General features: G+C 41.4%; 1 protein-coding gene and 1 pseudogene across 1 annotated transcript; one reads left to right on the forward strand and one right to left on the reverse strand.

Moving 5' to 3' along the window:
• Positions 1–15,825: 15,825 nt before the first annotated feature.
• On the reverse strand, positions 15,826–74,458 carry LOC142436457 (inositol oxygenase-like; annotated as a pseudogene).
• Positions 74,457–74,819, forward strand: LOC142436456 (translationally-controlled tumor protein-like). The gene has a single exon (XM_075540098.1). The coding sequence runs from the start codon at positions 74,457–74,459 to the stop codon at positions 74,817–74,819; it is 363 nt and encodes a 120-aa protein (XP_075396213.1).
• Positions 74,820–144,179: the final 69,360 nt, after the last annotated feature.

A 144,179-nucleotide genomic window follows, 5' to 3' on the forward strand; every position in this document is an offset into this window, starting at 1 on the left:
CCCTTTGGGGGCCAAACGACCCTTTCACAGGGGTCACCTGATTCATAACTAGCAAAATTACAGCTATGCAGTAGCAACGAAAATCATTTTATGGTTGGGTGGGGGGTCACCACGACATGAGGAACGGAATGAAAGGTGGAGAAGCATGCTCTAATCACACGGAGAATAGTGCAGCTGCAGATCTCGAGTGTATCCTGGACTCCTGATGCCTAATGGTAGGCGCATCTCACCAAGTGAGCTGACAGCTAGTCATGGCTGGTACAGATTTACCCACTTACACATGACTCTTATAATTTCACTGACTTCATAGGTGAGGTGTGACAAAATAAACTTTTCAAGAAGTAATTTTGACCATTCAAGGGGGCTGTGTTCGTCTGGGAGAAACAAATCCTGACACTCATATGTGTGTAAGAAAGAGCTTCATATCAAAGAGCAATTATATTTTGAGAAAACATCCCAGTGCAGTCCAGATCAAATCCATATTAGCCCATAGGTTTGATCCTAGTCCATAAATTTCTTTTCAGACTTACGCAGCAAAGATGCCAAATGTAGGACGCTCACAGGCATGTTGGTGAAAAGTCTTGTGGATCCAGTAGTACTGAAGTATCTCAGGCCTGGTGCAAGTCTCCCTGTGGTTCTGCCAGCTCTCTAAGTGTGTCTCCTCAACAGGAAGGTGAAGCAGAGAGAGTGTGTGGCCTGCTACCCAGGAGAAAAAGAGGAAATTCCTGAAGCCTCATGAGAAGGTCACAACCATAAGCAAGCATCTTCAGACCATGACCTGGCTGACAGGCTAGACTCCACCCCTATGTTTATTTATCAAGTTAACATGAAATTATGTAACTGCACCAGGACCATTCCTCTTGGTTGTGATGAGGTTTAGTGATTTACTGAGGGGTGGGGGGTTGTCTTACTCATGTTACTGTATCATTCTCCCTCTTACACTAATGAGTGTGTTTTCATAAATAGCCACCTATAACTTCCAAGGCATATTCTCTTACTCGTTTAAAAGAATTGAAACAAAAACATCACTTTAAAGGCATAAAATTTGCTAATTTCTACTACTCACATAAAAACCAGTCCACAAAGCACAATGGAAAAAATTGAAAAAGCAACCAATTTTATAATATAAAAGTCTGTAAATGCTTAAAAAACATCCAAATCAAAGGAATACAATATTTAAAATATAGGAAAATATTATCTTTATCACCATAAGTCTAATAGTATTCCATACATAAATTCAATTAGTTTACAATATATATTAAAGTGACATTAACAGGATTAACCAAAGTTGTAGACTTAAATTAAAAATAATATCAGTGCTGTAAAAGAGAGAGGGAGAGAAAGAGAGAGAGAGAGGGAGAGAGAGAGAGGGAGGGAGGGAGGGAAGGAGAGAGAGAGAGAGAGAGAAACCATAAGATCAGGATATATCACTGCAAATTTGGGAAAATATCAAGAGTAGAGCACACATGTTCATAAAAATACTTCTGTTTATGAATGGTCCTATAACTATCCAAGAGCTTAGGGCTCATGAGAACACACTAACCTTTGAATGTTCTTCATTTAAAAGGCCAGGACATTGGTTTTTCCGGTTTCAGCAAGAAGAATCTGGTTACAGAGCAGAAGGGGTGATAAAATATAGATCACTTTTCTTGATGTTGGGCCATGAGGCATCCTTTGCACACATCCCCCTATAACATCTATTTACATGAAGATTACCACAACTCTGTGCCTATGTACCCATTTTGTGTCCTCTGTGAACCCTTACAACTCCATTTCCACTGTGGATCCCTGCGCTCTCTGTCTTGGCCTGTCTCATCCTCCTCTGAGTCAGGCATGAGTTCCTTATTCTGCAATGTGAGACCTGGATGCACTGGTGCTGGGAGTCCCTGCATGCACGCATCAGAGAACTGACATGGATGGACATATCAAAATGCCAACCAAAATCTAGAGAGAGGGACATTCAGAGAGCCACAGCAGAAATCTGCTTACCTGGATCAGAAACCACTGAAACCATTTATTTGAAAAATATATATGTAAATTAAAATGTGATCAATTTCTAGAGGCTGAGTATTGATTAATGTGACTGAGAAACCATTGGGGCCGGCCATTAGTGGAGCCCCATGTTCTATGGACATTAACTGTAAAACCCCTCCAGATTTTTGAGTGAACATTCAAAACAAGTTCTTTTGTTTCTGGCCCTGGAGAGGAAGACCATTCTCAAGCTGAAAGATTTCTCACCACAGGAAGGTCGTTTTTATTAACTTTTCATAACTGGAGGTGAAATATTTCCCCTATCAAACACACATCCATATCTCACATCTTACCCATGACACTTAAGTAGGGGAGGAGAGTGAGAGGCATAGTCAACAGGGATAAACAATTCAAAGTTAAAGAATGTGGATACTGCTGATAAGGAAAGGAACATGGACCAGGGAATATATCAACTATAGCACAGGCATGAAGGTCAGAGCCCCACTACCCAGGTCCTATAAGATGTTCAGACTCAATCAGAAGATCACACAGAAAACTCCCTGTTTTCTCACTTCAACACCATGCAAATTCCCAGCATAACAAATGTGGATTATGATTTAGAAAGGGAAGAATCTGCCCCTCTGAGGAGGAAAAAAAATAGCAAACATTAATATGGTGTAACTCTTGCCAGGATAACATAAATCCTCATAAGACTTAGCTCTGAGACCAAGGGTAATAAATGTTTCTACCTCACAGAAAGAGTAAATAAGATGAAATTCTCATTTATCTGAATACATCAATCCCATATGATCATGTCCTTTCTGAGCAGTTAGTTTTTAGTCTGTGTAGCATTGTGACATCTCAAATTTAATTTAACTTTTTGAAGGTTTTCATGTTTCATTTTATATTGAAAACTGAACTGAATATTTTTTGAGTCAGTCACACAATCAACTTTTTTTAACACATTGCTATAGATCTGCAAACAAAGAATGAGAAGACTAAAGAGATGCTCGCATTCTAATAGAAAGTAAGTCAGTGGAGCAGTGAATAAAGCAAACATAAAGAACAATTCGTTTATTTCAAAATACAATGAAAGTAATAGCTGAAGGGAGATGCCTGAGTACAATCTGTCAAGTTTTAAAGGCAAAATGAAGATTACTTATGATACATAAGCAGTATCATAAAGAGCAAATGTGTCATGATCCAAAACATTTGACTAAGACTAGAATTCAGAATCCTGAGCACCTGAAAAGAGGCATGAGAGTAATATTATTTAGGGAGAATCCAGACTGCATCCTACTTGAGAATGACTGGGAAGTTCCTTGCTCTTGGACCCAACACCTCCAGGCACACCTAGGTCAGTCTCTCTAGACCTACTTTGTGAATTACTTGTTTGGCATATAGTCCATTCTGTGTAAAGTGTGAATGAAGTCACCGCCAATATTAATTCAGAACACTTCTTATTAGGTAGTTGCCATTGTCATAGTTAACTTTACTTCAAAAATTGGAGGAAACATTAACCTTAATATAGATGGTGACACATTGTTTTTGTGTATGTGGAGATCATTTTGACTCAAGGTCACTATTTACTACTGACTAGAACTGGACGCAGATAGTTCTCTAGACTGTAATCTGTGTGGACACAGCTTGTCAGTTTTTGTGTGCACAGGGACCAGGTGGTGGTGGTAATGGCTCACCTTTCAAATACCATCCATGATCTTAAAATTTGAGTCACAGGGATTGCTATTTTATAACCTGCAAATATAGGGAAAAACCAAAATTAAAAAAAATATTTTATTAACATGTAAGTATTTTTTGATGGACTGTAAGCAACTGTTTTCCCTTCTCAACCCCATCACCCTCCTAACCGGGGCTGAGAAGTTTTAACCTCATGTCTGAGCTACAATCAGTAATAAAGGATGAGCATGCTTTCTGTGACTTTCCTAAAAATTACTTCATTATTTTCAGCTTTTTTGTGCACTATACACTTGTATTACATTTATATTTATTCTTAAACAAAAGGAATGGTGTAATAGATTTCAACAGATAAGGAATGGTGTGACTATCACACAAGTAATTATGAAGGTGTTTGTTAAGAGAAAGTGTGCTCACTTTCTGTGGAAAACACAGAATTGTCCATCCTAGATTGAAGATTGCAAAATAAATAAAGAAATAAAAATACTTATGGTATCTTCTGAGTAAAAAAAACAACATTCATGCAAAATGCACGATAAATATAAAAGTTATCACACTTGTGAATCTCTCTAGGTGAGAAATGCCCATCAATATAACCAATAGAAGAAATATATCCTAACAATCTATGTGCATGCTAAGACAAAAAATAAGGCCACATTATCTTCATGAAAATCTATCAATAGTCTGTCTGGCCTGAGAATGGCTCCCTCATTTCAGAAAGCTGCAGTGTCACAAAGGGACAGGGAATCCAACTGCCAGTTTATTCATATGGTGATCATCACATTTTCTATATTTTCAAGAAATTAAGTTGAAACTAAGAAAAAACCCTGAAGATCACAAGACAGAATTTCGTAAGAACGACCACTTCCATGCAAATACCCTTTTACAGGAGTAGTTCAAGCCTGTCTGAGAAGATCACTTTGGGTCACAATCAACTGGATGGCGGTGAGAGTTTCTTGTTACAATTTAGGAGACACTAGTACACTTCCTGCGGTTGTAAATAGCGATCCCTCAGAACCTTTGAGAGCGTTGGGAACAAAAGCAACTGAAGTCAAAGCAGAAAGCTGCATCTGAGCACAGCCTTGCACCTGCTCCTGCTCCTGGGCCTGTGCTGTTAGTGCTGAGCGCCCCCTGCTGGTCCCTGCACCCAGGCTGTCCTGCAGGATAGTGTATGTGAGGGCCACCCTGACTTCCCTGTCTGTGTCCACCTGCACTGTAACACACGAATGTGTCCTCAGTGCCCTCAGAGGTCAGAGGTAGGGAGAACTGCTTTTTGGAAGAGTCAAGGTCACTACCTCATTAACCAATAGTAGGAGATCTCCATACACCATGGCCTCTCCTTGGGTGCTGCCTGATCCGATTCCAATTATCCTCTCTCTGACACTGACCACATGGTACAACAAGCACCTTCAGGAGAAAGATGGGAAGGAAGGAGATAGACATTTCTGAACTGAGTCGCCCTAGCTCAGCAGGCTCCAGAGTCTCCTCCTGGTAAGGCCACTTTTACCCAGGAAACTATACCAAGCATTTTCATGAGTGTAACTGACCAGTCAAAGGTTGGGACCCATGAGCACTTTGCTCATGTCAAAGCACCAGGGTTCCACCTGGAGATTTCTACAAAGCTGTTTCCCAAATCAAGTTGAATGCAGGCAGGTGAGTTAAGTAAGAAAGGAAGCAAATGAATATACACGGATATCATGGCTACTTATTGGGGAAATTTTCTAGCAATATTGGGAATGTCTTTCGTAAGAAAAAGGCCAGGAAATTTGACCTGAGGATCTTCCTATTACGACAACGCACCCGCTCATTCTTCAAGGGCAGCAAGGGCTGAACACAGAATTTCATGAAGAAAGCTAACCTAATCTGCTCTATAGCCCTGCTGTTATTCAAAAGTCAGAGTGGGCTGCTCCAGAGTGTTATTCAGAAGTCAGAGTGGGCTTGCACAGTAATACATGGCCGTGTCTGAGTCCTTCAGGCTGCCCCACTGCAGGGACATGGTGCTGATGGAGTTGTCTGTGGAGATAGTGACTTTTCCTTGGAAAGATGGGTTGTACTTGGTGTCAGCGTTATTAGGATAAATCATTCCTATCCATTCCAAGCCCTTTCCAGGTGGCTGCCTAATCCAGTGGATCCAACTTCCAGTAAAGCTGTACTCATATATCTTACAGGAGATTCTCAAAGACTCCCCAGGTCTCTTCACCTCTGCCCCAGACTGCACCAGCTGCACCTGAGCACAGACACCTCTGGAGATAGGATTCAGAGATCAGAGATTACACACACACACACACACACACACACACACACACACACACACCACCGCCACCACCACCACCACCTACCACCCCTGCATTCAAACCCTGTGGCAATCCTGATTTGGAAGAAGAGCAGTGAGGTGATCTAGGGGGAAAGTCCCCATCTTGCAAGGAAAATGGAAAGCAATCACACTGTGGCCCCCAGCTGGGTGATGAGGGGGCTTCCCCTGTGGAGGTGGCCTGTGGGTCTAAAATGGATGTCTTCCACTTTGCATATTTCTGCCTTGCCCTCCATGTCAGACTCCTCCAGCCTTATAACCCTGGAAACCCAAGGCAGGGGAGGTGCGGGTCTTGGCACTGCTAGGAAGGACAGAACCTGATCCTACTAACATCACACAACACACACACAACACAACACACACACTGGCAGCCACCCACGGAGAGTTTTGAACGGTGGCTCTCCACTGACAATCCACACCCGGGGAGTAATGGTTTCATACCCATTGTGAATCTGCAGCTCAAGTAGCTTGGGGCCCTCACAGACAGTCCCTCCTTATTGTCTGTGGGAATTATGTCCAGGATAGAAATTACCTCTGTCTCCTTAGTGAAGACTTTGAAGAATCTGATCTCCCAAATGTCACCTTTTGACAGACTCTCAGGTGTGTCCTAGCGCCCAGGTCTTCCCTGCGCTTCCTGCTGCCTGAGGAGAGGAAAATCTCAGGGAATGTCAGCTTTACTCAGAGTGTCAGACAAATCTGTGCAGATTAAAGCCAAAGATGAGTGAATACTCATGGTCAACGTGGCCCTTGTTACCGCCTCACTGACATTGTAGCTCCGTTCAGAAAAAAAGTTAAAAATCTAATAAAGAGAATATTTCACCTTCAGCAGTTTCATAATTAGTCCCTAAATGTTTCTCTGAAATGCTCTGATCTAAACTAAATAAAACCATCAGTGTGTTAACTTTTCTCTCGCTGAGGAGGCTTTGAGGTTCAGGAAACACAAAGAACCGCTGCCATAACAGCCCACGAAGACAATGTCCTACATCTGGATTTTGAGAGTAGTCACTGGGGACTTTAAACCACATGAGGTGCAGCTAATTGTCTCTCCCTTTCCAGAGTGATGATCATTGAAGACACATGGAAACCATTCATCCAATGCTGTAATGAATCATGGATATGAGTCTCCTGAATTCTAAGACCAGAAGAAATAGACGAGTCCTTGCTATTAGTACTCACTTGTTTGGAAAAGACAGCATTAGAAGGTCCTGGGGTAGAGTGGGATAAAAAAGTGGACACACACACACACAAAGAAAAGAAAAATAAAAAGACTAGGCTTCCTGGTTGGGTAGACTTGTGGAAGTCCTGAGACTATGGCTGTCTATTTCAGTGTTAAGTCCATAATTGAAAATGGTGAATTGAAATACTCCACTATTTGGTTGCATTATGCTGTTACTTATTTATTGTATTTAAAATATTAGCTAGAACTTATTTTATATATTCTGAAGAAATAATGTTATATTCTCTCCACCTGTCTGGTAGCTCATCATAATGTGGTGGCCTGTGCTTTGCTGGCATGCTGGAATATACGTCAGTGTTATATGTAATGCCAGCAGGGTCATCCAAAAGGAGCAGATTTCAACAAAGCTTCCAGACTAAGAACAGACAATACAGGACCCCTCTCCCCTCTTCAGAGGAAGAAGCTGCTAAAATCTTATGCAAACCTTTGAAGCATTGTTGAATACTGACAGCCTAAGCAAAGAAAGTAGGAAATTTTTTAAACTACTCAAGTTCGAGGGCCCTAAAATGTGACAAAAGAGAGGCTGATTTCTTGGAGTGGAGATGGCCATGAGGACATGATTTGGGTAAATCCTCTGCGAGTGGAGCCCTCAGCATCTTCATTTACTGATGGAGCATGACTCGAGGTAGAGAGAAACAACTGAGAAAGTCTTCTAAGGACCAGAACTTGGAATTTGCATGCTACAAATTTAGGGAATTTGGAAGTGGTCAAAAATAAATGAGATGCATGATATTGATTGGTATCCTAGGCATTAGTGAGCATAAATGGAATGACTGGTATTGGCCAATGTGAATCATAAAATCATAGGATTTACTATGCCGGGAACAGCACAGTCAAGAGAATGGCATGGCATTCATTGTCAGAAAGCATCTTACTAAACCCATCACGAAACACATTACAATCTTTGAAAGGATTATATCTGCCTTCAAGGAAATCCAATCAATACAACTATTATCAAACATTACTTGAACAATGCAATTGCCGCCAAATTTAGCATATCAATAAGTAATGTATAATATGAATAAAAAATATTTTAATTTGCTCCTCCCTCCGCACTTTCTGCTGTTGAGATCTCAATTCCATTATTATACATCCCACATGCAATAGGTTTGATTTTACATATTTCTTATATTGTATTCCTATGTCATAAAAATAGCGAAATCCCTTGGGGGAAACAGCGAGATGGAGAAGCATCCCCAGACCACAACAGGAAACCAGCCCTGAAACAGTCCCTCTGCACCTGCCCCTGAGTGTGTCCTGTGATCTGTGGGTCCTGAGCGCCCCCTGCTGCCCAGCTCTCTCCCAGCAGGGAGTTTGTGTCTGGGATCATACTGACTTCCTCTCAAGTTCTCACAGAGTAACAGAGGGTCTTGTCTTCTATTTTCTAACCTTCCATTTGCAGATGAACTGTGTTCTTGTCATTGTCTCTGGGGATGTTGAATCAGCCCTTCACAGAGTCTGCATTGTTCTTAGTGCTGCAAGGCAGTGTTTACACAGGGATATGAACAAAGGCTACATACCAAGGTACTTTTATACTCCTCTCTTGAGGGGTGATTTAATGTCACAGGAAAGTAAGGTCAATCTCAGGAAGTAATTTTCATTGTCTGTCATTTCTAAGTGCATTACTGGTAAATAAAGGATTCAGCGAAATATTCGAAGTCACTGCCTCAGTGAGCACAGCTGCCATATCCCCAGGTTTCCTGACACTCTCAGGATGTGGGTTTCACAGCGTGTGTCTCACACAGGAATAGGTGGCAGTGTCCTTACGCTTCAGGCTGATAATCTGTAGATGAGCTGTGCTGATGGAGGCATTCAAGGAGAAGACATAGCCCTGTGTAAAGCCCTGGACATATTTTGACTCCCCAGTGTAGGTGTTGATCCAGCCCTTCCACGGAAGGCGTTCTTTTATGGGAGCTTGTCAAATTCTATTCATACTGTAGCTGGCGAAGGTGTTTCCAGAAGTCTTACAGGATAACTTTGCCAATCTCCAAACTTCCCCCCTACGCCCAGACTGCACTAACTGCATCTGGGCATGCACACCAGTGACGAAGTAAACCAGAAGGCACATGCACACCTGTGAGGAAGTAAACTAGAAGGTGAGGGCTCTGGAGCTGCCACAGTAGTCTCTCCATCCCCATATGTTATCTTACCTAAGGTGACTGTCAATAGGAAAATGAAACCCCACAGTTACTCCTTCATGAGTGCACTCTGTTATCAGTGGTTTAGGAGCAACCTAGATGGTAATGTCCTTGCTTAATGCTTCCTCAGGGGAGATGGCTTCAGCTTTCAACTCCATAGGGCACTTGGTTGTAGATATAATTCACATTCATGAATGTATTTCTGGTCTACATCTGTGATAAATAATAGGAAGCCTATATAATGCTAGAGCTGTGGTTCTCAACCTGTGGGACACGACCTATTTGGGGATCAAACGACACTTTCACAGTTGTGGTCTAAGACCATTGGAAAACACATATTTCCAATGTTCTTAGGAACCAAGAGACAGCTCCTCTGTCTCCAGGCAGGACTGCCCACATGCAGATACACCAGTACCCGGCGTGATTACATACCAGTTCCCGGCGTGATTACATCATCATGCCAACCCTATTACATACATCATGTACAAATACAGGTGTATATGACAGTTTTGGCACCATAATGTACTTATATGGATCAGTCATACATGTATAGAGAGCAGCTACTGTGCAGAGAGCAGTTACTCTGTAGAAAGCAGCTGCTGTGTTTAAAGCAGCTACTCTGTTAAAAGCATCGCCTGTGTTGAAAGCAGCAGTATGGAAGGTAAAACAACATTTCATGAATTATAATTACTGGGTAAATGTAAAATCACCAACAACTACAAATATATACACATATGTACCATGGGAACTTAATCTAGATGCTGATCGGTCTTTTTATATTCAGCTGTGGTTGATGTGAATACTGCCCCCCTTGTGATGGTAACAGGTATGTAAAGAAAACAACAGAGAATCGTAATCATAGGAAACTTTAATGAACTGTATTGACTGAACTATGCCATCTATCATCTTTTGTATTATTAAAACTATTGTTATATATTATTTTCGCTAGCAAACCATTACATGACAATGGATCATGTAGAAAAGAACATTAAGAAAATATAGTAGGGATTTTTTGCAGTATGTTTTTACCTCAATCATTGCAGCAGGAATTGAGAAACCGCAATATGGTATTTGTTGTGAAGTCCTATCAGCCAAATCCATGAAGCCAAACAAACTAAAATGCCTTTTTGATAACAAGCATCGGAGCTTTGCCAGCAAGGATACCAACTATTTTATAAGCAAAGCTGATGGACTCAAGAAAGCCAGACTTGATATTGGTAGCAAGTACCACAAAGAAAAAGTAGCAGCCGTTGAATCTTCATATTTGGTGGCACTCAGAATCGCCAGAGCTATGAAACCTCACACCATTGCTGAGAATTTACTGTTGCCAGCGGCCAAAGTCATTGTTGGGTTCTGATCGGAAATGAATTTGTTACAAAATTGAGTGTAATTTCCTCACCTAATGACACTGTCCCCAGAGAATAGCTGACATGTCTGCTGATATTTTTGATCAGATAATCCAAGAAATTAAATCTGCTCCAATTCCAATATTTAGTATCCAGCTTGATGAATCTACAGACCTTGCAAACTGTTCACAGTTACTCTTTTACGTGAGGTGTATGAATGACAACTTTAAAGATGCGTTTCTTTTTTGTAAACCTCTTGAAATGACAACTGCTGCACTTGAAGTATTTGATACATTTGGTTCATTTCTGAAAGAACATACGATCTCTTGGGGAAAGGTTTGTGGTGTTTTCACAGATGGGGCTCCAGTTATGCTAGTATGTCGATCTGGATTTCAACGTTTGGTACTGAATGAGTGACCAGAATTCATCAGAACTCACTGTATGATTCATTGGCAAATATTAGCAATGAAGATGCTGCCACAAGAGTTACAAGAAGTGATGAAAAGCGTCATAATTTCTGTCAATTTTGTAATGACGAGCACTTTAAACAGTCGACTGTTTTCCCAACTGTGTAACAAGTTAGATACGCCAAGTTATGGTCTGTTATTTCCCACTGAAGTGAGATGGTAGTCAAGAGGAAGAATTTTAAAAAGTGTTTTTGAGCTTCATAATGAACTCAAAGCGTTTCTCAATCAGATAGCAAGACCGTAGTTCGAAGCACCTTTCAGTGATAAAAGTGAACTGCAGATATAGCTTACTTGGTTGATGTGTTTGTCATCATGAATGAGTTCAATTGATCCCTGCAAGGACCAAATGCAACATGCCTCGAATTGTCTGAGAAGATACAATCATTCCACATGATATTTCAGCTTTGGCAAAAAAAATAATAATTGGTTGAAAATAAAATGTATGTATGGCCTACCTTATCTGCTTTCTTTGAGGAACATTACAATGAACCAGCCAAAAGGACCCCGATGATAATTTCTGTGAAAGAACACTTATACATGCATGCAGCTGCTCATGTGTTTGCTGACCCCCTTGAAGTCCCTTGCCTTAGCATCCTGCGTTCCTGCTAATGGTAGCACATTAATATCTCAGGAGGGGTTATAGGCTATGGATAGTTACAAGCAATTGCCGATTTGGAAAATAACTTAAATTACTGAATATGAAACTGATGAATAAATATGAGAGGTTTAACAGAGGTGCAGAACAGAGATAGAATTTAGCCAGGAATGTGAAGTTGAGAAAGATTTTACTGAGGCAGGGAAAGAACTCCCAGGAGGGAAGGGAGAGCAGAGAAAGGGATGGAGGCATCTTGAGCCCCTGGGAAGGTTCTGAGACCCAACATATTAGGTCAGGGAAATAGCACCTGGTAGTGAGGCAGTGGGACTTAAATAGGGTCCAAGCCAAGGACATATGCGTTGATAAGGGGAAGGGAGGTTTTAGTGCTGTAGCTGCAGGATTTGAGCCAGGATGGGGTCTGTGAGTAAATAATATTGTTCTCAGAAAACTTGCTTCCTGGAACACTGGGGAGAAGAGGCTGTGCTCTGCCCCAGGAGGTAAGCTTTTTGAACTGCTGGAGGTAGATGCTTTCCATTTCAGCCAGGTCATTTGTCTTCTCGAGAAGCTGGTACAGGTGGCTGCCTTGGTTCGGACCCGGCCCAAACAAAATCCACACCTAAGTCACAATAAAGAATTATTTCACAACAGAATTTTAAACATTTTAAAATTATTATCTGTTCTTCTGAGACAGACTATCACTAGTCACAATCACGCCATCTTTTTGAAGGAATGATCTTCATCCTTCACCCTCCCATCTCAGAAAGTCTCACCAGTGTTTGATTTTAAAATGGACTCTTATGTTCTGGAGATCAGGAAATTGTAATTAATAATATTGTTGAATTTGATGTTGTAACCAGGATATTGCTATTTTTATTTTATTAACCAGGATGTTATCATCAATCCTGTACCCCGTAGGACTCACTCATTTTAAAGAAGAATAACATTAGTTTTACTTTCTGCTTTTGTCCATGTTGGCTTAAGCCCTAAACAAATGATAAATGAGCTTTTGCCTTTAAAGATTGACTGAAATATCCACTTAGAACTGCAATCAAAGAGTCACTTTTAGATTCTAGCAGTCCAGTGATAACCAAATAGTCTCTTCTAAATTATCAAGGCATTATAGTGTTCATCATTTATTTGATGCCACAACACTTCTGCCAAAAGTCGCATGTCTGAAGAGCAAGTTTAAGGCTTAGTCCCCAACCCTTTCATCTCAACCCCCCAAAAGAAGAGATTTTAAGGAGGGTAGAATCTCAACCCCCAAAAGAAGAGATTTTAAGGAGGGTAGACTTAAGGGAGTTCCCCTGTAGACATTTAAAGAGAGCGAGCTTAGTCCCCTGTCCTCAATTCTGACCAGATGGATGAAAATATCCACTCTTGATTACAGAGCTATTAATAAAGAGCTTTGCAGAAATGACTATATGTTTAGGTTCTCTGGTGAAAGAAAGCCACAAACAATTCGGTTTATAAATGGCTCTGCCAATATTTTTCTTTAGATTATTTCAGGCAAAGCTTTCTTGGGGTGTGAGCCTATTCCCACCTCTCTTTTCTCTACCACATACACTGAATGAAATTCTCCTTGTTCTCACTATGATAACTTTGATGGTTTTCCCCGTGAGTAACGTGTTTCAGTTCAATACTTCAATGTCTTCTTAAGTTGCTCTTTAAAATGTTCTGTTCAGCTCTTCCTTCATCATTTCTTCCGTTTGCTTTACCTACATTTCTACCAGTGGTAGGTATCAGTCTCCTTGATGTTCGCCTCGATCATTCTTTCTTTTCTGTCTTGGGAATGATGTTGCTTTCTTCATACATAATGCTATTGATGCCATTTTACAGCTGATCCAGTTTCCTGTTGTTCGCGTTCAATTAATCATATCTGTACGTGAGATGGTCTTGACATTCATGTGTGATGTACCAAAGGTTATATTTGTGCTCTCATGTCTTTGACTCATGTCTTCAGCTTCATGGTCCCAGCTTCATTTTGACTGAAGATAACAAGCTCCTCCAAAATCTCTATTATGTTTGGCCTTACATTTTATAATTTCACTTTGGTCAGGGTATACATAACATACAAAGTCAACAACAAAAAAACAAACTCACATCAATGAATTCCTTGAGATAATGTCACAATGAAGTAAATAATCTTGCCCTCAGGTAGAGTACATTGGAGAGTGGATTACCTCTACCCTCTATACAGTCAAGGCATTATAGAGCAGTCCCTTAGCGGATTGAGTGTGTGTCCTTGACAGATAGTACAGTACTCGAGGTTGCATACACAAAAGTTGTAACCTAGCCATCTTTCCCAGACTGCCTTGTTTGGAAGGGCTAATCTTCTAAGCATGTGTTGACATTTTGCTCCTCTTTGGGCTTCTATAATCCCCCATTCTATTGTGATTAATGAACTTTCAGTTACTCATGAATTTGAAAGTCTCCTGTATTCTGTGTCTTAGTGATGTAACAACCTGACTGTGAATATTTAATGCTCTTATGACTTTGTGCTAATAGCATTCCTCATCCACATTATGTATCTGTGGTTTTGTGTCATCTTTTTGTCCTTATGGCTGAGTAAATGCAGTCCTTAATTTATATTTGGGACTGGAGTATCTTTTGTACTCTAAAACATTTTCCACAGACGTACTTGATTTTACTTCAGTGAATTACATTGGTATAAGCCTATATGTATAGCAGCCATTTGTGGTTTTTACAAAGGTATATGTGATTTCCAAATTTCTATCAGAAGGACCCCGTTTTCCAACTGCTTTTCTTTCCTCTGTTTCCTAATCTCTCATTCCACTTACCAATAATTATCTATGCTACTTGACTGCATGGTAGGTCAATTTCATACTGAAGTGGTTGGAAGAATTCTTTAATTTCTTCATTAGTGATTGGTGGGTAAATTTGACTCTTCACTGTATTGGCAAGATTTTCTTGTATTTGCACAGATATTCCATCACAGGGAGCATTGTGGTTCAATATAGTTCTCAACATTTCCATTTGATGAGTGAACAGTCATTCCTCTTGTATTTGTCTATCCCGCGTAGTAAGCCATCTGATTATTTGATTCAATAAGCAACCACCATATTTCTGACTGTACATTTTTCTCACAGCCATCCTAATAGACCTTGGGATGCAATCATCACACACATAGGTAGCTAATGTCATTTCTTCTTTACCATGTTTCCTAACTCATAACCTCTGCTTCTGTGTTTCTGTCATTTTTAAGACATTCATGTTTGTGATGCATATGGGATTGTTTTGGATTAGGTTCATGAGGATGAAGTTATCTTTGGTATGATAATGTGGACATTTGGAGGCCAAGATTACAGGATGCATCTGACATCAACAGCTTTACCCCAATCCACCCTTGCTAGCTTAATTTCTCTCTTCTACACAATATGAGAATAGAGGCCAGCAGACAGATAGGATTCTAGTACCCTCATATAATAACAGGCAGGAGCAAAGCATGTTCTTGGAAACCAAGACCTCTGCCCTTGGAATCTTCTAGACCCAGTGAAACTTGGATGCCAAGATTCATGAAGATCTCCAGAAATACAGGCACTCTTGACTGTTGAAAAGAGACCCATCATACTAGATCCATTCAAGGATGCCACATTGTGTCATGTAAAATGAAGTAAATCAAGCCCCATTTCATTTAGTCCTATTCCCCTCATTGCCATCCTGTAGAATAAATTTTAACTGCTCTCGAAGTCACTCAAGGTTATATATCATTGGTTTCTTCACTTCTTGTCCCTAGTTTGAGGCCCCTTCTTAGAAAAACAGAAAACTTACACCCTTGCTGGTAATTGAAAACTTTTGTAATAAAGCCTATAGTCCCCAATGATGTATAAAAATAGCTTATTGTCACTGTCAATGCTGATGAATGGCAACCATGTAGGACAGAGTATACTGCCCTTATGGGTTTCCAAGATTGTACTTTTTTTTGACACTTTAAGGTCTTTATTGATGCAAACCTGAGCACAGTCAGGTGGGTGGGGTCTATCAAGGAAGTGGGGTGGGCCAGGCCTGTCTCCATGATCACAAGGTTGTCTTGGGCATGCAGGATGGTCACCAACTGAGGACTCTGGGGAAGTACTTGCCAATGAGCCCCTGGTAATAGGGGTGCAGTATGTCCACATCAGGCAGGTCTGGGCATTTGATGTAGAGTTCAAACTTGTTGAACTCCTGAACCCGGGGCGGCATGTTCAGAGCTACACAACTGCCGGTAGTCACTACCGGTGTGCCACGCATAGAAGGAGTGGAACTAGAGGAAATTTGTTGAACTTCATCACTTGGTACATATACTCATCATGGCCCCAGTACATGAGGACATTCCCCAGGCTGCAGTGAGGCTGGTACATCCCAAGCTCAGAGCTGTATAGAGGATCCCTGAGGCCTGGATTGTCCTGGAAAGTTGAGTCGCAGAAGACCACAGAGGCCTGGGGCCAGCAGCCCACAGGATAGGTGTTTCTAACTACGGCCCACTGGGGCTCCTTGGCCAGGGGCAGCAACTTCCCCAGATTATGCAGCATCCCCACCAGGTACAACCAGTCCTTGTGGGGATGTGCCCTCCGGATGCCCTCCACAGTCTGGAAGGCATGGAAGGAGGTAGGGACGTCCACATCCGGATCCGACTCATCCACCAGCTGGTCCAGCAGGTCTATGGCCTCCAGGACTGTCATCTTGGAGGAGCAGGTTCCGGAGTGGGCGTGCTTCCCTCTGATGAAGTCCACCACCTGCTGTGTGTGCATGAGTCTATAGCTGGCAAAGACGAGGTCCAGGAGCTGGCCACAAGTGTAGTTTCAGAAGATGGCCTTCCCCTTGCCCATTCTGGGCTCCATCTTCAGCTGGCCAACCATTGTGGGTTCCGGGAACTCTTCAAGAGTATGGAGCCAGAGAGAAACAGTGTATCCCACAACAGACCTAGCCAGTCTTATGTAATCATCCAAGACTGCAATACTTAATGGGAGTAGTAAGCCCCATCTTTCTCCCCTCTAAAAAACATTGGTATCACTTTTACACTGAATGGACATTTCCATTTTGCTTCAGTGGGCAGTATCATGTACCTTGGGAAACACTGCTGTATGTCTCTAGGGGAGCCGACTGTTATCTCTCTGAATCGCAGAAGCTGGTGGTTTTGAAGCCTCCAACTCATGATAAATGGAGGAATAAGTCCACACTGGAGCACAGCTCCAACACTGACATCCTTACATGCCTGCCACACTACAGATAACCTCGACCCCAGCAAGTTGATACACATAATGAAGAATTACACAAAGAGAAGATGTAAGACACACCAAGTCCCTGAATAGGTATTGAGGTGTTAAAGAGATTGAGGGTAAACAGGACACCCTAATCTGGTTACTCTGTTTATATTGAGTAGAGCAACTATATCCATATGTTCATAATGCAAAATAGAGTGACCTCAATTCACAATGGCCTCAAGGAGAGCCAAGTTTAAGGACCCAGGCCTTCAACTTCTTGGCCCCTCCAAACTTAGCTTCTCAGGACCATTTAGAGCAGTGGTTCTCAATCTTCTTAATACCATGACCATTTAATACAGTTCCCCCAACCATACAATTATTTCCATTGCTACTTTATAACTATAATTTTACTACTGTTATGAATCAGGCGACCCCTGTGAATGTGTCGTTTTACCCCCAAAGGGGTGGCAATCCACAGGGTGAGACCCACTAATGTAGACAGTTTTCATGTTACTGCATATTTCAGCTCACAGTTGCAGAGGCTGACAAGGCTCAGATTCCTGTCCTGACTCTTATCCTAGATCAAGTATATCCAGTGGCTGATGAATGCAAGATGGGAGGTAAGATGGCAGACTTCTTTCTCAAGCAAATTGAGACCGACAACTTCCAGAAACACAATTACAGGATTTTGTCTCAAGTCCCCAAACCTTCAGGTCAGATGAAGTGTCCAGGTCCAGAACAAAGCTAAAGACCATTCAGAGAATCCTTTTAAATGATAAGACCACACCCACAAGGAAGCTATCTTCCTCCTCATTGGCTGCTCACAGTAGGTCTCATCATGAAAGAGATGGCATTCTATGAACTCTTATCAACCAGGCGGATTCCATCATCATGAACCAATGCCTTAGAATCCTGACTCAGCCATGATACACAAAGTTTCAGTCATCACACCTTACTGTGATTCAAAGAATATAAAAAATTGTGAGGAATGTGTTGGAGGGTGAGAGTGAATTAAGCAATTGGTTAAGAATTGACTTTATCACCCAGATGCTCATATATGAAATCTGGTTCAGTCATTGTGGATATTTATCTGTGTAGCTCATTTTCCATAGTTCAAGCTTATACCCTCTGTGCCTCTTCAAACTTATGAAAAAGAGTAGAAGTCCCACTTAGGACTTCTAAGTCCCTCTTTGGACTGGCCATCTTTCCAGGAGTGGATGACCTCATCAAGCCCCACCAATCAACTGATAGGTTTGAATATGTGGTCTCTCTAGCAGAGAAAGATAAAACTCACCTCCCTTTAAAAGTTAGAGCATTGGAAGTCCTAGAGAGGTCTTCTTAGTCCCGTGTGGTAGATGTAAGTCATTAAAGAACACAAAGACGAGTGTTTAATTTCTGCTATAGATTATGAATATACTCTGACACTTATATAATGGTCCAACAGGGAAGAGCTTATGTGGTAAACCAATAATTTGTCACAAATGTAGTTGATTCTTCATAGGTGTCACTGAGTCAGTTCTAGCTCATAGCAAACCTGTGTCTAACAAAAAGGGACATGACTCAGTCCTTTGCCATTCTGACAATGTTCTCATGTTTGAGCCCATTTTTTGCAGCTCCTGCATCAGTCCATCTCATTGAGGAGATTTCTTTATCATTCACTTGCCCTAATTTCCCCAATGTGATGTCTTTCTTTAGGGACTGGTCTCTCCTGATAACATGTGCAAAGTACATAAGCAAAATATCGCCATCTTTGCCTTTAAGGAGCACTGTAGCCATGTTTCTTCAATGGCACATTTGTTTTAACTTTTGGCAGTCCATGGTACTTTTAATGTTCTTTTGCCTTTACTATATTCTAATACGTTGATTCTTCTTCAGTCTTCCTTTGTATGCATTGAAGAATGTTCAACTTTCACATTCACTTTTCACAGGCAATTGAAAATACTAAGGCTGTACATTTATTCAATTACCTTTTCTTAATTGTGTTTTAAATATATTATCCTGGGCTGAATCAATGACACTATAAACAAAATTACCTTATGCTTCAAAGAGATGATTGATAAAGTTATCTGCCATAAAATAACAAGATGTCTCTAAGGTGAACCAGAGGTGAATAGAATAAACAGAGTAAGGGATGGATGTGGAGCTCATAATTAACCCAAGCTACATTCTAAGAACAGTTAATTCTTACAAAATTCCCTTTTGAAGGAAATACAGAAGATGTAGTTGCTACAGCAAAGTGTGGTGAAGAAATTAGATGGTATCTATCAGAAACAATAGTGTCTCGAATCTTAAGTCTTGTTTTCAAACAAGCAGTGATCTAAGTGTACAATCAACTAAGCCCACATGGAAGAATAACATCAACATATGTGATCCAAGGATTGTCAATAGTAACATCCAATTCTGCAGCAGAGAATGGTATCAGAGCTCAATTTTTTTCCTAATAACCATTGTCTGTGCCTCTTTTTAAAATCATTTTATTAGGGGCTCATACAACTCTTATCAAAACCCACACGTGCATCAATTGTGTAAAGCACATTTTTACATTCATTGCCCTCAGTATTCTCAAAATATTAACTCTTCACCTAAGCCCCTGGCATCAGTCCCTCATTTATCCCCTCCCTCACCACTCCCTCATGACCCCTTGATAATTTAGAAATCACTATTTTGTCATATTTTGCACGGTCCAACGTCTCTCTTCACGCATGTTTCTGTTGTCCGTCCCCATAGGAGGAGGTTATATGTAGATCCTTATAATTGGTTCCCCCTTCCCAACCCACCCTGCCTCCACCCTCTCAGTATCACCACTCACACCACTGGTCCTGAAGGGAATAATCTACCCTGGATTCCCTGTGTTTCCAGTTCCTATTTGTAACAGTGTACACCCTCTGTTCTAGCCAGATATGTAAGGTAGAATTGGGATCATGATAGAGTGTTTGGGGGTCTGGGGATCATTTAGGAACTATGCTCCATTGTTGCTGCACGACATCCTGTCTGGTTCATCTCCTCCCTGAGACAATGTAAGGGGTTGTCCAGTGGCCTACAAATGGGCTTTGGGTCTCCAGTCTGCACTCCTCCCCTCCCCCCGGCATTCACAGTGATATGATTTTTTTTGTTCTGATGATGCCTGATAACTGACCCCTTCAACACCTCATGATCGTACAGGTTAGTGTGTTTCTTCTATGTGGGCTTTGTTGCTTCTGAGCTAGATGGCTGCTTGTTTACCTTCAAGCTTTATGACCCCAGACACTATATCTTTTGATCGCCAGGCACCATCAGTTTTCTTTACCACATATGCTTATGCACCCATTTGTCTTCAGTGATCATATCATGGAGGTGAGCACAGAATGATATGATTTTTTATTCTTTGATGCCTGATAACTGATCCATTCGGCACCTCATGATCACGCAGACTGGTGTGCTTCTTCTATGTGGGCTTTGTTGCTTCTGAGCTAGATGGCTGCTTATTTACCTTCAAGCCTTTAAGACCCCAGCCGCTGTATCTTTTGATAGCTGTGCACCATCAGCTTTCTTCATCACATTCACTTATTCACCCGCTTTGTGTTCAGTGATTGTGTCGAAAGGGTGAGGATCATTGAATGTTAGTTTAATAGAACAAAATATTCTTGCATTGAGGGAGTATTTGAGTGGAGACCCAATGTCCATCTGCTACCTTAATACTAAACCTATACATATATGCACAGAGATGTATTTCACCATTATCATATATAAATGTATATATAAATATTTACATGCCTTTATTTAGACCTCTATAAATGCCCTTTGCCTCCTAGCTCTTTCCTCTATTTCCTTTGACTTTCCTCTTGTCCGACTATCATGCTCAGTCTTCATTTGGGTTTCAGTAATTCCTCTTGGTTGCATTACCCTTGACCACGCCCTAACAAGTTTTTAAACACTGATTTTAAGAAGGCCATGGATGACAGTCAAAGACCAAAACACATTTGCAGGATTTATACATGCAATAAGTCTCTGTGATTTCTGTCTGACCATAATTAAGGTATAGGAATAACCTGGCTATCAATCAGAGATGATAATAGTAGATTGAAATAAAAACTCTGACTTGAATAATTAAAAACATTATTTGCTCTCCCTTTCAGTACTCTTTGATCTTAATCTTGTTTTTCTATACTTTCTGTTTTTGCTTTTTGAATTGCAGTTTGTCCTTGTTGCTGTTATAGTTAGCAGCCATCTTGACTCTTTTATATATTTTTCTATGTAGTTTTGCTATATAGAACCCAGGGTGGGTGACTCTGTAGAAACTATAACTACATTAGGGGTCCTGGAAGGCACAACATGGAATGTGGGAGCTAGTGGGGAGTTGATATCAAATAAAAGAAGGAAGAAAATGCTTGAAGCTGATTGTGATAGTCACATGATATGACAACTATTGAATGATGTGTCTGGATTATGTCCTAATAAAAGAGTTTGAGGGGGTAAACAAGAAACAGAAAATAACAAATCTCTGGCAGGTGTACCTTATGATCCTCAAGGTAACATCCTTTTATTCAACACTTTCAAGAAGTCTTATGCAGCAGATTCATCCAATCCAATGGTTCACTTGATTTCTTGACTTTTGCTTCTGTTGTGGTTTGAAATGAATGACAGCCACTATAATGTTACGATAATTTAAAAGAGTCTTTATTCGGTTATAACCGGACTGCTAGAATTTAAAAGCGATTCTTTGATTGGAGTCCCGAGTAGACATTTCAGTCCATCTATAAAGGCAAAAACTCATTTATCATTTGTCTAGGACTTATGCAAGCATGGACAGAAGCAGAAAGCAATATTAATGTTATTATTCTTTAAAGCTAGTGAGCATTACACAGTATAGCACTGATTATAACATTCTGTTTAATAACATAAAAATAGGAATCTACTGGTTACAACATTAAAAGCAAAAATATTATTAATTACAATGTTCTGATCTGGAGAACATGAGTGCATTCCAAAATTATTCTCTAGTGGGACTTTCCCAGATGAGAGGGGAACGGAGCAGGTCATCCAGCAGTCAAAAGATGGCATATCAGTGGCTAACACTAGTATGTCTCACTTCCATGAGCACTTATTGTGCATGCCAGCCAGATGAAATTATTGACAATACCAATATATTATTGATTTCTCATTATATTACTTATTAGTCCACTTATGAGGAGTTTGGTCTTCTTTATAATGAGTTGTAGTCCATGCTGAAGGCTGCAGTATTTGACCTTTATCAGCAAATGTTTCAAGCCAATCTTCAATCAAGCAAGGTTTTGTCACTTGCATATGGAAGGTTGTTAATATGATTTTTTCCCAAACCTGATGCCACGTTTTCCTTCAAAAAATTCCAGCATCTCAGATTACTTTGTCAGAATATACATTTAATAAGTATGGGGAGAGGATAAAATCCTATCACATTTGTTGGGAGCCGATAGCCATTAAGACTCTGGCCTCAGACACGTAGGAGAAACTTGGCCGCTTTCTAACAGCAAGGCTTTGTTTCCTGCCCAACTTCGCCCCCACATTCCAAACTACGTGCTCAGTAGCATGAGAAATTGCGATAACTGACCTTGTTGCCATTAGTCAAAGTACTGAGCACCCATTGAACTGCAGATATACCATATTAGGAACATCGTGATAAGTTCACCCGGTAAGCCTTGATTTGCATGCGGACGTCGCCACGGACGTCTTTGAGTACTGTTGCGCACCCTTTGTACCTTATTGGGAACATGTGGCTGATTAGTTGTTGTACAGTGTGCGGTTGTTACACAGTGTCCTTCATTGGAATATGTGCCTCCCACTTCCTTCTCTGTTGTGAATATATACCCAGAGTTTTGGCAAAATAAACGGGCTTGATCAGCACTTGTCTTGCCCCACGTCTCTGTGTCTTTTTGCCATCCAGGTTCGTTGCCTCTCCAGGTCACCGCGTGAGGGTCTCGCTGGACGAGACCCTAACACACATTGGAAAAGAACTAAAACCCGAGAAATAAAATCATCAGCATACAGACAACTGATCTTTGACAAGGACCAAAAGATATCAAATGGGAAGCAGATGCCCTCTTCAACAAGTGGTGCTGGAAAGAATGGATATCTACCTGCAGAAAGATGAAGCAAGACCCTTATCTCACTCCGCGCACAAGATTAAACTCAAGGTGGATCACAGACCTTGTGGTAAAACCCCAAACTATTAGGACAATCAATGAGGGAATTGCGACCAACCTGAGAACTTTGGTGCAGGGAATATCTAGGCTATCGGATATAGGTAAGCACACAAATACAGTTGAGTCACTAATTGGCAAGAGGGGTATACCGAAGATAAAATGCCTGTGTACATCGAATGAATTCAGCAAGAGAGTAATGAGAGTGCTGACAGACTGGGAAAATATCTTTAGTAATGACACATCAGACAAACGCCTTATTAAAATTTATAATACTCTCCTTGCTTAAAAAAAAAACCTTTTATTAAATTGGAACTCTATGATGCTCACTCTCCTGACACAACGGCTGGAGCCAAAGTGGGTGAACAAGTAAATGTGGTGAAGAAAGCTGATGGTGCCCGGCTATCAAAAGAGATAGTGACTGGGGTCTTAAAGGCTTGAAGATAAACAAGCGGCCATCTAGCTCAGAAGCAACAAAGTCCACATGGAAGAACACACCAGCCTGTGTGATCGAATGGTCCCAAAGGGATCAGTTACCAGGCATCAAAGAACAAAAAATCATATCATTGACTGCACATCTCCATGATAGGATCGCTGAAGACAAATGGGTGCACAAGCAAATGTGGTGAAGAAAGCTGATGGTGCCCGGCTATCAAAAGAGATAGTGTCTGGGGTCTTAAAGGCTTGAAGGTGAACAAGCGGCCATCTCGCTCAGAAACAAATAAGCCCACATGGAAGAAGCACACCAGCCAGTGCGATCACGAGGTGCCCAAGGGCGCAGATATAAGGCATCATGCAAAAAAAAAAAAGATATAAGTGTGTGTATGTATGTGTATATATGTGTATATGTATATATGTATGTGTATATATATTATATTAAATGAAGGGGGAAGTGCAGAGTGGAGACCCAAGGCCCAAGTGTCGGCCAATGGAGATCCCCTCATAGAGGGGCTTAGGAGAGGAGATGGGTTAATTAGGGTGTGAGGTAGTATCGATGAAGAACACAGCTTTCCCCCAGATCCTGGATGCTTCCTCCCCCCAACTACCATGATCCGAATTCTACCTTGCAGGGCTGGATAGGACAGAGGCTGTACACTGGTACATATGAGGGTTGGAGGTACAGGGAATCCAGGGTGGATGATACCTTCAGGACCAAGGGCGTGAGGGACGATGCTGGGAGAGTGGAGGGTGAGTGGGTTGGAAAGGGGGAACTGATTACAAGGAGCCACATGTGACCTCTTCCCTGGGAGAGGGACAGCAGAGAAGGGGGGAAGGGAGACCCCGAATAGGGCAAGATATGACAAAATAACGAGGTATAAATTACCAAGGGCATATGAGGGAGGGGGGAAAGGGGAGGGAGGGGGGGGGAAAAAAGAGGACCTGATGCAAGGGGCTTAAGTGGAGAGCAAATGCCTTGAGAATGATTGGGGCAGGGAATGTATGGATGTGCTTTATACAATTGATGTATGTATATGTATGGATTGTGGTAAGAGTTGTTGGAGTCCCTAATAAAATGTAAAAGAAGAAAAGAGAAAAAAATGATTAGGGCAAAGACTGTACAGATGTGCTTTATACAATTGATGTATGTATATGTATGAACTGTGAAAAGAATTGTATCAGCCCCAATAAATTGTTAAAAAAAAACACCTAATTACCCACTGAGGAGATGGGCAAAGGACCTGAACAGAAATTTCACAAGGGCAGAAATCTGAATACCCAGTAAATATGAGAAAATGTTCCTGATCATTAGCCATCAGAGAAATACCAATTAGAACAACTGTGAGATACCACCTAACACCCTCAAAGATAGCCAGAATTCTATCAATTCACAAAATCAGAGAGTAACAAGTGTTGGAGTGGCTGTGGTGAGATGTGAACATTGGTCCACTGCTGGTGGACTTGTATGTATGTACAGCCATTATGGAATTAGATTTGGTGAAGTGTAAAAGAGATGGAAATCAAGCTACCATAGGACCTAGCAATTCCCCTATTTGGCATATCCTCAGAAGAGGCAATAAATGAACCACAGTCAGATATCTGTGCCCCAATGCTCATCATGGCGTAGTTCACAATCGCACGAAGTTGGAAACAACCCAAATTTCCATCAACAGATGAATGGATTCAAAAACTGTGGTACATGCATACACTGGAGTACTACACATGCCTGAAAAGCAGTGATGAATGCATGAAGCACATTGCCGCATGGGAAAAATTGGAGGAAATTATGTGAAGTGAAATAAGCAAAGGGTAAAAGGAGAAGTAAACCATAAGTCCACTTAAGTAAGCTTAAAAGGCAAAAGAGATATAGGGGGAAAGTTACTATATGAATACATTCCTGGGGTGAAGTCCAGGTTAGTATGGCAGGGGCCAGACCCAATCCAGGGATACATATGACAGTCAATGAAAAAGGGGGGGGAAAGCAAGAAAAGTGGGGGGAGGCATGGGTAGTAGGGGAACAGGGCACTAATACATCCAAGGGGAGGGTATTGTTTAAATCTCCACAGGAGTGAGAGAGAGGGACCAGACCTCAACCTGGTGTGCCAAGACATGAATTCAACATACTGGCATGATGCAGCAGTCCAATAGAGAGGTCTTCAGGGGAAGCCCCAATCCCAGCTACATGTCCAGCCTCCCTGCCTGAAGAATCATCAGTCTGATGGTTCCCAGGGTGACTGATGGAGAGCACTGAAGGAAAATGGACTACAAAGGACAACACTGAAGCTACAGCTCTGGGAGAGGGGCACTTCTGAACAGAGCACATGGGAGCAAACTATGAGTTAAAGAGAGAGTAGAACACACCCCTGGTCCACCAAGCCCAAGGATGATATTCCTGCTGGGAGCAGCCAATGCACAGAGAGGACCATAGGGCTGGCCTCAGCACGAGACACGATTTCCATCAGTGACCCATAGCGCTACAGGGCATAACACCGAAGACACGGTGTGAGAATTGTCTCCAATCTGACCCCACCACACCGGGCAGAAACACTAAGGGTGTTTGACAGAGCAACAAGGGGAGTAAAGCAATGAAGTCCCTGAGGAATCCCAAAAATGGACTTTGGAGCCAGGGTGTAACATCCCATGAGACTCGACTGGCAAACACTCATAATAGACAACAAACAAACCGGGAACTATTTATAGACTTTTCTTTTTTGCTGTTGGTTTGTTTTGTTGTTTTCTTTTTGTGCTTAATATTGTTCTTGCATGTCTATATAGATAAGGTAGGCGGGGTAAACAATCCTGAGGAGAAAATAACAGGACTGATGGTTCCGGAAGGGACACAGGAGATGGGGAGGCAGGGGAAAGAAAGGGGGGAGCCAACAAAAGCAGGATAGGAGAGCAACAAGTGATGTAAACTTGATGGTGAGGAAGGCGCAGGAGGCCTGATGGCGTTTGATCAAGTGCAATGTATCCACGAGGAATTACTGAAAACCAAATGAAGGTTGAAAATGATAGTGGGACAAGAGGAAAGTAAAAGGAAATAGGGAAAAGAACTAGGAGGTAAAGGACACGTAGAGAGGTCTAAATAGAGGTATGTATTTATATATAATGATCAGTAAATAGATCTATTCAAGTACTCCCTCAATGCAAAAATAGTTTGTTCTAATAACTTGCCATTCTTTGGTGCTCACCTTCCTGACTCAATCACTGAAGGCAAAATGGGCACATTAAAAAATGTGATGAAGAAAGCTGATGCTGCCCAGATATCAAAAGATATAGCATCTAGTGTCAGGAAGGCTTGAAAATTTAAAAAGCGTCAATTTAGCTGAGAAGGAATAAAGACCACATGGAAGAAGCACACCAGCCTGTGTGATCATGTTGTGTCAATGGGATCAACTATCAGGCATCAAAGACCCAGAACAAAAAACCATATCACTGTGAAACCCAAGGCCATCTGTAGACAATTTGACACCCCCTCACAGAAGGGTCACAAGTAAGAGATGAGCCAGTCAGGGTGAAATATAGTACCAATGAAACATACTACTTTCCTCTAGTTATTCAGTGCTTCTTCTCCTCCTCCCCATTATCATGACCCCAATTCTAGCTTACAAATGCAGCTAGACAAGAGCATGTACACGATACAGATAAGAGCTGGAAACACAGGGATCCAGGGCAGATAACCCCTTAGGACCCATAATGATGGTAGCTATACCAGGAGGGGAAGGGGAAGGTGGGAGTAGAAAGGGGAAAGCGATCACAGTGATCTACATGTAAACCTCTCCCAGGAGGAGGACCAACAGAAAAGTGGGTGAAGGGAGACAGCGGTTGGTGCAAGTCATGCAAAAAGTAATAATTTATAAATAATCAAGGTTTCATGAGGGAAGGAGGGTGGGGAAAGGAGAAATGAGAAGCTGATACCAAGGGTTCCAGTAGAAAGAAAATATTTTGAAAATGAAGATGGCAACATATGCACAAATGGGCTTGACACGATGGATGTATGTATGGATTATCTTTAAGCTGTAAGAACTGCCAATAAAGTTATTTTTAAAAATTCTTGTAACATACTTTCTTGATTTTAAACCATTCCGTATTCCCTTGTTCTGTTTGCACAGCAGCCTCTTGATCCACGGACAGGTTCCTCTTGGGTGCAATGGAGTGTTCTCTAATGCCCATTCTTCCCAAGGCCATCCAGAGTTTGTTCTAAACCACACTGCTCCTGTGTTGTAGGTAGCTGAAATTTATTGTTTCCTAACCTCCCACTGATGTGTATATCTGAAAAATTGGGTATGTCCTAGAAGTGATGGTGGATTTCAGCTGAAATCTGCTCAACCTCAAACGGCATTCTCATTACTTGGGCCAGATGGTTTCTCTGAGATGTCTCAGATTCTCTGGAAATATCTTGGACTTGACACATTTCTTTAGGGACCTGGAAGATGAAAACTAAGACTCTAAATGTGAAATAGAGACAAGGACCTTGCCTCAGGGACAGCAAACAGATAATGCCATCCCTTACAGCCAGTCATGTAAAACTTTATCTTTCTACCCACCAAAATTGGAAGAATAGACATTTTTTGCATGTGAAAGCATTATATATGTTGTATTTATTTCTTGAATAATGAGCATAAGTAACATTAGATATGCAAGTCTGTTTTTGCGTGAATTGAGTGTGTTCTATATTGGATTTTGAAGATATGGATTTATTGCTCTATTCAATATAAACAGGGCAAACAGATTCGGATGCATTTTCACCCTCTATCTCTTTCACATCTCAGTACCTTTTCCGGGTCCTCAGTGTGTTTTAATATCTTACTGATTTACAGAGATACATTAACTGTATCAACTTGCTGGGATCATAATTCTCAGTGGTGTGAAAGTTTTGTAATTGTGTCAATTTTGAAGTCTGGTCGAGTAGTGGGCAGAGTTTGTCTATTAATCCAGAGTTGACAGCTTCAAATTGAGTAGGTCTCTAATTGAGAAAGATAAGAAGTCTGCTCCTATAACGGCATAGTGCAGTGTTTACTGAAGTACCTGATACTGCCCCTTGAGGGGAAATGGAATGGTGCACGTGTATTTTATGGGAGAAATATGTGGTTCCCATAAGGAATTAGAAACTCAAGGGCAGTTCTACCCTGTCCTAAATAGTCACCATTAGTATGCTCCGACAAGGGGCAGTGAGATTTTTTTGTAATACTTTATTCTGGATTATGGGCTATAGTAAAAACGTTTCAATAGTCAGCAAGGATGTGGGTAATTTTTTCCATTTTCCTGCTAGGGGGCATGCAAAAGGGCCACTAAGTTTGGGAGCATATGATTGACAGCACTAGTTCTAGGGAACAGTTCTAATCTGTTCATAGGTTGGCTGTGAGGGAGAATGGACACCATATTACTGGGTTTTAGTTTATTTTACATTTCTGGTATAATGTGGCCTCAGAGAATGGATCAGTTGGGATGGGATCATGTATGATCATATTCCGTGGTAAAGGGATTCAGGCTATGATAGCAAATCCTTTATCCCTTCATAATCTTTTCTGACCTAGATGTCAGGGGATTTTCCTGAGGTGTGGCTCCAGAACATTTCATCTCTGATCTGATTACAGCAAGAAAGGAGACCTGGATCAGAGCTCTGTGGACTAGCAGTCTCTATGCAGTGAACCTCCCAGATTCAAGGTAATGCTGAAGCATACATCTATGGTGCTGTCTAGGGCAGATTAAGCCCACAGACATTGCAAGCAGACAAGGACCTTTCCCAGACACAACAGAATAAGAGAGCCTTATCCTATGACTGATGGGATATGTAACAAAAGATATGAAATTCTACCCACCTAATCTATAAGAAAGTTAATTTTGAATGAAAAAAAAACAGTTAATGATGCTTCCTTCATAAACACACTTAATAACTAAGGAAATGTGCTGGAATCTTCTCCAGATCAATAATCTAAACACATCTGGTTTGGGATGCAGTAATGGTTACTGTACTATAGAGAGATGGAGCTCTTTTCATTAGGTATTGGGCTTTTAATACACAGTCAAGGCAGAGTTGATTAGGTATTGGGTTATTAATCCCAAGGTCAGTGCTTTGAATTTACCAGCCAATACCCAGGGCAGATATGGGGTCATATACTCCTGGAATGATTTACAATATCATAAGACCAACAGTAGCCCTCATGGCAGAGTGGTTAACAGGTGGGCTGTGTACCCCGAGGTCTACAGTTCCCAACAGTCTGCTGTCCCAAGGGTGAAATACAATGCTATCTGAGCCTGTAAAGAATTACAGTCTCAGAATCCCACAGGCGTCATTCCTCCTATGAGGTTGTGTGGCCTGAGAACTGAATGGAAAGCAGTGAGTCTGAGTCTGCTTGTTAAGTCAAAGGGGAACTTCCCCTATTTTCTATAAAGCTGCTCTGAGTAGCAATAGGCATCATGGTAGTGAATTTGTGCTAAGGGCCAGAGCCAGAGTTGACTTTTCAAAATGTCAAAACCATATGGCGTATAAGAGATCCAGTTAGATGAAGCTATTTCTGGAAGGGTTTTGCTCGTTCCTCCTTCCCTTTCACACTTTTCTGTTATTGAAATCACTTGGGTTGGTGGCACAGTGGATAATGTTTAATGGCTGCGGTTTTATGCTGACTTGGCTGGGCCAGGATTCTCAGAAGTTTAGGAATTACGAATGAGCTTAGGTGACAGTGTTCGATATAATGCCATCACTTCCATGAAGAGATTTGCTGTCAGCAGCCAAGTAGTGGGAGGTGTTATCCTGTTGGGTGTGGTTTTCCCCGTATAAATTCAAGTACATTCTATCTGCAGCTTTTGTCCAGTTCTGGGGACTTCCTAGACGTGTGGATCTCCAGATGTGAGAGAGCATCTTGACATATTTCATATATAGCTTGGATTCATCAATCTGCACAGCCATGAGGAAGGAGCCTACCATCTGACCTTCCCTTCTTATTTCATTGTGCATTCGACCTAGTTGAGTCAAGAGAAGGGTCCAGACTGATATCTGAGCCTTGCCAGCCTCTACAACTGTGAATTGAAAAGGTGAGTAGTATGACTAGAAGGTTTCCTAACTATTTCTGACACAGGTGGCAGGATGGGAGAAAAACTGGACTTCCCAATCTAGTACAGTGCATAATCTTGAAACTCCACAAGAGAAATTCTCCCCTTTCCTATAGGATCTCTAGGAGTCAGCATTGACTCCAAACCTTCCAGGGAGTAAGGGTTCTGGGACGAAGGTTGTGGAGGGCTGGGCTCTCCCTGAGCTTTGAGCAGATGACTTATCATTCATAGTCCAGGATACCTTTTGGAGCAGATTGATCAGAATGAGCTCAGGGACTCACACAGTATTTTGGAGTTTTCCATGCAGAGTTTGTTGCTAAGTGAGGTTTCACTGATTGCCTCTCTGAAATAGAAATTTCCCCACCATTGTTCTTGGCAGCTGTTGCCCAGATATATGGAGAGACATTGAAAGTCATGGTGGAGAGCTGGCCCTTCATCTCGCTGCCCCTGGTTGTTCTAGTGACAATCTCACAGGACATCTTTTGCTTGTGAGAGGCAGTTGTCTTCATATTCTAAGTTTCAAGAGTATTTAGATAACATTTGATAATTGGTTGTTTTTAATTTATGGTGGCCCGTGTTTTCCGGAGAAGAACCGTGCCTCATAGTGTTTTCAGAGATTGCTTTTTCAAAAATAAGTCACCAGGCCTCGCTCTTAAAGTGTCTCTGAGGAGAAACCAACTATCTTCTAAGTTAGCTGCTAATCATTTTATCTGTTTGAATTATTAGGAGTTCCAACTTTAAAGAATTTACCATGAATTTCACACTTATTCAAGGAGAAAAATGGCACACGGTGATGTTTTTATTTTCGAGGTTTTAAAGAATTTTTCCTAATTCTTCCATTTAAGATTTTTAGGTTGACATTCATATTTGTTTTGTTTCATTTTTTAGTAAAATTCTCCAAGCTTTTAGGAAAAAGGGGCATTGCAGTTAGTTTGCTGCTACTGGTGTTTCTGAGTTGATTACTAGGCGTGGTATAAGAGTGGATCAATTAGAAATCGGGTGGAGATAACACAGGCCTAAATAAGAGACTGCGATAGGATTTTCACATTGGAATCTGGGTAGGTCTAACCCATTAAGAATTGTGCTGAGAGATTTGCTTTTCTGTGGTGAGGCTTTTAGATGCAAAATTCATAAATTCTATTTATGGATCCTAAAATGTCTGACTTTGACTGTAAGTCTTAGGCTGTTGTTGTTAAGGGCTATGGAATTGTTCCTGGCTCATACTTACCCTCAGAACTGACTCATAGTTATTCTATGTCAAAATGGAGGAAATACTGCACAATCCATGGCCATCCTCACAGTTGCTATATTGGAGATCCTTGCTGCAGTTATCATGTCAATCCTGCTCAAATAAATGTTTATACTAATCAGTGCTATAAAACCATTGATGTAATCATTCAACTTGTTATTGTCATCTTAAATATGCAATTCATTATATGAAACCCAATTCCCGGAATCGTGAAATTTGGCTATAAACTATCTCCTAGCTGTCCACACTTTTACAGTTTTGTGCTTGGGCCCTTGATGCATCTTTGTGTTGTTTCTAGGTGTCATTGAGTGTGTTCTGAAGCATAGTAACCCCAGATACAACAAGACGTAATGCTGCCCAGTCCTGTGCCAGCCTCACACTTGTTTTGCTTGATTCCATTGTTGCAGCCACTGTGTCCATCCATCTTGTTGTGTGTGCATTCCATCATGTTGGGAGCTTTTCACTTTTCTCCAGACCCTTCACTCTGCCAAATATGCTGTGCTCTCCAGAGACTATTCTCTTTTGACGACATGCCCATGTTGGCTTTGCTTGTCTCTAAAGGCATATGGGTCTTCCTACTTTCAAGACAGTGGGTGTTCTATTGGCAGTTTATGGTACTTTCAAATTCTTGGCTGGCACCACAATTCAAATGGATTGATTCTTCTATCTTCCACATTTACAGGATTAGCTTTAGAACTAGATTGGTTTCTTCTAAAATCCAGTGAAAATTACATTAGAATAATTATATAATTGTTATGTAGCACACCCCATTACAAACCTGATAAATTTGCCTCATAATGTAACTGAGAGAACGTGGCTTCAGGCTGTACCCAGACAGGTTTTAATATCTGGATTCTAATCATTTTAGGTCCTGCAGTCGGATTGCTTTCCAGGGTGCCAACTCTAGACTGGTGAATCCCCTGAAGTCTGATTCAAGGATTTGGAACCTGCCAAATGCTGTTACTGGTAAGTTCTTTTTCTTTTTAAAAAAAAATAACTTAATGTGGGCTCTTACACATATTGCAACAATCCATAAGCCAACTACATTAAGCAAAATTGTACACATGCTGCCATCATTATTTTGCAAATATGATCTCTCTACTTGATGCCTTGTATCAAGACATCTTTTATCCCTTCCTTCCCCCAGTAAGTTATTTTCCTGGGCATGATCTTTCTGTCTGACATAGGCATGACCCACTCATGACATTTACTGGACCTTCTCTCATGCCAATCCTGTGATGTTTCTTGTCTCTTCCCCAAAATATGATTTTTTGAGGGGGGTCATGATCCCTTATTTTGGTGTTATTAGAGGCTCTCAAATTGGTCTGCATAATATTGGCCCTCCTTTAGGACACACAGATATGCTATAAGGTCCTCACAGTGGTTATGCTTTAGCCTGTTGTTGCAGTCACTGTGTGGATGCGCCTCCTTTGGGTCTTATGCTTAACCTAGCAAGATGTTCTATTCAAGACTGGTCTCACTGGAAGACATATTCAGATTCTATGAAACAATGTATCCTACCACACGAAGGCTGATTGGACAAGAATACTGTCAGAATATGAAATCTAAAGCCTAAAGGTGTGAGGCTTTATTGGTGGATAGCAGGATACACTCTCTGGGATTGAAAAGTCCGCTGTGGAATCAAGATATTGCTCGATGCACAGAAATAGATTTACTTCACCGTAACTTTACCTTGTTAGTGACAGTTGCTTTCACAGTGTAAGTTTGAAGTTCTTTTTTTTAATGTATTGTGAAATATTTATTTCTAATTACAAATAAATGAAATTTTGTCTTGAAGCATGGTGTAGCATGGGTAACAGTCTTAATATAACAACAGTAAATGACATTGTTACATTTAGCGACAGTGTGCGTAAAAAGCCAACTGTAAGTGTGAAGGTTGAGATCGCTTCTCTCTCACCAGATCAGAAATTCTCAGGCAGTCTTTGCAAGAGCCCAATAAAGACCATCTTTCATAACAAGTGTACTTATGTATTTAGACTTGATAACCAACAAGCTGGAAAACCCTGTTTCACAAAGATATGATGTTGGAAATGAAAGAAGAAGGTGCAACACAGTATCAGACCGAATAGGATATGACTGCACACACATGATCCAGAATTTTATAACTGGCATTGTAGAGAAATCAGTTCTTGCTGCATCACTGTTAATAAGTTCAATGAACTCCTCTTGTGCTGTCTCAAGAGCATCTTCAACTTTGACTGTGAATGGGCTTCTGGGAAGTGTAAATGGGGTGTCAGGTAGATTTGGAAAGTACTAGAAAATTTCATCTGCAAGCATGTGCAAGTGTTCTTTCACAGAAATTATCGTAATCCTTTCATCTGGTTCAATTACATGTTCTTCAAAGAAAGCAGTTAAGGTAGGCAACGTGTGAATTTTATTTTCATCCCATTTTTTTCCCCAAAGCTGAAGTTTCATTTGGAATGATCAGATCTTTTCAGAAAAATTAAGGCATGTTGCATTTGGTCCTTGCAGTGATAAATTTAACTCATTCAAGATGGCAAAGATGGCAACCAAAGAAGCTATTTTCTGCAGTTCATTTTTATTGCTGAAAAGTGTTTTGAACTGCGGTCTTGGTTAAAAAATGTATTGAGTTCATCACGAAGCTCAAAAACACTTCTTAAAACTTTTCCTTTTGACAACATCTCACTTCTATGTGAAATAGCAGAGCATTATCCAGCACACCCAACTCGTTGCACAGTTGAAAAAACAGTCGACTGTTTAAAGTGCTCACCTTTAGAAAATTGACAGAATTTATGACGTTTTTCATTGCTTCTTGTAACTCTTGTGACAGCATCTTCATTGCTAATATGTGACAATGAATCATACAGTGAGTTTTGATGACTTTTTGTGGCTCCTTCAATATCAAATGATAAAGTTCAGATGGACAGCCTAGCATAACAGAGGCACCATCTTTGCAAACACTACAAACCTTTTCCCAAGAGATCATATGCTCTTTCAGAAATGAACCAACTGTATCAAATCTACCACGTGCAGTAGTTGTCATTTCAAGAGGTCTGTAAAAAAGAAAGTCAACTTTAAAGTTGCCATCCTTAACATACCTGAGGTAAACCAGTAACTGAACAGTTTGCAACGTCTGTAGATTCATCAAGCTGGATGCTAAATATTGGAAGTGGAGCAGATTTAATTTATTGGAAGACCTAATAAGAATATCAGCAGACATGACATCTATTCTGCAGACAGTGTCGTTAGATAAAGAAATTGCATGCAATTTTGTCACAAATTCGTCTCTCATCATAACTCAAACAATGTCTTTGGCTGCTAAGCAACAGTAAATGTTCAGCAATGGTGTGAGGTTGCAGAGTCCTGCCTGGTGATTCTGTGTGCCACCAAATAGGAAACTTCAATGGCTGCTATGTTTTCCTTGTGGTACTTTCCAACAGTGGCAAGTCTGGCTTTCTTGAGTCCATCAGCTTTGCTTTTAAAATAGTTGGTATCCTTGCCAGAGAAGCTCTGATGCTTGCTATCAAAATGGCGTTTTAATTTGTTTGGCTTCATAGGTTTGACTGATAGAAATTCACAATAAACAACACATTGAGGCTTCTCAATTCCTGCTGTAATTATTGAGGTAAAAGAATACTGTAAAATGTCCTCCCTATATATTCTTTTCTTAACCTTCTCTACATGATCCATTGTCAAGGGATAGTTTCCAGGGAGTTTTAATTTCTTTATTCATCTAGTAATCTCAGGTCAGTCCAGGGAAGCATGGGAGATTTAAGACATTCATTAGCAGGCATATTTTAAGAGTGCATATGGTTTGAGATTTGATAGGCAGAATCGATGTAAGTCTTTCTAGTTCCCAAGAAGTGTTTTCTTTCCCATAGCCTGTCCTTCCTCTTTGTTCAGAGGAACATAGGTATCCCAGCCTGGCTACCTGCCATCCCAGAGTTTAGAAAGCTAGTTGTTCCAGTTAGAGATTCATGTCATTGTGTTTACCAATTTGTGTTTATGGAGTGCCTCCGAGGGACTGCCTATCTGTTTTTAAAATTTGGGCCTTGTACACCTGTTATCACAATCCACACATCCACCCATTGTGTCAAGCATATTTGTACATTTGTTGCCATCATATTCTCAAAATATTTTCTTTCTACTTGAGCCCTTGGTATCAGCTCTTCATTTTTCCCCTCCCTTCACCACTCCCCCTCCCTTATGAACCCTTGATAATTTATAAATTATAATTATTTTTTCATATATTACATCAATGTCTCCCTTCACCCACTTTACTGCTGTCCATCCACCAGGGAGGAGGATATATGTAGATCCTTGTAATCTGTTCTCCCTTCTACCCCACCCTCCCTCCACCCTCCTGATATCATCACTCAGAACTGGTCCCAAAGGGATCATCTGTCCTGATTCCCTGTGTTTTCAGTTCCTATCTGTACCAGTGTAATTCCTTGGTGTAGCCGGATTTGTAAAGTAGAATTGGCATCATGATAGTGTGTGTGTGGCAGGGCGGGGGGAGGAAGTATTTAAGAACTAGAGGAAATTTTTATGTTTCATCATTGCTACACTGCACCCTGACTGGTTCATCTCTCTACAACCATTCTGTAAAGGGGATGACCAGTTGCCTACAGATGGGCTTTGGGTCTCCACTCCCCACCCTACCTCAGGCACAAAGATGAGATTTTTTTGTTCTTTGATGCCTGATACTTGATCCTATGCTATGGACACTTCATGATCACACAGGCTAGTGTTCTTCTTCCACATGGGCTTTGTTGCTTCTCATCTAGATGGCCACTTGTTTACCTTCAAGCATTTCAGACAGGGATCCTCAAACTATGGCCCGCGGGCCACATGCAGCCGGCCAAAGACATTTATCTGGCCCGCCGGGTGTTTTTGCCTGTTGTTTTTGTTTGTGTTTTTTTTTTACTTCAAAATAAGATATGTCTGATGGGGTCAGTGCACTTGGAGCTGTCAGAGTGTGGGAGCAGGATAGGAACCTGGTAGCACTTTGTCTTTCTGAAGCTTCTCTGGGGGCGAGGTTTTCCAGAATAGCCCACTATGTGTGTGCCAAGTGCAGCTACGAGCTGTTCTCCATGGGCTCCATGTAGGAGCACTTGCTGCCGTGGCCAGCCTTCACGGAGACCATCCACAATGATAGCGTGGCCAAGCGGCCCGAGTGCAATCAGCCTGATGCTTTTAAGATGCCCTGCGGTAAATGAGGCTGGCCACGGGCTTGGCCACGAGTTGCTCAATGATGGCCCCAAGCATGGGCAATCCCGCTTCTGAATATTCAGCAGCTCCCTGAAGTACATCTCTGAAGGCAACAAATCTGCCTCCCAGAGGAAGTAAATGTGCAGCCCAACCCCCACACACGCCCAACAGCCACAGGTATTGGTCACCCTCCTTTAGAACTACAGCCTACAGACCTTCAGGCAGAGAGGGCTAGATGGGGTGGTGGGGAACGGTGTTTCCTGATGACGCTATGCCCTGTGCCAGGATGGGGCCAAGCACTAGTTCATCTTGGCCTCCGAGGCTGGAGGCTGGGACTCTGCTTTTAGGGTGTCTGTGTCTTGAAAGATATAACACCCTTGACTTCTCTCCTCAGCCTGGAAGCCCCTCCCTGCCTGTCTGGTCTCACCCCTATGAGCCCCAATTCCCCAAGGGGCTCCAGCCCTCACCAGGGCCCATCCTGACCCCTAAGTTGTGTGAGCAGTTGCAACCACTACAAGGCCATGTCCCAGTCGGGGGCTCCATTCCAGTCACCCCATGAATCACTCTGGTCAAATCCTTCTAGGCTCACCAGGACACTGATGGTCTATGACCTGCTGGAGCATGCAGGCCCATGGCACCACCCCTGAGTTCCAGGTCTCCATCTGTGTGAGAGAGCAGCCACTGATCCATGGTCTTCCTACCAGTCCCTGGTGGGGCCTGGGAGGTCTTGTCGACAGTCTGTACCTGCCAAGCTTGCCCCAGAAGAGTATGTCCAGAGCTCCTGGTGGCAGCTTCACCCTTTCCCGCTTCACCCTCTTCAGCTTTCTGAACTGATTGGCTGGAAATTAATAAACAAGGAGACCCAGCAGGATGCCATGTCCATGACTGGGTCTATCTCCACCCTTAAAAAAAAGTGCAGGGTGCATAGGAATTTGTTCATAGTTCTTCTTTTTTTTTTTTTTAAACTATAGTCCGGTCCTCCAATGGTCTGAGGGACAGCAAACTGGCCCCCTATTTAAAAAGTTTGAGGACTCCTGCTTTAAGATCCCAGATGCTATGTCTTTTGATAGCCAAGCACTATTAACATTCAGGTTTGAAGAAGTTTAAGAGAGCACTTGCTTTTCAGTGCATCTTAATTTAGGGAGACTCTTTTTGTCTCCCTAGAAAAAGCCTCATCGAATTTTCAAGGTTTGATTTTTCTAAGGTAGGTCACCAAAGCCTGTCTCTCAAGGAAGACAAATTTTCTGTTAGGTGCTAACCATATTAACTATCTGCGTCTCTTAAGGACTTCAAGTTCAAAGAATTACTATAACCTTTACATTTATTCATAGAGGAAAATGACACATTGTGATGTTTTTATATCTTTGGGGATTATAGCACATTTACGTATTTAAATAACTTTTCTGATAATTTGGGTTTGTGTTTATTTTGTTTTACTTGGCTTTGGGTAAAATTCTTAGTTTGCTGTTTCTCTGAGAGGATTGCTAGATATGGCATAAGACCACATCAGTTAGTAAGTGGATGGAGGTGACCTGGTAATAAATGGAAGATTGTAACAGGAATTTCATGGTAGAATCAGGGTGGGACTAACCCAATGAGAATTGTGTTGGGAGATTTGCATTTCTTTTATGAGAATATTTCACTGGGATTTATAATTCATGAATTAAATTACACTTATGGATCCTAAAATGTCTTTCTTTGACAGGCTGTTGTAGGCTGTTAAAGGCCCTGGAATTGGTTCTGACTCATACTCACCCTCAGGTCTGACTCACAGTTAGTCTATATCAACATGGAATAAATTTTTTGGGTTTTTTTTCTCTTTTAAAATAGAACATTTATTTATTTTTTTGCATTCATTCTTTATTCACTTATCTCTTTTTTTTAACAATTTATTGGGGCTCATACAATTCTTATCACAGTTCATACATATACATACATCAATTGTATAAAGCACATCTGTACATTCTTTGCCCTAATCATTTTCTTTTTTTTCTCCTCTTTTCTTTTTTTACATTTTATTAGGGACTCATACAACTCTTATCACAATCCATACATATACATACATCAATTGTATAAAGCACATCCCCACATTCCCTGCCCCAATCATTCTCAAAGCATTTGCTCTCCACTTAAGCCCTTTGCATCAGGACCTCTCTTTTTCCCCTCCCTCCCCTCTCCCCCCTCCCTCATGTGCCCTTGGTAATTTACACATCGTTATTTTGTCATATCTTGCCCTATCCGGAGTCTCCCTTCCCCCCTTCTCTACCGTCCCTCTCCCAGGGAAGAGGTCACATGTGGATCCTTGTAATCAGTTCCCCCTTTCCAACCCACTCACCCTCCACTCTCCCAGCATCGTCCCTTACACCCTTGGTCCTGAAGGTATCATCCACCCTGGATTCCCTGTACCTCCAGCCCTCATATGTACCAGTGTACAGCCTCTCCCCTATCCAGCCCTGCAAGGTAGAATTCGGATCATGGTAGTTGGGGGGAGGAAGCATCCAGGATCTGGGGGAAAGCTGTATTCTTCATCGGTACTACCTCGCACCCTAATTAACCCATCTCCTCTCCTAAACCCCTCTATGAGGGGATCTCCATTGGCCGACACATGGGCCTTGGCTCTCCACTCTGCACTTCCCCCTTCATTTAATATGGTATATATATATATATATATATATATATATATATATATATATATATATATACATATATACATATACACACATATACACATACATACACACACTTATATCTTTTTTTTTTTTGCATGATGCCTTATACCTAGTCCCTTGGCACCTCGTGATCGCACTGGCCGGTGTGCTTCTTCCATGTGGGCTTTTTTGCTTCTGAGCTAGATGGCCGCTTGTTCACCTTCAAGCCTTTAAGACCCCAGACACTATCTCTTTTGATAGCCGGGCACCATCAGCTTTCTTCACTACATTTGCTTATGCACCCATTTGTCTTCAGCGATCCTATCATGGAGGTGAGCAGTCAATGATAGGATTTTTTGTTCTTTGATGCCTGGTAACTGATCCCTTCCGGACCACTCGATCACACAGGCTGGTGTGTTCTTCCATGTGGACTTTGTTGCTTCTGAGCTAGATGGCTGCTTGTTTATCTTCAAGCCTTTAAGACCCCAGTCACTATCTCTTTTGATAGCCGGGCACCATCAGCTTTCTTCACCACATTTACTTGTTCACCCAACATGGAATAAATTTTGTCCAATTCATGGTCATCCTCACAATTGTTATGTTGCAGCTGCTTCCTGCACTTACCATGACAATTCATATCAATGAACATTTTCCTATAATTTCTCTGAACCTTGTATTTACCAAGCCTGTTATTTTCCAAGGACTGATATGTTAGTCTAGTAGAGGTCAATGCCATTTCCTTGATATTTTTTCCTTCAAATAATAAAATAGTAAAACAATATAATTCCACATCAGTTACCATAACAATATAATTTCACATCAGTAACCAGTTTTTTGTTTTCTCTAAGAAAAGCTTTTAGTTTGAGTTCAGTGAAATATAGTTTGCCTCTGATTGCAAGTCATAATTAAATTTTAATTTGACTCTCTCTAATGTTCACGTACTGAGGATAAATGCATCCACGATGCAAATTATTTGTGACATAGACACGTTTGGCTTTCTGTTTCAATTTTCTGATTCTCATGCATATGGAATCAGGAGTGGCAATGATTTTAAGCTCTTAGATGCAAAATAAAAGTCATTGGTTCAACCTCACCAGTTGTTTCTTGGAGAAACTTAGAAAGGTATGCCTAGAGAGAAATGGCACAGTCAGACTCCATAGAGTTTACAGCCTTAAAGATAATGCTCTGGTGTAGTGCTACTGTATTCTATGGGGTGTTTATTCTGTGATAGCGTTACCTTGCTTGTCTTAGTAAAATGAGGTGAGTGTACTTTTCAATGATGCAACTTAAGGGGAGTTTGAACTGTCAGGTTCTGTGTTACATATGAAGCTGTGGATCATTGACCTCCATCCCACTCAGGGCTCCTTAAGCTATGCTTTCACTTTTATAAAGAGAATTGGATATATATATATAATACTAAAATATCTCTAAAGGTGGTATAACTTAGGAATTGGACTAAAATTATAATATAAGACAGATTTCACAACTTCTGAATTGTTTTGTTTCACTCAATTTTTTGTTACTTTTGAGCTTATAGCAGGGGGTGTGGGGGGTGGACAGGATGAGAAAGACAGAACTGGATAGGACTGTCTATGATGGTTAATACTGAGTTTCATATCTCCTGGTCATTATTTGTAAATACTATGTACTTAAGATGCAATATCCCAAAGGCCACATAATATTAGAGAGCTTACACTACTGTCAGGTTATGTCTAACACATAAGGTTACAAAAACATCTTTCAAAGCTAATGTTTTCTGTAGTTCTACTGGTTTTTCCAAGGTTCGGCTTTTAGCTTTAATCAGGATGGCTATTGCATGTTTCTCTTTAAGTGCTTGATGAATTATCTGTTTTGTGTTGCTTAATTTTTTAAAAGATAATTCATCGTAAATTGAGTGTTGAAGTAATTCTATGTAAATTTTATTTTTCCTATTAAGTTCACTGAAATCTTCACTTTTTCTGTCCCATAGTGGAGCCCTGTGGGAGCCCCATTGGACTGCCAACCCAGCAGTTCCAGTGGCCAGGTGCTCCATGGAGAAAGACAAGGCTTTTAACACTTATCAAGGGTTAGAGCCTGAGAAAAACACAAAGACATCTCCCCATGTCCTATAGGGCCGAACTGATGTCATCACTGCCATCCATAGCATTACAAATACTACATTTCTAGAAGGCACGTCACACCATGTCTTCTGGAATGTCTTCCCATGAATCTCGAATCCACTTCATGGCTCCTAAGGGCCAGCAAACAATCCCTGAACTAACTACAAGCTTTTCTCTTGTGAAGTGTTTTGTTTTGTTCTTTGTCAGTGGTTTGTTTTTGTTGTTTTGTTGTCTGGTTGTATACTGTTGCTTTGTTTTCCTCTGTCTTGTTTTCATGCATGTTAGTGTCTCCCAGGTCTGTCTGAATAGGACAGGCTGGATGAACTATCTGGAGGAAAAACAACGGGACCGACAGTTCCGGGGGGACTTAGGGTGGGGGTTAGGGGGGGTAAGGAAGTGGTGTTAACAAACACAGGGAAAGGGAACAACATGGGACCCAAAATGGTAGAGAGGGTGGAGTGGCAGGCCTGGTGGAAAATGATCAAGGGTAAGGTTGCTTAGAGAAGAGGTATACTAGCCCATGGTAGTAGGGCATGGTAGTAGGGCAGGAGGAAAGTCAAGGGAGATGGAGGAAAGAGCTAGGAGTCAAAGGGCATTTGTGGAGGTGTAGAAAAAGACATGTACATGAAAATATATATAGGAGGATGGGGAAATAGATCTATGTGTCTATATTTATAGGTTAAGTATTAAGGTGGCGGAAGGACTTTGGGCCTCTACTCAAACACTCCCTCAATGCTTGAATACTTCCTTTTATTAAATTGGAACTCTATGATGCTCACTCTCCCGACACAATGGCTGGAGCCAAAGTGGGTGAACAAGTAAATGTGGTGAAGAAAGCTGATGGTGCTCGGCTATCAAAAGAGATAGTGCCTGGGGTCTTAAAGGCTTGAAGATAAACAAGCGGCCATCTAGCTCAGAAGCAACAAAGTCCACATAGAAGAAAACACCAGCCTGTGTGATCGAGTGGTCCGGAAGGGATCAGTTACCAGGTATCAAAGAACAAAAAATCCTATCATTGACTGCTCACCTCCATGATAGGATCGCTGAAGACAAATGGGTGCATAAGCAAATGTGGTGAAGAAAGCTGATGGTGCCCGGCTATCAAAAGAGATAGTGTGTGGGGTCTTAAAGGTTTGAAGGTGAACAAGTGGCCATCTAGCTCAGAAGCAAAAAAGCCCACATGGAAGAAGCACACCGGCCAGTGCGATCACGAGTTGCCAAGGGACCAGGTATAAGGCATCATGCAAAAAAAAAAAAAAAGATATGTGTGTGTATGTATGTGTAGATATGTGTATGTGTATATGTATATATGTGTGTGTGTGTGTGTATCTATCTATCTATCTATCTATCTATCTATATACCATAATGAATGAAGGGGGAAGTGCAGAGTGGAGACCCAAGGCCCATGTGTCGGCCAATGGAGATCCCCTCATAGAGGGGTTTAGGAGAGGAGATGGGTTTATTAGGGTGCGAGGTAGTACCGATGAAGAACACAGCTTTCCCCCAGATCCTGGATGCTTCCTCCCACCAACTACCATGATTCTACCTTGCAGGGCTGGATAGGGCAGAGACTGTACACTGGTACATATGAGGCCTGGAGGCACAGGGAATCCAGGGTGGATGATACCTTCAGGACCAAGGGTGTGAGGGGCGATGCTGGGAGAGTGGAGGGTGAGTGGGTTGGCAAGGGGGAACTGATTGCAAGGATCCACATGTGACCTCTTCCCTGGGAGAGGGACGGTAGAGAAAGGGGGGAAGGGAGACTCCGGATAGGGCAAAATATGACAAAATAACGATGTGTAAATTACCAAGGGCACATGAGGGAGGGGGGAGAGGGGAGGGAGGGGAAAAAGAGAGGTCCTGATGCAAAGGGCTTAAGTGGAGAGCAAATGCTTTGAGAATGATTGGGGCAGGGAATGTGGGGATGTGCTTTATACAATTGATGTATGTATATGTATGGATTGTGATAAGAGTTGTATGAATTCCGAATAAAATGTAAAAATAGAAAAGAGGAGAAAAAAAAGGAAAATGATTAGGGCAAAGAATGTACAGATGTGCTTTATACAATTGATGTATGTATATTTATGAACTGTGATAAGAGTTGTATGAGCCCCTAATAAATTGTTTAAAAAAAAAACAAGAAAAAAATGACTCACTCTTCAAGAGATTATGTCAAGTACCTGGGTCCCCACAACAGGAATATAGCATTTATTTAATGCATGTGGTGATGCCGATAAAAGTAGGTCAGGGAAGCTATGTGAGATCAGATTGTAAACACCATGAAGGGAAGATTGGGATGCATTGCACAGGGTCTGAGGACAAACAGGCGCATGACCCAGATTCAAGACTCAGTGCATGGGGAGCAAGATACACGTTTCCTAGCAGCATTTGGCCACCCCCTACCCCATTTTCCCCTGTGTCATGGTTTTTAGCCCTCTTCCTGTCTCTGAGAACTGAGATTAAGATGTTTCTAGCATAACCATCAACTCCAGAGAGCAGAGGGAGGAGAATGAACATGGAATTAGGACATCTTCTCTGGGTCCTTGTTTTCTTCTTGGGAGACCCCGAGTGCATAAACCACAACCTGAGGTGTTGTCTCCCTATCAGAGGAGAACTGAAGGGAAACATTTTAATATTATTTTCTATTTTTATCCTTACACTTTCTTGTGGATTGCATGAAGTTGTATCGAGAAGATTAATATTCATTCAACTTTTCATACACTCTTGTTTCATTTCATTAACTGTAATACTCACAAACTCCTGTTATAATTACCTTTTCTTTCCAAACATTCTGAATTTTCCCCTGGATAAATGTTGCCCTTTTAATCGCAGAAGTTTGATTATTCTAAGGTAATTGTATCTGCCCAGGACTATTGCTCTCTGGTAGTTTTGTGGATTATTTGACTGGAAGTTTTCCCAAGGGGTGAGTTCAGTCCCACACCTGAAGGGACGCTGACAGCCATAGTCTCAGGACTTCCACAAGTCTACCCAACCAATAAGCGTAGTCTTTTTATTTTTATTTTCTTTGTGTGTGTGTGTATGCGTGTGTGTATTGTTTCACTTTTTATCCCACTCTACCCAAGATCTTCTAATGCTATCTTTTCCAAAGAAGTGGGTACTGTTAGCAAGGCACCACCTCTTTCTTCTGGTCATAGAGTTCAGGAGACTCATATCCATGATTCATTACAGCATTGGATGAATGGTTTCCATGTGTTTTCAATGATCATCACTCTGGAAAGGGAGAAACAATTAGCTGCACCTCATGTGGCTTAAAGTCCCCAGTCACTCCTCTTAAAACCCAGATGTAGGACATTGTCTTTGTGGGCTGTTACATCAGCGGTTTTTGATATTCCCGGAAATCTACGGCCTCCTCAGAGTAAAAGAGTTAACACACTGATGGTTTTCTTTAGTTTAGATGACAGTAGATCAGAGAAATATTTAGGACAGATTATGAAACTGATGAAGGTGAAATATTCCCCATGTTATACTTTTAACTTCTCTTCTGAACAGAGCTACACTGTCAGACAGACGGTAACAAGGGCCAGGTTGGCCATGAGTATTCAGAGAGTGACACACTCATCTTTGGCTTTAATCTGCACAGATGACACTCCGAGTAAAGTTGACAGTCCCTGAGATTTGTTTCCTCTTCTCAGGCAGCAGGAAGCACGGGGCAGAACTGGGCACTAGGACACACCTGAGAGTCTACTGAGAAAAGGACCATTTGGGAGATCAGATTTTTCACAGTCTTCACTAAGGAGAGAGAGGTATTTTCTATCCTGGACATAATTCCTCAAAGACAGTAAGGAGGGACTGTATGTGAGGGCCCAGACTCCCCAGGCTGCAGCCTCACACCAGGTTTCAAACCACTCTCCCCTGAGTGTGGACTGAGAGATGCACTGAGTGGAGAGGCACAGTTCAATACTGTCTTGGGTTAAGGTGCCAATGCCTGTGTGTTTGTGTCTTTGTGTGTGTGTTGTGTAATATTATTAGGATCAGGTTTTGTCCCACTCAACATTCTCAAGACCCACACCTCCCCTGCATTGGGTGTCCAGGTTTAAGAGGTTGGAGGAGTCTGACATGGAGAGCAGGGCAGAAATATGCGAAGTGGAAGACATCCATTTTAGACCCACAGGTTACCTCCACAGGGGAAGCTCCCTCATCACCCAACTGGAGACCACAGTGTGATTCCTTTCCATCCCCCTTGCAAAATGGGGTCTGCCACCCTAACTCTCCTCATTGCTCTTCTCCCAGGTCAGGATCACCACAGGGTTTGAGATGAATGGAGGGTGTGTGTGTGAAGAGGGAATCTCTGATCTCTGAATCCTACCTCCAAAGGTGTCTGTGCTCAGGTACAGCTGGTGCAATCTGGGGCAGAGGTGAAGAGACCCGGAGAATCTTTGAGGATCTCCTGTAAGACATCTGGGTTCAGCTTTACTAGCTACTATTTTCACTGGATTAGGCAGACACCTGGAATAAGCTTAGAATGGATAGGAAGGATTGTTCCTAGTGACGCTGACACCAGGTACAACTCATCCTTTCAAGGAAAAGTCACCATCTGCACAGACAACTCCATCGGCACCATGTCTCTGCAGTGGAGCAGCCTGAAGGACTCAGACATGGCCATGTATTACTGTGCAAGACACACAGTGAGAGAAACCACTTCCTGAGAGGGGCAGAAACCCTCAGCCTGATGCAGCTGCAGAGCAGGAGTCTCAGAGGTACCTCTCAGTTCAACAGAAGAGGAAAAGCTGTCTGCTGTCTCCTAGAGACTGAGAACATGGGATCATCTCACAAGCCACTGACATGAGAGGGAGGCATCTCCCCACATGGGGAGCACTGATGCCTTTTATTGGATTGGATTCCCCTGGAGCAGCCCAGTCTGTGACAGCAGTGCTATAGAGCCGATGAGATAAAGTTTTGTTTGAAATTCTCAGAGTTCAGCATTTGCTGCCCTTGAAGAACGAGCAGGTGCATTGTCTTATAGGAAAGAAAGACCTCAGCTCATATTTCCTGGCCTTTTTCTCACCAACCATTCCCAGTATTATTAGAAATTCTTCCTGATAAGTAGCCTCAACCACCTCATGTGTTCATCTGTTTGCCTTATAACTTGATTCAAATTAATTTGGAGAGAGCTTTATAAAACTCTCCTGGTGGAGCACTGGCGCTGTGACATTAACAAACTGCTCATGGATCCCAGACCTTATATCAGTCAATTACACTCATAGGGAAATACTTGGTATAGTTTCCGGGTTAAAAATGACCTCCCCAGAAGGAGACTCGAGTCTGCTGAGTCAGGATGTACTTGGTTCAGAAATGTTTGCCTCCTTCCTTCCCCTCTTTCTCCTGAAGATGCTGGTCCTACCATGGGGTCAGTGTCAGGGAGAGAGAATTTTGGGTTGATTAGATTCAGGCAACACCCAGAGAGAGACCATGGTGTACAGGGATCTCTACTTTTGGTCAGTGCAGTGCTGACCTTGACCCTGCAAGAAACATTTCTACCTGCCCCTGACCTCTGTGAGCACTGAGGACTCATCTATTTCCATGCAGGTGGACACAGACAGGGCAGTCAGTGTGGCCCTTACAGGACAGCTCTGGGGATGGACTGCATGGGGCTTTCCGACCAGCAAGGAGCACTCCAGACAAACAACAAGACCAGGATGCAGGAGTAGGTACATTGCTGAGCACAGGTGGGGCTTTCTGCTGTGTCTTGAGTTGGTTTTGTTCCCACCGTTCTCAAAGAGATTCAGGGGAAACTCTATTTACAATTGCAGGCGTGTACTAGTGTCTCCTAAATTGTAACAAGACTCTCTCACTGACAACAAGTTGATTTTCTACCTAAAGTGACCTTATAGGACAGGCTTGAACTACCTCTGTAAAAAGTATTTGCATAGAAGTGGCTGGTCTTCCAATCCAGGGGTACATATGGTAGCCAACTAACAAGGAGGGGTCAGGAAGAAAGGGAAAAAAAAGATGTGTGGTGGGGGAATAGGGCACAGACCCACCCAAGGGGAGTCTATTTTTATTTCTCCACAGGGAAAGAGGGATGAGACTCAAATCCAGTGTTCTTGGATGTGAATTCACCCTGATGGCATGGAGTGGGGAGCCAGGAGAGGGCCCTGAGGGCTCTGTCCCAATACCAGCTATATGGACAACTGCATCTCCTACCCAGAAGAATTCACTTTAGAGCACGGCACTAAGGCTGCAGCTAGGGGAGAGGGACATGTCTGATCAGAGTACACGGGAGCAAATGAATGGGGAGGAAGAGAGAGTGGAGGACAACCTGGCACACCCAGCCTGGAGGATGATATCCCTGATCCAAACAGCCAATGCACAGAGTGAACCATATGGCCAGCCCTGCTTTCAAACACTATGTCCCTCATGGCTCCATGGACCTACAGGGGACAACACTGGAGACTCAGTGTCAGGATTGACTTTTACTGACCCCATGACACCGAGGCTAAACACTTAAGGCATGTGGCAGAGTAATAGGGTGAGCAGATCAGGGAGCTCCCAAGGAGGTGCAAAGGATAGATTTGAGGCCAGAGCATGGCACCCCATTTGACTCAATTGAAGGAAATGCCTACATGTCAAAAATCAGATCTTGATCTATTTACAGGTTTTTCTTTCTTTTTTCTTTTTGTTTTAATTAATTTACTCTTTTTTGAGTCATTGGTTTTCTTTTTTGTTGCCATCATTCTGTTATCTTTTGTCACTTTGTCTTGCTATGCCATGTTTTTTTTTTGGGTGCATATTATTATCTCTGCAGATCTATCTACGTAAGATAGGCAGGATGAACAGTCTGGAGGAGAAAACAACGGGACCTATGGTTCCAGGAGAACATGGGAGAGAGGGAAGCTGGGGCAAGAAGGTGATGTTGAACAACCCAGGGACAAGGGAGCAACAAGTGATTCAAAATTGGTGACGTGGGGGTGTGAGAGGCCTGGTAAGGGGAATGTAACCAAGAGAAATTACTGAAACCAGAATGAAGACTGAGAATGATAGTGGGACAAGAGGAAAGGAAAAGGAAATAGAGGAAAGAACTAGGAGACAAAGGGTATTTATAGAGGTCTAAATACAGGCATGTACATATGTAAATATTTTATATATGATGGGGAAATAGCTCTATGTGCATATATTTATATGTTTAGTATTAAGGTAGCAGATGGACATTGGGCCTCCACTCAAGCACTTACTCAATGCAAGAACACTTTGTTCTATTAAATTGGCATTCCAGGATGCACACCTTCCCAACACGATCACTGAAGACAAATGTGTACAAAAGCAAATGTTCTGAAGAAAATTGATGGTACCCAGCTATCAGAAGATATATTATTTGAGGCCTTAAAAGCTTGAAGATAAACAAGCAGCCATCTAGTGCAGAAGCATCAAAGCCCACATGGAAGCCTGTGTGACCAGGAGGTGTTGAAGGGACGAGTTATCAGACAGCAAAGAACAAAAAATCATATCAGTGGGTGCCCACGTTCCCTATATGATCACTGAAGATTACTGTGTGCATAAACAAATGTGGTGAAGAAAGCAGATTGTGCCTGGCTATCAAAAGATACAGCATCTGAGATCTTAAAGGCTTGAAGGTAAACAAGCTGTCATCTAGCTCAGAAGCATCAAAGCCCACATAAAAGAAGCACACCAGCCTTTATGACTACGAGGTGTACAAGGAACCAGGTATCAGACGTCAAACTACAAAAAATCATATCAGTGTGTGCCCACCTTCCTGATATGATCGCTGAAGACAAATGCATGCATGAGCAAATGTGGTGAAGAAAGCTGATGGTACCCAGCTATCAAAAGATATAGTGTCTGTGATTTTAAAGTTTTGAAGATAAATAAGCGGCCATCTACCTCAGAAGCACAAAGTCCAAATGGAAGAAGCACACCAGCCCACGTGACCACGAGGTGTTGAATGGCTTGGGTGTCAAGTATCAAGGAACAAAAATTCTTATCATTGTAAATAAGGGTGAGTGCAGAGTTGGAGACCCAAAGCCCATCTGTAGGGAACTGGACATCCCCTTACTGAATGGTCACGGGAAGAGATGAGTCAGTCAGGTTGCAGGCTAGAAATGATGAAACATACAACTTTACACAAAGGAAAATACAAAGATAGTCCACAAAATAAGTGATATGAAAGTGGCAAGTGTATGCCCTGTTGATAGTGGAAAATGTGTGAGTCCAGGGGCTGAGTGTGTGGGGTGATCAGGCAGTCCCACTGGGTTCCTGTTGGCACCAGAGTCATTGTATGTTATTTACTGCACAGTGTGGTGTCTATTAACAACTTTCCATCTTCTGCTGTCTGAAAATTAATGACTTTCTAAATTGCTAGTATTGTGATGAAGGTGAAACAAATTTATTTGTTTTTAACTTGACATTTAATTTCAGAAGTGTGACTATTTCTCAGAAAGTGTACTTTTGCATAAATGCTATTTGTTTCTGAAAGTTAGTGCAAATTTATATCACAAGTAGAGAATGTTTAAGAATAAAAATATATTTTATTCAAGGGAACAACAAGCGATCCAGATCGATGGTGAAGGGAGTATAGGAGGCTTGGTAGGGTTTGATCACAGGTAACGTAATTCCGAGAGGAATTACTGAAACCCAAATGAAAGCTGAGTATTACAGTGGGACAAGAGGAAAGTAAAAGGAAATAGAGGCCATAAATAGGAGGCAAAACACATATATAGGGGTCTAAATAAAGGCATGTACATATGTACATGTATTTTTATATGACGATGGGGAAATAGATCTATGTGTATATATTTGTAGGTTTGTTACTAAGGTAGCAGATCAACATTAGGCCTCCACTCAAATACTTCCTAAATGAAAGAATACTTTGTTCTGTTAAACTGACATTGCATGATGCTCAACTTCCTGAAACTGTTGCTGAAGACAATGCAGATGCATAAGCAAATGTGGAGGAAAAAGCTGATGGCTATCTAAAGACAAAGTTTTTAGGCTCTTAAAGACTTGAAGGTAAACAAGCGGCCATCTAGCTCAGAAGCAACAACGCCCACGTGAAAGTAACACGTTAGCTTGTGTGATCACGAGGTGCCAAAGGGATAAGTTATCAGGCATCAAAGAACCAAAAATACCCTTTTTATTGTATGCTCACCTTCCTGATATGATCGCTGAAGGCAAATGGGTGTGTAAGAAAATGTGGTGCAGAAAGCTGATGGTGCTTGGCTAACAAAAGATATAGCGTTTGGGGTCTTAAGGCATGAAGGTAAACTAGCAGCCATTTAGCTCAGAAGCAACAAAGCCCAAAATGAAGAAACACACCAAACTGTGTGATCGAAGGGATCATGTATCAGACATCAAAGAACAAAATATCATAGTATTGTGTGCTCACCTTCCTGACATGATCACTGAAGACAAATGGGTGCAAAAGCAAAATTGGTGAAGAAAGCTGATGGTGCCTGGCTAACAAAAGATATAGCATTTGGGGTCTTAAAAGTTTGGAGGTAAACAAGAGACCATCTAGCTCAGAAGCAACAAAGCCCACATGGAAGACACACCCCAGCCTGTGGGATGAGGATGTGTCAAACGTATAAGGTACCAGGCATAAAAGAACACAAAATCAATTCATTGTGAATGGGGGGGAATGCAGATTAGGGCCCCAAGAACCATCTCTAGGCAACTGGACATTCCCTTACAGAAGGGTCCCAAAGACGAGACGAGCCTGTCAGGGTACGGTGTAGCAGTGATGAAACATACAACTTTCTATTGGTTCCTAAATGCTTCCTCACCCTCCCCTGCTCCTCTCCGACTATCATGATCCCAAATATACCTTACAAATCTGGCTAGACCAGAGGATGTACACTGATACAGATAGGAACTAGAAACACAGGGAATGAAGGACAGATGATCGCTTCAGGACCATTGCTGAGAGTGGCAATACCGTGAGGGTGGAAGGAGGGTGGGGTGGAAAGGGGGAATCGATTACAAGGACCTACATATAACCTCATCCCTGGGATGGACAACCAAAAAGTGTGTGAAGGGAGACATTGGACAGTGTAAGATATGACAAAATAAAAAAATTATTAATTATCAAGGGTTTATGAGGGAGGGTAGAACAGGGAGGGAGGGGAAAAATGATGAGCTGATACCAAGGGCTCCAGGAGAAAGAAAATGTTTTGAGAATGATCATGGTAACAAATGTACAAATGTGCTCAACACAATGAATGAATGTATGGATTGTGAGAAGAGCTCCCTGTGCCTCCAATAAAATGATGAAAATGTGTGTGTGTGTGTGTGTGTGTGTGTGTGTGTGTGTGTGTGTGTATGGAGACTAAAAGTTTAAATTCTACTCTGTATTTTGAGCTGACTTTTTAAAGTCAGCATACTTCATGAAGACTCTAAGCACCCTCCTTCCTCCCAGCTCCTCTAACAACAAGCTGCCAGGAAGAGCATTCACTCTCTCTCCCAATAGCTAAAGTCAAAGCAAAACACATTCCAAAAATATTACATGACTGAGTCTTTTATATTGGCCTTGATATTGCCTTGGCCACTTCAGCCAATATATTAAAGATCAAGGGATTGGAATTTTCTTTTAATTTCCAGGATCCTTCTGCATTTAAACTCTGAAAATGTTCTTTGTGAATCATTACAATTATTATTGGCCATTCCTGCATTGTTTTTTTTCCCCTTCAGTAAACTCTTTAACTTTCACTGAAGCTCTCATTTGGTCTTTGGAAGGAGGACCAGAAAAGGAAATCATATGTACATTTCTTGACCATTGATGTCAACCAATTACTTCTAAATTCCTTTAAAAAAAGACAGAAAGGAAACAAACAGTATATGACAGTAAATTTACCATTTCTGGGAAAAAAAGTTATCTTTGATAACTAATCTTCTGTGGCAAGATTATATTTGTTGTGAACATAACATAGTAGCTAAGGAGAATCAGAATACACTATAAGAACCATTATGAGCATTGGACATTCTGTTTGAGATTATTGCCCAACCTGCTTAATGTTGTGTCACAATGTAAATTCCACAGCCTGTCCAAGAAAATTCCCCTTAGATATGAGATGTTTCCACAGATATTGTAGTGCCTCTTTTATTGCTCATAATTATTCCACATTTTCCTGCCTGATAACCTGTATCTGTTAAGTGAATTTATCCCAGAAAAAATATTCTAGTACACCAAATGAGTATCAGTTTTGACTAAATCTGGCGAGGCAAACATGTCCACAAAAGACATCCCCAACCTTCAGGTCACAAGTCACATGGAACAGAAGGACTTTGTTCAAGGAACCAAAAGCCACCATAGATACATCACCAGACTAAATAGAGATGTGGAATCAAGAAGTACAGGGAGCCATAATTTATTAAGAATTATAGCCCTGTCCTAATCCAGATTCATGCTAATCCCTGTGAAATGTTTCATATCCATATCCTGCACATGTACTTATTGGTATACTTTTCTAAAACTGTAAACTTGGCTCATCACTATTTTTCAGGAACTTACCTTGGGGAATCTTCTGGTGCAGTTCTTGCTGATCCAAGGAAAGCACTTCACTTTCATGCAGCCCCTGTCTTTTTCTCAGCAAGAGCCCTTTTGGCAACATGTTATATCTTTCCTTGTGCTTAGTGTGTTTTATTGTTTGTTTTTAAATCACTTTATTAAGGGCTAATACAACTCTTTTTTCCCCATCTTTTTAAAATCATTTTTTAACATTTTATTAGGGACTCATAGAACTCTTATCACAATCCATACATATTTATACATCAATTGTATAAAGCACATCTGTACATGCTTTTCCCTAATCATTTTCAAGGCATTTGCTCTCCACTTAAGCCCTTTGCATCAAGTCCTCTTTTTTCCCCTCCCTCACCGCTCCCCCCTCCTTCATGAGCCCTTGATAATTTATATATTATTATTTTGTCATATCTTACACTGTCTGATGTCTCCCTTCCTACTTTCCAACCCACTTTTTAGCTGCTCATACAACTTTTATCAAAATCCATACATACATCAATTGTTTAAAGCACATTTGTACATTCATTGCCCTCAAAATTCTCAAAACATTTGCTCTCCACTTAAACCCCTGGCATCAGCTCATTTTCCCCTCCCTCACCGCTCCCCACTCCCACATAAACCCTTGATAATTCATAAATTATTATTTTGTCATATCTTACACTGTCTGATGTCTCTCTTCACCCAATTTTCTGTTGTCCATCTCCCAAGGAGGAGGTTGTATGTAGATCCTTGTAATCGGTTCCTCCTTTCCACCCCACCCTGTCTCCACCATCCTGATATCGTCACTCTCACCACTGGTCCTAAAGGGATCATTTGCCTTGGATTCCCTGTGTTTCAGTTCCTCTCTGTACCAGTGTATATCCTCTGTTCTAGCCAGATTTGTAAGGTAAAATTGGGATCATGATGGTGGTCAGAAGAAGCATTTAGGAACTAGAGGAAAGTTTTATGTTTTATCTTTGCTACACTGCACCCTGACTGGCTTGTCTCCTCCCCGTGACCCTTCTATAAGGGGATGTCCAATTACCTACAGAAGGGCTTTGGGTCTCCACTCTGCATTTCCCCTCATTCTCAATGATATGATTTTGTTCTTATGATGCCTGATAACTGATCCCTTCTATACCTTATGATAGCACAGGCTGGTGCACTTCTTCCATGTGTGCTTTGTTGCTTCTGAGCTAGATGGTCGCTTGTTTACCTTTAAGCCTTTACGAACCCAGACGCTATATCTTTTGATAACCGGGCACCATCAGCTTTCTTCGCCACATTTCCTTATGCACCTATTTGTCTTCAGTGATCCTATCAGGTAGGTGAGCACACATTGTATGATTTTTATATTCTTTGAAGCCTGATAACTGATCCCTTCAACACCTCATGATTGCACAGGCTTATGTGCTTCTTTCATGTGGGCTTTGTTGCTTCTGAGCCAGATGGCCACTTGTCTACCTTCAAGCCTTTAAGACCCCTGACGCTGGATCTTTTGATAGCCGGGCAACATCAGCTTTCTTCACCAATTTTGCTTATTCACCCGCTTTGTCTTCAGTGATTGTGTCAGGAATCAGTGATTGTGTCGGGAAGGTGAGCATCATAGAATGCCAGTGTAATAGAACAAAGTATTGTTGTATTGAGGGAGTACTTGAGTGGAGACCCAATTTCCACTTGCTACCTTAATACTAAACCTATAATATATGCACATAGATCCATTTCCCCATCCTTATATATAAATATATTTACATGCCTTTATTTAGACCTCTATAAATGTCCTTTGCCTCCTAGCTCTTTCCTGTATTTCCTTTGACTTTATTCTTATCCCAGTATCATGCTCATTCTTCCTTTAGGTTTCAGTAATTCCTCTTGGTTACATTACCCTTTATCGTGCACCCCAGGCGTCTGTACACCCTCCTCACCACTGATTTGGATCACTTGTTGTTCCCTTGTCCCTGGGTTTGTTAAGACCCCTACATTTCCCCTCGCCTCCCCCTCTCCCATGTTCCCCTGGAACTGTCGGTCCCATTGTTTTCTGCTCCAGATTGTTCACCCAGCCTATCTCATTTAGACAGACCTGCGGAAATAATCACATGCACAAAAACAAGACAGAGCAAAACCAAGCAACAAAAAAATAAAACAACAACAACAACACCAAGAAGCCAAGGACAAAAAACAAAACACAACTACAAGAAAGAAAAGCTTGTAGGTAGTTCAAGAACTGTTTTTTGGCCTTTAGGAGTGTATTCTGGTTGAGTCTGATGGGGCACCAAGCCCTAATTTTGGTATTCCCTGGGGGCTTTGTTGCTCTGTTCCCCTTACTGTTCTGTTGCATGCCCTTAGCGTTTTGCCTCAGTGTGGTAGGATCAGATCGGGTGGAATTTCCACACTGTGTCTCCAGTGTTGTCCCCTGTAGGGCTCTGGGTCAGTGAGGGATGTCGTGTATCATAGGGGCGCAGGCCATAAGGTCTTTGGTGAGGGTTAGCTGCTCTGAGCGGGAATTGGCATCCATCTTAAAGGGGCATTTTGAACCTATTTCTGAGGTGTGGTCTTGCAAGCATGCCCTCAGGGGCAATCATGGACCCAGGAAAAATGGCTGACCCCTTCTAGGAAATAGCTTCTCTATCTCTCTCTCTCACTCTCTGTCTCCCTCTGTCTCTCTCTATCATATATATATATATATATATATAATAGGTTACCACCTGTAGCCATAATTTCCTGTTTTAGTGTCATTTGCTTGTATACTTAGGCATTTATATCTTATGGACGAGGGGGATTATATTCTGGTAAAATCCTTATGAATCCTTATGGTTCCCATGTTCCTCTTAGTCTCTATGAGGTTTCACCAGTAACTTGTATAATAGGAAATCATATATATTTCCAAATATTATAATTGCCCACTACTTTCCTCAGGACAGTGTATCTGCCCCTCAGTTATCATTCCAGTAGGTGGATACACAAGAGGGCACATTACTCTGCTGATGAAAACCAACCTAGGACAACCCTCCACTCTAGGAGAGAGGTCACAGGCATGGGCTGCCCAGGTCCCTTCATTCACCAAACAGCTATGATTATACTCAACTAACAGTGGAGTTTGCTGGCCTGAGATTCCCTTGTTTCAATCACAGTAATGAAAACAATATGATAAACAATGGATATGAGGCTGGGTTCCTGGGCAGGATGTCTTTACGTTTGCAGATGTCTAGGGCAAAGTGCAGCTGGTAGAGTCTGAGTGAGACATGAGGCAGGCAAGGGCCTCTCTCAGACTCTGTTGACCTGTCTCCGCATTCACCACCAACAATTTTGACACGAGCGTCATTGGCCAGTGCCGGGGAGGGCTTGCAGTGTCTCTCAGTTACTGGTACTAAATCCTATATACACTTGATGCATGGTTGAATTGCAGTCACCAGAGACAATGACAAGAACATCCTCCATATTCAAATGGTCAGGCTGAAAGTGAAGCATACACACTTGGATCAGAGTAACAAAGCAGCAGGAAAGGGCATCATTAAGCATCTGTATGCAAACCTCCCTACAGGGAGAGACTGGACTTCAGTGAGTGCTCAGGACCCTCAGCCCCAGGACTCAGTTAAAGAAGACAGAGCAGAGAGGAGTTAAAAGCTGGCTTTCTGCAGTGTCCGGGGCTTCCTCTCTATCTTACCATTTATCTTGACGACTTCTCTGGAAGTGTGGGTTTGTATCAAACATTGAATTTGAAACATTTCATTGTAATATGAGGAAATGTCCTTTAACTTCCAAAGAGCAGAAAGCCACACATGAAGGCACATCATGCAGAGGGGAAAAGGCAAACCTGAAGGATTTGTCAGCCCTGATGCAAACCCCTCCCCAGTAACTGGTATTTGGGAGGAGAGGATATAGGATGGTTAAAATTTCTCTAAAATTTACTCAGTCTAGGATAGACCAGCAAAAGCATAATGGGATCCTCAAGCCACATTTGCTCATCACAGCTGTTATATAGGTCTAAAAACTAACCTTCCTAAGTCCTGCTGCCATCCTCAGCCGGTGACTGACAGTCAGGACAGAAGAGGGGATGGGCTTCAGAGGACATATTTGTGTCTCCTGGAGTAGTGTGCTCCTGTTTTTGAAGCAAGGATAGATGCTTTTTCTTGAGTAAAACTCTTCTGTACGGTTTCCCTTGTGGTGTTGATTGAATAGCCCGCCAAGGTACTTATAATAGGTCAGGTTTTATATAGGATATTAATTTAAATAACTTTATTTTCTAATTTTATTTAAATAGAAATGAAAATCAATAAAGTTCAATGCAACTTTCACTTTATCTAATGAATTTCAGGAGACACTCAGGCACCATGTTGTGAGGAAGTTCCATCCAAAGGAGAGATCCAGGTTCTAGAATAAGGTCCTGGCCCTCAGTCCTGTATGCATTCCTAGTTTAAGCCAGGGAAGCTTGTCAGACTTAAGACAAAGCCATCTTGGAAGAAGAGACTTCATCCTGCTGGTGAGATTTTCAGTCGGACACTAGATAAGACCTGGAATGGGACCTTCTTCTCCATGCCATCTTTTAGTCATAGAGTCAGAAATTAAAAAGAAAGCAAACAATAATAAACTAGATATAATTTTAACCCACAATGTTTTATTCTTGTTTACCAATTAACAGAACACAACTTGAGAAAAATGGATTGGATTTTCCCTGGAGTCATATTTTCTATCATTTCCACATATCGGAATATTGAGGTACTTAGTTCACCTTGATTAAATGACTGACAAATCTCATCCCGTGGTTGGGACACTGGAAAACAATTTCTGTTCATCTGAGTTTAGAGCTCCAAATATTGGTCCTTCATAGTTCAGTGAGTATTCATGAGCTCATTCAGGATAAGTTTAGTAGATCTCATGGGGAAGTTATGTACAGAGGGATAATGTCAATAAATGGGACAGAATAAGTCCCAGACCAACCACAGTCATGAAGTGACCATGGCAGTCACATTCAGACAGGAAGGTGACTTGGACTCATGTGCAGCTACGTCACAGTGTGGAATTTACACTGTTCAGCTAACAAGCAGCAACAGAGGCTGTGAGTATAGAGTTGGCTGAAATGACAACGATTAGGTGATAACGGAACTAACTCAATGATCTCTAAGTGATCATGTCAGTGTCCTGTGCTTGTATACTTGGATATTGGTGAAATCTATGATTCTTTGTTGCAAAGCGGTGACTGATTCCCCTCTGAAAATTCTGGGCCAGAAAATTCCCCTCTGAAAATTCTGGGCTGTAACATTATTCTTGAATTTTCATGGTGCTTAAATATATATACCTATGTATAAATTTAAAATATTATAACCGATTTGAAGAAAATTAGTGTGGTCAATCCTAATCTAGGGGGAAATAGACTTTTCTTTGAGGGAGAGAAATGAGGAAGGAGTCTGAATGGGAATTGGGTGTTTTAACTGCGTGTTTACAGAGAGTTCTATTGCTTCCCAAGTCAATTATATAACAGTTTACAAAATGAGTTAATCTTAGAATCTAGAGAATCAATTCAAGGTTTATATCCCAGAGCAGTTATCAGAGGTCTGTGCCCAGGGTGCAAGTGAAGAGGCTGAATTGGGTTGGCAATGCTCACATTTTAGATGAACCAGATTCCCCTTTGAAAGGGGCATTGAAAACAGTGTCTATGGGGTCCAATAAATTTTAAGGACTGGTTGCCTAGATGGATCTTATTTTAACCCAGAGTTAAAATAAAGCCCAGACTTTGAAGTCACAGAGTTGAAAGTTTTCTTTCATAGAGCCCAAAGTCTCAAGTTGGAAACATCCTCCCTGACTCTATGGATCCTTGAATCTCCTTATTTATATCAAGGCTGACCTCTGCTATCAGGAGCTGGGATGTGCTGTCTGTGTTATTTGTAGGAGTGCTGGAGTTGGTGATGACAATGGCCCAAAGAAAACCACTGAAGACGTTGGGGAGGTTGATAAGAAACTGCCAGGGTGTAAAGAAGAAAAGGCATTTGCAGAGCGTGGAGTGATGAAGATACTCTGGTGTCCACCTGATACTTCCAACCCACTATATCCTGTCTTCTCTCTGGGGCACAGAACCTATAGGAGCCCAAGGCAGGGCAGGGGCTATGAGGGGCTGGAAGGAGAGACAGTGAGCTCAGAAAACCTGGGCTTTCCTTTGACCTTTCCCCACATACGTCCTAAGGAGAATGATCTCTCATTATAGACTAACATGCATAAGATTCAAACAAAGAGTTACCCTTCATTTGGGTCCAAGGAAAAGGGGAGTCTGTTCACTATCGTTCTCTGTTTATAAGGTCAGGGCTCCCTGACATGCAAATCGTTCACTAAGCATTTGGTTAAAATTCCACCCTTGAGTACTGAAGACTATCCGTTCTCTTCTGACAGGACTGTGGGTCTCTTGGGAAAGCACCGCTGCAGTCTAAAGATGCCATTGCGATGGGTTCTCCTGTGCCTGGTGACAGTTCCCCAAGGCGAGGGTCTGAGACATCAATGGGGAATCTATAGGGATGATTGTGACTGCGAGTGACTGAAAGAGAACAATTATCTTCATTTACAGGCCTCCTCTCCCAAGTGCAGCTTCAGGACTCAGGCCAAGGACTGGTGAAACCCTCCCAGAAGCTGTCCCCCACGTGTACTGTCTCTGGTTTCTCCATCACAAGCAGTGATTACAGCTGGAACTCGATCCGCCAGAACCTTGGGGAAGGGCTGCAGTGGATGGAAGAGATATATTACAATGGTGGTACATATTATAACCCGTCCTTCCCAAGCCGACTCTCCATCACCAGAGACACATCGAAGAATCAGTTCTCCCTGCAGCTGAGCTCCCTGACTACTGAGGACATGGCCTTGTATTACTGTGCAAGGGGCACAGTGAGGTGAAGCCAGTATGAGCCCCAAACACAAACCTCCCCTGCAGGGAAGACATTGAGCAGCAGGGGGCGCGCAGGACCCACTGAGCACAGACACACAGCCCTAGACAGGCACAGATGGATGACAGGGATTTCCTGTTGGAACTAAGGCTTCCTTTCATGTGTCTCTGACGCCCCAAGGACAGGTTATAATAATAATAATAATAATAATAATCTTCTTCTTCCTCCTCCTCCTCCTCCTTCTCCTCCTCTAAATTTTCTCCTCGCTGCAGACTTTGAAGGAGGTACTAACATTCTCTGCTTGCAAAACAAATTAATTTGATTCTGAGCCTTCATGATCATCCTATCTGACCTGTTTCCTTCTTGAGAAACAGAGTATCACAGCATTTTCATCCTGTTACTCAAAATCTGATGACAATGAAATACAGGCAGGTACAGATTCATGCGTGTAATGCATGGTTTTAACAGTCCTGAGCTCATTGCTCTACTGCAGCCCAGGGTCAGGTGTCTCACAAGGTGTCTCTCTGCATCGCTCCCTCTGCACTGTGGGTCGTGATTGACTATTCTTCTCTGAGAAAATAATTTCGGTGACTCTGGGGCCTAAACTTGTGATATTTCCTTAGTGATGCAGCAAGCATCACCATTGGCTCCCTTGATGCAGAAACAAGGGTTCTAGGCACAGAAGGGTCCCTGACACTGGGAACAGGTGAATTGAATGACCTGCCTGGTCGGTGGAGTCATTCGTCAGGTCATTCACCGGAGTCACGATGAAGGGAACTCACAGTTGAAGGACAGCTTTGATTCCAAAAAACAGCAATTGTGTCCCAAGTGGATGAAATCACAGACTAATAGCTCAGAATGCTCTTTAGAATTGAGAACAGGGAAGATTTCACACACATTTTGCACATGTGTTCAGGAGGACCACTCTGTGTAGAGTGTCAGCAAGATGGAGAAATACCCTGAATTAGATGCGCACCCAGAGTGGCTGCAAAAAGGGTCTCAAAGTTAGGATCAAGAGGGGATGGTTCAAACTTACAAGTTTATGTATTTGTTCTAAAGTATACACAGCCATTATCAGCAAAACTGACTCAAAAGCACTTAACAACTTGTCTGATGAAGTGAGGTGCAGAAAATTTGAGTTTAATTTTGGTCAGCCAGTTGTAATTACCAAAAAGATATATATTATTCTAGTTTTAAAAATTCAGAAACTGTTAAAATTATAACATTTAAAATTAAATAAATATATCATTCCTAATTAATTTACAATTACATGGCTATTAAACAATCCGGGGAAAGAGTAATAAATAAATAATAAATGATATATACAAATAAAGATCATGTAAATATCCACTTTCCCAGGTAGTGTAGTGGATTTTACATTTGGTATGCTAATGGCTAGGTTGGCAGTTGAAAACCACTAGCCAGCCCAAAGGAGAAAGTTGAGACTCTAAAACAATTTACAAGTACTGGAAATCATACAATCCAAATCCATGGAGGGGAAAGTATGAGAGCTTGAATTGTGACATTCTGGTGTGCAGAAGACTGTGGCGACAGTGGAAGCTCAAAATCCACTTACAGGAGCTACACAGGGAATAAGCTTCTTGTGATTTCCCTCTAATCATACTTGAAAAATGGGAATAACCTGGTGATCAGAGTATTGTCTATAGAAGATTAAAATGATAAATCTGACTTGAATGGTTAAAAACGTATCATTTGATATCGTTTTTTGATATAATCTGTGCTTGTCTGGTTTTTAATATTTCTCTGTGTTTTTTCCATATAGAAGTTATTGTTTTATTTTGTCATTGTTGGTAGCCTTTTTGACTCCTTGTTATGTCTCTATGTTTTTCAATTTATGAAAGCATAATGGGTGAAACTACAGAGCCAATAACTAGAATAAGGGTTCCTGGGTCTATGGCATGGTAGGTGGGGAATAAAGGGGAATTGATATAAAGGAGTTCAGGAAGGCAGGGAATACTTTGAAATTGATTGTGATAGTGATTGTTCAACACTGCTTGATATGATAGAACTATAGAGTGGTATGATGAATGGATTAGGTCCTAATAAAATCTTTTAAAAATGTTAAGAGATCTTAATTCTTGAATAAATGTTTTAAAATATTTTTATTCCAATACTTTAAAATAATTTTTATAACATTATGTTGTACATGAAAAAAGAAATCTAACATTGATATATTATATTACATATTTCATAATAAAATTTTCAATTAAAAAAAGATTTACAGGGTCTTAATCTCTTAGGAGCAGTTATACTATGTCCTAGAGGGTTACTATGGCTAAGAATTCATTTGGTTTTTGTTGGTTATGAATATCGAATTTCTTAATTTGTAACCTATTTTTGGTAGTTATCTCCATTAGTTTGTTTTCTATGTAATCTGTGTTTTGTTTGATCATTTTTAATAAACTTATCAGGAACTGCTATATTTTGCCATTATCCTGGCATCCATCGAATTTCCGATTTGTTTTTATTTTAATTATGTTATATTTTTCTGTGACATCATTTATTATATTATTTATAATATCTTTATTAACTTATTAAGGGTTTTCATTTCAGTTCAGTTCATATATGTATTTTATGGTTTGTGTTTCAGTTTAAAAGGTACATTTATAAGAATAAACTTATTATTCCTTCCAGTTGTATTTTCCCTTCTTTTGTAGTGTAAGGTCGTCCCAACAGCAAATTTCTGTTAAACCAATGTCTGAGATCACCAGCAAAAGCAAAGCTTACACACAGACATTGGATGCAGCAGCAGTTTGCTCACACAGGGAAGAACAGAGCCGGCTCATCATCAGGAGTGGGAACCGTCCCCACAACCAGCGGTTTCACTCTGGGACCTGGGCAGGGATGGTGGTTTGCACACATCAATTCTTTGTGCTGCAGTTGAGGAACTGTACTCTCTTCATCAGAGCAGGTCTTCTCTCAGCACCCATTAAGGGCAACCAGCGATATCTTGCAGTTCTTCTCTGGCACCTTGCAGGGAAGAGTTGGAAGCAACATGTGAGGAAGATCATGGCTGGTCGTCTGTCGGCATCTAGCAAGGCAGATCAGAGCAGGTCTTCTGTCAGCATCGTGCAAGGCTGATGGAAGCATCTTGAAAGGAAGATCAGGGCAGGTCTTCTCGCTGCACCTGTTAATGGCAACAAGGGATATCTTGCAAGGCACACAAGAGCAGTTCTTCTCTGGTAACTTGCAGGGAAGAGCTGGAGCAACTTGCGAGCAATATCATGACTGGTCATCTATTGGTATCTTGCAAGGCAGATCAGGGAAGATCATAGTAGGCCTTCTTTGAGCACCGTTAAGATATATGAAAGACATCTTGAAAGACAGCTTAGAGCAGGTTCTCCCGGCATCTTGCAAGGAAGATTAGCGGCCTGTTACTAGGATCACCATAGTAGGTCTTCTCTCACCATCATGTATGGCGGAGTGAAAGCATCATTCAAGGAAGATGTGGCCAGGTCTTCTCCCAGCATCTCGAAAGAGAGTTCACAGGAAGTTCCCCGAGCATCTTGCAAGGAAGATTAGCGACGTCTTATTAGGAGCACCATATTAGATATTCTGTCACCATCTTGCATGGCAGATCGACTGGATTTTTCAAGGAAGATCTGGGCAGGTTTTCCTCCATCATCTTGATAGATAGATCAGCAATTTAGCAAGGCAGATCAGAGCAGGTCTTCTATCAGCATTTTGCAGGGAAGATCAGTGGCGTTTTCAAGGAAGGGTACATCACAGTGATCCCATCTCACAAGTAAGATCCTATCATCTCTGAGTTAGGGAGTGGTACGGGGAATAATTTTCAGAGAGGGTACTGTGCATAATAGCTTTGCAGGTCATCTCATGCAGCAGCTGCTTCTAGGTCTATATTATTGGCATGTTGTGCCTACCACCGGATTATGCTCTGTCTTTTGCACCACCTGAGTTTCTGTGTATGCCTGCCGGTTAGGGACCTGCATGGTCATCAGTCATCTGTCTTACTCAGGTTTACACAACACACACACACACTCACACAGGAGTTAACATTTAGACTTGCACAGCAAGAAAATCACAAGTGTCTTTAAATAACATTCTTCAATGTAAAAATCTGATTATAAAATTAATAATGAAAGAAAATCCTGAAACGTGAGAAATGAAACAAGGCCCAGAATTATTGCAGCCTAGGAGGAGGTGAATTTGTTAGCCATTGAGTAGCTTGAGGTGGTTGACAGCCAGTGCAGCTCTTATGAGCAGCTCCAATTTGAGAAACATTTGTAAATTGGCACATCAGAAGGTTCCACAGTGTTTGCCTGACCTAGACCACTGGTTGACTCACTTCCAAGGTGTTTGGTAAATCCTACGCTACACAGAGACTCTTGTATGATGTGCTAGCACACGCACACACTCACACACACACAGACTCACAGCAGTCATCATTTGCGCACACCCAACAAGAACATCTGTCAGTATCTTTAAAATACATTATTCTATATATAAACCCAATGTTAAAATTTAACAGTTACAAAAATCAGATAACGGATTTCAGCAATGAAAGATGGACTCATACTATCCCGCAATAAGATGAGTTGAAGTTTTTAACCAGAGAGGAGCCAAGTCTGGTCGACCGCATGCCGACCTCCTTATGAGCAGGGTGAGTTTGACAAACATGCGTATATAAGCACATGAGAAGTCACCCCAGTGTTTGCCTGGCCTAGACCACTGGTGACAGACTGTCGGGGTGTTTGGTAAAACCCATGCTACGCAAGCAGCCGTATATGATGTGCAAGCACACACACACACACACACACACACATTCAGGGCCACCCAAACATGTCTCTCTAAGGGTGTAGCATTCTGCGTATGCCAGGGTCTTGATGTACAATTATCAAATATAGATAAAAGTCCCATTTTTCCTACAAATCTTTTGAAGCAAACACAAGATGAGAAAAAAGTGTTGTGAACCCTATGCCTACCTATCCAAATTTTTCCAGAGAGGAGGAGGAAGAATTATTTCACCCACATATGCGACTCCTGATGGCTGAACTGTGTTCAGACCTTTTGAAGGCAGAGAGGGATGTGCATATATGGACGTCTCCGTCAGGTTTCCCTCAGCATCTTACAAGGATGATCAGTAGTCACATCCAAGGGAGATCAGACCAGATCTGCTATCTTGCCAAGCAGATCAGTGATGTCTTGCAAGGTTGATTGGCACAGGTCTTCTATCAGCATCTTCTATGGAGACTCTGCAATATCTTGGTAGGTAGATTAGACCAGGTCTCCTCCCAGCATCTTGCAAGGAATATCTGGCACGTCTTGGCAAGAAAGACGAGAGAAGCTCTCCTATCAGCATCTTCCAAGGAAGATCAGCAGCATTTTGCAAGGAAGACCAGAGCAGGTCTTCTATATGGCAAACATGATGATCCACATGTGCAAGGAAGATCCGAGCACGTCTTCCATCACCATCTTGCAAGGCAGATCACGTCGTCCATCACCATCTTGCAAGGCAGACCTGTTGCAAGAAGATCGCAACAGGTCCTATCTCGGCACGATTTAAGGAAGACGGGGGATATTTTGCGTGGAATATCACACCACATCATCTATCAGCGTGTTCCAAGGAAGATCGGCGACATCTTGCAGGGCAGGTCAGAACAGGTCTTCTGTCAGCGTCTTGCAAGGCAGATCAAAAAAAATCTTGCCAGAAAGATCAGAGCGGGTCTTCCCTCAGCACCTCGAAAGGAAGGCCAGGGGTTGCTTGCAAGGAAGATCAGAGCAGATCTTGTATCAGCATCTTGCAAGGAAGATCAGCAATATCTTGCATGGCAGATCAGAAGGCCAGGCACATCTTGCAAGGAAGATCAGAAAGATGTTGCATGACAGATCAGAAGCCCAGGCATATCTTGCAAGGAAGATCAGAGCAAGTGTTGTATCCGCCTCTTGGTAAGAAGATCGGTAAAATCTGGCGTGGCAGATCAGAGCAGGTCTTCTGTCAGCATCTTGCAAGACAGGTCAACAAAATCTTGCCAGAAAGATCAGAGCGGGTTTTCCCTCAGCATCTCTAAAGGAAGTCCAGGGATAACTTGCATGGAAGATCAGAGCAGGTCTTGTCTCAGCACCTGTTAAGGGCGGCCAGAGATATCTTGCCAGGCAGTTCACAGCAGTTTTTCATGGGCAACCTGCAGGGAAGAGCTGCAGCAACTTGGGAGGAATATCATGTCTGGTCTTCTATCAGCATCTTGCAGGGCAGATCAGGGAAGATCAGAGTAGGCCTTCTACAAGCACCCTTAAGAAATATGAAGGTCATCTTGAAAGACAATTCAGAGCAGCTTCTTCCGGCATCTTGCAAGGGAGATCATGGCAAGTCTTCTATCAGTATCTTGCAAGGCAGATCAGGGAAGATCAGAGTAGGACTTCTTTCAGCACCATTAAGAAATATGAAAGACATCTCGAAAGAGAGTTCAGAGGAAGTTCTCCCAGCATCTTGCAAGGAAGATTAGCGACCTCTTACTAGGAACACCATATTAGGTCTTTTGTCACTATCCTGCATGGCAGATCGACGGCATCTTTCAAGGAAGATCTGGGCAGGTCTTCTCCCAGCATCTTGTTAGATAGATCAGCAGTTTTGCAAGGCAGATCAGAGCAGGTCTTCTATCAGCATTTTGCAGGGAAGATCAGTGGCGTTTTCAAGGAAGGGCACATCAGATTGATCCCATCTCACAAGGAAGATCCTATCATCTGTGGGTTAGGGAGTGGTGCTGCAAACATTTTCCAGAAAGGGTACTGTGTGAAGTAGCTTTGCAGGTCATCTCATGCAGCAGCTGGTTCTAGGACTGTATTATCAGCACGTTGTGCCTACCATCAGATTTGGCTTTGTTTTTTGTTGTGTTTTTTTTACCACCTGTATTTCTATGTCTGCCTGTCGGTACAGCCCTGCCTGGTCGTCAGTCATCTGTCTCACTCAGGATTACAGCATACAATCACACACACACACACACACACACACACACACACACACCAGTTAACATTTGGAATTTCACGGCAAGATAATCGGTCAATTTCTTTAAATAACATTCTTCAACATAAAAATCTGATTTTATAATTAATAATTAAAGAAAATCCTGAGACATGTGAGATATGAAACCGACCCAGAATTATTGCACAGCAGGAGGAGGTGAATTTGTTAGCCATTGAGTAGCCTGAGTTGTTTGACAGCCTGCACTGCTCCTAGGAGCAGCACCAATTTGATAAAGACATGTAAATTGGCATATCAGAAGGTACCACAGTGTTTGCCTGACCTAGACTGACTTCCAAGGTGTTTGGTAAATCCTACGCTACAAAAAGACTCTTTTGTGATGTGCAATCCCATGCACACACTCACACAAACACACACATACACACGCACAGGAGTCAACATTGCGTACATCCAACAGGAACATCCAGCAGGATCTTTAAAAAACATTATTCTGCATATAAACCCGATGTTAAAATTAATAATTAAAAAATCATGAAACTTTTGAACAATGAAAGAGCACCCATAATATTCCGCAGTAAGAAGAGGCGAACTTTTTCACCAGAGAGGAGCCAGAGCAGGTCGACAGCATGCAGAACTCCTTATGAGCAGGGTGAGTTTGACAAACATATGTAAATAAGCACATGAGAATGTACCACATTGGTTGCATGACCTACACCACTGGTTGACAGACTCTTGAGGTGTTTGCTAAAACCCATGCTACGCAAACAACCCTATATGATGTGCAAGCACACACACACATTAAGGGCCCCCCCACACATGTCTCTCTAAGGGCGTAGCATTCTGCTTATGCCAGGATCTTGTTGTGCAATATTGAAATATTGATAAAAGTCCTATTTTTCCCACAAACCTTTTGAAGCAAACCTAAAAGAGTAAAAGGAGAAGTGAACCCTATCCATACATACCCAAAATTTTCCAGAGAGTAGGAGCGATAATTTTTCACCCACCTGTAGGCCTTCTGAAGCCTGAACTGGGCTCAGACACGTTGAAGAAGGAGATGCATGCGCACTTGGGAACATCTCCCTCAGGTTGCCCTCAGCATCTTACAAGGATGATCAGTAGCCACATCCAAGGGAGATCAGAGCAGGTCTGCTATCTTGCCACGCATATCATTGATGTATTGCAAGGTTGATTAGTGCAGGTCTTCTATCAGCATCTTCTATGGAGAAACTGCAATATCTTGGTAGGTAGATTAGACCAGGTCTCCTCCCAGCATCTTGCAAGGAATATCAGTCACATTTGGCCAGGAAGACCAGGGAAGCTCTCCTATCAGCATTTTCCAAGGAAGATCAGCAGCTTTTTGCAAGCAAGGCCAGCACAGGTCTTCTATATGGCAAACATGATGATCCACATCTGCAAGGAAGATCCGAGCACGTCTTCCATCACCTTCTTGCAAGGCAGATCAGAAGCGTGTTGCAAGAAGATTGGAACAAGTCTTATCTCAGCACGATTTAAGGAAGACGAGGGATATTTTGCATGGACTATCAAACCAGGTTATCTCTCAACATCTTCCAATGAAGATCGGCGACATCTTGCAAGGCAAGTCAGAGCAGGTCTTCTGTCAGCATCTTACAAGGCAGATCAGCAAAATCTTGCCAGAAAGATCAGAGCGGGTCTTTCCTCAGCACAACTAAAGCAAGATTATGGATTCCTTGCGAGGAAGATCAGAGCAGGTCTTGTATCCGCATCTTGCAAGGAAAATCAGCAATATCTTGCATCGCAAATCAGAAGGCCAGGCACATCTTGCAAGGAAGTTCAGCAAAATGATGCATGAAAAATCAGAATCCCAGGCATATCTTGCAAGGAAGGTCCAAGCAAGTATTGTATCAGCATCTTGGTAAGAAATCTGCAAAATGTTGCATGGCAGATATTACTAGGTTTTCTATCAGCATCTAGCAAGGCAGATATGAAGCATCCTGAAAGGAAGATCAGAGAAGGTCTTCTCTCAGCACCTGTTAAGGAAGACCAGGGATATCTTCCAAGGAAGATCAGCACAAACTTGCAAGGCAGAACAGAGCAGGTTGGTTCTGGCAACTTGCAGGGAACAGCTGCAACATTTTGCACGGTAAATCATGGCAGATCTTCTATCAGCATCTTGCAAGGCAGATCAGGGAATATCAGAATGGGCCTTCTCTCATCATCATTAAGAGATATCAGCGACATCTTGAAAAAGTGATCACAGTAGGTTCTTCCAGCATTTTGCAAAGAAGATTAGCGACCTGTTATGGAACACCATAGTAGGTCTTTTTTTACCATCTTGAGTGCCAGATTGATGACGTATTTCAAGCCAGATCTGGGCAGGTCTTCTCCCACCATCTTGATAGATAGATCTGCAAAATTTTGCAAGGCAGATCAGAGCATGTCTTCTATCAGAATTTTGCAGGGAAATCAGTGGCGTTTTCAGGGAAGGGCACATCAGATTGATCCCACTCACAAAATAGATCCTCCCCTCTGTGCATTGGGAGTCGTGCTGGGAACAATTTTCTGGAAGAGTACTGCGCGAAAAAGCTTTCCAGGTCATCTCATGCAGCAGCTGCTTCTAGGTCTATATTATTGGCATGTTGTGCCTACCACCGGATTATGCTGTTTTTTCTTTGGACCATCTGAGTTTGTGTGTCTGCCTGTCAGTTATGCCCTGCCTGGCCATGACTCCTGTCTAACTCAGGTTTAGACCAGACACACATACACACACACCCACACGGGTCAACATTTGGACTTGCACGACACGTTAATTGGCCAGTATTTTTAAATAACATTCTTCAAAATAAAAATCTGATATTAAAAATAATTTTAAAATTAATGATCTTTCAACAAAGATCAGAGCGGGTCTCCTCACAGCATTTTCCAAGGAATATCTTCCACATCTTTGTAAGAATGACCAGAGCAGGTCTTCTAATAGCTTCTTTGAAGAAGATCAGCAGCATCTTGCATGAAATATCATTGCAGGTCTTCTATATTGCAAAGCAGATCAGCGACATCTTGGCAAGGAAGACCAGAGCAGGTCTTCTATCAGCACCCTTTAAGGAAGACCAGCGATATCTTGTAAGGAAGATCATTGCAGGTCTCAATCAATTTCTTGCAAGGAAGTTCAGCAAAATCTTGCAAGGTAGAGCAGAACAGGTCTCCTCTCACAATTTGCAAGGAAGACCAGCAACATCTTGCCAGGAAGATCAGAGCAGTCCTCTATCAGCATCTTCCAAAAAAGATCCGTGAAGCTCAGACCAGGTCTTCTATCAGCACCTTTTAAAAAGAGTATCAACAACATATTGTAAGACAGATAAGAGAATGTTTTCCCACCATCTTGCAAGGAAACTTAATAACATCTTGCAAGAAATACTTTTGTCAGGTCTTCTGTCACCATCTTACAAGTCAGGTAATCGATATCTTTCAAGGAAGATCTGGGCAGGTTTCCCCACTGCATCTTGTAATTAAGATCAACATCTTGCAAGGCAGATCAGAGCAGGTCTCTGTCAGCATTTTGCAAGGAAGACAATGGCCTATAAAGAATTGGGTATTTGAAGACCAAATTAACAATTTGAATGATTACATCAAAGACTTTATAGCAGTGTGTAGTATAAACACTTTCTTAGTATAACCAATTCATTAAGCTAGAGTGACATGATAACTGCAGCATTTCATTTCAACATTACAATTTTGAGGATGTCCACGGATTTTCCAGTATTTCCTCCATTTTCATATAGGCTAACTATGAGTCAGTGCTGAGGGTATGTAGGATTCTGGACCAATTCCATATCTCTTAACAACATGAACAGCCTAAAACACCTTGTCAATAACAGACATTTTATGATTCATAAATAGAATTCATGAATTATATAAAAAATTATTCTCACCACCAGAATGCAAATCTTCCTACACAATTCTTAGTATGTTAGACGCCTCTATTCTAATGTGAAAATGCTATGACGGTCTCTTATTTAGCTCTATGTTATCTCCCTGGGCTTGTAGTTGAACCACACTTATGTCACACCTTGTAGTCATCTCAGCAACACCAACAACAGCATTCTAAAAGAAATGCCTTTTCCTTAAATGTCAGAGAATTTTACTAGAACGTGAAACAAAACAAATACAAATGCAAACCCAAGAAGCTTAAAAGGAAGAATTTACCATAATTTTAAAAATTCTTTAAATCCTCCAAAATAAATACAACACAAGGTGTCAATTTCCCTCTTGAATAAATGTGAAATTAAACTTGGAACCCCCAATAACACAAAGAGTTACAATGTTTAGCAGCTAACTGAGAAGATGGTTCCTTTCTCCTCAGAGACACTTTAACAGATAGATCTGGTGACTGACTTTTGAAAAAAAATAACCTTTGAAAACACTATGAGGCACAATTCTCAGACAAACATGGGCCACTGTAAACTAAACACAACCAAATATCAAATGTTCTTGAACAGCTCTGGAAACTTAGAATATGAAGATTGTCTTTAACAAGCAAAAGATGTCCTGTGAGTTTGTCACTAGAACAACCAGGGGCAGCGAGATGAAGAGCCAGGACTCCACCATGACTTTCACTGTCTCCCTCTATCTCCAGGCAACAGCTGCCATGAACAACAGTGGGAAAATTCTATGGACAGCCGCTCCAGAGGGGCAATGGATGAAGCCTCATGTTGCAACATAACTCTGGATGGGAAGCTCCAAGATGCTGAGTGGGTCCCTGTGCTCATTCTGACGAATCTTCTCCAAAAGGAATCCTGACCCATGAAGGGTAAGCTGCATCTGGTCAGACCTTAGGGAAGGCCAAGTGGGTGGGTGCCCTCCATTCTCTGAAATCTTCGCCCCCGCACCTTTAGTCACTGACTGTTATTGAATCAGTGCTTCCCCATGAGTGTCAGAGACTGTGCCCTTTACTAAAGAAGCAAGCCTCACTTTTAATCCCATCCCGCCACCATTACACCGTGTCAGAAATGTTTAGAAAAAAATTCTAGTCACACTACTCACCTTTTCAATTCACAGTTGTAGAGGCTTTCAAGGCTCAGATATCATTCTGGACCACTCTCTTGACTCAAGTAGGTGAGTACCAGAGGAATCCAAGATGGGAACGTGGGACGGTAGGCTGCATCCTCCCAGGCTATGCAGAAGGATGAATCCAAGTTATGTAGGAAATATGGCAAGATGCTGTCTCAAGTCTGGAGATGCACAAGTACGGTGAGGCCCTGGACCTGGCCAAATCTGCACAGCTTACAGAGAGAATCCACTTACATTTATACTGGGGGAAACCACACCCACCAGGATAGCACCTCCCACTTCTGGCTGCTGACAGAAAATCTCTTCATGGATGTGATGGCATTACTTGTCACCTAGGCTGACATTATCGTAATCGTTAACCTTCTGAGAATCCTGGCCAAGCAAGCCGATAAAGAACCTAACCCATTACAAAAAACCGACTGTTCCATAAACCCAAGTGATTTCAATAACATTGAAGAACGTGAAAGGGAAGAGGGATGGGCAATACCCTTCCAAAAATGGCATCCAACCAGATGTGTTCAGTGTTGAGCTCTGAAGAAGAGTCCAGCACATTTTCTTAGTTTTTAAGTGTGTTTTGAAGGAATCATCACTAATTGGGGGGTTTTCCGTTTAAAGTGTATTTTCTTATAAATTAGGTGGGTAGAATTCTGTGGCTTATGTTACGTAGCCTATCAGCCATAGGTTAAGCCTCTCTTATTCTGTTGCTTCTGGGGCAAGTTCCTTGTCTGCTTGGACTATCTGTGGGATTAACTTGCTTTAGATAGCACTGTGTATGTGTATGTGTGCTTCAACATTACCTTGGATCTAGGAGGTTCACTGTGTAGGGACTGCTGGTCCACAGAAGAACTCTGATCCAGGTCTCCTTTCTTGCTGTAGTCAGGTCCTACATCTCTCTTTTCAATTCTCTATAATGCTTTCATAGATGAAAGGCTGTGCTGCTATACCTCAGGATAATCCCTTTACCTTTATCTCAGAAAGCTTATGAAGGGAGTAAAGGATTTACCAAACAGCCTGAATCCCTTTACCATGGAATGTCTTCACACATGATACCATCACAACTGATCCATCAGAGTTTCATTTTATATCATCAACATAAAATAAATCAAGCCCAGTAACACTGTGTCCATTCCCCCTCATAGCCAATCATTGGACAGACTAGAATTGCTCCCTAGTTCCCTCAATGCTGTCCATAATAGGATCCCCAAACTACTGGCCCTATTGCATGTCCTACTATCAGGAAAACAGAAAAATCACCCACATCCCTGCAGGCAACTGAAAATGTTTTCATTATATACCATAATCCAGAATAAGAGTAAAAATATTCTCACTGCCATTGCATCAGAGCAGACTAATAACTATTTAGGACAAGGTAGAACTGCCCCTGTGAGTTTTTATGACTGTAATTCTTTCTGGGATTAGAAAAACCACATATTTCTCCTATAAAGTACACGTGGACCATTCCATTTCCACTCAAGAGGAAGTATCAGGTACTTTGATAAAAACTAAAATATGTCTTTATGGGAGCAAACTTCTCACCTTTCTCAATTGGAAACTTGGTGAGTTTGAAGCCACCATCTCTTGATTAATAGACCCACTGAGCATACTACTCGACCAGACTCTAAAACTGACATCATTACGTAATTACTACACTACAAAGAATTATGACCCCAGAAAGTTGATACAGATAATGAACCTCTGCATATAATTAAGATATTTAAACACAATGAGGGCCCCGGATAGGTACTGAGCTTTAAAAGAGATAGAGAGTGAGCAGTACATACCAATCTGTTTGCCCTGTTTATATTGAATACAGCAAGTAAATCCATATCTTCAAAATTCAATATAGATTACACCCAGTTCACCCCAAAAGTAGACTTGTATGCTTTCTGTTACACATGCTCATTATGAAAGAAATAAATACAACACTTGTAAGGCTTTCACAAACAGAAAGTCATTCTCTTCCCATTGGGGTGGGTAGAAAGTTACATTTTATGTGACTGGACCAATACATAGCATAATGAGAATTTTAGAACATATTGGGATTGTCAATGATTACATCTTGCTTGCATGCACAATAAGTGCCCATGGAAGCAGAAGTCAAGAGATCAAGTGAACCATGACAGTAGATAAATCTGCTTCAAAAGACATCTTGAAAGTGTTGAAAAGCACCCCGCCCCTTCTGCCAGATGCCCCTCCCCTTGCGCCGGCCGCCCCTCCCCCAGCGCCAACTGTAACTTTCGCTCCCTTCAGCGCTGTCCTCTTGGAGCTCCGAGCTGCCCGAAGCCAGCGCAGCCACCGCCCTCTCGCCACCGTCATGATCATCTACTGGGACCTCATCAGCCGAGATGAGCTGTTCTCTGACGTGTACAAGATCTGGGAGATCACGGGCGGGCTGTGTCTGGAAGTGGAGGGCACCATGGTCCGCAGGGCCCAAGGCCACATCTATGACGCGCTCATCGGCGGCAACGCGTCCGCTGAAGGCCCCGAGGGCGACGGGCCCGAGCACAAGGTGGTCACCGACGTGGACATCGTCATGAACCATCACTTGCAGGAGACCAGCTTCACCAAGGAGGCCTACAAGAGGTACATCAAGGACTACATGAAATCCCTCAAAGGCAAGCTGGAGGAGCGGAAGCCGGAACGCATGAAGCCCTTTATGACCGGGGCTGCCGAGTAGATCAAGCACATCCTCGCCAATTTCAAGAAGTACCAGTTCTTTCAGGGCGAGAACACGATTCCCGACGGCATGGTGGCCCTGCTGGACTACCGCGAGGGCGGCGGGACCCCGTACATGATCTTCTTCAAGGACGGCTTAGAGATGGAGAAGTGCTGACAGTGGGCAACGCACGACCGACCGCCCGACCGCCCCTCCTCCTAGCTGTCTGCGGTCCGCCCACACGACACCAGGACCGAGACAAACGGAACTGATGCCATCATGAGCTCTGCGTCGACTTGTGACCTTGACTTGGAGCGGTGACCTTGATTTTTTGGAGCAGAGGCTTTTTTTGTTGTTTAAGAAAAAAACACAAAAAATGTCGTGTAGGTTGTCTAAAAATAAAATGCATTTAAACAAAACTAAAATAAAGAGTTGGAAATGCAACAAAAAAAAGTGTTGAAAAGCAAAGATGTTACCTTGAGGATTTTAAAGTATGCCTGCAGAAGCCTTGGAATTTTCTGATTCTTTCTTTTTCCTCAAACCATTTTGAGAACTAATCCAGATATCACATTATTCAATAGTTGTATCTTGTCATGCAAATGACTATCAGTTTCAAACATTTTCTTTTGGCTTATATTTCTTTTTTGTTTGTTTGTTTTTGCTTAAATTTCTTGATAGCAACTCCTCATTATCTCCCACCAGGAACCCTTAATGTAGCTATAGTTTCTATAGAGTCACCCACACTGGGTTCTATATACCAAATATGTATAGAAAGATCCATAACAGTCTCAGAAGGCTGCCAACAATAACAACAACAGTAAAGAAATAAACTCAATTTGGAAACCAAAACCAGAAAGTATTAAAAAACAAGATTAAGGTGAAAGTGTATCAATAGGGAGATCAAATAACAAGTTTTTAACTTTCAAGTCAGATTTTTTATTTCAATCTGCTATAATCATCTCTCTAATACTCTGTCTGATAACCAGGTTATTCCCATCCCTTATTTATGGTCAGAGAGAAATCACCAGAAGCTTATTCCTTGTGTAGAACCCGCAAATGTATTTGGCCTTCAAATGTCATCCACAGCCTTCTCAAAATCAGAGTTAAAAAATTAAACTCTGATACAATTCTCTCCTTAGATTTGAATGTGACTATTGGCAATCCTTTGATCAGCATGTTGGTGTTCTTCTCCATGTGGACTTAGTTGACGTTACACTGAGATGACTGCTTGTTTAAAAACAAAGCTTAAGACCCCAGACACCATTCTTTCTGAGAGCAAGATACCATCTCATTTCTTCACCACACTTTGCTGTAGCACCCACACCTGTGGTTCCTTCAAAAGGGCACATACTGATCAGGGCAATGTCATAAGAACTAATGGTTCTTAGATTGAGCTAAGGTTAAGTGTGACCCCCACATCCACCCCTAACTCTGTGTTTTCTATTCACCTCTTCTCACCTTCCAGATTTTTTTTTACTTTAATGCAGATAACTTTATCAATCATCCCCTTGGAGCATATGATTCTTCTGCTTGTAGTGTCATTGATTTAGGGCATGTAATATATTTAAAACACAATTGAGAAAAGGAAATTAAAGAAGTGTGCAGACAGTATTTTCAATTTCCTGTGACCAAGGAATGTGAAAGTTATACATTCTTCAGTGCATAGAAAGGAAGACTGAAGAAGAATCAAAGTGTTAGAATATAGTAATGGCAGAAAACATTGACAGCACCATGGACTGCCGAAAGTGAAGACAAATCATTCTCAAGGACCAACACCTTGAGTTTCCGGGTAAGGCCATTTGTTATGAGAACTTAGTGCTTATTCTGCTCCCTCATTCCTTGTGTACTTTGAGAAAGTGCATACAAGCTTACTAACACATGTCCTAGCTAACAGATAAAATAAAAGACCGTGCAGGGCATCCATCAGGGTGACATCCAACCAGAGGTGTTAGTCCTTTACTGGATAAAGGGTTGGTATTCCAACCTACATTTGTGACATGGTTTATCACATAAGCTCACCCTGGTGGACTTATACAAATGGAAGACAATATCCATAATATATAAGAAAAATTAACACCCTTCTATTGGCTCTATATTCACTCACATCTCCCATGTACGACTGAGAAGATCTCTTCTCTAGGACTTCCAATGCGCTAAATCTCAATGGTAGCAGTCTCATCTTCTTTGCTAGAGTAATTTGGGATCACAGACCAACAAATAAGCCTTCACACAACAAGGGCTTCAAATTTACAAGGTAGCATGATTGCCAATCTACTGAGTATCACGGCCTGACCAAGCTGACACAGAGAAGACGCACCTCAGGGAAATGAGATTTGCATCAGGGAAAGCATGCCAGAGACCAACTGCAAAGTCAGTGAAGGCAAAAAGATAGAGGGTGAACAAGACCTCAGAATTATGACACCCTGATTATGGTGAGTAAGGCATGGTGAATGTGCTCTGGAATGTCATTCAAACAATGCAAAGCAGACCTGTGTTCAAGCGCTGTCTTTCTGTTTGGAGCCCAGAGTATAACTGTTGATACGACCCCACACAGACCCCTCTCATGGAGTTCATTCAGCACCCTAGGTAGCTGCCCCTTTCATGGTTTCTCAGGCTGTAAACGTATCATTGTCCTTCCCAGTGAAGTAACTGGTAGGAGTAGCACACAGACCATGTCCTTAGCTATCAAACATTTCTGTCAAAGCACCACTAGGGCTAAATTCCCTACTCCACTGGGGTTACCAAAGAAGCATCATGATATAGCTGCCCAAGCACTGAGATGCACTGTGCAACCAGTGACACAACAATAAGGCATCACTGGTGGGAAAGATATGCAAAGCTAAGCTTCAAACATGGTGATATGGGAAATATAAAGAGGGTAACCAGTACATCCTCTCTGGATACCCATTTCTACTGAGTAAATCTTCACAGATTCTGAATAGACATAGGAATACACTCATGCCAAATGTAGGACAACCAGAGATATAAATACCAGATGTGGTGCATATACATACATATATACACATATATATATATATATTATAAAGCTACTTAAGTATGGAAGTTTATTATTGTTGTGGCATATTACTTCAAATATAGGTAGTATGCAGGGTTGAGGGCTGTGTTGAGGTCATGTGGTGCTGGATCTTTGAGTTAGAGGAGAATAACAGATAACTAAATATTGTTGAGCGGAGATGAAGAAATCTTAATAGATGAGTAGGTACAGAGAATAGGATATATTAGCACAAGGGTAGGGTTCAAGCGATGTTATAATCCTAAGTGGTCTTCTGACTAAGTATAATGTTTTTTTATAAATTAGAAAAGGGAATTTCAAGAGGTATTCTAGTACTTGATTGTTTATGTGAAAGGGTGTCACTGAGAAAATGAGGGGTGTGTCTTGAGGTAGTGGTGAATGTGGTATAGATAGAGTATATCTAGTAAGTAATCTAAAAGATTAACATATCAATTCCCTATATAGTACATGAAGAGCGCAACAGATCAATGTTACTGTGTTTATAAGAAAGCGACCCCCTTTTTTTTGGGGGGGCGACACTCTGTTTAGCAGCTTTAAGTGTCAGTGTCACATGGGACATAGTGGAGAGGCATTGGGTTTCTGTGTCACACCAAATAGCCATCATCAATGCAGGGGTCCCAGAAAGGAAATGGAGGTCCAGTAGGAATGGAGGCTTGAGGTTTTAGTGGTGGGGAAGGGGCGCTTCTAATCAGGGGGAGGTCATTAAGAGGTAAATGGCAGCACTGGTTAGTTGCCAAGTTGAAGGACTTGCTGTTATATGAAGTTCTGGGTTATCTGGGCGGGGTGGGAGATTAAAGTTTTTTAAAAAGAGAATAAAAATAATATACGTTATAGTTATATTCTGACTGAGATTGGTTGAGTTTGCTAAAAGAGTCTTTCAGGCAGCCATGTTTTCCCCTGAAATTCAATCATTTGAAAAGAGTTCTGAGTGGAGAATTTCCTCATCAAAAATATGAATTTAAACGTATGTCTTTTATCTCAGATAAATAAACTTCTTAACCTGATATTTTTGAACTAAGAGAAATGAGCAAATGTCAATAAATTACACACATACACAAAAACCTATACCTGGCATTCACCAGAACATAAAATGACTAAATGAAAAATATACAAATATCAGGAAACTCCCTGAATAAAAAAGATCTGTGATTTGTCCTTCAGGAGACTGGACCTTAATATTTTGAAAGTTTAGGTTGGAGAAACCCCAGGTGATAAAATGGCACCCTCCTCATTAAAAAATAAACTCAATTAACCATGAACTAAGTGGAAGTGAAGATACAAAAATGTTGGGCCGAGATCAGACCTAATAAATTGAAAACAAAATGAAGTCAGGATCTTGAAGGAGGAGTCAAGATTCCTGAGTATGCCCAGTTGGATAAGAAATCTTTCATTCCATTGGGGCTCCACTCAAGTTCCCCCTCAATGCAAGAGTATTTTGTTCTATTAAACTGGCATTTCATGATGCTCACTTTCCTGGCATAATCGCCAAAGACAAAGTTGGTGCATAAGCAAATGTGGTGAAGAAAGCTGAGGGTGCCTGATTATCAAAAGATATAGGGTCTGGGGTCTTAAAGGCTTGAAGGTAAAAAAGTGGCCATCTAGCTCAGAAGCAACAAAGCCTACATGGAAGGAGCACACCAGCCTGTGTGGTCCTGAGGTGTCAAAGGGATCAGGTATCAGGTATCCTCAGAACAAACAATCATATCATTGTGAATAAGGGGCTGTGCTGTGCGTAGTGGCGACCCAAAGTCCATCTGCAGGCAATTGGAGATTCCCTTACAGAAGGGCCGCAGGAATGAGATGAGCCAGTTAGGTTTCAATGTAGCAAAAATGAAACATACAACTTCCTTCTAGTTCCTAAATGCTTTCTACCCCGCAACTATCCTGATCCCAATTCTACCTTACAAATCTGGCTAGACAAAAGGATGTACACTGGTACAGTTCGGTACTGGAAACACAGGGAATCCAGGGTGGATGATACCTTCAGGACCAGTGCTACGAGTGGCAATACTGGGAGGGTGGAGGGAGGAAGTGGTGGAAAGGGAGAACCGATTGCAAGGATCTATATATAACCTCCTCCATGGGGGACAGACAACAGAAAAGTGGGTGAAAGGAGACGTTGGACAGTGTAAGATATGACAAAATAATTTTTAAATTATCGAGGGTTCAAGAGGGTGGGGGGAGTGGAGGTGGGGGAGATGAACTGATGCCAGTGGCTTAAGTGGAGAAAAAATGTTTTGAGAATGATGAGGGCAATGCATGTACAGATGTGCTTTACGCGATTGATATATGTATGGGTTGTGATAAGAGTTGTATGATAAAATGATTAAAAACAAAACAAAAGAAATCTTTCATTCCAATTATCCAGTATTAGTCACTGTGATTACTGTTTGGGCATAAAAAGACTTAAACTGGTGCAAAGAAGATAAAAATTACTTTAGACATGGTAGTCAAGTGAAATATACAAGGCTGATTACTGTGACCCACTGGCTCAGAAGCACATGTCCAAGTCTGTTTTTTACCAGTAACAGTGCATTGGACATGCTATCAATCAGTAACCATGTTTTCTAGGATTAGCAGCCACATCATTTACATGGATCATGAAAAGTCATATTTTCTTCTTGGGAAAACAAAAGAAAACTCTTGTGTCCTAGATTGAGACCAGGCTGTCTGTGGGGTCTTTGACACCTTAAAGCATGTTGGACTTTGTTCTAGTTGATTGCTATAGACAAATTCATCACCTCAACATATATGGTGTTTTTGTACAGTGATTCACCTCCAGAATGCCCTTTCCTGGTACCACTAACAAAAATAGTACTTTGAGTTCATCCAGAAAGTAGCCTGTGTGATTCCAGCAGAAACTACATTGAAACACTACTAATTGGATCACAGAATTTCACAGTTACTTAAAAACGAGTTGATATTAACTTGTTATAAATACACATACCATATGACAGCTAGATTCCCCACAAGTATTTATTCATATAAAAGTATATATGTTCAGAAAATAGTGGTACAGGATTATTAATATATTCTTTAATAAAATTTTAGAAAATAGTGTATAAAACATTACCAAATTCCTATATATTGGTGAGGTCATAAAAATATTTGTATATAAATAAAATTAATGATCCATAAAATTTATGTTGCATCTATAGAAGTCAGCAGATGAGAAAATTGAGCGCACACACTACTAAAGAGTTATAAAGCTTTGTCATAATTCCTAATGCTTCTCTGCAATATGGGTTTTTCATATGTACAGTGAAGTTTTTGGATTCACTAAATCTGTTACTACATTCCTTACATTCCTAAATCTGTTACTATGTTCCTTACATTCATAAGTCTTCCCTTTACTTTGAGTTGTTATATGGTTAATGAGGTGTGAGTATTGAATAAATTAGTTCCTACATTCATTACTGTAATAATGTCTTCTCTCCACTATGAATTCTCATATGTTGATTGAGTTCTGAGGAATTATTAAAGGCATTTCCACATTCCTTACACTCATAAAACCTCTGCCCACTGTGAATACTCATATGTATTTTGAGGTTTGTGGATTGAGTAAATGTTCTCTTGTATTCCTTACACTCATAAGGCCTCTCCCCACTGTGAATTCTCATATGTTGTGTAAAGCTAGCAGATCTAGTAAAAGTTTTTTCTCAGTCTTTACGTTTATAAGGCCTACTTCCAGTGTAAACTCGCATATGTCTAGTATGAACTGAGGCTCTAAGAAAAGCTTTGCCACATTCCTCTGCTGTGAGTTTTCAAATGTTGAATGACACATGTGTCTTGAGTAAAAGCCTTCCCACAGTGCTTGCATTCATGAGATTGAGCTCCATTGAAAATTTCAATATCATCCGTGAGTGTTGACGGATCTCCATGGAGTTTTCTATATTATTTATTGTCACCTTTGCTTTCTTTTAGAAATTCTATTGTAATGTTCATATTGTTTTTTCCATTTTTGTTAAACTTGTCAGCATTGAACTGAGTATGAAATTGCTTGTTATGCTGTAGTGAAGGTAAATGCTTGAATGATTTTCCATCCCAAAGATGTTCCATGGGATATAAGTGTTCTGTTCTTTTTAATTCAGGAAGAATTCCAATTTGACTGGAGAGCTCATGAATAGTATTTACTTCATATATTCTAGAGGATATCAAGGGCAAATACTTTCTACTAAAACAAGCAGGTAAAAAGAAGGTTTTTACCATTTTATTATGCCCATAGATAGTAAACATACACAATTTATCTCAATTATCTAACAAATCATAAATTTAAATATCAGATACAATCATAATGGTTGGTGAGTTAATAAAATATGGAGAAATTATATAAGTGGGCATATGAGAAATATATTTAAATATTTAAAAGTAATTCACAGGGATTAAAACTATATATCTGCAATAAATATTTTAAGTGTACTATTAAAATAAATGTTGACACTTTATATTGAGTGCCATTTCTTTAGTCATAATTTTGGTAATTGAATTAATATATGTATAGGTTATACATTTGTATATGCAACCATATTTGTAATGCATATGCTTTTATATTATATTCTAATAGATATATGGATAGAGATATAAGCTGTAATTTAGTCATTCTACTCATTGTGACGCTATAAGGTAGATAGGAATATTAATTTTTATCAGAACAATAATATCGTATTTCTCATAATGTGTGGCCGATGTGTTAGAACCACTCTCCTTTCAGTTAGCAATGAAATGCTTAATATCATGCACCACAAGCCTTATGTTTCTGTGACTGCATATGCATATATACAAACATACATTTATTTTCATCTACAATAACATGAGATGGAATTAAATGTTTTCTGGAATAATTTCTATTTTTTCATGGATTTTGGTTTGTTGATGTACCAACTATGTCTCAAAATTCACTTTGAGTGGATTACGACTCAGTTCAACACTTCAGGTGCATGTAAAAATTTACCCGTAGTTTTCTGAGATGATAGCTTTTCAATGCAGTACAAGGCCTTAGGTTTCTCCCTTGGAACAGGTGGTGGTTTAGAACTGCCAAACTTGTGGTTAGCAGGCAATATTCAAAGAGAAATTGGCAATTAAACACATCTTAGAAGTTTATCACTAACAATAATGTGTACAGTTTCTAATTAGAAGATCAAATTAAAAACTACGGGACACAATGCAGATGTAACACTAATGATGAAAAGTGACTTTTTTTTTCCTTCACCACTACACCAGGTGAATTAGGTGTTGGCTACTAAGTCATAGTGCTGGTGAAAAGAACGTTGATCACCAACTTAATATGAGGTGATCTATATGTGTAGACGGTGTGTTGATTATGCACAGATATTTATTTTATATCATTTATATTTTTACATATTTATATATATAAACAGCATATTCCTACATGTACATGTAAAGACAGGGTATTATAAGATGATAAGACAATTTTGGCTCTGAGCGGCTTATCTGTAAGTATTAAAGAAGGAGATCACCAAAGGATTGATTCTTTAGAGGCACTGGCAGGTTCTGAATTGCCTCATTTTGCTATTAGATGAGTACTTAATCATCTACTCTACATGTACTTAAAATGTCAAAATGCTCGCTTCGGTCTCTTTCCTCATACATGTACTTAAATAACATAATATATCCTTCCAACTAAAATCTGGAGCATTGCTCTCTCTCAAATAAATTACACTCACCTCAAAAGTGGGTTCTTGTTATCTTGCTTTACACTTCCAAGAAACTTACAGATTTTTTGTAATATGGAGGTACTTGTATCATTTTTCAAGAATCTTACCATTACATTTTCAGTGGTTAGTTTTTTCTTAATCATTAACATATGAGAAGCAGAACCAATTATGCATATTGAAGTTCACAGTAGGAAACAAAAAGAACAGCATTATACACAGACAAGAAGTAGCTATGAGACAAGAAATACTTTGTCGTGTAAATATTTTTTGATGTTTTAACCATGTTCAAAGAGAAATTAGCAATTAAGCATCCTTGAAGATTAACAACAACAGTAACATATGTAGTTTATAATTAGAAGAGCAAATTAAAAAGCTATGGTGCACAGGGCAGATGTAACACTAAAGATGAATGTGGTTTTCTTTTCTTTCATGAACACAGGTGTTGTAGTAATGTCTAAAATTAATGAAAACGCAAGGGCAGGCATTTGTGCAGAATGTTCTTGGGCAATTGAGACTTTTACTTACAAATTTATCAAGTAAAATTTCTTCCATAAAGAGTTGGTCAATGCTTTCGTGACACAATGATCCTGAATGAATTTTCTGCCCTCTCCCATGACATTTCTCTTACTACTCTGAGAGAACAAAATAGATTTTACCAGCATACTGCTCCTGACAGAAAAAAAAGTCCTATTAACATTTCCCTGAAGCTGTTTCAATACTTTGATTTTTCAAGATTTCAAAAAGTATGCAGGTGTGAATAATTTGCAAAATAAATTACTTTTTCCCTTTCAAACATTTAATAAATGCACTAATACTATGGTTACATAGGTGGTACACATTGTGCTGGTAACTGGAACATCAGAAATTTGATATTGACATCCTGGTCTGTGGGTGAAAAATGAGATTTTGGCTATTTTTAACTGCATGGGGCTCTTCTTCTGTCACTGTATCAGAGAATGTTCCATTATGATTCGGTGTTTACCAGTGGCTTATATTCCAGAAGTGGAACACTTCTTCCTTACTACAAGTCTGCTCAGTTGGGAAGTTGCACAGTTGCACAGATACCTGTTTAGCATGGGCAATACTGCTAGTATTTGAAATACTTGTGTAGCTTCCATAATAAAATCATGGAAGTTTAATATTGTGCAAAACTGACAGAGTAGTGGCAGACTGTAATATGTAGAGATTTGTGATCATGGGAAACTTTGGATATAATCAGAACTGAGATAAAATTAACTTTATTGTCATATTTAACCAGGTATCCCTATCCCTTATCCCAGTGACGGAGGCAACAATCACCTGTATTTGGTAAATAATGCATTAATTTGAAATAAGCTATTCATACCTACTATCACTAAGTTCTTGAAGGTCTCCACCATCACATCTCTGTAGAGTTGCTTCTGAGAAACACCCAGCAGTGCCCATCCTTCAGTGGTAAAATCCACGGCCTCACCCTCACCAGTCACTGAGTCCAAAATTAGTCCACATATTCAGCTTCATCTGAGGATTAAGCATTCAAACATGTGTGAAAAGAAAGATGCAGCTTAAAGTTCTGATCAACTTTCATTTGATAAGGATTTGACAAATGGTTGTGTGTTCCATAAAGTCTACCTTTGGGTTTTGTCATTATTGTCATTCTCGAACCATCTACATTCACTTCTCCAAAGATTTCAATTCATCTCATAGACTTACCAATATGAACACCATTCAGAATTTGTGCGCAAAACTTCCATTACCTTTAATTCTCTTTTCTACTAACTTTGTGACACGTCCGCCAGTTGATTACATAGCAAACATCACTGCCCATTTGGACTGTCCAATGTCCATCTGTATCCTATAGTAATAGTTTATGATAGAAACTCTCTACTATAAACACCATCGTCTACATTATATTTTTTCTGTGTGTGGGTGTGGAGCAACACCTTCCATAGCAAATAATTGAATATATAGTTTAAAAACAAGTTAATTTGGAAATATTAACTAGAGATACTGAAGACTGGAAACTTGTTTGTTTTAGGGCTTTTATCAACCATTTGAGGAGCTATCATGACATCAACAAATGAAGGAGCTGGGACTGCCCTTTCTCTCACATCCTCTCTTCAGAGATGAAAAAGGAAAGACATAACAATGGTCATGCCAAGAAAGCCACTGGCTGCAGACACACTATTTGCTGCATGAACTGTGCCTGCTGTGAGCCCAGAGACCAGGCCATGAAGAACTTTGTAATAGAGAACAATGTAGACCACAGCCTTCAGAGACATTTCCATAGCGAATGCCTTAGTGCATATATGCTTCCCAAGCTGTATGGGAAGTCATGTTATTTTGTGAGTTGTGCTACTCACAGCAAGGTTGTCAGGAACCAGTGACTTGAATCCCAGAACCTTCACATGAAGTCTAAACCTTCCCACCCCATTTTACACCTACAGGTACAGTCCGACGACCATCTCCAAAGCCTAAGCAAAGATTAGAAGCTGAAGGGAAACAAACCTGAAAAAAAAGGGAAACTGTTCTTTAAAAACAAAAGAAAGAAAGAAAGAAACAAATTGCATAAAAAATTCAAATGTACTGTACAGTATTATGGATAAACAATGTTTCAATAACTGACTGAATATTAATTAATATGATTAAACAAACACATTGGGAATTGTCTATGTTCCCAAATTTGGAAAACAAGTACTTGTCTGCAGACTGGTCGATGTGCATATTAATGTGAATTCTACAAAAGAGACATTTAAATTAACTCTCAAATTTTAAAACTATTATCATTATGACACAAATATAAAATGATGCTAAAATAACTCAGAGACACCTTTAATTCCAGATCAACGGAACTGCCAGGAATCCAAGATGGATGTAGAACTTCTGAAATTTGTGGTGATATCAGATGGTTGTTATATATGATCTAGTAAGATAATACCATAAAAATGCTGGTCTGTCTTTTGGCACTTATAAGCATCCTTAATGTGAAAAATAGTGCAAGCTATTCAAACAGAATAATGGGATGTTGTTGGGTAATTTAAAATCAGTAAAGATACTATTTTTTTAAATCTGGAAAACTAGGCATAATAAAAAACATGGTATCAAGATGGAAGAAAATCAAATTAATAACATATGACAAAGAGGTATTTCTTGATTAAAGTTAATAGAATGTAAAGAGATTACTAAGGAAGATCCCAGACTATAGCCTTGAGTATTGATTCAAAAACAGAACAAAGAAAATTAAATTCTTACAACTGAACCAATAAAGAGCATTCCTAATAGTTTGAGCATAATTTTAAATCAAGATTTTTATTTATGCACAAGTGGCATAGGGGAAAAGCTAGTGTATACAAACATTCCTGGGCAAGGTCTAGGTAGTATGGCAGGGGTCAGACCAAATCTAGGGATACATATGGAAGCCAATTCAAAATGAGAGGGCAAAGGGAAAAAAAAAGGACAACGGGGTACTAACCCACCAAAGGGGAGGGTATTGTTTATCTCCACAGGGAAAGAGGGGCCAGACTTCAGCCCGGTGCTCCATGACACGAATGAAACATACTAGCATGAAGAAGGGAACCAATAGAGAGGTTTGAGGGGCGGGCCACAATCCCAACTACCTGGACAGTCTCCCCCCCCCACCCCCCGCCAAGAAGAATGTACTTCAGAGGACCACACTGAAACTACAGCTCAGGGAAAGGGACATGTCTCATCAGAGCACACAGGTGCAAAGGAAGGAGGTGCAAAGGGAGAGCAGGGCACATTCTGGGCCACCAAGTCCTGAGGATGATATTCCAGCTCAGAGCAGCCAATGCATAGAGAGGTCCATAGGGCTGGCCCCACTACACGGCACAACATCCTTCACTGACCCATAGCATGATGGGGAACAACACTGGAGACACTGGGAATTGTGTCCAATCTGACCCCACCACACCGAGGCAAAACACTAAAGGTGTGTGACAGAACAACAAGGGGAGCATAACATTGAGTCCCAAGGGAATATAAAAAATAGACTTTGGGGCCAGGAGTGGCACCTCATCACACTCCACCAGAAAACACTCCTAAAGGTCAACAAACAGACCTTGAACTATTTACAGCAGTGGTTCTCAACCTTCCTAATGCCACGACCCTCTAATACAGTTTCTCATGTTGTGGTGACCCCCCCCAAAGCCATAGAATTATTTTTGTTGCTACTTCATAACTATAGTTTTGCTAGTGTTGTGAATTGGGCGACTCCTGTGGCAGTGTCGTTCGATCCCCCCCCCCCCCCAAGGAGTCACGACCCACAAGTTGAGAACTGCTGATTTACAGGCTTTTCTTTTTGTTATTTCGTTTCTTTTGCTGCTTTGCTTTGTACTGTCTTATTTTTTGTGCATATTATTATCTATGTAGGTCTATCTAGATAAGGTAGGTAGGACAAAGAATCTGGAGGAAAAAACAATGGAACTGGCAGTTCCGGGGGTATCTGGGAGAGGGGGATTTGGGGGAAAGGAAATATGTGTTAACAAATGCAGGGGCAAAGGAACCAAAATCAATGGCAAGGAGGGAATGGGAGACCAGGTAGGCCTTGACAAAGAGCAAAGTAATTAAGAGGAATTACTGAAACCCAAATGAAGTCTGAGAATGAGAGTGGGACATGAGGAAAGGAATAGAAAATAGAGCAAATAACTAGGAGGCAAAGGGCATTTAGAGATATCTAAATACAGACATGTATACATGTAAATATGTTTATATATGATGATGTGCATATATTTATAGTTTTAGTATTAAATTAGCAGATGGACATTGGGCTTCTACTCAATGCCAGAACATTTTGTTCTGTTAAACTGGCATTCCATGATGCTCACCTTCCTGACAAGATCACTGAAGACAAAGCGGTATATAAGCAAATGTGGTAAAGAAAGCTTAAGATGACTGGGTATCAGAAGATATAACGTCTGGCATCTCAAAGGCTTGAAGATAAACAAGCTGCCATCTAGCTCAGAAGCAATAAAGCCCACATGGAAGAAGCACAACAACCTGTGTGATCACAAGTTGTCAATGGAATCAGGCATCAGAAATCAAAGGGGGAAAATCATATCATTGTGAATGAGGGGGAGTTCGGAGTGGAGACCCAAGATCCATCTGTAGGCAACTGGACATCCCCTTACAGAGGGTTGTGAGAGGAAAGCAGCCAGTCAGTATGCAGTATACCACTGAAGAAACATACAACTTTCATCTAGCTCTTTATTGTTCCTCCCCCCTACTACCATGATCCCAATTCTACCTTTGAAACCTGGCTAGACCAGAGGATGTACACTGGTACGGATAAGAACTGGAAACACAGGGAATCCAGGAGAGATAAACCCGTCAGGACAAATAATGAGAGTAGCGATACCATGAGGATAAGGGGAAGGTGGGATAGAAAGAGGGAACCAATCACAATCATATGGGTCTGGGTCTCCACTCCGAACACCCCCTCATTCACAATGATATGATTTTTTCCCTTGGCATCAGCTGTTCATTTTCCCCTCCTTCCCTGTTCCCCCCTCCCTTATGAACACTTGATAATTTATAAATTAATATTACTTTGTTATATCTTACACAGTCCATCATCTCCCTTCACCCACTTTTCTGTTGTCCATCCCCCAGGGAGGAGGTTATATGTAGATCCTTGTGATCAGCTCCCACTTCCTACCCACTCCTCCCTCCCGGTATCACCACTCTCACCACTGATCCTGAGGGGTTCATCTGTCCTGGATTCCCTGTGTTTCCAGTTCCCATCTGCACCACTGTGCATACTGTGGTCTAACCAGGTTTTCAAGGTAGAATTGGTATCATGATAATGGGGTGGGGTGGGGGAGGAGGAAGTGTTTAAGAACTAGAAGAAAGTTGTGAGTTTAATTATAGCTACCCTGAAAAAAAAAGTTTTTATTTTATTTGGATCCATAATCTGTGGCAAAAACTGTCAATAAATCCAAAAACATATTTTATTGGAGAAAATCTTCTGCAAAGGATCCACTTAAAGTGTGGAAATCAACACGGGGAGCTTGGCTCAAACCAGACCATGGTATATTCATTACAACATATCCAATATTTTTAAAGTGGACAATGAGTAAAGCTAAAAATTAATTTATTTTAATTGTTGTGTTATTTGTGCAGAATATTGACTACACCACAGACAGGAAGAAGAATAAACAAATCTATCTTGGATGTAGCACTAATGAAACATTTGGCTGCTAACTGCTCAGTCAGTAGTTTAAAACTTCCAGCCACTTCACTGGAGAAAAATAAGACTTTCTATTCCCACACATAGTTCCAGTGTAAGAAACCCATGGGGACAGCTCTACCCTCTCCTTTTAGGCTGTAATGACTTTCAGTCCTTTCTATCACAGTGAGTTTGTATTTTTGTCTCTTAGAAGAAGTTCAGGAAAAATGTCATTAAAATCAAAGATGTTGAGGTATTATTCCCTCATACATGGGACATATTACAGGAATGGAATAGTCCAGAGAAAAGAACATGGTTTTTTGTTTAAGTTTAACAAAAAATAGAACCATCTTCAATGGCTGTATTTTAACAATAGAGTGTAGTTTAACAATACAGGGGCTAATTATGTCAGGCATTGTGGAGATAGTGAAAGACAAGGCAGGATTTCCTTCTGTTGTGCAAAGGGTCATTAGGAATGAGGAGTGCGTCTACCAACCTAAGTATCACCATCCATAAAAAAATAATTCCCACATATTGACCAACTGGATACATTGCCATCAGATTCATTCTGTTAATGAAGCCCTTATACGATTACATTTCTAAACCGTGAAAGAGCTCAAGCTCCCATTTTCAGAAATCTATAGAAAATGTTTGACTGAATGAAGTGAATAAAGAAGACTGTAGGGCTGAAGAAATGCTGACACTAGACAAACAGATAATCCATGTCCTCTGGTAGAGCTTTATATCCAGACTCTACTCAGGAAGTTCTGTTGCCCATCCCAATGGACCAAGTCCCAAACTAGGAGGTTGACGCCTTACATAACCAGTACCAAGTCATAGAAGGAAAATCATCCCAGTAATCCAGTGGATTAAACCATATATCCATTTGATAGCAATAGCTATCACGAAGCTTTATGAAGCCCCGTCTTTGTTCCCCTACCCTGCCATGCTCTTACATTATAGACAACCCTCAGCTATTGGACATAGTGTTCCCCACAAGTCCTATCTAACCTTTATCTGGATAATGAAAATACCCTAGGCATCTTTAATACCATTTTGTAGCTCAAGCTTCTTGAAGTCAAATTAATGCATTCTTTACATACAAGAAGCAGAAGTCTAGAAAGTTTGGAGTTGGTTGAATGAATTTGGTTCACACACCAGCCAAATGTTGATAGCTTTCCTGGTCGTGCATAAACGTGAAAGATAGTATTCCCAGGTTTTAGCTCCCTCAACTGGACGGCATTTCTCTCTGGCAAATCTGTGACCTGAAACTTAGCAGTAGATAATGTTGATTAGGGCATGTCAGTTTCTTGGCCTACACTTCTTACCCTAAGTGGTTCCTTGTGGCCTCAAAATAATGCTCCAATCTGAGTGTTTGCATTAAATACAGGACCCACTCTAAATTGAGGGTACTCTGTTTTCTTCAGCCTCCTTTGTTGGCATTCATGTCAGACAGGAGATATTTCTTCATCTCAGAGGATGAATTCATTCCAGGTCTTCCCAAAATGAAAACAGTGAATCTGAAGTCCTATATAGACTTGGGAATTTAATGCTTATGTTGAGGATTGATCTATATTGTTAAAGGTTGACCTACAGCATTAAACCACACAGATGAATTTGATATCACCTTAGGTGATTTTTCAGGCACAGCATATTATTTCAGTCCAAGTCAATGAACTCACTGTGTCAATTGTTTTTGTGCCATTAAAACACCAGTATTGTACTTAAAAAGCAATTTAGAAAAGTATGATATGTGATCAATAGTTTTGTTGCTGTTGTTATTTATTGTGGACTGTTTCTAGTAAGAATTATTTCTCTTTTTTAAAAACCATTTTATTGGGGGCTCATACAATTCTCAAAATCCATACATACATCCATTTGTCAAGCACATTTTTACATGTGTTGCCATCATAATTCTCAAAACATTTGCTTTCTACTTGAGCCCTTCGCATCAGTTCTTCAGTTTTCCCCCTCCTTCCCACCTTCTCCCTCCCTAAAGAAATCTTGATAATTTATAAATTATAATTATTTTGTCATATCTTACACTATCTGATGTCTCCCTTCTCCCACTTTTCTGTTGTCCATCTCCCAGGGAGGAGGTTATATGTAGATCTTTATAATCCATTGCCCTTTTAGAATTATTTCTTAACATTTATGTTTAGTTTATCTTTATACTTCATTATCTGAATATAACACAAACAATCCCTTGCTTTCCAGAACTTGGAAAGATTTTTAAAGAAAATTCCCCCAATATTTTAATGATCGTTTAACTAAAGAATCAGAAATTATTTATATGTATTTTAAGTAGTAGTCACACACTTGTTCATGTTTCTTTCTTTCCCACTATCTCATCCAACTAATTCCTATACTTTTATTTGTTGATTCCAATGCAAATGTTTCTCTTACTGTGACATTCCAACAGATTCTGAGTTTTTCATCAAAGTTCATCCTGCTTCAAGCTCCTTGTATCCCATGGAAACTGTATAATATTGACAGTGTGTGAACAAAAGTGTATGGTAGGTAGAGCACATTTAGAAGCCCATAGTAATAGAGTGTGGTACCACAGTAGAGGGTCACAACCAGTGAAAGCTGTTTTAGAGATGGAAAACAAGAGATAAAAGGAAATAAGCAGGACATACTAGAGGGGACTTGGCTAAGGCAGAGACAACCTTAACAAGAACTCAAGCCCAGAGGGAGATGTATTTCCTAGTCTCTACAGCTCTTGTGTTTAAGGATGCCCAATGTTAAAGCTTTTGTGAAAGATAGCACATTACCAATAAGGAATGACAAGGTGTAGGTACACAGACGATGCTAAGAGTAAAGGTGAATGAAGGAAGAAGCTTAAAAGTACATGAGATGAAGGAAGGTAATGGCTGATGCAGTCACTCTCCTCCTGGCTGTGGAGCAGAAATAACCTAGACTGTAGGCACAAGGTGGATAGCAGCACGGGGGAACCCCAGGGTGAGGTCTTGTGACTAGCTCTCAGAGGGTCTCTGCAAGCCTGGGGTTATGACCACTTTTAGACAGCAGATGGAGCAACAGCAATCTAATTGAGAGGAATTACTAATAGGTGGAAGGAGGACAAGCATGATGGTGGGGTAAGGAGGAAGGTAAAAGGAAACAGAAGAAAGATCTAGGAAGCAAAGCTATGGATAGTGGTACAAGCATAGGTCTGTGCATATGTAAATACATTAATTCTGAAAAATAGAGGTCTTGACCTACATGCATATATTTATAAGGCAATACACTAAGATAGTAGATGGACTTTGGGACTCTGACCAAGCCCTCCCTCACTGCAAGAACACTTTGTTCTAACAACCTGACCTTCTTTGATGCTCACCATACCAGCATGATCACTGAAGACAAAATGGGTGCATAAGCAAATGTGGTGAAGAAGGAGAAAAGTGCCTGGCTATCAAAATATATACCACCTGAGGCCTTAAAGCCTTGAAGTTTAAAAATGGGTATTGAGTAGAGAAGCAACGGGCCCACATGGAAGAAGCACACCATCTTGTGTGATCATGAGGTGTCAAAGAGATAGGGTAATAGGCTTCATAAGACCACAAACAAGCAAGCAAAAAAACCCCCAACATATTGCTGAGTATGAGGAGGGTTGTAGTAGAGACCCCACATCTATCTGTAAACAATGGGACATCCCCTTACAGAAAGGTCACACTGAAAGGATGAGTCAACCCGGGACCAGGATAGCACTGATGAAACACAAATATTATTAGGTTCCTTGGGGCTTCCTCATATCCCACTATCATGACTCCAATTCTGCCTTTCCCTGTAGGCTAGACTGGAGCATGTGCACAGGTACAGAAAAGAGATAAGAGTTCACAACATACCGAATCCAGGAACAGGAATGGGAGTATTAATACCAGTCGGGGAAGCGAAAGGCAGGGAGGAGAGGGGAGGAAGGGGGAGCCAATCACAATGATAGACACATAATCACACACACACACACCCGGGGGAGAAACACAGAAACCATGGGGGAAGAGAGATAGCAGTCAGTGCAAGATACAAAAATAACAATAATTTAATATTTATCAAGGGGTGACGGGTGGGGGAGAGGAAGAGAGGGGATAAAAGGAGCTGATACCAAGGTCTCAATGGAAAGTAAATGTTTAGAAATGAATGATGGAAATATATGTACAAATATTCTTGATACAATTGAAGTATAGATTGTTATGAATCCCCAATAAAATTATCTTTTAAAAAAGTACATGAGATGGATTAAGGAAAGACATGACTTTCATCCATTCTGTCATCTTGGGCTAGAGCATGGGTTTCAAGCTCTCTAAGTAATGTTAACAGATGACAAACAACACAAAGTGGGAGAGGGCTTATTGCCTTGGGGTCTAGGATATCCCATCCATAGTCTTGGTCTTCTAGGGAGACTGGATTAGCTAGTGTCAGGCCTGGAGCTTGCGAATCATGCTTAACCAGGAACTTGGAGGGAGGAAAACAAAATGAGTGTGGTGGCAAGAGGCTGTGCTTCGATTAGTGAGGGCAGTATTAGTCTGAATGACTAGTTGGGCATCATTGGCACAGCCCTTTTGCAACCCCCAGGGTGTTTTTGGAGGCAGAGGGGTGTGAGGTTGCAGTTATAGGATAAAGGGTGAGGGTTTGGGCCCCTCTAAAACTGATCTGCAAGTCATGCTAATAGACAAAGCCACAATTTGTTTTAGACAATCTTGTGCCCAGTTATCATGCATTTCTGGAATCTAAGTGTCATCATTCCTCTAGGTCTTAAGGACAGCCTTCCAGCTCAGGGCTCTGAGACAGGTTGGTTTCAGAGAAGGTGAGCTTCCAGGTCCCTCCTTGCTCAGTATTCTTAATCTAAGCTCGACTAAGTATTAACTTCTTCTGGAAAGATTGTTAGGTTATGGGAAATTACAAAACAACTAAAAGGTGATAATAAATTCAATAGATCAATAGATGCATTATACTGGATAAATTTGCCTAACAAGGCCCCTGAAGAGTGTTGAAAAACAATGATGTTACTTTTAGGACTAGGTTCATCTTACCCAAACCATGGCATTGCCAATTACCTCATATGCATTTACAAGTTGGACATTGAATAAGAAAGAATTAAGAAGAACCAGTGTATTTGAATTGTAGTGCAGGGGCCTTCAAATGGACAAACAAATATGTCTTGGCAGAAGTAAGGTCAGGGTGATAGATAGAGATAAGGAGGTGAGAGTTCACATGAAATTCTTTGGACATGTAAGAAGTGATCAGTCCTTGGAGAAGGATATTTTGTTTGGTAAAGTAAAGGGGTAGTGAAAAATAGGAACCCCTCAACTGAAAGGATTGATACAGTAACTTAGGTAATAGGTTCATTCTAAATTGTGAGAATGCTGCAGGGCTTGGCAGTGTTTCATTCCTTTGTGCACAGGGTCCCTGTGAGATGGAATGGACTCAATCAGAACTATCAACAAGAAGAACCTAGAAATTACTAATCAATACCCAAGCAATGCACAAAATACTAAATATTTAGCTATGTTTACAAAAGTTATTTCCATGTTATCAAATGCCTGAAAGCTCAAGAGACATTCACTGGAATATAAGCTTATTAAAAATAAGGAATGGGTTTCTTTTGTTAAAAAATATAATAAAATAAAGGTGATGCAAAACCAAGGTGATGCAAAAATTACTGAGGAATTGCTGCTCCTCCTTATACCATTCTTCTGGAGGTTAGCTAAAGGACATTTTCTAAGATCCATACAGCATGTCATATGGCAGAGTATTTTCCAAATTGAGGATCTATTGTGAGGGCATCACACAATGACGTAGGTGTTAGTGACTATCTGTCTGGCAAGAGGAATGTAAATCATGTCGTCTTCCAAACTGAGCCAGCTGGAAGATCAGAGGGTCCAGCCAGTGCATGGGATCAATGGTAGTTAAATGCATTTTAGGTTGCTTACAAGGGCTATAATCAATTGAATCAAAATAAAATTCCAGGAGAAATTTCTAGCATAATCAGACCATAGATTAAAGCTTAATACAGAGTACTGAGCTGGTATGAATAAACACCACTTAACTGTTTGTTAGTTTAAGTTCAAGTTATTGAGTGTAAATATAACAATGGTTGTGAGAGAACACTTACCAATACTTCAATACTTTCTCTTTTTTAAAAAAAATCATTTTATTGAGGGCTCATACAACTCTTAACACAATCCATAACATACATCCATTGTGTCAAGCACATTAGTACATCCATTGCCATCATCATTCTCAAAACATTTTCTTTCTGGTTGATCCCTTGGTTATCAATACTTTGTATCAAACCAGTAAATACCCTTGACACCAATGTCAGATAATGACACTACAAGAAAACTGTAGCGCAATACTGATAATCGATCTACATGAAAAATTCTTTTAAATATTTGGAACAGATTCAGACAACATATTACAAGGATTATATACCATGATTCATTGAAATTTGTCCCAGAGCATATTTTACATAAGAAAATAAGCACTATAGTGAACCATTGACAGAAAAGAGGGTCAATTGTCTAAGTAGGCACAGAAAACAAAGTAGGAACATTTAAAAAGTCAAAGGTATTGGGCCTCTACTCAAGTCTTTCCTCAATGCAAGAATACTTTGTTTTAATAATCTGTTATTCTATGATTCTCCTCTTCCCAACAGGATTGCTTAAGGCAAAAGGGGTGTATAAGCAAATATAGTGAAGAAAGCTGATAGTGCCTGGCTATTATAAGATATAGCATCTGGTCTCTTAAAGGCTTGAAGTTAAACAGTCGGTCATCTATCTGAGAAGCAACAACGCCCACATGGAAGAAGCACACCAGCCTGTGTGATCACGAGGTGTCTATGGGATCAGGTATGAGGAATTAGAAGACCCCAAACAATCATACAGATGGGAACAAAGGGTGTTTGATTGGAGACCCAAAGCACGTCTTTAGACATTGGACATCCCCTCACAGAGGGGTCACAAGGAAAGAATGAGCCAACCAGTGTACAATAAAGCACCAACAGAACACATACCATTCGTATAGTTCTTTAAAGCTTGCTTCACCCTACTATCATGACCCCAGTTCTACTTTTCAAATTTGGCTAGACCAGAGCATGTACACTGGTACAGATACGATCCCTCAACATAACATATGGAATCCAGGAGAGATAAACCCCTCATAACAATAATGGGAGTAATGATACCATGAAGGTAGGGGAAAGGTGGGGCCACAAGGGGGAGAAAGGGGAACAGATTGTAAAGATCATCACATAACACTCCCCCAGGGTAATGAACAACAGGAAGTGGGTGAAGGAAAATAGCAGATTGTGTAAGATATGAAAACAATAATTTAAAATTGATCAAGGGGTCACAATGATGGGAAGGTGGTGGAGGGAGGGAAACAAAGATGAGCTGATACCAAGGGCTCAAGTAGAAAAAATAAAATATTTTGAAAATGATGATGGCAATGTATGTACAAATGTGCTAGATAAAATTGATGTGTGCATTATTAAAACAGCTATAAAAGCCCCCAATAAAATAATTTAATTTAAAAAATCAAAGGCTTTTAAAGTTTGGGGGAAAAAACTACAACTGTAACATGAAGCAGGTATAGTTCAATATGCTAATATATTCAGTTAAAAAAGCACCAGCAAATATCATTCTTAGAGGAAAGAGAAAATACCCCACCCCACTTAAGAAATAGGACAGACAGTTTCATTTTCAATACTGTATTAAAAATTCTATAGTATTTTCTAGATAGACCAATCATAAATGGAATGCTTTTTAAAGGAAGAAAAGAGGCTTCCAAAGAGAAGAAATACTAATTCCTCTAATCATCACAATTTAATGATATTTTACATAACAGATTTCAAATATACCATAAATATTACAGGTAATAAATAGTTTAAAAGTTGTAGGCTACATTTCAACACACAAAAATAATTTTTGCCACTGAACTCTCTAACCATTAACTACAAATCTCCAAATCTGAAACCATTAACCCTTACACCTTAATATGCTAAGCGTGCTTACAACACACTAATAACCTCCTAATGCACTGACCCCCTAAGTACATGAAAAATCCCCTTACCACCCAGAACTCTTAACACCCTGAGCATCCCCTGACACCCACAAGAAACTTGACATGCTTAACAAATCCTACCACAATACACTCTTAACCTAGGCTAATGCATTTATCCCAATGTTTAAAACCAGGTCAAAGGTTGAATATATTTTACAACCTGAAACCTAACTTCATGACCATAAACCTCAAATTCAGAAATCCAACCCAGAAAACAAGAATCCTTAAACCATAAATCTACATCTTCATACCTTAACACATAAGCCCCTAATAAACTCCAAACACAATCTGTTAGCCCCTACTGAACTCCAAACATAACCTTCAAAACATAAAACCCTTTAACATGTCCACTAACATCTGACTCATGACACTTGATTCCTATTTCTATTTCTTGGCAATTGTTCTTGAACCTGGAACACTGATTAATCCCAGGATTTAGATGCTAATCTTTAAGTACAGACTCTCATTCAAGCACACTACAAGCCTAAACAGAACCCCAAACCTAATCCATCAAAAAACTAATGTTGCTAATTATGTGTATGGAGCTGTCTTCTCTCTCAGATTTTACACAAACAAGAACTTGGGTAGGTTGGCAGGCAAACTAAGAATCACAAACACATTTTCAGTTAATTTTAAGTAATTTGCATCTGGTTCAAGGAACTTAGGAAAACAAAGAAGTGTTATATAAAGTTTAAATATGACAAATAGCATCATGGTCAAGGGCTATCACAGGTCCCTTGCTGATCTCTGATCTACTGTGTGCTGGCCTCAAGGAGTCTTTTCTGCTGTTAGACATATGCAGGGATGGTACCCAGTAAGCCAGATGCCTGAGGGTTGAATAGTATTTACGCACGAATTTGTAGATCACTATTTATCCTGGTTTATCCCTGGAGGATAGAGTGAAACCCATGTTAAATAAAACAAAATACTTACTGGTTATTCTTTCATTTACCCCCTTGCTCTCCTCATTCCCAGGGGACACTCACATCACCAGAGATGGAGGAGGTAGCAAATTAAAGGTGCTTACCTTGGAATCTGTGACTCCACTTTTGAAAATTGATCTTGGCCTTTCTCTCAGACCTAGGAAAAAAGACTCAGAGGAAGAATTTGCACACCCCCTTAAATAGAGAAACCTGGCAACCCTAAAATATTTGGGTCCATGTCTCTTGGAGATTCCTGTGAGTTAACGTCTTAAGCTCACAAGACATACTTCAAGCAGGAGCTCTATTTTCACCCCAAGCGGGAAAGGTGTCAATTCCAGGGACACCTGTGTGTCCAGTACCAGGAACTGTCACTCACAGCACACTGGGGATCTCCTCTCATGAAGACACAAGTCCTCGAAGAGGTCTCAGGAGAACAACAGCGGACCAAGCTCTCTCTGATGCTGGCCTGGAAATTAATACCTTTGAGTTCAACCCCAGGGACTTCCACAGGCAAACCAGAATATTCCTTCCTGAGCCTGTCTTACATGTCTACCGACAGAGAGTATCTGTCTTAAGATAGGCCCCCCTCCCCAGGTTCCAGGGTCTCTTACCTTTAGGACACACAAAACATCCAAGCACGGATGATCCGCTGTCTTTCCACAGAGCATACCCTGATCTGAGATCCAGATCCACCCCAATCTCAGCACCTTGAATTATCTGCCTCACCTGGGTCCTGCGAGTGACCTGGGGAATAAAGCAGGGAAGGTAGAGACAAGTTAAATCACAATCACCTGTAATTACTTCAGCATGATTAGTAAATCAACAGCTGAAGGCAGATTAGACCCTAGGTAGATTGGTTTACATTGCTGTAGTGAGGCATTCTTAGCTAATGCTTGGGAGCCCCGAGAACATCTTTGTTCACACACTCACACACACACACACACACACACACACACACACACACATACACGCAAGCATTCATTTAAATGGTAGCAGGCAATAACATCCTAAAGAGAATGGGGAGCCTAAAGGAAAATAAGAGACAATGGATAATATTTAACATCAAATCAGAGCACAACTAAATCCCACAGCCTACCACTGTGTTCTCTATATTTGCTCCATTAGAAAATGTAATATTTGCTGACCCTTTTTCTGTTAATCTCTATTATCAGATTAGGTGTGTTCATTAGTAAATTACCTCTTTGGCAAACTTCATTCTTCAGTGATCAACCTTGATTATCCTTTATGTTTTAAATATGTTTTCTCACACTTCAGATTTGAACTGCTTAAAACTTCACATTTTTTATTTATGAGTACTCAGAGGGCATTATACCATTGTGGCAGAACATAATAACTAATGAAAACTAATTGACAGTCTTGGGTCTTAGGAACTTGAAGGTAAGCAAGTGGGCATCTAGCTCAGAAGCAACAAAGCCTAAATGGAAGAAGCACACCAGCTTTTGTGATCACAAGGTGCCAAAAGAATCAGTTATCAGGCATCAGAGAAAAAAAATCATATAATTGCATTCTCCTCTCCCCGATAGGGTCGCTTAAGACAATTGGATGCATAAGCAAATGTGGTGAAGAAAGCTGATGATACCCAGCTATCGAAAGATATAGCATCTGGTGTCTTAAAGGCTTGAAGGTAAACAAGCAGCCACCTATTTCAGAAACAACAAAGCCCACATGGAAGAAACACACCAGCTTGTGTGATCACGAGTTGTCAAGGGATGAGATATTAGGTATCAAAGAACAAAACACTGTGTAATTGTGAATGAGGGGGGTGAGGAGTGGGGACCTTAAGCCCATATGTAGGCAACTTGGCATCCACTTATGGAAGGGTCTCAGGGAGGAGATGAGCCAATGAGGGTGCAGTGTAGCAACCATGAAACACAACTTTCCTGTCTAGTTCCTAAATGCTTCTCCCCCCACCCCCCTCCCCCACTCCCCCACTCTCATGATCCCAAGTCTACCTTACAAATCTGGCTAGACCAGAGGATGTACTTTGGTACAGATAGGAACTAGAAACACAGGGAATCCAGGATGCATGATCCCCTCAGGACCAGTGGTGAGCATGGCAATACTGGGAAGGTGGCGTGGAAAGGGAGAACAGATTACAGGGATCTACATATAACTTCCTCCCTGGGGGATGGACAACAAAAAAAAAGTGGGTGAAGGGAGACGTCAAACAGTATAAGATATGACAAAAATTTATAAATTATCAAGGGTTCTTGACTGAGAGGGAGAGTGGGTAGGGAAGGGGAAAAATGAGGAGCTGATGCCAGGGGCTTAAGTGGAGAGCAAATGTTTTGAGGATGAGGGCAAGGAATGTAAAAATGCGCTTTATACAATGGATATATGTATGGATTGTGATAAGAGTTGTATTAGCCCCTAATAAAATGATTAACAAATAAAAAGAAAACCAATTGACTAATTATAAATTTGTATTGGCTTAATTATATCTTTTTAGTCTGTTTCTCATTTGAGGATATTTTAATGCAGTGAATTCACAACGGATGGTGAGTTATCTTGTATTCACAGTTATTGGCAAAAAAAACACCTGGTTGACAGTGTCTAGAGGCAATCTGATATATTTCGCTAGGAAAAATGAGTATATTTAACTATAACGTATAAAATAAATAAGTAATGTGTAAATATTGTGGGGTTTTCCCCTAAAAATCCAGCGAATTGCACTTTTTCAATAAAACACACATTTTCATCTGTACAGTTTCCACAGCAAAACAAGATTTTCCAAATTAGAGATAAAATATTTTAGTTGTATCAATAGTATTGACATGTTCAAAGAAAGTTTTGGGTCGATGCATACCAATGCTCAGTTTAAAAATTTTTAAGATTGATTCGTGGATAATATTTTCTCAAGTTAACATTTGCTGGAATTAAGAAAATCTGTGGGAGACTCAAAGCCCATCGGTAGGCAACTGGGAACTCCCTTGATGATGGATTTTGGGGACGAGATGTGCCAGTCAGGGTGCAGGGTAGCAATGATGAAACATATAACTTTCCTCTAGTTCTTAAATGCTTCCTCCCCCCACTATCATGATTCCAATTCTACCTTAAAATTCTGGCTAGACCAGAGGATATGCATTGGTACAGATAGCAACTGGAAACACAGGTAATCCAGGACAGATGACTCCTTCAGGACCAGTGGTGAGAATGGCGATGCCTGGAGTGCGGAGGAAATGTGGGGTAGAAAGGGGAACAGATTACAAGAATCTACATAAAGCCTCCTCATTGGGGGATTGACAGCAGAAAAGAGGGTAGGTGGAGACGTCAGACAGTGTAACATGTGACATAATTATAATTTATGAATTATGAAGGTTTTATGAGGGAGGGGGGAGTAGGGAAGGAGGGGGAAAATGAGCAGCTGATATTAAGGGTTCAAGTATACGGCAAATGTTTTGAGAATGATGGCAACAAATGTACATATATGCTTGGCATAATGGATGTATGTATGGATTGTCATAAGGATTCTATGAGCTCCCAATAAAATGATTTTTTAAAAAAGGAAAAGAAAATCTATGGGTAACTTTTCATCCTCACTTTAGTTGGCTATAAAATATGAGTATATTTTTGCATGTACAAAGAATAAAATATTACAATGAGTAAAATAATGTTCAACTGAGGAACGCCCTTCTAGCATCCCTGTCAACAAGTTTAACCAGGTTAAACCACCACAATGACTTTCTACAATGATTCATTATCAAGTTTATGAAATTGAATGTCTCATTTATGAAAACATATTTGCATATGTTCAATTTTAGATACTCTACCTGATCTCTTCACATAGTAGCAAACAATCATAGTTCCATTGGTCTACACTCTTGATGTTGTTAGTTTATTGTGCCAACTTGGCCAATAAACACGTCAGATTAATTGAAGGGCAGAGAGATAAATGGCTCAGCGAGCCTCACCTTTCTTGTCTCTTGCTCTTTGATCATCAGATCAGTGTGTGGCTGCCTTGCTTGATCTGTGCATCAATTTGCAAGCTACACTACCAGTTGGACAACTAAGCCGTGGACTGTGTCGCTGTAATTTGAGGTTCCTTCAAGACCTGCTTTGCCACACTATTAGAATATACATTTCTTGAGCTGGGAACTGTCGGACACTGTCATCTGGCTGACTGTTGGTGACCTACCTGCCTTGCTGTTTGCTTCCTGTGACTGGATAGCCTGAATTGCTCTACAGAGGACTACCTGGTGGTCCTCAAGATTTGAAGGATCCCCAGTGTCTCAAAGACTGTCTCATGGGAGTGAGCTGCACTGAGCCATTTGTGCTGCTTTATAGATTGTTTATTTCTTATGTTATCTTTCTCTCTCTAGCATTATATTAATCAATGATAATATCATTAGCATTCTATAATTTATATATTAATTACATAATATATAATTGATAATGCTAATAATTATATAAACTAAATAATCTATAGTTATTAGCATTATGGTTTTGTTTCTCTAGAGAATACTATATAACATAATTGATAATGCATGTTCATATGCTCAATAAATTTGTAAAATATATATATATATGCTCACCTCAGCCCCATGATGCAAAGACCAAGGTTTATTAAGTGCATCCACTTCATTGGGGGAAATGTGGTAAGAGAAAAAGTGCAGAGAAGATCATGGAGGCGGGAGGATCACTCAGCTAAGACGCAAATCTTACGCTGAGAGAAGGAACAAAAAATGAGGTAAGAAAAACTTCCTTAAATGTCAGTGTAACCCAGCAGATGTCCAATAATTTGATCAGCTTACCTCAATACAAAATCACTCTAGAGAACCACCTTCTTTATCACAGACAAACGTTTATGCTTTGCTATTCTTCTTCTTGACTTGGGCTCACCCTTAGAACTGTCAGGGCTACAAACCAGGCAGTAGAATTCAGAAGCGATGTTTCTGCCTTGTCTCCTTATGCTCATTGTGTTGGAAAGGAATTACCTTCTTAGATTTGATTCTGCTGTTATATGTTTATATATGAAAACGTGTATGTATTTTCTAATAAGATACATTGACATGTAGGATGTCCTTTCTTTAGGATGAGATTGTAAGAAATCTTTCCTCTTAATGACATTCTCATAGGTAATAATTTCAAATTTTGTTTCCAAATAGCATCCTGCTCTTCTTTGCTTAGGACTTTCATTACATTTCCTGAAAATCATCTCACTCTTCTCTCTTTAGTTCTTTTTAAAGATAAATATTCAGTTCGTTTTTGGAGTTAGTTATCTCAGCCCATTAGATTCCCATTTGATGTTTTCCTCAAAGATATTTCAGGGACATTAATTGTATATATTCCTACCCTGTTATTATTATTTCATGCTACTCTCCACAGAAGTCAAAGACATTGACTTCCTCTATACATTCTTCTCTCCCATACTGATCGAACTCCTATGCCCTTATCATCTCATCTACTGATAGCAGAGGGAGTAGTTTAATCATATCAGCTACTATGAGGAAGGCAGTTGAAGCTGATTACTTGCTTAAAGACTTATAATCTAGAGACCATAAGGATTTCTACTCTGTCTTTCAGGGACACTATGAGCCAGAATTAACATAACAAGAGTGGGCAATTGAGTTTGTTGATTTGATTCTTATTTTATTTGCTGTTTTCTTTATTTTTTTCCCCTGTATGTCAACACAACTCTGATGGAATCTAGGGGAAACTTGAGTAAGCCTTGGTGATCTCCCCTTCAGGATCTGCACTCAGTTTCAGTAACAACTGTGTGTCCTATGTATGTAGTTTCCAGGGTAGGGCTTTCAGTGGGTTGCACAATTTAACCTGATGGTGGCAGAGAGAACTATGTTCCACGAAGAGTTGATTGCCCATCTCTAGAAACAGGATGAACTGAAAGTGAGGGGGTGTCAGTGTGAGTCCAGGCACACTCAGGATCCAATGAGCACAGGCACCAGCATCTGAAGTCAGTGCAGGTTGATTGTCAGGGTGAGTTTCCTGTTGTGGTTTTGAGATTCATTTCCATCTCTAACTTTTCCAGGGGAATCTCTCTCTATAATTATTCTGCATCCACCCCTGCTATCTATGAATTCAAAAGTTGTATTGAACAAGTATATAGCCTCACTCGCAGGAAAACCAGTCCATTAACCGCATGAAAACTCAGCTTTTCTGGCATTACAGAGTGAGAGTTCTGATGAATTTCAGCGAAAACTCTGTAGAATTCTCTCTCAGACTTGAGTCAGAGAGCATGCAAGGGGCCATAAATTTAAGTGTTTGAACACCAACTTGTCAAACCAACAGAGATGCCTTCAGGAAAGACCTGTGCTTTGATTTGATTCTGAAACAACAGACTCATGGCAAAGACTGCAGTGCAATCCTCTAATTCCGAAACGCTGAGTTTTGAGTTAAAGACTAGTGAGTGGTCAGTATGTATGGTCAGTAACATATGAAAGTATAAATTGGTTCACAACCGCTGTGCTCCTTCATGCAGAAGTGGGTCAAACCCAACAATGATCTGAAGATTTATTTGTCCTTTTCTATTTTCTTTTTTTCCTTCTTTTTTTTTTCAACTTGGACAACTATTGATTCATGCTTTATCATTTATATCTCCAATGGAGCATGTCCACATTATCAATCACTCTGTTAAAGAGCATGTGTTAGTTATTATCCTGCAAGATGCAGGGACCAATCAGGGAAAAATCTGTGCTGATTTTCCTGGGAAACACCTGTGTGAGAAAAAATCAAGAAGAGGCCAGGAGAGAGAAAAGGAATTCAGTCTATGAAAGGAGGACAAATGGGTTTCAAAATATTCACAGAGAAATGGAATTAAACAATAATGGATTGTTTCCAGTAACTTTGGAAGACTACTTGTGTGGTCTTGAGGGAAGAAGAGAGAGGGGGTATGCTTGGCAGAAATTGTATTAACTATTGTGCAGTTCAAGGAAAGTTCAGTATGGCCATTGGATGTTCTAATTGAAAAATCCACCTTTGAAAATGATATACAATCTCTTGTGCTGCTGGACTTTCTGTGGGGGCTCCCCTCTGGGCTTGAAACATCTGCATAATATTGGCAATGGATTTCATGACCCTTTGTGACCACTGTAGTTTTCCAAAATGAAGGAGGCATCATCAGGCCTGACGGATTCTTGATAGATGTTTTTGAAGATAACCTGGTCTTATTTTTTCCTCTTAGAATACACATAGATGGTTGGATTATATTTCTTCTATTGGTTATATTGACTTGGGTATTTCTCACCCTAGAGAGATTTCTCACCCTACAGAGATAATTTCCAATCCTTTTTAAGACCAATGCTTCTATCCTCTTCTCCTGGGAATTTTATTACCTGCACTGGAGACATTAAAGCTCTGTGTCATTTAACATCTTATATTTATTGTACATTTTATCATGAATGTTGGGTTTTTACTAAGAACATACCACAAGTAATTTTATTTTTGTACAATCTTCAATCTAGATGGACTATTCTGTGTTTTCTACAGAAAGTGAACATATTTCTCTTTACAAACAGTTTCATAATTAGCACTGTGATAGACACACCACTCTATCTGTTGAAATCTATTACATGGCTCATTTTGCTTTAGCATCAATATAAATGTAAGACAAGTGTATCAGTGCACAACGATGAAAATAATGAAGTCATTTTTAGGAAAGTTACCAAAAGCATGCTCCTTTATTCCTGCTTACAGCTCAGAAATGAGGTTAAAGCTTCTCAGCCCAGGTTAGGAGTGTGATGGGATTGAGATGGGAAAACACTCACTTACAGTCAATCCAAAAAATTTTAAACGTTCATTAAATATTTTTTAAGTTGAGTTTCTCCCTATATTTTTAGGTTATGACATAGCATTCCGTTTGACTCAATGTTCAAGTTGACAGATGCTATTTGAGAGGTGAGCCGTTAACACCCACCATCAGGTCCCTGTGCACATGAAAACTGACAAGCTGCATTCACAAAGATTACATTCTAGGGAACCATATGGGTTCAGTTCTAGTCTGTAGTAAAGAGTGACCTGGAGACAAAATGGTCAAAACATTCACAAAAATAACGTGTCACGGTATATATTAAAGTTAATGTCTCCTCCAATTTTGAAAGTACAGTTAACCATGCCATCGGCAGCTAACTAATAAGGAGAATTCTGAATTAATGTTAGCAGTGACTTAATTCACACTTTATGTGGAATAGACTAGGAAGCAAACATAAGCAATTCACAACTTAGGTCTAGAGAGACTGACTTAGATATGCCTGCAGGAATTGGGTCCAGGAGCAAGGAAACGTCTCATTATCAAGTATGATGTAGTCTGGATACTTCCTAAATAATTATTAACCTCATGTCATTTTTCTGGTACTCAGTATTCTGAATTCTAATCTTAGTCAGCTGTTTATTGACTAAGTCAACAAATTAAGGACAAATTTTCTCTTTATGATACTACTTAAGTATCATAAATAACTTTCACTTTGTTTTGAAAACTTGACAGATTTTACTCAAGCATCTTGCTTCAGGCATTACTTTCATTATGTTTTTGAAATTAATTAATTTCTATTTATGTTTGCTTTACTCACTGCTGCACCTGCTTTACTCTATTAGAATATGATCATCTCTTTAGTCTTCTCACTCTTTCTTTGCAGATTTCAATGTGCTCTGCAGAGCATTTTATCCAATGGTCTCCTCTCATATGAAAAAGGACTCTGTTTTATTCGGCACTCCATTTCCACAACCATGTGTCCTGCTCACTTCAGATGGACAATCTACAGCAATTTGTGAAGGAATGTTGATTGGTTGTGTGACTGAAAAATCACTCTGTTCAGTTTTTCAATATAAAATGAATCACGAAAACTTTCAAAAATGATAACGAATTAAATTTGAGATGTCACAATGTGCTGCACAGACTAAAAACTAACTGCACAGAAAGGTCATGATCAAATGAGATTGATGTATTCAGATAAATGAGAATTTAATCTTAATATTTACTATTTCTGCACGGTGGAAACATGTATTTCCCTTGTTCTCAGAGCTGAGTCTTATGAGGATTTATCCTAATCTGGCAAGAGTTAGAAAATATTAATGTTCACTATACATCTATTTTCTACTCCTCAGAGGAGCAGATTATTCCCTTTCTAAATTGTGATCCACAATTGTTATGCTGGGAATCTGGATGGTGATGAAGTGAGAGAATGGGAATGTTCTGTGTGATCATCTGATTGGGCCTTGCTCTGTTATAGGACCTTCGTAGTGGGGCTCTGACCTTAACTTCATGCCTTTTCCATACTTTATATCTTCCCTGGTCGGTGTTCCTTTCCTTCACGGCAGTATCCACATTCTTTGCCTTTAACTCTTTATCACTGTTGACTATGCCTCTCCCCCTACTTAGGTGTCATGGGTAAGATGTGGGTGTGTGATTGATAGGGGGAATATTTCACCCCCAGCTTTGCAAAATTAATAAAAATGACCTTCCTCTGGTGAGAAATCTTTCAAGTTGAGAATGGTCTTCCTCTCCAGTGCCAGAAACATGAGGACTTGTTTTAAATGTTCACTGGAGAACCTGGACGGGTTTTACAGTTAGAACATGGGCCCCACTAATAACCAGCCCCAGTGTTTTCTCACAGTCTCAGTAATCAGTACTCAACCTCTAGAAATGTATCACATTTAAATGTACATACATATTTTTATTTTTCATATATATATATTATTGTGAAGATGGCATAAGAATAGAGTGTTTTATGCTGTTGTACATAGGGTAAATATGAGTTGAAACTGCTTCTGACTTGATGGCACCTAACAATAATATGCATTTTGTCTCCAATGTTCACATTTAAAATGACAGGAATTATCAATGCTACTTGATTGCAAGTTCTTGCAGAAGTTGGCAGATGTCTTCAATTTCTTCTTCTTTTTTTTACATTTTATTAGGGACTCATACAACTCTTATAACAATCCATACATATACACACATCAATTGTATAAAGCACATCCATACATTCCCTGCCCCAATCATTCTCAAAGCATTTGCTCTCCACTTAAGCCCTTTGCATCAGGTCCTCTTTTTTTTTTCCCTCCCTCCTCACTCCCCCCTCCCTCATGTGACCTTGGTAATATATACATCATTATTTTGTCATATCTTGCCCTATCCGGAGTCTCCCTTCCACCCCCTTCTCTGCTGTCCCTCCCCCAGGGAGGAGGTCACATGTGGATCCTTGTAATCAGTTCCCCCTTTCCAACCCACTCACCCTCCACTCTCCCAGCATCGCCCCTCACACCCTGGATTCCCTGTGCCTCCAGCCCTCATATGTACCAGTGTGCAACCTCTGCCCTATCCAGCCCTGCGAGGTAGAATTCGGATGATGGTAGTTGGGGGGAGGAAGCATCCAGGATCTGGGGGAAAGCTGTGTTCTTCATCGGTACTACCTAATTAACCCATCTCCTCTCCTAAACCCCTCTATGACGGGATCTCCATTGGCCGACACTTGGGCCTTGGGTCTCCACTCTGCACTTCCCCCTTCATTCAATATGGTATATATATATATATATATATATATATATATATATATATATATATATATATATATATATACACACACACACACATATATTTTAAATACATGGTTTCAGTGGTTTCTGATCCAGGTAAGCAGATTACTGTTGTGCCTCTGTGAATGTCCCTCTCTCTAGATTTTGGGTGGCATTTTGATATGGCAATCCATGTCAGTTCTCTGAGGTGTGTACGCAGGGACTCCCAGCACCAGTGCATTCATGACTCACATTGCAGAATAAGGAGCTCATGCCTGACTCAGAGGAGGATGGGACTGGTCAAGAGGGACAGCGCAGGGGTCAACAGTGGAAATGGAGTTGCAGGGGTCCAGAGAGAACCCAACGTGGGTACACAGGCAGAGTTGTGGTAATCTCCATGTGCAGAGATGTTATAGGGGGACTAGTGCAATGGGTGCCTCATGGCCCAAAGTCAATAAAATCTGATGAACATTTTATCACCCCTTCTGCTTTGTTCCCAGGTTCTTCTAGCCGAAACCTGGAAATCAGTGCCCTGGACTTTAAGTAAAGAGCATCCAAAGGTTAATGGTGTCTCTTGAGCTCTTAGCCCTTGAATTGTTTTAGGACCATCAGACAAGGAAATATTTTTATAAAAATGTGTACTATACTCTTCAAATTTTGCCAATTTTGTAGCGATATAACCTGATAGTATGGGATTTTGCTCTAATTTTTCTTTCACAGTGCGGATATTATGTTGTTTTTTTTGAACAATTTATTAGGGGGTCATACAACTCTTATCACAGTCCATACATATACATACATCAATTGTATAAAGCACATCTGTACATTCTTTGCCCTAATCATTTTCTATTTTTTTTATCCTCTTTTCTTTTTTTACATTTTACTGGGTACTCATACAACTCTTTTCATAATCCATACATATACATACATCAATTATATAAAGCATATCCATACATTCCCTGCCCCAATCATTCTCAAAGCATTTGCTCTCCACTTGAGCCCTTTGCATCAGGTCCTCTTTTTATTTCCCTCTCTCCCCGCTCCCCTCTCCCTCATATGACCTTGGTAATTTATACATCGTTATTTTGTCATATCTTGCCCTATCCGGAGTCTCCCTTCCCCCCCTTCCCTGCCGTCCCTCTCCCAGGGAGGAGGTCACATGTGGATCCTTGTAATCAGTTCCCACTTTCCAACCCACTCGCCCTCCACTCTCCCAGCATCGCCCCTCAAACCTTGGTACTGAAGGTATCATCCACCCTGGATTCCCTGTGCCCCGGCCCTCATAGGTACCCGTGTACAACCTCTGCCCTATCCAGCCCTGCGAGGTAGAATTCGGATGATGGTAGTTGGGGGGAGGAAGCATCCAGGATCTGGGGGAAAGCTGTGTTCTTCATCGGTACTACCTCGCACCCTAATTGACCCATCTCCTCTCCTGAACCCCTCTATGAGGGGATCTCCATTGGCCGACACTTGGGCCTTGGGTCTCCACTCTGCACTTCCCACTTCATTCGATATGGTATATATATATATATATATATATATATATATATATATATATATATATATATATATATATACACTCACACACACATACATATTATACACACACACATATATACACCTATACACATACATCTTTTTTTTTTGCATGATGCCTTATACCTGGTCCCTTTGGCACCTCGTGATCGTACTGGCCGGTGTGCTTCTTCCATGTGGGCTTTTTTGCTTCTGAGCTAGATGGCCACTTGTTCACCTTCAAGCATTTAAGACCCCAGACACTATCTCTTTTGATAGCCGGGCACCATAAGCTTTCTTCACCACATTTGCTTATGCACCCATTTGTCTTCAGCGATCGTATCATGGAGGTGTGCAGTCAATGGTATGATTTTTTTGTTCTTTGATGCCTGATAACTGATCCCTTCGGGACCACTTGATCACACAGGCTGGTGTGTTCTTCCATGTGGACTTTGTTGCTTCTGAGCTAGATGGCCACTTGTTTATCTTCAAGCCTTTAAGACCCCAGTCACTATCTCTTTCGATAGCCGGGCACCATCAGCTTTCTTCACCATATTTACTTGTTCACCCACTTTGGCTTCAGCCGTTGCGTCGGGAGAGTGAGCATCATAGAGTTCCAATTTAATAAAAGAAAGTATTCATGCGTTGAGGGAGTGTTTGAGTAGAGGCCGCAGATATTATGTTTTAATTAAAATTTTCAACTTTGGTTAGTCCTTTTAAAGTATCTTAAATATATATGTTGCAAACTAATTGAATTTATTTATAGAATAATATCAGACTTATGACAATATAGATAATATTCCTTAGATTTGTTTTTCTAATCAACTTCACATAACACAAGCCCCTTGAATGTTCAACGTTAGTGTTTGAGTAGTTGATTTTGTCACATCTCCCCTACGAGATGAGTGAAATTATAGGAGATGTGTGTAAGTGGATACGTCTGTACCAGTATGACCAGCTGTGAGCTCACTTGGTGAGATACTCCCACAATTAGCCATCAGGATTCCAGAATGTACTTGAGATGCACAGCTCAGCTATCACTACCTGTGATGCTCTAGAACAGCGGTTCTCAACCTGTGGGCTACGACCGCTTTGGGGATCGAAAAACCCTTTCACAGGGGTCACCCGATTCATAAAAGTAGCAAAATTACAGTTATGAAGTAGCAATGAAAAATAACTTTGGAGGTCACTACAACACGAAGAACTGCTCTCGAGTTATTGAAGCTTCCGATTATTTAGACATGATATAGACCAGAAATACATTCATGAATGTGAAATATATACACATACAAGTGTTCTATAGAGTTGAAGGTTGAATCCATCTCTGCTGTCACAGCATCAAGCAAGGATATTGTCATATAGGTTGCATCTAAACCACTGACAACAAAGTGAACTCATGAAGGGGTGACTGTGGAGCTTCATTTCCTATTGACAGTATCCCTGGGTAAGACAGCACATGGGATAGAGAGAACACTGTGGCAGCTCCAGAGCCCTCACCTTCTGATTTATGTCCTCACAGGTGTGCATGCCCAGATGCAGTTAGTGCAGTCTGTCACCAACGTGAAAAACCTTGGAGATTGGTGACGGTGTCCTGCAGGACCTCTGGAAACACTTTCACCAGCTACAGTATAAATAGGGTTTGACAAGCACCAGGAAAAGGCTTCTGTGGATGGGCTGGATCAACACCCACGCTGGGAAATCAGCCTATGTCCAGGGATTCACGCAGGGCTATGCCTTCTCCTTGGATGCCTCAGTCAGCACAATGACTCTACAGATTGTCAGCCAGAAGTCTGAGACACACGCTGTGAAACCCACATCCCAAGAGCGGCAGGAAACCTGGGGGAATGGCAGCTGTGCTCACTATGGCAGGGACTCTGAATATTTCTCTGAATCCTTTATTTACTAGGTATGCCCTTCGAGATGAAATACAAAGAAAATTACTTCCTGAAATTAGCATAACTTTCCTGTGAAATGAGGAGGAGGATAAACAATACCTTGGTATGCAGCCTTTGTTCAGCTCTCTGTGTAAATACTGCCATTGCAGCACTAGGAACAATGCAGACTCTATGAAGGGTTGATTCAACATCTCCAGAGACAATGACAAGAACACAGTTTATCTGTAAATGGAAGGTTAGAAAATGGAAGACAAGACACTCTGTTACTCTGTGAGAACATGAGAGGAAGTCAGTGTGATCCCAGACACCAACTCCCTGCTCGGAGAGAGCTGGGCAGCAGGGGACGCTCAGGACCCACACATCACAGGACACACTCAGGGACAGGTGCACAGGGACAGTTTCAGGGCTGGTTTCCTGTTGTGGTCTGGGGATGCTTCTCCATCTCACGTTTCCCCCAAGGGTTTTCTCTATTTTTATGACACAGGAATGCAATGTTAATGTACAAGAAATATGTAAAATCAGACCTATTGCATGTAGGATGTATAACAATGGAATTGAAATCTCAATTTAAAAAGTGGGAGGAAGGAGCAAATAAAAAAGACAATTTTTATTTATTAGGGTTATACCTTACTTATTGGTATGCTAAACTTGGCAGCAATTGCATTCTTCAAGTAAAGCTTGATAATAGTTGTATTGATTGGATTTCCTTGAAGGCATATAATCCTATCACAGACATTATTGTATTTCATGATGGGTTTAGCAAGATCCTTTCTGACAATGACTGCCATGCCGTTCTCTTGACTGTGCTTTTCCCAACATAGTAAATCCTATGTTTTTCTGTTCAAATTGGTCAATACCAGTCAGTCGATTTATGCTCACTAATGCCTAGGTTACCAATCAATATTCTTGCACCCCATTTAATTTTTGACCACTTCCAATTTCCCTGAATTCGTAGTATGCTCTTTACAAGTTCTGGTATTAGAAGGCTTTTGTAGCTGTTTCGCTTTACCTTACTTAAGTCATGCCCCATCAGCAAAGGAAGATCCTGACGGCTCCACTCCCAAATCACGACATGATGGCCTACTCCCCTCCAAGAAATCGGCCTCTCTTCAGTCACATTTTGAGTGCCCTCGAACCTGAGGGGCCCATCCTCTGGCAGTAGCTTCAACAATTTCCTACTTCCTTGGCTTAAGCTTTTAATATTCGACAATACTTCAAAGTTATGCATAAGGTTTTAGCAGCATCTTCCTCTTAAGAGGGCAGAGGGGTCCTTCTGCATTGTCTGTTCTTAGTCTGGAAGCTTTGCTGAAATCTGCTCCCTTTGGGTGACCCTGCTGGCATTAGATATAACACTGATATATCTTCCAGCACCTCAACAAAAAGAGCCATGACAGTATCATGAACTAACAGACAGATGGTGAGAATATAACAGCATTTCTTTACTATATATCAAGCAAGTTCTGGATAATATTTTAAATGCAATAAATAAATAACAGCATAGTGCAACCAAATAGTGGAATATTTCAGTTCAACATTCTCTATTATGAACTTAACATTGAAATCGAAATCTATAAGGACATCAAGAATCAAATAAGTAAACAAATAAACAAGTCTAGCAAACTAAAATTAATAACCAATATATAGCATACTCCACCAAGAACCAAACATATTTGCTCCCATTAAGCTGGGGTTTATTTCAGAAATAAAGTTAAGCATGAAATTGGTGGAAATATAAACAGAACTATAAATAGACAGACAGATAGATAGATATAGATGACAGATACAAGATATCGACAGTATTGACAGAAAGTAGATGATAGCTAAATCGATAGTTGAGTAGATTTGTAAACCAATTAATAGATATTCAGCAGATATAGGAAAATATATAGATGGATGAGAGAGAGAGAAAGAGAACCTTGTTCAACAGACTCCATTGTCATTGTGTATTCAGGTTCAGGGTTTGGGCTAAGTCCATGCAGATGGTGTTCAGACAACACTCTTGTCTATCCTGAGATAAATTGGAGACTAATTGCACAAACCACAACATGAGGTGTTCCATCAGGAGTAAGCTGTTGTACATGGATGCTATAAAACAATGACTCACTCGTCGAGATTATCTCAAGTAACTGGGTCCTCACAAAAGAAATATACCACTTATTTGATGCATGCATGGATGGCGATACAAGTAGGTCAGGGAAGCTATGTGAGACCAGATTGTAAGCACCATGAAGGGAAGCTTGGGATGTATGGCACAGGGTCTCAGGCCAAATAGGGACATGACCCTCATTCAAGACTCAGTGCATGGGGAGGAAGATACAGATTTTCTAGCTGAATTTGGGGGCCTTCCCTACCCCATTTTCCCCTGTGTCATGGTTTTTAGTCCTCATCCTGCTTCTGAGAACCAAGATTTAGATGTTTTTAGCATAACTGTCAACCCCAGAGAACAGAGGGAGGAGAATGAAGCATGGAAGTAGGACATCTTCTCTGGGTCCTGGCTTGTGTCTTGGGATACCACAAGTGGACACACCACAATCCAAGGTGCTCTCTGCCCACCAGAGGAGACCTGAAGGGAAAGTGTTCTAATGTTATTTTCTCTTTACTTTTCCTTGTGAATTGCATGAAGGTATACTGAGGAGATTAGTGTTCATTCAACAATTCATACACTTTTGTTTCATTTCATTGTCTACAATACACACAAACTCCTGTTACAATTACCTTTTCTTGTCAAACATTCTGAATTTTCCCTGGATAAGTGATGCCCTTTTAAACTCAGAAGTTTGATTATTCTAAGGTAATTGTATCTCCCCAGGACTATTGCTCCCTTGTAGGCTTGCCGATTATTTGACTGGAAGTTTTTCCGAGGCTGTGAGTTTGGTCCCAAACCTGAAGGGACCATAGTCTCAGGACTTCCACAAGTCTACCCAACCAGGAAGCCTAGTCTTTGTATTTTTATTTTCTTTGTGTGTGTGTGCGTTGTTTCACTTATTATCCCACTCCTCCCAAGAACTTCTAATGCTATCTTTTCCAAACAAGTGGGTACTGATAGCAAGGCACCATCTATTGCTTCTGGTCTTAGAGTTCAGGATACTCATGTCCATGATTCATTACAGCATTGGACTAATAATGGTTTCCATGTGTCTTCAGTGATCATCACTCTGGAAAGGGAGAGACAATTAGCTACACTTCATGTGGTTTAAAGTCTCTAATCACTACCCTCAAAACCCAGATATAGAACATTGTCTTTATGGGCTGTTATGTCAACGGTTCTTGGTGTTCCCTGAGCCCCAAGGCCTCCTTAGAGAGAGAAAAGTTAACCTACTGATTGTTTCCTTTCGTTCAGATCAGAGCAGATCAGAGAAATATTTAGGACAGATTATGAAACTGATGAAGATGAAATATTCTCCATGTTGTACTTTTAACTTCTCTTCTGAACTAGCTCCACTGTCAGAGAGATGGTGACAAGGGCCAGGTTGACCATGAGTATTCAGAGTGACACACTCATCTTTGGCTTTAATCTGCACAGATTTGTCTGACACTCTGAGTAAAGCTGACATTCCCTGAAATTTGTCTCCTCTCCTCAGGAAGCAGGAAGCACAGGGGAGACTGGGCACTGGGAGACACCTGAGAGGTCTATTCAGAAGGGGCCATTCAGGCTATCAGATTTTTCAAAGTCTTCACTAAGAATACAGGGTCACTTTTTATGCTGGACATCATTCCCCACAGACAGTAAGGAGGGACCATCTGTGAGGCCCCAGGCTCCTTGGGCTGCAGATTCACACTGGGTTTAAAACCACTCCTCCCCGGTGTAGATTGAGAGATGCACTGAGTGGAGAGCCACCGTTCAAAACTCTCCATGCGTGAGGTGCTAGTGCCAGTGTTCTCTCTCTCTCTGTCTCTCTCTGTATACATGTGTGTGTTGTGGGATGTTATTAGGATCCAGTTCTTCCCTCCCTGCGGTCCCAAGACCCGCACCTCCCCCTGCCTTGGGTTTCCAGGGTTGTGAGGCTGGAGGAGTCTGACATGGAGGGCAGGACAGAAATATGCAAAGTGGAAGACATCCATTTTAGACCCACAGGCTACCTCCACAGGGGAAGCTCCCTCATCACCCAGCTGGTGACCTTAGTGTGATTGCTTTCCATCCTCCTTGCAAGATGGGTTCTGCCACCCTACCTCTCCTCATTGCTCTTTTCCCAGGTCAGGATTGCCACAGGGTTCGAGATGAATAGAGGTGTGTGTGTGTGTGTGTGTGTGTGTGTGTGTGTGTGTGTGTGTGTGTGAAGAGGAAATCTCTGAATCCTATCTCCACACGTGTGTGTGCTCAGGTGCAGCTGGTGCAGTCTGAAGTGAAGAGACCTGGGGAGTCTTTGTGGATCTCCTGTAAGACATCTGGATGCAGCTTTACTGGAAGCTGGATCGGCTGGATTAGGCAGACACCTGCAAAGGGCTTGGAATGGATAGGAATTCTTGACCCTAGTGAGGCTGACACCAGGTCCAACCCATCCTTCCAAGGAAAAGTCACCATCTCCACAGACAACTCCATCAGCACCATGTCCCTGCAGTGAAGCAGCCTTAAGGACACAGACATGGCCATGTATTGCTGTGCAAGAAACACAGTGAGAGAAACTCCTTCCTGAAAGGGGCAGAAACCCTCAGCCCGATGCAGCTGCAGAGCAGGAGTCTCAGAGGCATCTGTCAATCCAGCACCAGAGGACACAATGTCTGCTGTGTCCTAGAGAGTGAGAACAAGAACACAGGCCACTGACACGACAGGGAAATATCTCCCCATGTGGGGGCAGTGATGCCTCTTACTGGATCGGGGTTCTCTGGAGTGGCTCACTCTGTGGCTTCTGAATAACCACACGGCTATAGAGCAGATGAGGTCAGGTTTCTTCACGATATTTTCAGAGTTCAACCCTTGCTGCCGTTGAGGAATGAGCAGGTGCATTGCTGTAATAGGAAAGAAATTCCTAACCTCAAATTTCCTGGCCTCTTTTCTCACCAAGGCCATTCCAATTATTACTAGAACTTCTTCCTGACAAGTAACTGAGGTATCTTATTGTCAACATGGCTGATAAACACATGTGGGGTTAATTGAAGGGCGGAGGGATAAATGGTTCAGTGAGCCTCGCCTTTGTAGTTCTCAGGTCTCTTGCCTGTGATGACCGAACCAGCGTGCAGATGCCTTAGCAGTTCCCTGCTTCAGCTTGCAAGACTGACTTCCTGCAAGACATCCCCAAGGAGAAGCCACATGAACCTACCCCGATGCAGCCCTGGGTGCTGGAGCACCCGTGTGGAGAACCCTGTGTGCGCTGAGTTGCTTACACATTCACTGACTCAGCTTTTCTCCTACAGTTGGCATCATTGTGTCCGTTTTGTGAGATGGAGGTGGACTTTGTGGATTGGTTTTGGACATATGAGTTAATGTTGGTCTTGTGGGCTTGAGAAGCACTGGGTTGGGATGTTTTCTTGATGCACACTTACCCTTTATATAAAACTCTCTTATACATTAGTTTCTATAGATTTGTTTCTCTAAAGTACCCAAACTAACACAGTAGCGATGGTCATTTTTGCGTTCTAACTGAATTCAGTTGCCTGCATTCAACTTGATTCAAGAAACAGCTTTGTAGAAACTTTAAGGTGGAGTGGTGGCATTTGCAATTAGAAAACTACTAATGGATCCCAGACCTTATACCAGCCAGTTACACTCATGGGGAAATACTTCATATAGTTTCCTGGTTAAAAGTGATCTCCCCAGGAGGAGATTAGACCCTGCTGAGCCAGGATGGACTTGGTTCAGAAGTGTCTACATCCTTCCTCTCCCTCTTTCTCCTGAAGATACTGGTCCTACCTGAGGTCAGTGTCAGGGAAGGGTATTTTGGATTGATTAGATTCAGGTAGCACACAGGGAGAGGCCATGGTGTACAGAGACCTCTGACTATAAGTCACTGTATTAGTGACTTTGACCCTTCAAGGAAACAGTTCTCCCTAACTCCGACCTCTGTGAGCATTGAGGACACATCTGTTATTACTGTGCAGGTGGACACAGAGAGGGCAGTCAGTGTGGCCCTCACATAAACTATACTGCAGGACAGCTCTGGTACCGGACTGCACAGACCGTTCAGACCAGCAGGTGGCACTCAGGACAAACAACAAGCCCAGGATCCAGGAGCAGGTACAGAGCTGAAATAATGTGGGGCTTTCTGCAGTGTCTTGAGTTGGTTTTGTTCCCACAGCTCTCAAACAGGTTCAGTGGAAACTCTGTTTACAATCGTAGGGAGTGTACTAGTGTCTCCTTAATGGTAACAAAGAAACTCTCACTATCATGTAGTTGATTACGATCCAAAGTGACCCGATGGGACAGGTTTAAACTACCCCTGTAAAAGGTATTTGCATATAAGTGTTTAGTCTTGCAAAATTCTCTCATGTGATCTGCAATTTTATTTTTTAGTTTCACCTTAGTTAGTTGAAAGTATATAAAATACGAGTGATTTATATAAACAAACCTGGAGTTCGCATGAAAGTACCAGCATGATAGCCAGTGAAATAGGCCCCATGGGGCAGAGATACAAAGAGGGGTGGTGATGTTGAAAGCTAAGTATCCCCAATAAAATTTTTTAAAATAGAAAGAAAGAAAGCTAAGTATTGGGCTTCTAACCACCAGGTCACTGGGTTGAAATCCAACATCCTCCCCTCAGGGACTGTACTATCGTCTCTTAAATTCCAACAAAGAGAATGTCCCTTAACAAAGGGCAGGAAGACAGTAAAAGCACTACAAGTTGGTGCCCTTTGAAAGTGAAAACTTGCCAGAAACGTAAAATGCAAACATTATCCACAAAATAAGTGATCGAAAAATGGTAAACTTATTCCCTGTCAGTGGTGGAAAATTTGTGGGCTGAGGGTGTAGGGGGTCAGGCAGCCCCACTAGGTCCCTGCTGCCATCAGAATCATTGTATGTTTATTCACTGCACAGGGTGGTGTCTATTAACAATATTTCATCCTTCACTGCCTAAAAATTGAATGACTTTCTAAATCATTAGTATTATGAGGAAGGTAAAAACAATTTATTTTGGTTTTATGTTGACATTTACTTAGAGAACTGACTCTTTTTCATTAAGTGAACTTTTGCATAAATGCTATGTTTCTGAAAGCTACTGCAACTTGATATCACAATTACAAAGTCTTTAAGAATAGAAATATGTTTTGTTGAATATGGAACTAGAAGTTAAAATTCAAGGCCAGCTCTAAGGGAAGGCTTTATGACTGTTAAAAAAATTCATTTGATTAATGATAATCTTTTCAATTAATAGTTTAAAAGTATAAAACTAGGAAAGTTAGACCTTAATCCTATTAAGAAAAAAACATACAGTAAAGTGCTTAGATGTTAAAACAAAATACAAAGGCAAAATAGTCTAGAATAAAATAATGGACTTTATATTTGTGTTTGTTTGTATGTCTTTATGACTATGAGATTTCAGATAAAACCATAAAATCATGATGCATTAATGAAAAAAATAAGTTCAATAGCATTTGGACTTTTTGCAATTATAAATGTTATGAAAAGCTAGATATTTTAATAAACTATGTGTAACCTTGAAAAGAATGGGAATTCCAGAACATTTCATTGTGCTCATGAGGAACTTGTACATGGATCAAGAAGTAGGTGTGTGAACAGAACAAGGGTTTAAAATCAGGAAAGGTGTGTGTCAGTGTTGTAACCTCTTTTCATACTTGTCCAAGCTGTATGATGAACAAATAATCAGAAGAGCTGGCATATATGAAGAAGAATATGGCATCAGGACTGAAGAAAGGCTTATTAATAACATGTGATATGAAGATAATACATTCTTGCTTGCTCAAAGTGAGGACTTGAAACACTTGCTGATGATGATCAAGGATTGCAGAGATTATTATGTATTAGGATTCAATGTAAAGAAGACCAAATGATGAGGGCCATATTCCAATTATTCCAATTCTGCTGTTGTTTCTGATAACTGTTTATTTTGAACTGACTTTGGAAAGTCAGCATACTTCATGAAGACTACAGACACCCATCTTCCTCCCAGGTGCTCTCACAACAAGCAGCCAAGAAGAGCATTCACTCTCTCTCTCCTAATAGCTCAAGTCAAAGCAAAACAAAAAAAGTGTTACACGACTCAGTCTTTATAAGTGGCCTTGATTCTGCCTTGTCTGCTTGAGCCAACTGTAGTAAAGTTCAAAGTATTGGAATTTTCTTTTAAGTTCCAGGATCCTACTGCATTTAAACTCTGAAAATTGTCTTACTTTGTGGAACTTTGTGAATCCTTACAATTATTATTGTGCATTCCTAGATTGTTTCATTCCTTCAATAAACCCTTTAATTTTTAACTGAAGCTCCTGTTTGGCTTTGGAATGAAGAAGAGAAAAGTAAATAATATGTTCATTTCTTGACAATAGATGTCTACCAATCACTATCAAGTTCCTAAAAAGGAAGAAAACAAACAATAAATAACAATAAACTGACCATTTTTAGCAAAATGTAGTAAACATCAAGGGATTAAAAAAGTTATCTTCAATAACTAATTTTTGTGGCAAGATTATATTTGTTTGAATATAATAGCGAAGGAGAATCTGACTACAGTGTAAGAACAATTATGAACATTGAGCATTCTGTTTGAGGCCATGCCCTAACCTGCTTAACTTTATGTAACAATGTAAATTCCACAGCTTGTACAAAGAACCTCCCCTTAGGACACGAGATGAGGCCACAGGATGTTAGAATACCCCATTTATTGCCTATAATTATTCTGAATTTTCTTTCCCTGTCTCTCTTGAGCCTTTCCTCACAGGAAAATATCACATTATACCAAATGACTATCCATTTTGACCAAAAGTGGCCAGGCAAACATGTCCAGTATAGATATTCCCAACCTTCAGGTCACAGATAACTTGGAACGGAATGACTTTGTTCAAGGAAGCAAGTCACCAAAAAGACATCATCACACCAAATAAAAAGACATTTGGAACCAAGAAGTAGAAAGAGTCCTATCTTGTTAAGAATCATAACCCCAGGTAGGGACAGAGGGGGAAAATGAGAAGCTGATACTAGGCATCAAGTAGAAAGAATATTTTTTGAGAACGATGATGGCAACAAATGTGCAAATGTGCTTGAGACAATGGCTGGATGAATGGACTGTGCTAAGAGTTGTACAAGCCCCCAATAAAATTATTTTTTTGTAAAGAATCATAACCGTGGACATCAAGAATCTCAACAGAGCCATAGCAATAGAAGAAATAGAAAAGGGTATCAAGGGATTACCACCAAAAAATCCCCTGGACCAGATGGCTACACTGGAGAATTCTACCAAGCATTCAGGGAAGAACTAATACCAATCCTACACAAACATTTCCAGAACATAGAAAAATATGGCAAACTCCTGGACTCCATCTATGAAGCTAGTATAACTCTGATACCCAAACCGGGCAAGGATCCCACAAGAATCGAGAACTACAGACCAATATCCCTAATGAACATTGATGCAAAAATCCTTAACAAAATACTAGCCAACAGAATACAAAAGTATATAAAACAAATAATTCACCATGACCAAGTGGGATTCATACCAGAGATGCAGGGATGGTTCAACATACGAAAGACCATTAGTATTATTCATCATATTGACATGAAAAAGTATAAGAACCACATGGTAATATCAATAGACGCAGAAAAAGCATTCGACAACATCCAACACCAATTCCTGTTTAAGACACTAGCAAAGATAGGAATGGAAGGAAAGTTCCTCAAGACAATACAAGCTACATATGAAAAACCAACAAACAAAGTGGTAGTCAATGGAGAAAAGACTAAAACAATCCCACTGAAAAAGGGGAAGACAAGGATGCCCCTTGTCCCCATTCCTATTTAATATCATGCTGGAGGTTTTAGCTAACAGCATAAGGCAAAGATGTGACATCAAAGGTATTCATCTGGGGAAGGAAGAGGCGAAACAATCGTTATTTGCAGATGATATGATTTTATATATGGAAAATCCCACAAGTTCCACAAGGGGAGTACTGGAAGCAATAGAGGAGTTTGGCAGAGTGGCAGGATACAAGATCAACAAACAGAAGTCCATCGGACAGTTATACACATCAGATAAGACCACAGAAGAAGAGATCAAAAAGGTGGTACCCTTCACAATAGCCAAACACAAATTGAAATATCTAGGGATACACCTGACTGAAAAAACAAAAGATCTATATAGGGAAAACTATAGAACACTATTACAAGAAACCAAGAGCTACTTCAACAAATGGAAGAATATCCCAAGCTCTTGGATTGGGAGACTTAATATAGTTAAGATGTCAGTTCTGCCAAAAGCACTATATAAGTTTAATGCCATCCCAATACAATTACCATCATCTTTCTTCAAAGAAATGGAAAAACTGATTACCAACTTCATATGGAGAGGGAAGAAGCCCAGAATTAGCAGAGAACTCCTCAAGAAGAAGGACACAGTGGGAGGGCTTGCTTTACCTGACTTTGGCACATACTATGCACAACAGTTCTCAAAACTGCATGGTATTGGTACAATGACAGATACTCAGACCAAAGGAAAAGAAACTGAAAACCCAGGAATAAAAGCATCAGCATACACACAGCTGATCTTTGATAAGGGCCCCAAAAATATCAAATGGGAAGCCGATGCCCTCTTTAACAAGTGGTGCTGGGAAAAAATGGATATCAACCTGCAGAAAAATGAAGCAAGACCCTCATCTCACTCCATGCACAAGAATAAACTCAAGGTGGATCACAGACCATGAAGTTAAACTCCAAACTATTAGGGCCATCAATGAGGGAATTGGGACCAACTTGAGAACTTTGGTGCAGGGAATACACAGGCTATCAGAAATAGGGAAGGACACAAACACAGAGGTGGCACAAATTGACAAATGGGATATACTGAAGATAAAACACTTGTGTACATCTAAAGAATTCACCAAGAGAGTAATAAGAGAGTCCACAGACTGGGAAAACATCTTTAGCAATGACACATCAGACAAAGGCCTTATTACTAAAGTCTACAATACTCTGCTAGCTTCCAAAAAGAAAAAACCAATAGCCCACTTGCAAGGTGAGCAAAGGACTTGAACCGAAATTTCACAGGGACAGAAATCCGAATGGCCCACAAACATATGAGAAAATGTTCCCTATCTTTAGCCATAAGAGAAATGCAAATTAAAACAACAATGAGGTACCACCTGACACCCTCAAAGTAGCCCAATTCAAAAAATCAGAAAGCAACAAGTGTTGGAGGGGTTGTGGGGAGACAGGAACTCTCATCCACTGCTGGTGGGCCTGTAAGTACGTACTGCCACTATGGAAATCAATCTGACGATAGCTAAAACAGATGGAAGTAGAGTTACCATATGACCCAGCAATCCCCCTACTGGGCATATACCCAGAAGAAGCAAGAAACAAACCAAGGCCAGACATCTGTGCTCCAATGTTCATTGCGGGACAGTTCACAATTGCAAGGAGCTGGAAGCAATCCAAAATTCCATCAACTGATGATTGGATTAAAAGACTGTGGTATATACATACAATGGAGTACTCCGCATCACTAAAAAGCAGTGATGAACGTATGAGGCACATAGCGGCATGGGAAGAACTGGAGGAAATCATGCTAAGTGAAGTAAGTCAGGCACAAAAGGACAAGTACAACATGAGCCCGCTGAGGTAAGTATTAAAAAAAATTTTTTTAATGCAAAAGTGGCATAGGGGAAAAAGCTACTGTACACAAACATTTTGGGGGTGAAGACTGTGTAGTATGGAAGAGACCAGACCAAAACCAGGGATGCACATGGTAGACAATGGTTAAGGAGGTGGGGAAAGCAAAATAAAAGAATGAATATAAGGAACAAAAGGGGAGTGGGGGCATGGGGCACTAATCCACCCAAGGGGAGGGTATTGTTTATATCTCCACAGGGAAAGTGGGACCAGACTTCAACCCAGTGCTGCAAGGTGTGAATGCAATATCCCGGGGTGGAGTAGGGAACCAGTGGAGAGGTCTGGGAGGCTGGCCCCAGCACCATAAATTAAGTGAATTCCTGCCCCTCCCCCGAAAAGAATTTGTTCCAAAGGGCGACATTGACTCTGCAGCTCCGGAGATGGACATATCTGATCAGAGCACACGGGAGCAGATGAAGGGGCAGGAGGAGAGAGTGGAACACAGCCTGGCCCACCAGGCCGTGAGGATGATGTTCCTGAGTAGAGTAGCCAGTCCACAGAGAGAACAACATGGCTGGCCCCACTATGAGAAATGATGCCACCCAGTGACTAAGGGCGATACAGGGGACAGCACCGGAGACACAGTGTGGGAATTGCACCTGACCTGTTCCCACCACATCGAGCCAAAGCACTGAGGGAGTGCAGCGGAACAGCAAGGGTATGGAGTGGCAAGGTCCCCAGGGAATGCTGAAAGTGGACTTTGGGGCCAGGGCGTGGTGCCCCAACAGACTGGACTGGAAAACGCTCCTAAGGGCCAGCAAATGATCCCTGAACTAACTACAAGCTTTTCTCTTGTGAAGTGTTTTGTTTTGTTCTTTGTCAGTGGTTTGTTTTTGTTGTTTTGTTGTCTGGTTGTATACTGTTGCTTTGTTTTCCTCTGTCTTGTTTTCGTGCATGTTAGTGTCTCCACAGGTCTGTATGAATAGGACAGGCTGGATGAACTATCTGGAGGAAAAACTACAGGACCGACAGTTCCGGGGGAACTTAGGGTGGGGGAGCGGTAGGGGGTAAGGAAGTGGTGTTAACAAACACAGGGACAAGGGAACAACATGGGACCCAAAATGGTAGTGAGGGGGGAGTGGCAGGCCAGGTGGGGAATGATCAAGGGTAAGGTTGCATAGAGAAGAGGTATAGCTATACCAGGGGTGGGGACAGGGCATGGTAGTGGGGCAGGAGGAAAGTCAAGAGAGATGGAGGAAGGAGCTGGGAGTCAAGGGGAATTTATGGAGGTCTAGACAAAGACATGTACATGCTAATATATATAGGAGGATGGGGAAATAGATCTATGTGTGTATATTTATAGGTTCAGTATTAAGGTGGTGGAAGGAGCTTGGGCCTCTACTCAAACACTCCCTCAATGCATGAATACTTTCTTTTATTAAATTTGCACTCTATGATGCTCACTCTCCCGACACAACTGCTGAAGCCAAAGTGGGTGAACAAGTAAATGTGGTGAAGAAAGCTTATGGTGCCCGGCTATCGAAAGAGATAGTGTCTGGGGTCTTAAAGGCTTGAAGGTGAACAAGTGGCCATCTAGCTCAGAAGCAATAAAGCCCACATGGAAGAAGCACACCAGCCAGTGCGACCACGAGGTGCCAAAGGGACCAGGTATAAGGCATCATGCAAAAAAAAAGAATATATATATATGTGTGTGTATGTGTGTGTGTGTACATATGTATATGTGTGTGTGTGTCTGTGTGTGTATACCATTGAGAATGAATGGGGAAGTGCAGAGTGGAGACCCAGGGCCCAAGTTTCAGCCACTGGAGATCCCCTCATAGAGGGGTTTAGGAGAGGAAATGGGTCAGTCAGGGTGCGATATAGTACCGATGAAGAACACAGCTTTCCCCTCGATCCTGGATGCTTCCTCCCTCCAACTACCATGATCTGAATTCTACCTTGCAGGACTGGATAGGGCAGAGGTTGTACACTGGTGCATATGGATGCTGGAGGCACAGGGAATCCAGGGTGGACGATACCTTCAGGACCAGGGGTGTGAGAGGCGATGCTGGGAGAGTGGAGGGTGAGTGGGTTGGAAAGGGGGAACTGATTATAAGGATCCACATGTGACTTCCTCCTTGGGAGATGGACGGCAGAGAAGGGAGGGAAGGGAGACTCCGGATAGGGCAAGATATGACAAAATAAATATTTGTGGATTATCAAGGGCTCCTGAAGGAGGGGGGAGTGGGAAGGGAGGGGTAAAAATAAAGAGGACCTGATGCAAAGGGCTTAAGTGGAGAGCAAATGCTTTGAGAGTGATTAGGGCAAAGAATGTACGGATGTGCTTTATACAATTGATGTATGTATATGTGTGGATTGTGATAAGAGTTGTATGAGCCCCTAATAAAATGTAAAAAAAATAAAAGAAAAAAAAGAAAATGATTAGAGCAAAGAATGTACAGATGTGCTTTATGCAATTGATGTATGTATATGAATGGATTGTGATAAGGGTTGTATGAGCCCCTAATAAAATATTTTTTAAAAGAATCATAACCCCACCATAATGCATATTCATGACAATCCCCGGTCCCTGTGAAATCTGTTTCACATCCATAATCCTTTACATTTACTTGTTGGTTTACTTGGCTAAATCTGTAAACCACTTCTACCATTTATTTTCAGGAGCTTTCCTTGGGGAATCTTCTGGCTGAGTCCTTACTTGATCCAAGTAAAGCAAGGCCCTTTCACTTTCATACATCTCCTGTCTTTTTTTCTCAGCAAGAGTGGTGCTACTTAAATGTTATACATTTCGTTTAGATGAGTTTGCTTTTCCCTTATAGAGTCGCTATGATACGGAATCACTTTAATGACAGTGGGTTTGGGATTGGTGTTATCATAAAGAAGATGTGATAGGGACAGGAGGAAGGTCAAGGGAAATAAAGAGGTGGGAAGCAAAGGGCTGTTATAGAGGTCTAGATAAAGACATGTACATATGCAAATATATTTATATATGAGGATGGGGAAATAGATCTATGTGCAGATAATTATAGGTTTAGTATTAAGTTAGCAGAAGAACATTGGGCTTCCATTCAAGTACTCCCTCAATACAAGAATACTTTCCTCTATTAAAGTGGCATTCAATGATGCTCACCTTCCCTACACAACCGCTGAAGACAAAGAGGGTGAATAAGCAAATGTGGTGAAGAAAGCTGATGGTGCCCAAATATCAAAAGATACAGCATCTGGGGTCTCAAAAGCTTGAGGGTAAACAAGGGGCCATCTAGCTCAGAACAACATAGCCCACATGGAAGAACACACAAGCCTGTGTGATCCCAAGGTGCTGAAGGGATCAATTATCAGACATCAAAGAACAAAAAATCATATCATTGGATGCACACCTCCATGATACGATCGCTGAAGACAAATGGGTGCATAAGCAAATGTGGGGAAGAAAGCTGATGGTGCCCAACTATCAAAAGGTATAGTGTCTACATGGAAGCAGCACACCAGCCAGTGCCATCATGAGGTGTCGAATGGATAAGGCATCAGAATAGAAAACAATCTTACCATAGTGAATGAGGGGAGGAGTGCAGAGTTAAGACCCAAAACCCATTTATCAGCCACTGGAGATACCCTTGAAGAGGGGTTTAGGGGAGGAATGAGCCAGTCAAGGTAGGATGCAGCACTGATGAAAAATACAACTTTCTTCTAGTTCCTAAATGCTTCCTCCCCCCGCTCCCCCACAAGATCATGATTCGAATTCTACCTTGCAAGTCTGGCTAGACCAAAGGATATACACTGGTACAGATAGGAGCTGGAAACACAGGGAATCCAGGGCAGATGATACCTTCAGGACCAGCGGTGTGAGTGGCGATACTGGGAGGGTAGAGGGAGAGTGGGTTGGAAAGAGGGAACTGATTACAATACAAGGATCTACATGTGACCTCCTCCCTTGGGGGCAGACAACAGAAAAGTGGGTGAAGGGAGACGTCAGACAGGGAAAGATATGACAAAATATTAATTGAGAATGATGAGGACAATGAATGTACAGTTGTGCTTTACACAATTGATGTATGCATGGATTGTGATAAGAGTTGTATGATATGAACCCCTAATAAAATGATTTTGAAAATAAATAATAATGAAATAATAAAGTTAATTCTCAGAGTAAAACAAAATTTTTTAATTGAAAAAAAACAAAGAAGATAATGGGGTCGGATTTCCTCTTTTCAGTTTCTGAGCAGACTGGCATCATCACTACTTCATTCTTGGGGCTTCCAAAATGCAGAATATTTTATCAATTTCCAGGTAAAATATCAAACCTACTGAAAAACATTACATCGTGGACAGGGTTCTCTAGGATCCACAGACCTTGTCCATTGTCATCAATTTCCTGTGGAGATTCTTCTGCCAAGCGGTAAATTGCCAGTGTCCAGCTCTGTCAGAGATAACCTGAAACAGGGTCTGAAGGTAGGGAGAGGGACTTTAAATAAAGAAGGAATAGAAGACAGAACAGAGGGGTTCAGGAGGACCGAACAGCTCAACAACCCTGGAGCTGCTGGCAATTTTATTTTTGCAAAAGCCTTCCTTATATACTAAACACAGTAACCACAACCTTGACTTCATCATCTGTTCCGGGCAGTTTGCCAGTCTGTTTATACAAAGCTTATTCATAACTAAAACAATATATTCCTCAAAAAACTTTTATATCTAGTACAGGATGAGAACACACAATCAAGGCTATCTGTTCCTCCAAGGATACTGTGAGATCAGTCAACTGGACACGTAGTCCTCTGATGTACACAGAAAGGCCAAATTTTCCAAACTGACTCAGGGGAAGATAGGGAAAGGGAAAAGAGCCCCCACTCCAATCCCTTAAAGCCCGGAGTAATTAGGGAAAATTCCCTACTCAGTCTCAACCAAAGCCAAGGAAGTAAGTGGAGAACTTCTTAGACCGAATCCCACAGTAAATTCTCTCTGGTAATGTCCAGATTCCCCAAATGGCTTGACATAATAAGGTTTCCATTGCTTGTCATCAGTGATTATTTTCCCTCTTCCTAGTTGTCAAAGATTTGAACCCAGGATTGATGAACCCCTCACAGATTCTCAACCTAGTTTTTGCTTTCTCTGGTGACTGCTGAATTCCAGAGCTGGATCTGCCAAAACCTGCAGAAGTGGTTGGAGTAGTTGTGAGCAATATATTCTAGTAGCAGAAAACAGCTTCCCATCACTATGGAGATGGTACTCAAGCTCCCGAAGAATACCCACAAAGCAGTTATCCTGCATCTGAGCTCAATCACACTGAGGGCACAGCTGTCCACTCATGTGGGAGAGAATCTGAGAGAGAACTGAGTGCCATCCCAGACACAAATATCACTGCAATCATGGCATTGATCTACGGTGATAACGTGGGGTGTGGAAAGCACAGGGGCGACTATATTTCTGGGGCCTGGGCAATGTGGGAGGCCTGGGAGCAAGCAGCTTCCTGTTAGCATCTAGGGTTTCCATTCCCTCCAAAATATTTCCTCCCAGAATGCCGTCTTCTTAAATGTGTATTCCCAAACCCCATAGATATTATAATTTTCATCCATTTGTAGATTTTATGCACACACAAAATTGTATGTGTGCATGCATACCTGTTTTCTACACAAATGCTGTTTGACTCATTGAGAGCTATGGAATATATTCAATGTTTTTTATACCCTGGATGGCTGTATTGGAATGAAAAAACAATGATCACACAACATAACACTCTGTGGGACTCAACTGAAGAGAACTTAATGGTGAATTCATAGACACAGACATCTGTATAGTATAGAAATATGGCTCTGAAATTAAGTACCTCATTGCCCATCTAATGGAGCTACTAAAGATGAGCATGCCATATCACAGTTTAGCAGGGCAGGCAAGGTGGGTAGGAACTAATACATATAAAAACTCACATAAATGAAACAGAAGGCGCACAGAAAATAAACGAATTAAATGAAAAAAAGAGAAGACAAATTAAAGTGATAAAGACCCAGATTCCCTGCTCATGACAAAAAGAAAGAGGACTGGAATCTCTCAGATCAGAAACCAGAGAAGAGACACCATTCCACAGGTTTTATGGACATGTTTTATGAACAGCTTCATACACACAGTTTAAAAAAGTCACTGAATAGGGGAAATTCCTTGAAAGGCTAAAAAGAATCTAATAATGTCCCCACATAAGAAACGGATCATAGAGCTGCTCACTGTCATCATGCGTATCCATCGGTTGAGGGGAACGAGAGGGGATGCACTGTGAGCTCTCAGATGGCAAAGGCTGTTGTGTCTGCCATATACAGCTTATAACTTGAAAGTTACTTTCTTAAAAATTAATAATGTGTAACAATCAAAGCAATACTTGGTACAGAACCTGTGTAAGGGCTCTGTTTTCCTATGAGAGTGTTTGTGTTTCTCTGAGTCTGAGGGAGAACAGGTGCCCATAATCTCTACTCATCCGCTTCTAAATATCAGAGAAGATGCAAATGTAGCTCTCTACCTGCCGATAAACCAGCCACAGCCCCTGATTTGGGAGATCTCAGAGGACAGTCCAGCCTTCGGGTCTCTGCTGTTACCATTTCATGCCCAGGAGCTAGTCCAGAGGACACATCATTAATTTTGCAGCAACGCTGGCTTTCATTTTGGCTATTTCACATGGTAATTGAGCTGTACCCTGCTCTGTGTGTGTGTGTGTGTGTGTGTGTGTGTGTGTGTGAGAGAGAGAGAGAGAGAGAGAGAGAGAGAGAGAGAGAGAGAGAGAGAGAGAGAGAGAGAGAGAGAGAGATGGTGAGTGATTTAGTTTATTTAGGTCATCTGAGCACAGTGTCTCCTGCTTGCAGGTGGTCAGTGTGAGGTGCAGCTGGTGGACTTTAGGGTTGATATGCGAAAGCCAGAAGGATCTCTGAAAATATCCTGTGTAAATTCTGGATTCAGCATCAATAACAATGGCATGAATTGGGTCCTCCAGACTCAAGGAAAGGGCCTTCAGTGGGTCTCAAGCATTAAGACTGGTGGTGGTACACACTACATTGACTGCGTGAAGGGTCGATTCACCATCTCCAGAGACAACTCCAAGAACACACTCTATCTTCAAATGAACAACCTGAAAGCTGAGGACAGGGCCATGTATTATTGTGCAAGAGACACCCAATGGGGGGAAATCAGTGAGAGCCCAGACACAAATCTCCCCTGCAGGAAGGACAGTGGTCTCTAGGGGGCGCTCAGAACTCACAGAGCACAGGACTCAGACACAGGAGCAGGTGCAGCTGGAGCTTCAAGGCTGTTTTCTTGTGGGGATCTGCGGATTCTGCTAAATCTCGGTTTCCTTAGGGAATCCCTCTCTAATTTAAAAATATTAATTCTGTGACTACTTCCGGTATCTGAGAATATAATCTGTCTTACAGCAACAAACAGTCTGCCCCTTAAGGACAGGAAATGACTCTGTTAGGGGTCCTTGCATCAGAGTTCTCATGACGCTCCGATAAATACTTTCCAATCAGACTCAGTGGAAATAGGAGACTGGGAAAAGGTAACTATTAAGTGCCAACATTGTTGGCTGCAAAGTTCACAGTATATTCTTCCATCACTTTGTGAGGTTTCCTGACAATCACTTATTCAAAATATAGAAACATCAATACATGCACACCATAGAAAGATATACATGCCTAAAAGTACTAGAGAGACCACAAAGCACATTATGACATAGACATGAGTGAAATTACACAAACACACACGCACACGCACAAACACAAAACAATGAAACAAAAACAAAACAAAAAAACACCTGCAGTGGAAGCTCCACTCAAACTTGGGCACTTGTCAGATAGCAGGAATTAGGAAATGGCAAATAGTTTCTGACATTCAGCAGTGTCCCAGGGTTACTTCAATTTCATAGTCTCCTGAAATGGTGTTCTCAAAGGAACCAAATTGTTGAACTTAAAGAAGAAAATCTCCAGTGTGGGTGGCACAGGTGATTGCTATCCTAAAGTCATGTGTTTCAGAGTATGATCATATGATTTCAAACTGTAAAAACAAGATCAGAGGAGGGAATGGTATTAGAGGTGCAATTCAGGGCTATCATTGTTGGAAGTTCTCTTTGTTCTGGCTAAAGACTTCAGGCCTCTAGTGATGTGCTGTTGTTTTCCTTTCTCTCTTGGCATTGGTCTGACAAGGGGAATACAATCCTGCACTTGCCTTGTCAGCACCCTCAGGGGGGTTCCAGGGTTATTATAGTTGATGACTGTAAGTTTGTCTGGAGTTCTGCTAAAGCGAAAGGTGATCAACTGATCTTCTGACTGCAGCATTCTAAGGGAAACATTGTGAACCTAGGTCTGACATGTGGCCTTACAAACATCCACGTTTCTCCCTCAAGGGAAATATGGGCCCAGGAGAAATTCCTGACCCTCTTCCAGGATAGACCTTCTTCTTTTTTACCGCATCTGTTTCCCCCTCAGTTGCTATAGCTTATCACAGGTGACCATAACGTCCTGTTTTGGAGTTTTTAGCTTGTATATCTTGGTTTTTGTGTATTATGGAAGATAGGGGCTATATTCGGGGGGGGGGGATCATATGGCGTCCTCTGTTTCTATTGGTCTCTGTGTGACTTAACCACTACACGTTATTCTGTTGATGAAAACCAGACTAGCAAAAGTATTCAACTCTAGGAGAGAGGACACACCCCATAGGATGCCCAGTTCTCCCCATTCACTGGAAAGGCAGGATTATACATAAGTCACAGTGGAATTTCTGAAGGCCTAAGATTCTCTTGTTGCAATATTAAATAGGAAAAGAAAAATGTGTTGAACAAAAGAGTGAAACCATGGATGTTGGTTTCCTGATCAGATGTCTTTGTGTTTGCATGCCTTCAATGCAGCTAGAGGCTCTGGGAGACTTGAGGCAGAATAGGGCACCTCTGAGATTCCGCAGTCCAATCTGTGGACCAATACCCAGCAGTGATGGCATGGATGTCATCAGCCAATTCTATGAAGGGCCTGAAGTGAGTAATAGTTATTCCATATCCTACCTATACACTGTGAATACCTGAATGACAGTCACCAGGGAAAAGCCAAGAACATTCTGCATCTTCAAATGGACAGCCTCAACACTGATAACACAACCTTCTATTTCAATAATGGAGACACGGAAAAGGGAATCTGTAAGGGTCTGTACACAAACCTCCCAAAAGGGAGGTATGGATTTCAGGGATTGCTCAGGACTCTCAGTCATAGGGCTCAGTTCTGGCAGACAGTATGGAGGGGAGTTAAGAACTGGCTTCATGTCAGTGTCTGGGACTTCCTCTCCATCTTACAAATTCCAGTAGAGCTTCTTTCAATGTGAGGGTTTGCATCAACCACTGAATTACAAACTTTGCATTGTAAGGGGAGGAAACAGTCCCCCATTTCCAAAGAGCAGAAGGACACCTTTGGAGTCAGATACACACAGAGGGACAAGGCAAAGATGATGGATCTCTCAGCTATGATGCAAATCTGTGCCCAGTAAGGGTCTTGGGAGGAAAGGGTGGCTGGGATTTCCATAAAGTTAGCTCAATCCCGCATGAACCAGCAAGCACTTCACAGTGTCCTCAAGCCATAGCTGTGCATTGGAGCTGTCCTGTGTATCTCAAACCCAGCTTGTCTTCATCCCCTTGACATCCTCAGACACTGGGTGGGAATCAGGACAAAGCAGGTGAGGAGTTCCAGAGGACACATTTAAGGGCCTGCCCTATCATACGGTTAGCTTAGACAATCATGGCATTAACATTCAGAGATGGAGGTGACCTGGACTAGTGTGCATCTACATCAAAGTGTGATCCTTAAGTTGTCCTGCCAGCCAGCAACATCAGATGTTATGAGACGAGTGTGTGCTGGAATGACCAGGTTCACGTAATGCCATACTAGTCTGTATGTGGAAACTGAATGACTCCAATGAGCTTCAACTGAAAACTATCATCATATTATTCGATTGAAATCCTGAATTTTAGTGAACCTCGTGAGTGTTCTTTTGCAAGGCATTTGCTTTTTCTCCTCAGCAAAACCGAGCTCAGAAAAGCCCAGGTGACCAGGACCTGTGCTTGGATTTCCACAATGGTAAAAAAATATTAATTTAGAGGTATAGAGACAGTTTAAGCATTCAGTAAATGAGTTGTGTCAACTGTAAGACTGGAGAAAATGCTTGTCATGGTGGATATCAATGATAAAGAAATATTCATGGGAAGTGAACATTAAAAATGCATGTTTCAACATAGTACTACTGAGTTCATGGTCAAGAATATGCAAATGATTCCAAAATCAGGCAATCTGTGACTTGGGTAATACATTCAAGGTTGAGAGTCCTGCAGTTATTAAGGGGTCAACCCTACAGCACAAAAAGAGTCACAGACTTTGGTTGTAAATGATCAAATTTCAGGTGAGCCAGAGCCGCTGGGTAATGAATAGTTAAAACGGTCTATAATCCTTCCTAAAATTTAAGGACCTGAATGGACCTCATTTAATTTGGAGTGCCTTTGTGTCTCAAACTGGTGTATTTTGGTTAAGGATCTGAAATACTATTTTTGGATCTTATTCTTACTCTGTCCTGTCTATTAAACAACTCCTTCCCCCTAACTGCTCTGCTGTATCTCTACATGTGAAGTCATGACACCTGACTGGTTTGCACTCTTCTGAACGTTCCTGCCAAACAAAGGTCTTTCTTCAGAATCTTGCATTTCTTAAAGGGCACAGAGTTAAAGCCTTGTCTTGTCTGGGGACCAACTTTTCTAGTTGGCAACGTCTTCCCTGAATCATGATGACACTTAACTCACTTTACTTACACTGAGGTTTTCCTTAGCCATCAGGCACTGGGATGCATTGAGGGTGTTGTTTGTAGGAGCGGTGTGGTTTGTGATGATCACGGCCAAGGTGGGAAAAGACCGGGCTGATTCTCATCAGTAGGAGGCCAATGCCTCCTGGAGACATCCTGCCAGAGACCTCAGGGCATATGACCATTAATAACATGCAGGGACAGGAGTGAAGGACAGCCTCTGGTCCCAGCTTACCCCTGCCTGACCTTAGCAATATGGTCTGAAGTGAACCCATGAGCATGTGAGCCATTTCCTCAAGTATTCATGAGTTTCTGTTGGACTCTGGAACAATTCACAGAGCCCAGAAACATGAGGAAGTATACTCAAGGGAGGGGTGGGTTGAAAAGGGCACTGAATGGCATTATGGAAGAGGTGGATATTGAGGCATCATCAATCCCCAACTCCTTGGGATCAGCCTGGTATTAATTCTTGTAAATCATATATTTACCACATATGAAAATAACCAAGGACTTTGAGGTTGATTAAGTGGCACCAGTGTATGAAAAAGAAATGTGTTTTGGAGAGTGTGAGATAATGGAGACACTGCAGGGTGGACCTGATGGTTTCAAGGAAATCTGTACTGTCCAGTCTCTGACACACAGGTATATCAGAGCCTCAGGGCAGGAGCAATGAAGGGCTGGAGGGAGAGATTCTGGGCTCAGAAATGCGGGGCTGTTCTTTGACTATTCACTCACACCTCCTAGGAAACTTGCTTTCTCACTGCGGACTAACACAGAGATGAGTTCAAAAGAAGAATTACCGGAGAGGGGGAAGATGGCCGACAGGGACACCCGCATACTCTGAGAGCTCCTCCAAACAAAGCGGGATTGGCGACCAGGTAGCTGAATAGTAAGAGTCTGGTGAGTGAAATATCGCCCCTGGGACAGCACCCCAGTCCTACCCCACGTATTTGTCCGGAGCAGGGGTCTAGGTGAAAGAGGACCGGACTCGTGGGACGTCTCTGGCCACTAAGCTGCCGTGAGCTCACTGGCGACCGGCTTAGGCTCCATCCCCAAACCGGACGCCAGCCCAGAGCCGATTGCCTGCCCTGCCTACTCCAGCGGCCCACTCCCCACTCCCTATCGCGGATCCCCACTGGGAGAGAAGCTTTCCTCTCCCGCGATTCCCCTCTCCCCGCAGGGCAGCGATCTGCCCTCGGGCCCACGTCCCTTCCTCCATTCATCCAAGCTCAGGGGAGCCGACCCGCGGGTTGTCTGGCGACCCCCACGGGGGACCATCCACCCGCACCGCTGCCGCGGACCTCTCCACCTGCCCTCCGTGCGCCGGCCTCCCACCCCCGCCCGCCCACGCCAGCCCCTGGCAGCCTAGCGCCAGCTCCACTCCTGGTGGGGACCCTGCGCTGAGCACTTCCCGCCAAAAGGAGCCATAGCCCAACCCGCGCCTGTCCCGGACCCTGAGCTTCCGCGGAGCGCCGCGCCCCGCGCTGCTGAGTCTGCCCACCAAGGGCGCCCCCCTGCGCAAGGCACAAGAGTAGGTGCCCTCCACAGGGTGCTGCGGGGACCCCGGCGGCCGCGACTCTGAGCATGAGCAGAGGAAGGGCGCCATTGCCCCCTGCGGTTTCGCGCCAAGCCTCCTTTGCCAGCGCCACTACCCCCTGCGGTTTCGCGCCAAAAGGGCGGAGAGCGAACACCATTGTTCCCCGCAGTGTCCCGCAGCTGCCTGCACAGCTATCCAAGGGGCCTCCCCGCGCCCGCTCACAGCCTGGGCAGATCAAACACTCCACCTGCAGTGGAGCCTGGGTCTCGGCTTTGCAGTCCCTGAGGAGCCGTCAATGAGCTCCAGCCAGCTCTCACCACCTGGGGCCCTGTTGGGTCCCCAGTGCCAGCCCTAAGCCTGCCGCAGCCCGCCCCAGCCACCCCAGGAGACGGCACAGTGGCCTGATCCTCCACACAATAAGGTTACTCCTGTCTCCCAGAAGCATAGGGCCTATTAAAGGATCAAGGAAAAATCAACAGACCACATCACTCCCAACAAAAAATTCAGAAAAACGAGGCACTTTAACAGACCTAACGTCACTCATAGAAGAAACAGATATAGATCAGCCACAAAAGGAAATCTTCAGAACTCTGCTTGCAGTAATACAGGAGCTAAGAGAAGCAAACCAAAATAAGGATGCAACGATAGAAGGGATGAAATGCACAATAGAGGGGATGAAGTCCACAATAGAGGGGATGAATACTATCCACCAAAAGGAACTGCAGAAACTAACAGAGGAGGTAGCAGAGGCCACACAAAAGGTCACAGAAGCTATATCTAGGCTTGAGGAGGCTGAGAACCGTATCAGTGAACTCGAGGACGCTCAAACCAAACGAAGCAAGCGAGAAAAACAATCAGATAGGAAAATTAAAGAAACAGAAGACAGCCTGAGATCAATGACAGATGCTATGAAGAGGAATAATATTCGAATAATCGGTCTACCGGAACACAACATAACACACAAATCGACCGCCAAGATAGCAAAGGAATTCCTGGAAGAAAATTTCCCCAACCTAACAAAGGAGAATCCGACTCTCATACAGGAAGCAGAGAGGACGCCGGCTAAGCTAAACACCAAGAAGAACACGCCAAGGCATATAATTGTAAAATTATCCAACTTAGAGGAAAAAGAGAAAATTCTACGAGCATCAAGAGAAAGGAAGACAGTCACATAAAAAGGAGCGCAGGTAAGGGTATGCTCAGACTTATCAGCTGAAACCATGAAGAGGAGGAGAGAATGGAGCAGCATCTTCCAAAAACTGAAAGATGAAAATGCCTCCCCCAGAATCCTATACCCTGCCAAGTTATCCATTAAGATAGAGGGTAAGATAAGGGTCTTCCAGGACAAGGAAGAACTCAAAAAATATACTGCAAGTCACCCGACCCTGCAGAACATACTGGCTGACTCACTATGGCCAGAAGATCAAGCTCCAACTAGAACCACCAGGAGACCACCATATAGCCCATCTCCATCTAGAAGCCAACATGCCAGCAACACGTACCAGGACAACACGGTCTCAGATGGAAAAGAGGACAGGATAGAAACCCTCCACTCAAACGCAGTACACTGATATGAAGGAAGATAGGCAAAGACCCAAAACACAAAACAGAATATGACAACCATGAAGCCAGAGATTGTAATAATCACTTTGAATACAAATGGGCTCAATTCATATGTTAAAAGAAAGAGGCTGGAGGATTGGATTAGAAAACATAACCCATCAATCTGCTGCCTGCAAGAGACATACCTTAAGCAAGCAGACAAGCATATGCTGAGAATAAAGGGCTGGCAGAAAGTTTACCAAGCAAATGGTAACTCCAAGAAGGTAGGAGTGGCTATCTTAATCTCCGACAAAATGGATCTCAAGATCCAAAACATAAAAAGAGACAAAGAGGGACATTACATAATGCTCAAAGGCTCAGTAAACCAGGAAGCAATAAGCATACTGAATATTTACGCACCTAATAATGGTGCGGCAAATTTCGTCAAACAAACTATTAAAAAAATGACAGAAGAAATCACTGAAACAACAATAATAGTGAGGGACTTCAACACTCCACTATCAGAGAAAGACAGGTCACAGGGAAAGAAGCTCAGCAAAGAGGCCAGAGAGCTAAACAATGTAATTAGGCAACAGGGCCTGATAGACATCTATAGAGCCTTACATCCAAAAGCAAAAGGTTTCACATTCTTCTCCAATCCACACGGATCTTTCTCAAGAATAGATCACATGCTGGGGCACAAGGCCAGCCTGAGTAAATTCAAACACATAGATATTATCCAGACGTCTTTCTCAGACCACCATGCCATAAAGCTGGAGATTAATAGGAGGGCACCCAGAAAAGCAAGGGCCACCAATTGGAGAATAAACAACGATCTCCTGCGACATGAATGGGTTAAGGTCCAGATCAGAGAGGATATCAGGAAATTTCTAGAAACTAATGAGAATGAGCATACAACATATCAAAACTTATGGGACACTGCAAAGGCAGTTATCAGAGGTAGCTTGATATCACTGAATGCATACATGAAAAAAGAAGAAAGGCGTATGACAGATATGTTAACACAAAACCTCCAACAACTAGAACAGAGTCAACAGAACTACCCCTCCAATAGCAAGAGAAAAGAAATAATAAAAATCAGGGCGGAGTTAAACCAGTGGGAAGACAAAAGAACAATGCAAAGGATTAACGCAACTAGAAGCTGGTTTTATGAACGAATTAATAAAATTGACACTCCCCTGGCAAAGCTTACCAAAGATAGAAAGGAACAATCATTAATAGCCAGGATGAGGGCTGAATCGGGGGCAATAACAACAGACCCCAATGAGATAAAAAGGATAATCACAAAGTACTATGAAGGTTTGTATTCTAATGAATTCAGAAACCTGGAAGACATGGATAAATATTTAGAAAAACAATCTATCCCTAGATTATCTGAGACAGAGATCAAGAACCTCAACAAACCCATAGCGAAGGAAGAAATAGAGAGTGTCATCAAAAACCTACCAAGGAAAAAGGCCCCAGGGCCAGATGGCTACACAGCAGAATTTTACCAAACATTCAGGGAAGAGCTGACACCGATCCTCCACAAAGTATTCCAGAACATAGAAAAGAACGGCAAGCTCCCAAACTCATTTTACGAAGCCAGCATTACATTGATACCCAAACAGGGAAAAGACCCCACAAGTGTAGAGAATTATAGACCAATATCTCTAATGAACATAGATGCAAAAATCCTTAACAAAATATTGGCCAATAGAATACAAAGGAACATCAAACATATCATTCACCACGACCAAGTAGGATTCATCCCAGCGATGCAGGGATGGTTTAACATCCGAAAATCCATCAATATCATACACCACATCGAGAAGAAAAAGGATAAAAACCATATGATAATATCCATAGATGCAGAAAAAGCATTTGACAACATCCAGCATCCATTCCTAATCAAAACACTCATGAAGATAGGATTGGAAGGTAAGTTCCTCAAGCTCATACAAGCTATCTATGAAAGACCAACAGCCAACATCATAGTCAATGGAGAAAAGACAAGAACAATACCACTGAAAAAGGGTACAAGACAAGGATGCCCCCTGTCCCCTCTTCTATTCAATATCGTTTTGGAGGTCCTGGCTAACAACATAAGACAGCGGAAGGACATCAAAGGGATCCAGTTGGGAGAGGAGGAGGTGAAACTATCGTTATTTGCAGATGACATGATCTTATACATTGAAGACCCCCAAAACTCCACAGTTGGAATACTTACAGCAATAGAGGAATACGGAAGGGTAGCAGGATACAAGATCAATAAACAGAAGTCAGTAGGGTTTCTATACACATCGGACAGGGCCATGGAAGAGGCGATTAAGAGGGAAGTACCCTTCACAGTAGCCAAGAACAAACTGAAATACCTAGGAATATACTTAACAAAAAATACTAAAGACCTATATAAGCATAATTATAAAACCCTATTACAGGAAACCAAAAGTGACCTTCACAAATGGATGAAGCTCCCCTGCTCATGGTTAGGTAGGCTGAACATAGTAAAGATGACAGTTCTTCCTAAAGCACTCTACAAGTTCAATGCTATACCAATCCAATTACCATCAACCTTCTTCAAAGAATTGGAAAAACTGACCACCAACTTCATATGGAGAGGGAAGAAACCCAGAATTAGCAGAGAACTCCTCAAGAAGAAGGACACAATTGGAGGACTCGCCCTGCCTGATTTTAATGCCTACTACACAGCTACAGTGGTCAAAACAGCATGGTACTGGCACAATGATAGACACTCAGACCAGTGGAAAAGAATAGAAAGCCCAGGAGTAAAATCATCAGCATATAGACAACTGATCTTCGACAAGGGTCCCAAAAACGTCAAGTGGGAAGCAGATGCCCTCTTTAATAAGTGGTGCTGGAAACAATGGATATCCACATGTAGAAAGTTGAAACAAGACGTCTACCTCACCCCATGCACAAGAATACACTCAAGGTGGATCACAGATCTAGAAGTCAAACCCCAAACCATCAGGACCATTAAGGAGGGAATCGGGACTAATCTCAGAGCACTGGCCCAGGGAGCACATAGGCTCACTGCAACAGGGAAGGGGACACACACAGGTGATCTGGAAATCGACAAATGGGATCTAATAAGAATAAAACACCTGTGCACCTCGAAAGACTTTGCCAAGAGGGTGACAAGCAACCCACAGACTGGGAGAAGATTTTTAGTAATGACACGTCAGACCAAGGGCTCATTACTAAAATCTACAACACCATCATGACCTGCAAAAAGAGGAAAACAGTTAACCCCCTAAGGAAGTGGGCAAAAGAAATGAGAAGAACTTTCACTAGAGAGGAGATCAATATGGCCAATAAATATATGAGAAAGTGCTCGAAGTCCCTTGCCATAAGAGAAATGCAAATCAAAACAACCATGAGATACCACCTAACACCCCTGAGGCTAGCCCAGATCAGTAAATCAGAGAGCAACAAGTGTTGGAGGGGCTGTGGTGAAATAGGAACCCTCCTCCACTGCTGGTGGTCGTGCAGATTTGTACAGACACTGTGGAAAGCAATCTGGCGATACCTAAAGAAAATGGAAATTGATCTACCTTACGACCCAGCCATCCCTCTACTGGGCATATACCCGGTTGAAGCAGCAAATAAAACACGACCAGTCATATGCGCTCCAATGTTTATTGCGGCACAATTCACAATAGCAAAGACTTGGAAACAGCCTAAGTTTCCATCGATAGATGAGTGGATTAGCAAACTTTGGCACATACACACAATGGAGTATTATGCAGCACTAAAAAGCACCGATGAGCACATGAAACACGTTATTTCATGGGAAGAGCTGGAAGGAATTATGCTAAGCGAGGTAAGTCAGTCCCAAAGGGACAGGTACAACATGAGTCCTCTGAGGTAAGTACAATCAGCATGACAGAAATGGGGCATTAATCCACCCAAGGGGAGGGTATGGCTTATATCTCCACAGGGAAAGTGGGACCAGACTTCAACCCAGTGTCGCAAGGTGTGAATGCAATATCCCGGCGTGGAGGACGGAACCGGTGGAGAGGTCTGGGAGGCAGGCCCCAGCACCATAAATTAAGTGGATTCCTGCCCCTCCCCCGAAAAGAACTTGTTCCAAAGGACGACATTGACCCTGCAGCTATGGGAGATGGACATATTTGATCAGAGCACACGGGAGCAGATGAAGGGGCAGGAGGAGAGAGTGGAGCACAGCCTGGCCCACCAGGCCGTGATGATGATGTTCCTGAGTAGAGCAGCCAGTCCACAGAGAGAACAACATGGCTGGCCCTACTATGAGACATGATGCCCCTCAGTGACTAAGGGCGATACAGGGGACAGCACCGGAGACACAGTGTGGGAATTGCACCTGACCTGATCCCACCACACCGAGGCAATGCACTGGGTTAATGCAGCGGAACAGCAAGGGAATGGAGTGGCAAGGTCCCCAGGGAATGCTGAAAGTGGACTTTGGGGCCAGGGCGTGGTGCCCCAACAGACTGGACTGGAAAACGCTCCTAAGGGCCAGCAAAGATCCCTGAACTAACTACAAGCTTTTCTCTTGTGAACTGTTTTGTTCTGTTCTTTTTCAGTGGTTTGTTTTGGTTGTTTTGTTGTCTGGTTGTATACTGTTGCTTTGTGTTCCTCTGTCTAGTTTTCGTGCATGTTAGTGACTCCACAGGTCTGTCTGAATAGGACAGGCTGGATGAACTATCTGGATGAAAAACAACGGGACCGACAGTTCCGGGGGGACTTGGGGTGGGGGGTAGGGGGGGGTAAGGAAGTGGTGTTAACAAACCCAGGGACAAGGGAAAAACATGGGACCCCAAAGGGTAGAGAAGGGGGAGTGGCAGGCCTGGTGGGAAATGATCAAGGGTAAGGTTGCTTAGAGAAGAGGTATACTCTAGCCCAGGTGGCAATGAAGCATGGTAGTAGGGCAGGAGGAAGGTCAAGGGAGATGGAGGAAAGAGCTAGGAGTCAAAGGGCATTCATGGAGGTCTAGACAAAGACATGTACATGCAAATATATATAGGAGGTTGGGGAAATAGATCTTTGTGTCTATATTTATAGGTCAAGTATTAAGGTGGCGGAAGGACCTTGGGCCTCTACTCAAACACTCCCTCTATGCATGAATACCTTCTTTTATTAAATTGGAACTCTATGATGCTCACTCTCCCGACACAACAGCTGGAGCCAAAATGGGTGAACAAGTAAATGTGGTGAAGAAAGCTGATGGTGCCCGGCTATCAAAAGAGATAGTGACTGGGGTCTTAAAGGCTTGAAGATAAACAAGCGGCCATCTAGCTCAGAAGCAACAAAGTCCACATGGAAGAACACACCAGCCTGTGGGATCGAGTGGTCCCAAAGGGATCAGTTACCAGGCATCAAAGAACAAAAAATCATATCATTGACTGCACACCTCCATGATAGGATCGCTGAAGACAAATGGGTGCACAAGCAAATGTGGTGAAGACAGCTGATGGTGCCCGGCTATCAAAAGAGATAGTGTTTGGGGTCTTAAAGGCTTGAAGGTGAACAAGCGGCCATCTCGCTCAGAAACAACTAAGCCCACATGGAAGAAGCACACCGGCCAGTGCGATCACGAGGTGCCCAAGGGACCAGATATAAGGCATCATGCAAAAAAAAAAAAAAAAAAGATATAAGTGTGTGTATGTATGTGTATTTATGTGTATATGTATATATGTATGCGTATATATATATTATATTAAATGAAGGGGGAAGTGCAGAGTGGAGACCCAAGGCCCAAGTGTCAGCCAATGGAGATCCCCTCATAGAGGGGCTTAGGAAAGGAGATGGGTTAATTAGGGTGTGAGGTAGTATCGATGAAGAACACAGCTTTCCCCCAGATCCTGGATGCTTCCTCCCCCCAACTACCATGATCCGAATTCTACCTTGCAGGGCTGGATAGGACAGAGGCTGTGCACTGGTACATATGAGGGTTGGAGATACAGGGAATCCAGGGTGGATGATACCTCCAGGACCAAGGGCGTGAGGGACGATGC

Source organism: Tenrec ecaudatus, unplaced genomic scaffold, assembly GCF_050624435.1.
Source record: "Tenrec ecaudatus isolate mTenEca1 unplaced genomic scaffold, mTenEca1.hap1 Scaffold_287, whole genome shotgun sequence".
Classification (NCBI taxonomy): domain Eukaryota; kingdom Metazoa; phylum Chordata; class Mammalia; order Afrosoricida; family Tenrecidae; genus Tenrec; species Tenrec ecaudatus.

Bases quoted from the DNA above. Each gene is read 5' to 3' on its own strand.
- LOC142436456 (XM_075540098.1), top strand. From the start codon at position 74,457: ATGATCATCTACTGGGACCTCATCAGCCGAGATGAGCTGTTCTCTGAC.